Source organism: Phocoena phocoena, chromosome 1, assembly GCF_963924675.1.
Source record: "Phocoena phocoena chromosome 1, mPhoPho1.1, whole genome shotgun sequence".
Taxonomy (NCBI): domain Eukaryota; kingdom Metazoa; phylum Chordata; class Mammalia; order Artiodactyla; family Phocoenidae; genus Phocoena; species Phocoena phocoena.
Genome location: NC_089219.1, coordinates 100809058 through 100952815, shown reverse-complemented (window position 1 = coordinate 100952815; position 143758 = coordinate 100809058). Strand labels below are relative to the sequence as shown.

Below are 143758 nucleotides of genomic sequence, written 5' to 3'. Positions count from 1 at the left end.
GAACAGCTAATGCAAAGGGCAGGAATGGGTTCTGTGTATTCAAGCAAGAGCAAGACAGCTCCTGTGGCTACCGCAGCATCAGTCAGGTGTGGTGGGATAAGTGTGGGCAGGTAGGCAGAGGTCAGAACCTGAAATGCGGATGTTGTGCTAAGATATGATGGAGGGTTTGCAGAGATTAGTAATAGCTCTTGCCTACACTTTATAAGGACCACTCGGGCTGCTACAGGGAAACGTGACTGGGAGGTGTAGTCCAGGTGACTATTAAAGGATGTGCATGCCTTTGTTCTATTCTTGGGGTGGTAGGCAACCTTTAAGATGCCTTCAGTGATCTCCGCATCCTGGTATTCATATCCCTCTGTAATCCCGTCCCCTTGAGTGTGAGCTGGACATAATGACTCTCTTCCATAATATGGCAAAAATGATGAGATGTCACTTCTAAGATTAAGATATAAAAAGACTGCGACTTCTATCATGCTCACACTCTTGCTGGCTTGCTTTGTTGTGAGCTCCAAGTGGCAAGGATCTGATACCTTCAGCGAGGATTCTGTGAGGACCTGCCAACAGCCACTTGAGTGATCTTGGAAATGGGTCCTCTTCCAACTGAGCCTTGAGATGACTGTAGCACTGGCTGACACCTTCAATGCAACCTTGTGACAGACCCTAAACCAGAGGGACCCAACCAAGCCACACTTAGATTCCTGACCCACAGCAACTGCGAGAAATAAACATTGGTTGTATTAAGTTACTAAGTTCGGGGGTGATTTGTTACACAGCTACTGATAACTAATACCCTTGGTATGAGTTAGTAAAATATAAACCCAGTGTAGCCAATCAGAAGCGTGAGAGTTACAAAAGAATCACGGTGAGTTCTTCTCTCAGCTATGTCACAGCTCACTCACCTCCTTCAGACCTGTAGTCAGATGTGGTCTTCTCACTGAGGGCCTTCTCAAGTACCTTTAGAAAATGGCACCTCCACCTCCACACTGTCCTGCTTTCTTGGCACCATCTGACACACTACACATTCCCCTTGCTTATTTTGTTTATTACCTGTCTTTCCCCCACCCCACCAGCTCTAAAGTGTAGGTTCCACATGAGCAGGGGTTTTCGGCTGTTTGAATCACCACTGTATTGCCAGTGCCTAGAAGTGCATATCATGCCTGGAACGTACTAGGTGCTCCAAAATATCTGTTTCCACATTTACTGCTGTACCTGAGCAGCAAAGGTAGGGACAAAAGGAACGACTAGAGTTGGCTGGAGACTCCAGTATCCTGTTCATCAGAGCTCCGCTTCACAAAAACAAAGAGCAACAATTAAAGCAAACCACACGGTCTGGGAGGCAGTGAGGATTCCAGAACATAGAACACGAGCAGCAAGACGGGGTGTGCAAACGGTGAGGAATGAAAGGGAAGTCTGGAGGAGCAAGATTTGTGGGCAGAGCTCACCACGCTGAGCAAAGCTCTCTTTTGTTGCGTGTCGGCCTGGCACCTTGGGCTCCCACGCCACTTCCACTGTGGCTGAATGTAATCACTCCCATCAGTGTGTATGTCAGGTTACGGCATCTAGTGCAGCTCTGAACTGTCTACTATGCTCTGTGGTATTTGTACATTACGTAAGCTCTCTTTCTCCCAAAGTGGTGTTAGGGGAGAGGAAAAAGGAGTTAGATGGGGAAAGTGATGCATGTCCCAGTGGAGAGTCTATTAGGGCGCAGAGTTTCAGATTCTTAATCTTTGGTTTTTAGACTGAACGTTGTTGGCTTCCGTTTGGGGGAATGATCATGCGGAATTTTCTCCCTTCACAATCCCAGTAAACTTTTCTTTAGGTTCCTTAGAACCCTAATTTCCCCATCCCGTGGCATCTGTTTCAGGATAGGCTGCTGTCAGCCTATAAAGTACGTAAATTCTAAAAGGATATCCCTTCCGTGTGGACACACTCCACCAGCATATGGCTTAGTGGAAAGCTGCCGCTTTTGTGCAAAAAAAAAAAAAAGGCATCCCTTCCTGCAGGACTGGAATTCAGCCCTATTTGCCTCCTTGGCTGGGCACCTTGGCACAGTGTATAAACTCACATCCATACGCAGTAGCTCAGTCTTCAAGTTCTTTCCTGCCCTCATCTGTAAACGTGAAATGCTTAAAGAGTAAAACCCTAAACCATCTGAAGTCAAAGGGGGATGTTGAATGGGATTGCTCAAGAAGTGACCTAGAATCTACATTTCTCTCCAATGGGGGAAGCTCAGATTCAGTCTGGAAGCAATTCTTGATACCAAGAAATCCAGTTCCCAACCCAGTCCACCACAGAGGCAGCTGAGCAGAGGCAAGCAGATGCTGATGGTGGAGCAGAAGGGCACATTGCAAGTAGAGAAAGGAGCCATTTGTGGGTTATAAATAAGTGACCGTAGGCATTTTGCAGAACACATTGGAAAAGGCAACCTTCCTAGATGTTAACTGATACGGCCTTTGTTATTTAAAATCTGAACTTTGAGAGATTCCAGATATGGAGATTGAGATTTCTCTGCAATTAATAACAAGAGCCTTGATACAAGAAACAATCCCCTGAACCTGGACCAGTATGAGTCAAAAATTAGGTGGAATAGAAGAAGCAGAGCAGCTAGACCTGGATACCATAAAATCAGCAGACTTCTCAGTTCCTTAGGAAGGAGTGAAAGTCAACATCAGAACCCAGCTGCAGTTTTCCCAAGTTAACAGTACAGTAAATTTTAGATGCTTCTCATTACAGAACGTGAGACTCAGCCATTCTCAATTAACCTTGGTTTTGTCTTTATTGAAGTCTAAATTAAAGAACACTTCCAGGTATTTTCATAGATGGAATCTGCCTGGGAGAAGAGCCCCACCTAACCACTGCTGACAGGATCCTGGTGTCCAGAGCGGACAGGGCAGGGAACACAGCCTCTCTCAGGGGATGCCGCCTTAGCCAGCCCTCGCCCGGTCTAGAAGGGCTGCACATTCAAATCACATAATGTATGGCTGCTGGCCAGTCTGGCTTTCATGTAGCCATCTGTGTGACAAAGTTTCCACTAAGCTGCCTTTGTGTACATCACCTCATGGCATCAGTAACCCAGCACGTTCCTGTGCGGGCCTTGCAGCTACTCCAGGGCGATCCCTGGGAGCTCCATCCTTGCCACGAGCCAGCTCCCCGAGGTGGGTCTGTCTTTGCCTGTCTCAGCCCTCTGGTAGCTGTGGGGGTTAGGATGGGAAGAAGGCAGAGACTAATAAAATTTAAGTAAGAACTATTTTGTGGGCTGCCCTGGTGGTGCAGTGGTTAAGAATCCGCCTGCCAATGCAGGGGACACAGGTTCGAGCCCTGGTCTGGGAAGATCCCACATGCCGCGGAGCAACTAAGCCTGTGTGCCACAACTACTGAGCCTGCGCTCTAGAGTCCACGAGCCACAACTGCTGAGTCTGCATGCCACAACTACTGAAGCCCGCGTCCCTAGAGCCCATGCTCCACAACAAGAGAAGCCACCGCGATGAGAAGCCTGGGCACTGCAACTAGAGAAAATCCCGCACAGCAACGAAGACCCAACGCAGCCAAAAATAAAAAATAAAAAGAACTATTTTGTTTCAAGAATGAAATAATGCCATTTGCAGCAACATGGATGGACCTAGAGATTATCATAGTAAGTGAAGGAAGCCAGAAAGAGAAAGACAAGTACCATAGGATATCACTTATATGTGGAATCTAAAATATGACACAGCTAAACTTACTTACAAAACAGAAACAGACTCACAGACATAGAAAACAAACTTGTGGTTACCAAAGGGGAAAGAGGGTGGGGGAGGGATAAATTAGGAGTTTGGGATTAGCAGATACAAACTACTATGTATAAAATAGATAAACAACAAGGTCCTACTGTATAGCACAGGGAACTATATTCAGTACCTTGTAATAAACCATGGTGGAAAAGAATATGAAAAACAGTATGTATTATATATGTGTATAACTGACTCACTTTGCTATACATCAGAAACTAACACAGCATTGTAAGTCAACTACACTTCAATTGAGAAAGTAAAAAAGAACAAATAGAAATTGTTTGTTTGTAGGAAGGGAGAAGGCAGAACCAATGTATTGATACAGGCCAAAATTTTACTGGTAACATTTGTCTCTCTTCTCACCCTCCTTTCAAGGCCTTGCCCCTACCTCCTCTAGTTGGCCACGAATACTCCCTTTCACCTGCACAGATTACCTTTTGACAACTCAGAACTCCTGGCCTTGGCCTGTTTACCATCATAGGGTTCTATGCCTTCAAACTATTCTTTATCTCCATTCCATTTTCTTACACTAGGTGTGGGGAAAGTAATCTGATTAAACTCCAGAACGTTTACCACTGATTGGTGAGATTTTAATTAGTCAGAAGCAATCTTTCCCTGCCAGCAGCATGAAGGGCTTTTGTGACAGCTGTGGTGACACTTTTATACTTTGTACAATGCCGGATATGACATTGCTGCATTATTTTGGAGGTTTTTTTGGTGTATTGTTGAAAATAATCCTTTTTTTTTTCTTTGCGGTACATAGGCCTCTCACCGCTGTGGCCTCTCCCATTGCGGAGCACAGGCTCCGGACGCGCAGGCTCAGCGGCCATGGCTCACGGGCCCAGCCGCTCCGCGGCATGTGGGATCCTCCCAGACCGGGGCACGGACCCGTGTCCCCTGCATCAGCAGGCGGACTCTCAACCACTGCGCCACCAAGGAAGCCCCAAAATAATCCTTTTTAAGACTACAACTGCAGCTTGCTTCTCACCACTCCTTCCCTTCCTCTCTCCTCCTCTTCCTATTTCTGAATGTTCCTTTTTCGAACTAAATTACTCCACGTAGATTTTTCTTTTGACCTTTATTCTGCCAGAGAAGGGATCACTGTCACTTTTGACTTCCAAAGGCTACTGGGATTTGATTCTGGGACCAATTACTGCCTCCCCACCCCTGCATTTTTTTGCTTGTTTCAAATGACTGAACAGCTCAGCCCTAGTTTTCTCTTTCTTTTTAAAAAAACTTTAAAAAATTGTGTAGAAAATGCATAACGTAAAATTTATCATCTCAACCCTTCAAAAATATACAGTTCAGTAGTGTCAACTATATTCACATTGCTGTGCAACAACTCTCTAGAACCTTTTCATCTTGTAGCATTGAAACTCTGCATCCACTTAACTCCCCACCCTCCCACTCCAGCCCCTGCAACTCTCATTCTACTTTCTGTTTGTTTGACCACTTTAAGATACCTCGTGTAAGTGGAATCATACAGTAATTGTCTTTCTGTGACAAAATACTAACACTTTCACTTTGTATAATGTCCTCAAGGACATTACCCTTGAGAACATAACAGTGTAATGTGACATTACATGGACATCCCATCCATGTTGTAACATGTGTCAGAATTTCCTTCCTTTTTAAGGCTGAATAATAATCCGTTGTATATACACACAATATTTTCTTTATCCATTCATCTGTCATTGGACATTCGGGGTGTTTCTACCCCTTAGCTTTTGTGAATAATGCTGCAGTGAACAAGGGTGTGTGATCTGGTTCTCTCTTATGCTATAAGTACATTAAAAACATCCAGAAAGCAAAACAGAGCTGAAAGGATAAAGCTCCACTTTGCCACAATGGCAAAAAGAAAAAAAAAAATCTGCTGCCTACTTTGTCGCTCACTCTGGAAACTGCTTGCTAGTGTGAACTTCATTTTGCATAAGATTATCTATTAACTCAAAGCTTTCACCTCTATTGAAAACTCCACTTTAAAGTTGGACTTTTTTTTTTTTTTTTTAGCCCTTCAGAAGTTTTTATTATCTGAAAGTACTCAGAAATGTCTCCATTCTTCTGCGATCTCTAGAATACCTTATGCTAGTACAAGGGTATCCTATAATTCACTCTGATATGCCAGCGAATGTTGAGCAGTCTCCCTACCTAGCTTTAGCTTTTAAAACCAATATACCTTTACTTAGGAGAGTTGAAAGTAGGTATTGAGAAGGTATTTGTGGGCAGAAATCCTCCTTTAAATCGATAATTCCCAACCCTTTCTCCAGTAGGGCACACAAGCAAGAAAATCTCCCCGAACCAATGTCAGGGTGATGACGAGGTCATGCCTGCTTGCTTTAACATCACCTCTCTCCCGCTCAAGAAAGCATAAAATACAAGTGAATGCAATGGGTGTTGTTATAGGGATAGCCTTGGATTTTCTCTGGTTTATTTTTTTAAGGGTAAATCATTTGCAAACTCCAGTATTTTAACTATTAGAAAAACAGATCATTTGCAAGGCACCTTATGAGTGAGTCACCACACCAGTGTGAACACGTTGTGGTTGAGAACTTTTTCCTTAAACGATGATGCTTGGCTTATTCTGCCTACTGTATATTCAGCCTTGGAAGGGATAATGAGGCGTGTGCTTGTGGTTCCCTCATTCTTTCCCTCCAACTGGGAAAAGGCAGAAGAATATGAACGGAGCAGAGCAAAAAGTTCCTTGAGGATCCAGGGGTCTTGAACTTACTGTCAGGCTCCCTGCAACATCAGTTATTTTGAGAGCCCTGAATGACAAGCCCCAAGTATTTGAGCTGAGATAATTTAGTTCCTGGAACAGTTTAGATAGTAGAGTTTAGTGGTTAAAACATCCATATTGGAGGCAGAAAAATGTGACTTCAAGTCCAAGCTCTGTAACTTTCTAGTTTTGTGAACTTAGGTGAGTTATTTAACCAATCTGATCCTCAATTTTCTCATCTGCAAAATGGGTTTAAAAACAGTCTATTTGATATGTATTTATGTAATTAAATTAGGTACAATCGTATGTAGAGCCAAAGAAGAAATTACATTGCAATATCTATAGGATGTTAGTATTTATTTATTGCAGCAAATTATATATTTCTAAGTTACATATATGTATTTAAAAAGCAAAGAAAACTGTAGGCGATACTAAGAAAATGATAATATTGATTTTATCTAGGATATTTTATTGAGGTTTTTGCCCTAGACGTGTCTCTGAAGTTTAAACTGTTACTATAATTATGTATTCATGTATAAGCTATATGATTAAAATAAATGTTTTGATTAAAATAAATGTTTCTTTAAAATTACAACGTAAAAAAAACAACAACAGTGTATTTGAGGACATCTGATGTCTTCATCTGTCTAGAATCCCTTCTTTACCCACTTCTTTCCTGTAGGTAATCCATGCCCTGGGGTTCAAGTGGGGTTGAGCCTCACCCACTTCATCCTCTCAGTCACAGGGAAGGCATGTGACCCAGGTCTGTCCACTCAGAGAATTTCATCCCTCAGCCACAGAGTTTGATTCACAGAGTAGCATGTGACTTAAGCTGGTCAACCAGATTTTTCTGGTGGGGTTAGTGAGAAAGATAGATTTTTTTTTCTGCTGGAGCTGCTAACTGCGAAGGTGGAGTATGGGGTGTGGTCGGCAAACTATCCTACCATGTGGGAATATGCTGTCCAAAGAATGTAGCCAAGTAGAAAGAGCAGAGGTTAAAAAAGAGACAGCCCTAATGAAATAGTTTAATTTCTGGTTCCAACTATTTCTGAAAGCAGTCCTCAGTTTCCTAGTTATCTGAGTCAGTAAATTCCCTTTTGTGTTTAAACTAGTCTGAGTTGGGTTTCTGACAACCATCACCAGAAGTCTTGACCAGTATACTACTTGAAGGGTGTTGTGGGAATAATGTCTGTAAAGGGATTTAAGGCTGGGTCATGGCATCCCATCTTCCTCGCCCAGAACAAGGCGAGGCAGCCTGGGCCTCAGTCATCAGCCCTCAGGCCTGTGGAAGCCAGTGTTCCTCCTTCTGTGTGAACATGGCAGGGCAGAGCCCACAGACTCTTTTCCCCTCTCGCTTTGCTTTGTGCGTGTGACACCAGAAACAGCTGTTCTGGAGGGAAAAGTAACACTAAGTATAACTCTTTGAATGAACTTCTGAGCATTTGTTTCTGTAGCTCAGTAACAACTATGGCCTTCGCATACCTGTACTGGGTTGATATGGTTGTAAGTTTTACTTGATTTTTACATTAAACTCCATTTATGGAACTATAGAATGTTAGAGCTGGGAGGTACCCTGCAGGAGGAAATGTCTGGACTGGATACCCCCTGTAAACAGAACAAGAAGCATTGGGTTGATGCAGCCCCTTCCTCCAGCCAACTGGCCAAGGCAGGCCTACATCTAGTCTCCTGATCCCCAGTTCTCTGAAAGGATCCTGCCCTCAAAACTGAGCTGGGCCTCTTCTCAGCCACACATCCAGCCCTGTCTTCCCTCTCACAGAGCGCCCATCTGGTGTTGCAACCCCCCGGGGTCTGCTTCATTCACAGGTAAGGTGGGGTGCGGCCCAGGCCCAGGGGTTCTGAGCAGGGCCGAGTCCCCACCTGCTCCTGCAGTGGATTTTCCTCCACCTCCCGGCTCCTCCAATCTCTCCCGCTCTGTCCTTTCTCCCCCAGCTCACTAGCTCAAGCCCTTGCCACCCGCCCTTGACTCCCGTGCTCTCTCCCTCTCTCCTTTTTTTTCCTCCCTCTCCCACTCTTCCCTCCTTCTCTCTACCAGCCCCCTCCTTCTTATCCTGTCTGGTTGGCCCATTATTCCTGGAAGGTTAAGTCCCAGATATGGAGGCTACTGTTCTAAAGTCAGAATTTCCCAAAAAGCGATCCAATGACCAACAATTCCAACAACTGTTAATATGGACTTCATGTGTTCAAAAGATTTCTGTGGACAAATAAAGAGTTACCAAATTTAACGGTAAGAATTTAAATTCAAACTTGGCTGTGTAAGAACTGTTGTATGATCTGGTTTTTTTTTTTTTTTTTTTTGCGGTACGCGGGCCTCTCACTGTTGTGGCCTCTCCCGTTGCGGAGCACAGGCTCCGGACGCGCAGGCTCAGCGGCCATGGCTCACGGGCCCAGCCGCTCCACGGCATGTGGGATCTTCCCAGACCGGGGCACGAACCCGTGTCCCTGGCATCGGCAGGTGGACTCTCAACCACTGTGCCACCAGGGAAGCCCATGATCTCATTTTCTTAAAATCAGTTTGACACAACCTGAGCCTCCAACCCACCAGGCTAATGGAAAACTCACCTCCTGATCCCACCCGCCCCCTCCAGGATTATGACAATGTCCTGGGGTTTGACACAGGGCAGGACCCTTGAGGCTCAGTGTGGCATGGCATCATCAAAGGGCTCTTGGTGCAGGGCCCATGGCCACGTGATGGGGTGGCGCCACTGCACCTGTGCCAGGCTCCGGCACAGGGAGCTTAGCTGAGGCTGGAGCCTCAGTGCCCGGAGTCCGGCTTCCCCACAGGCCCCCATCAGGTCCTGACAGCTCCCATCAGGCCTGGTGCCAGCTTCTCCCAGAAGCCCCCAACCTCTGCTTGCCTTTCATCTTAAAGAATTTCTAGCACCTCTCTCTGCTTTTGCCTCCCCACCACATTCTCCACCAGGCAAAAGCACTTGCCTTTGAACTATTACATATAGAATGGGTAAACAAAACATTCCTACTGTGTAGCACAGGGAACTATATTCAATACCCTGTGATAAACCAGAATGGAAAAGAATATATATATATATATATATATATATATATATATATATATATAATTCGGTCACTTTGCTGTACAGCAGAAATTAACACAACATTGTAAATGAACTATACTTCAATAAAATAAAATTTTTAAAAAAGCACTTGCCTTTGTCTTCCCCTCTGGGAGAATCTAGGAAATTTCTCCCAAAGGCAGGAAACGGTGTATCAGCAAGTGGCTACTGAGACCCTACAGAACTGATCTCCCCTCCATTGACAGGGAACAAAAGGCTGGTTACTTTCTCAGGGAGATGGGGCTGGTGGAGGGAAAATAGAGTGAGAACAAAATGCAAAATGTTACCTCAATTAATTGCCCTGTCTCTAAGAGAGACTGGTCACTTCCCAGAGAACCTCTCAGGAGGCAGATGGACAACCTCTCCTATGTGCATTTGACCTGCGACCCTCTTCTCTGCCCAGAATCTCAAGGACTAGTCCATAGAACATGCCTCAGGAAATTCTGCATTAGAAGTTAGCTGTTCACAGTTCCTAACTCTGGCCTTTGCCTGCCAGCAGTTTATGACATTATCAGGTGGACACATGAAAGGACAGAGAGACACTGAAGTGCAGTGGCAATGCACTGGCTGAGGGTTCAAGTCCTGGCTCTGCCACTTTCACACTATCTCTGAAGCTCAGTTTTCCCATCTGTAAAATGGGATTAGTAATAATACCGACCTAGTGAGACGGGGTGAAGATCGCATGACGTCATGTACATGAAGTATCCAGAATAGCTTCTGGAATGTAGCCGATAGTCAAAGTGTCCTTGTAAGCACTGTTGTCCGGCAGCCTGAATCTGAGAGGTCTGTGAGCAGCGAGTGACCCATCCCAGTGGGCTTGGGAGAGGTCTACCTGGCAGAGCTGAGGAGTATGAAAGGGGGGCCAGAGCTGGAAGTCAGAAGAGCAGCTGGAGGAAGAATGAGGGAGAAGGGGGAGCAGCATCCCTTCCCAGCACAGCTCCTCAGTGTGGTGCCTTTTCCACAATTTGAAGTATGTTAACAAGGCTGCTCTTAAGACCATGATAAAAACAACAACAACAGCAACAGAGACCTCGGAGTGCATGCAAGACTGAAACACTGGCCCATCAACTTAGAGCACAGGCCCCGGTCCCCATGTCTCTATCCTGCTGTTTAGAACATGGCTTCACCACTGTGAGAAGGCCATTGTGACCTCTAGGTTAGCATGTAAAAGGATCTGAATTCAGGCAGCATCAGGAGAAATGGGGGAGCAGGGAGAGCTGCCCCGGTCACACAGAATGAGCCTCCCCATCAACCACGGCAGGTGGGGTGTGCCATGGGCCTGGCCTCCTCCAGCTGGGCTTCGCGGGTAGGAACTGGACTGAGGTGTGGTTCAAGGCTGGTGTTCAGGGGGATGGGTGCCTGATTCATTTCGGTATCCCTTTGACTTAGCACAGGGCATGGCCCTTCTGTAGCTCCTTGGTGAGAGGGTACTAAAAGGAGAGAAGCACCCCCTTCTTCCTCATGGTTGCAGGGCTGGCAGGCAGGGCTCGGACAGGACAGGACAGGACGTGGGCACCTGCAAGACATGGCTCCCACTGTCCCCTTCACCCCCTGCACAGCTGGCTAAGAAGCCCAGGCAGGGGCGAGGACACTGAGCAAGGTGCAGGGGCAGCTCCTGCCCTCCTCCCGCCCTCCCCCCTCTCCCCGCATTCTGTCTCTTCGATTTCTTTGCAGCCCAGATTAACAGTTGTCAGTATGAAGGGACTCTCGCTCCCAACACAAAGCCATTTTCACAGGCACAGCTGATGCTGTGCTTGGCCTCCTCCTAACGCTGCTTCAGGGGCAAAGTGATTTCGGCTGCGTGTTAGGGACAGGCTGTCGAGCAGTAACGGCACATTAATTTTGAGCGTGTGCAGAGGTACAGGTGGCACCTCTGAACGTAGATGTTTTATTCATATAGAATTAAGGCTGTGACAGCTTCCACCCACCATTAGTCTTCATTCACTTTGCTTTGTGGAGCAATGCAGGGTTGTCTTCAACAGCTTGGCTCCCGTGACAGGATCTGTGAGATATAGGGCTCCGCGTGGTGGGAAGGATGCCTCAGAATTGTCAGATCATAGACTGAGAAGGGGCCTTCGATATGGTCTAATCCCAGAGACTTGTTCTAGGGTGTGGCTGACCCTGAAGGCCAAAGAGGTAAAGGGACTTGGGAAAGGACACAGGGTTTGTGCCAGAGCAAGGAGAACCTAGGACTTCTGTATCCCACCTGCACAGAATCCCTTCCGAGGACCTGGATGGTCTAGAACTCTTTGCCCTGAGCCATGTCTGCCGAGGGGACGGGACCCCAGTAAGTCAGCTCCACCTCAGGCTGGGCTGTCTTGAGTTTCCAGGAATCTGGGTCCAGGTAACTCAACTGCTCTGCAGCATCTTGGTACAGTCCTGTCCATGGGGCCCTACTCACTGGAGGGCAGGACTACGTCTGTCCAGTAACCCTGCTCTTTCTTCACCAGCCCCCTTCCATCTTCTCTACCTTTAAGAAAGCACACAGGGCTTCCCTGGTGACGCAGTGGCTGGGAGTCCGCCTGCCGATGCAGGGGACACAGGTTCGTGCCCTGGTCCGGGAAGATCCCACATGCTGCGGAGCGGCTGGGCCCGTGAGCCATGGCCGCTGAGTCTGCGCGTCCGGAGCCCGTGCTCCGCAACGGGAGAGGCCACGACAGTGAGAGGCCCGCGTACCGCAAAAAAAAAAAAAAAAAAAGAAAGAAAGAAAAGAAAGCACACAGCACTATGGAGAGCAGCGTGGAGGTTCCTCAAAAAACTAAAAATAGAACTACCATACGACCCAGCAATCCCGCTCCTGGACATATATCCAGAAAAGACAAAAACTAATTCGAAAAGATACACACACCCCAATGTTCACAGCAGCACTGTTTACAATAGCGAAAACATGGAAGCAACCTTAATGGCCATCGATAGATGAATGGATAAAGAAGATGTGGTGGTATATAAATATATACAATGGCCATAAAAAAGAATGAAATAATGCCATTTGCAGCAACATGAATGGCCCTAGAGATTGTCATATTGAGTGAAGTAAGTCAGAGAAAGACAAATATCATATATCACTTATATGTGAAATCTAAAAAAATGATACAAATGAACTTATTTACAAAACAGAAATAGACTCACAGAGTTAGAAAACAAACTTATGGTTACCAAAGTGGAAAGAGATGGGGGAGGGATAAATTAGGAGTTTGGGATTAACAGATACACACCATTATGTATAAAATAGACAAACAGCAAGGACCTACTGTATAGCACAGGGAACTATACTCAATATCTTGTAATAACCTGTAATGGAAAAGAATCTGAAAAAGATTTTATATATATATATATATATATATATATATAAAACTGAATTATTTTGCTGTACACCTGAAACATTGTAAATCAACTATATTTCAATTAGAATAAAATAAAATAAAAAGAAAGCACACAGTTCTACTCCCAGTGGGCTGGACTGGGGCCCTGTCTCAGAGGCTTTCCCACTTAGAACTGGAGGAACCCTCAGAGCTCACCCAGTTCAGTGTCCCAGGAAGAAACTGGGGACAGAGAGACCAGACTAAGGCCATACCTCTGAGGAGAAGCTGGCTGAGGTCAGGACCTAGGACTCTTTTTTTTTTTTTTTTTTGCGGTACGCGGGCCTCTCACTGTCGTGGCCTCTCCCGTTGCGGAGCACAGGCTCCGGACGCGCAGGCTCAGCGGCCATGGCTCACGGGCCCAGCTGCTCCGCGGCATGTGGGATCTTCGCGGACTGGGGCACGAACCCGCGTCCCGTGCATTGGCAGGTGGATTCTCAACCACTGCGCCACCAGGGAAGCCCAAAACCTAGGACTCTTGACCCCAGTCTTAGTGCCCTTCCCTCCCAACCCACGACTTGGGAGTGAAGACCCAGTATACTCTAAGTGGGGTTCCTCCAAGTGGAGCCTAAAGACCAATTGGCTTCAGAATCATCCCGGAAGCTTGCTTAAAATGCAGCTTTCTGAAGCTACCCCAGACCGACTAGATCAGAATCAGTGGGGCGGGGACCAGGAATCTCCTTCTGATGCACCGCATTCTTTGAGAGCCACTGAAGGCGGATGTTACAATCGGTTTTGAAGGGTGTTGCAAATAACTGGTTACTAATAATACTTAAAGCACTCAATTTGGCGGCGTTATTTCCTTTTTGAACAGAACAGATACAATAGCATGGCTCTCACACACTTGCATAATGATTAGCTTCCTTGACCAGCAGAGAAAGTTATGGAGCTCCAGATACCGCACAGGGGAGGCACGTGCCTTAGAGGCTGCGTTTTTCCACACCACGTGACCAGACCCTTTATTTGTGTTTGGGCCTCCCCTAAAAGGATATCTGGGGGGACAGACGAGTGCACCAGCTTTGGAGAGAGGCAGAGCTAGGTTCGAATCCAAGCTCTACCGTTCACCAGTTGTCCATCAGACACCCTGACTTCGGTCAGTTTCCTCCTACGCAAATTGGGAATAGTAGTTCCTACCCCCAAGCATTGCTGTGAAGATTAAACTAAAACATCCTAATGTATGTGTATTGGAACAAAATGCAGGCATGGGATGCACAGCTCCCCGCAGCCTGTAGCAGGGTCTCTGGGCATTGTCCCGCTACACCTGGCTTGTTCCCCTTACCCATTCAGAGGAGAAAGACCCTTGTGCTGGGATTCCTGAAGAACTGCACTCTGCAGGGGCTGTGCTCGTGTTGAGTAAGAGGCTCAACAAACGGGAGAGGCAGTATAACCCCAGCCATGGCTATCTTTCCCGCTCTCGCCTTCCCTCTGCGGCTTTCTGTGACCACGGTTGAAGCTGGGGTCCTCGCCCTTCTCCTCTTCCATCCCGGAAGTTTTTGCCTAGCCCTGAATCCACTTTGGTGAGAACAGGGCTGGGCAGGGCATCTGGTGGGAGGCTGGCTTTGGAAGCATTAAAAGACACACCCCTGGCTCTTGAGACGCTTCCAGCAAAGGAGAGAAGGGATGCTAAGCCTAATCATTCCTTGCATCTTTGCTTTAACGCAATTCCACTTCACTCTGGTTCATTGCCCACTCCTGTCTGACGAGGAGACAGCAAAGGAGCGGCATGCTTGAGGATTCTGGTGAGCTGGCAAGTCTGACTCCCACACAAACTCTCCCCCATCCCTGCCTCTGCCCACACCTTACTCCAGAGTGTGCTCACCTCCTGATCTAAGCCGCTTAATGGGCTTCTCTGTTGCAGTTTAAACGTATCGACAGGCAAGCGTTCACCAATAACGACATGCGGTATGAAACTAATTTTCTTATTCCTTGCACATTGGCTTCATTAAGGCCGCTAGCACATTTGACATCTCGAGAGGAAACAAACTTTTTCTCGGCGTGTCACCTTCTCATAAATAATGGGTGGAGGCCCCCTGGGGGCCACCGTTCCTACTAATATACTCCCCAGTTTCACTCACTGCCCAACGAAGAAACATTCTAAGCAAGTGGAGAAATGGAATTAACGAGAGATCTCCATACTGGATCGATACTCCTCAGAGCAATTGAGAAGAGAGAGGTGACCGTGGCTCTGCGTGGACCAAGAGCTTCGGAAGTGGCCTGGCCAGATGAGAGCCCCGTCTTTGATTTCTGATGGCAGACCCCAGAGAGGAGTTTTATAAACAGTGGCTGCTCCCCCAACCTTGCAGACAGCATGTCCGAGGCCCTCTCTCCACCTGTCGGCAAAGAAGCTCGTTAGCGCTTCGGAGGCTCACATCAAATGTGGCTCTCCTTCAAATTTGTAGGAATCAGGTTGCTTTAATTAGCCATGCCTTGGGGGCAGGGTCCTTAGGGCATGGACAATTTTTAAAACTGCAGTTTATCTGGACAGGACGGGATGGCTGTGGAAGGCCTGTGAGTTGATTAAAACAATTTGGGTGGTGGGAGCAATGTTGGGATAGTGTTAAAGAAGAGCTGGGTTTCTAAGCTGTCTTTGTTCATTATTTAATCCCTTGGATGCACGTAGACTCAGAGGTAGAGGCAACCCAGAGCTACACTTGGTAACCTCAGGGGGCTGGACTTGGATGAAAATCTTACAAGTGACCTGTGCATCAGCGGGAGAGAGACCCATCCTTCTTCCAGGCTGCACGGAGGCTTCACAGGGACTTAGACCGGACTGTGCCTTTTCTGTCGGCCTTTCCCTTTCCCCAAACCCACTGTGCCTGAGTTGGCCCAGCCACGCCCCACATATTCCAGGGGAGCCGAAGCTCCCCCCTCATCACCCCCACCTCCTCTGTGACATCTCACAGATGCCCCCTGGAAAACTCTGTTGTTTTGTCCTCAGCAGCCTCCCTCAAGTCCCAGCTGCCCGACTCTAGGAAGTGGCCCTGACTGTGCCTCAAGCTTCTAAGTCAGTGTTAGGTATCTCTCCTCTGTGTTTCCTTGACACCCTGGGCTCACTTTTAGTGGCTATATTTTACAAACACTTACATAGCACTTGCTAGGCACTTTTAGGAATATTTACTCATTGAATCTTCATAACAACCGAGAAGGTATTTACTAATATGATGCCTCTTTTATAGATCAGAAAACAAAAGACACAGAAAGACAGCAATTTGCTCAAGGTCACCCAGCAAGTAAGTGGCAGGGCTAGAATTCAAATGCAATCTGGTCGCACAATTTGGACTCTTAACCACTCTGTTAAACTACGGGCCACCAGATGCCTTGTAGAACAGTCCATTTACAAGTCCTTTCTCCCTCACCCACCTGTGAATTCTGTGAGAGCTGGAATTCACTGCCAGGTACACAGTAGATGTTCCAAAATCTTTGGGGAATAATAGGCCCTGTGTACATACAGTCCTGCCTTGAGTCAAGCGGGAGCATATATCAGCCAGTAGTTTCTCCTGGTGCCAAGACGGGGGCTCCAAAAACAGAGATAACGTTCTCTGCCCGTAAAGGACGTGTGCTGGTTTTAACTGCTCATTCCCATCAGCACGTTGATTTCCTTTGGGGAAATTACCTGTTTCCTGCTGGGTATAGGATTGACAGGATTGTGAATGGAGGTGACCTGTCCTCCCCCAGCCAGCGAAGGCAAGGACCCCAAGTTAGGCCAGCTGGACTCTATTTTCCTGGACTTTGAATTTGGAATAGAGTGGCACGTGAACGGAAACACCAGTGGATGGCAGGGTTGCCTGTTCCCTCTTGCCTTGTCTGAGCCCCATCTGGATGTTTGCACTCCGCGTCTGCCTTCCTCTCCCTGCCCCGTCATCACCTCTGCCCCTTAACTTTAGCTTAATTTGCACTGAGTCTATTTGGCCTGGCTAGGCCTGACACCTTGGATTCCAATGATCTTGCACTGCTTTTTTCTATACAACTATCCTATCTGTACACTTGCTGTGGGTCACACTGCTGCCACCTGGCCTGTTCTTGCTCTGGACATTCTGTACCCAGCTTCCTGTTCAGGCCCTCCCTGTGCTCTCCTCCAGCTAAAGTTTCCTGCTGTGTTCTCTGAACTTCAGGGTACCACCCTGGGGATGGGGTGGGGAGCAGAGGCCCAGCGAGAGGCTGAGTGGGAAATCTATTGGTGTCACTTTTATCTGTCTTATATATTCAAGTTCTACTTAAGACTGCAGTTTAAAAAAAAAAAGCTCCTCTACTTCAAAAAAAAAAGTTTGAAAACCATTATCTTAGATCTTTCTGAAGCTATCATTTTATTTCTGTATATCGCTCTAGAATTTAAGCTTTTAGTTTGCTCAGAACTCAGTTAGCCATTCATTTGATATCTACTTAGTTCATACTCTGTGCCAGGCACTGTGCTGGGTGCTTGGGAAACCAGGTGAGGAAACACAGCCTCTGTCCTCAAAACACTCATGAGCTAAAGTAATGCCCCTCAAATTTGATGTTCACACAAGTCACCTGGGGTCTTTCAAAATGCAGATTTTGATTCTGTAGATCTGAGTTAGGGTCTGAAATTCTGCCTTGCTAACAAGTTCTCCGATGATGGAATCAGGAGCCCAGTGCCCCGGCATGCCCTCTGGGATGACTTAAAAAATCCTAATGTGTAGGCCGTGATGAAATCAGCATCTGTAATTTTTAAATATTCTTAGTGGTTCTAATATGTAGCTAAGTGGTTCGTAAACCACTGATCTGTAGGGAAAGACAGACTGTATTAATTTCCTATATCTGCTGTAACAAACTTCCACAAACAGTTATTTAAAGCAACACAAATTTCTTTTCTTACAGTTCTGGAGGTCAGGAGTTTAAAATGGGTCTCACTAAATCAATCTCACTAAAATCAAGGTGTTGGTAGGTATTCCTTTCTGCACACTCTAAGGGAGAACTTGTTTTCTTGTCTTTTCCAGCTTCTTCAGGCTGCCGCGTTCCTTGGCACGTGGCTCCTCCCATCAGCTCTGATGTAGTCTTTCTTGCCTTGTATCACTCAGACTCTCCTGCCTTTCTCTCTGATTTATAAGGACCCTTGTGATTATATTCAATCCATGCAGATAATCCAGGATAAAATCGTCCCAGCTCAAGGCCAACTGTCAGTAATACAGCATAATTTATGAACAAATTCTGGGGACTAGGAAATGGACATCTTTGGGGGAGACATTATTCTGCCTACCGCACAGACACTGAATAAGGTGAAGTAGTGCAGTGTGGTTCCGCCTTGAGGGAGATGTGCACAGGTGGGGTGGTCCTTACTCAACCTTGGAAAAGGGAGAGGAAAAGGAGGCAGGAAGCACTTTCTAGAGGAAAGTACTACAGTTGACTCAGACCGGCTCTTGAGAGCTGACTGTCAAATTTCCAGGAGTGTTACCCAAAGCAACCATTGGTAGCTTGAAATCAGCCATGGGAGGAATATTTACACCATAGAAACTGGAAAATGCTACACATCAGGTGTCTTTTTTCCCATCTTTTCCAGAGAGCCAGTTGTTAAACATTTACCAGCACACTACTGAGGAGGTACCCCAGAGTCTTAAAAGAATAGACATCAGCCAGCCAGGTGCATAAGGCACTTGCCTTTGAAGTATATCTGCTCTCATCAAATATAGTACAAGCTCCCACTGGACAAGTCCCAAATTTCAATGCCTCTAGAGCAGGGTTTCTCCAACCTTAATATGCCCACAAATTACCTGGGTATCTTGTTAGATCTAATTTAGGAAGTCTGGGGTGGGGCCTGAGATTCTGCTTTTCTAACAAACTCCCAGGAGATGTCCATAATGCTGGTCCCAAAACGCACTTTGAGTAGCAGGACTCCAGAGCAGTGCTCTCCAAAAGTGATCACAAAACAATCCATTCAGGTCCAAAGAAGATGATCCTGGGATTTCTATTTCTCATATTTTATTTACCAAAGATGTCAGTGATTACCATTATTTTGTGTACATTGGGAGAAAAAATTTTAATTTATTTTTAAAAGTCAAAGTATAGTTGATGTACAATGTTGTGTTAGTGAAAAATTTTTTTTAAACTACCAATTAAACTATGACATGCTATCAGTTGTATGATGCATCCTAATTTCGGAGGTATTAAAATGTGAAAAAAAATGTGTCTTTGAATCAATAAAATGCAGTGCTTGTATTTTATATTTAAAAAAAATAAGATATCACACTTAGCGTTATTTAATACTTTAATGACACTGGAGCCCTTACTCGGCCTACGTGTTGAATGGTTCTGAACTGTGAATGGTCCAGAGACTCAGAAGCAAAAGTGGGGGCCAGAGGGGTTAATGTGGTGTTGTTCGTCAATACACTTTTTTTTGTTTTTCCATAACCTTTAGTTTTTATGGAGTTAGAGATTATGTCACCTAATTTTAGCTAAAAGAGCTCTCATAAAATAGACAAATGGTTTAAAAGAATTCCTGTGGTTAGAAGTTAACACCGATAATAGAAGCCTGAATGAGCAATAAGAAAGAGGCAGAACTGACATTTCTGCTCCCAAAATGCATTCTACATCTGCCACATTGCACAGTAAAGACATTGGCAAAAAAAAAAAAGAAAGAAAGAAAGAAAGAAAGAAAGAAAGAAATGATCAGAAACACTTTTGAAATGTGGATTCACATTCCTTTTTATTAGGGATGAATGTCACCCTTGGGACCTTGAGGTGTGTGTTAGTTATGGTGGTGCATATGTATGTATGTATGTAATTCATACATACTAGGAAGAGCAGGTCTGCTCATTGCAGGAACCCAGGGACCCTTGCTGATGGAGCTGCCACCAGCTCAAGCTCTCCAGAGGCTTTCACACCAGCAGTTAAGTGCTCTGGTGTGAAAGTGTCACATGTTTCTTTGGTTTCCAACTCACTGGCCCAAACCAACCATGTAAGCCCAAACACAAGGAGAGCCGGAAGCACCATCCTGGCAAACAAGACTAATGACTGCCCTGACTCTTGATTTTTTTTTCTTCACCTGTTGTGCTGTCTCCTGCCTATCTGGGGTCATGATCTTTTCAAAAAACAGATAAATCTGGATGCTCTGTGCCAGAGAAATCTGCCCAGATAAGCCTGTTTCACTCAGAAAAAATCTTGCCTGGGCTTTGAAAGGCATTTGAGTATGATGATGTCTAATGTTTGGAGAAATTGCAAAGCTTCTGAACTGATGATACAGTCAAGCCATAAAGAAAAACCTACAAGACCCTGAAAACTTGCCTCTCTCCCAAGTCAGCCCTGTTCTGTGCTGGAAAATGACTGCATTCTCTCTTAGTTTTATGCCAGGGACTGAACTAAGGAGATCTTTTCTCACCCTTCCCTTCCTGGCTTCAGTGGCATGAAGAGTAAATGAAGTTGGTCAATACGGCATTGAAGAATGGATTTAATCAGTGGAGAGGATCATGCCAAGGAGAATCTGGAAGCAAGAAAAAAAATCCCAGTGCAGATCATCTGTCCAAAGAGAATCCAGTTACAAGGGAATGTTTTCCACCTACAAAGATTATATATACATTCTGATCTTTAAGAGCACCAGGTGGTAAAATAAGCATCACTGGAGAAATAACTTCTTGGTGACTCCATAGGAATGTGTCAGAGCTGAATCTTACAGGAAGCAAACTTCATTCACATTTAGTACTAAATAGATGAGTGGGAAACAAAAGGCAGTGTTTAATTAGGATGTAATTATTCATCCATAGTGGGATCCCAGCACCACTGTGTTCATTAGAGGAACATCATATCTTCATTAGCAATTGGAGTTGTGTCCCAATTTTACCTACCTGGGGGCCAGCGATGTTTGGAAGAAGCAGCAGCTGCTCCTTAGGGAGGAGATAGCGCGACGGATAAGGAAAAGTGGCTCTTGTAGCATTTACTGTGAGCCTGGGGTCTGGCAGCCTTGCGAGCAGATGAACAAGAGAGGCTCTGCTGTGAGGAGTTGTGTTGTGCCAAGAGTATGGCCAGTTTGGCCTATCGAATTAGTACCAAACCTGAGATTCAAAGACATCTATCTAAATATAAAACTTCTGAAGGACCTAGCAGTCTCTTCTGAAAACTCCTCATAACACCCATGACATTTTCACAGAACTAGAACAAATAATCCTAAAATTTATTTGGACCCAGAATTGCCAAAAGACCCAACCAAGTGGAAAAAGAATAAAATGGGAGGCATAACCCTCCCAGACTTCAGACTATACTACAAAGCTACAGGAATCAAAACACTGTGGTATTGGCACAAAAACAGACATACAGATCAATGGAACAGAATAGAGAGCCCAGAAATAAAGCCACATACCTATGGACAATTAATCTTTGACAAAGGAGGCAAGGATATACAATGGAAAAAAACAGTCTCTTCAGCAAGTGATGTTAGGAAATTTGGGCAGCCACATGTAAATCAATGAAGCTAGAACACACCCTCATACCATACACAAAAATAAATTCAAAATGGCTTAAAGATTTAAATATAATACAAGATACCATAAAACTTCTAGAAGAGAACACAGGCAAAACATTCTCTTACATAAATTGTACAAATGTTTTCTTAGGTCAGTCTCCTAAGGCAATAGAAATAAAAGTAAAAATAAACAAATGGGACCTATTCAAACTTATAAGCTTTTGCACAGCAAAGGAAACCATAAACAAAATGAAAAGACAACCTGAGGAATAGGAGAAAATATTTGCAAGTGATGCAATCGACAAGGTCTTAATTTCCAAAATATGCAAACAGCTCCTACAATTCAATAACAACAACAGCAAAAACAAACAACCCAATTGAAAAATGGGCAGCAGACTTAAATAGACATTTCTCCAAAGAAGACATACAGATGGCCAGTAGGCACATGAAAAGATGCTCATTATTATGACTTATTAGAGAAATGCAAATCAAAAGAACGAGGTACCACTGCACACCATTCAGAATGGCCATCCTTAAAAAGTCTAAAAATAATAAATGCTGGAGAGGGTGTGGAAAAAAAGGAACCCTCTTACATTGTTGGTGGGAATGTAAATCAGTGCAGCCACTATGGAAAACAGTATGGAGGTTCCTCAAAAAACTAAAAATAGAGCTGCCATAAGATCCATCAATCCTACTCCTAGGCATATACCCAGACAAAACTATCATTGGAAAAGATACCCCTATGTTCATAGCAGCAACTATTTACAATAGCCAAGACATGGAAACAACCTAAACGTCCATCAATAGATTATCGTATAAGAAGATGTAGTATATATATATATATATATATATATATATATATATATATATATATATATATATATATATATATATATAATGGAATATTACTCAGCCATTAAAAATAATAAAATAATGCCATTTGCAGCAACATGGGTGAACCTAGAGATGATCATACTAAGCAAAGTAGGTCAGAAAGAGAAGGACAAATACCATATGATATCACCTACACGTGGAATCTAAAACATGACACAAATGAACATATCTATGAAACAAAAGCAGACTCACAGGCATAGAGAACAGACTTGTGGTTGTGGAGGGGGCTGGGGGGCTGAGTGAGGGATAGATTGGGAGATGCAAACTATTACATAGAGGATGGATAAACAGCAAGGTCCTGCTGTATAGCACAAGGAACTATATTCAATATCCTGTGATAAACCATAATGGAAAAGAATATGAAAAGAATATATGTATGTATAACTGAGTCATTTTGCTGTAGAGCAGAAAGTAATACAACATTGTAAATCAACTATACTCCAGTAAACTTTGAAAAAATCAAAGTCTTCCTGGAAACACCCCAGACCAGTTTACGTGCCTTGCTGCTGTGCCTGCCACGTCCTTGTACCTATTATAGTGCTGCTGTTATAATAGCATAATTGTGTAAGCATGATTGCTTACTTTTCTCTGCCTACTGGACTATGAACTCTCCGAGAATGGAGACTGCATCCTATTCAGTGCCAACCCCTGGGATGTGACACATGACACATACTTGATATATTTGATGGAAAGGATGGGTGGATGGGGTGACTCATTTCAAGTCCTCAATTGAAAACCCTTTTGAAATGCTGTGGAGGGCTGGGCTGTGTACGCTTTATTTAGAGCAGGAATCCTTAATCCAGAGTCTTTGTACCCCATGGGAGGGCGTGCGGTTCATGCATGGGACGGTGGGTAAGTTTGAAAAAATTGAATACAATATTTATGTGCATGTTCATTTTTCTGGAGAAGGTGCCCAGAGCTTTTTATCAGTTTTTCAAAGTGATACATGACCACAAAAAAGCATGAGAAATTCATGTGCTTATGTAATCTTTGGCCTTGACCCTCATGGAGGAGGAGGGATGGGAGCGAGTTCTGGCTTTGTAGGGCAGCACCAGACATCTGCTGGAGATACTGAGTGGTAGACAGTCACTGGCAGGCCCTGAGCCTCTGCAGATCATGTGTCACTCTGCCCAGTGTTTCCTTAACACAGTGAGATAAACACATGTCTGAATTTGAGTTGCAATCTTAGAGTTTTACCATTTTGGATTTTAGAAGGCCACGGGCAGCAGAGGAGACCCTAGAAAATGGCAATCCCAAAGAGAAGTGATCAGAGATGTTGGACCAAAGGGAGATGGAAAGGTTGCCTTTTGATACATGAAGAATTGCTGTGTGTGGGAGGCTCTGGAAAATAGAATTGGGATCAACAGGTGAATGTGGCAGAAAGTCCATTTCTGTCCTTACGGAGGAAGAAATTTCTCCCAATTAATATTGCTTAAAAATGGAACGGTCTGTCTTCGCAGGTTGTGAGTTCCTTATCACTAGAGAAATTCAAGCAAAGGCTGAATGAACAAATATCAGGGATATGATGGGAGGGGGTATTGTTTCTAAGGCTCTGAGTTTTCTTTTCATTCTCTGCTTCTCAAGTAATTCCGTTCATTTTGAAAGACATTTCACTTTTCTTAATTTGATTCCTATAAGAGATTCTCTTTCACCAGCCTCACCCACAGTTTCTAAGCTTTTGTCTTCAAGTTGAAGTCAAGAGCTTGTGCTGGCAAGCTAACTCTAAATAAACTGATGAGATTCTGAGCAAATTCTCTCTGGAAAATGTACTGAAATATATTCTTCTAAACAATGAAACAGATAAGCAAAATAGCTTTTATTCTGACGTACTGTTTTCTTGAACACCCTAGAAGCAACCACTCTTGAAGGTGGAGCTGTTGGAGCCAAAGGCTCTGAAATTAATAGAATGCAATTTCCTGCCATTTCTGATAAATTTCTGGCCTTTCTATGCATATGAAAGTCATAGGGATGAGCAGAAGCAAAACTAGTAGCCAGGAGGTTATTTTGACAAGCTTCTTCCAGCCATCCCTCTATTGTCTTTTCATGATCACAGCTTTTTGTTTTGCACTGAATAACAATAAAATAAAAAATGAGAACAAGTGAGAGAGAAGACCAATGACGCAATGTTCAGCCAACAATGCAAACAGAATAAAAATGTTCTTCGATTTTAGACAAAGATAGAAGACTTTGGTTAAGGGCAAAAAAAAAAAAAAGTGAAACTTTATAAAAAGCGGGTATTGGGAATACTATAACTTTTCTGAGCCACACAGAGATTCATCAGGAACGTTCTTTTCAGTTCTAATACATCCCGAGGCATTGCGGACAAACAACTCCAGTTCAGGTCTTATTTCTTGGGGGCTCTGTTTGGCTAAGTTCCTCTCTCAGACTTGGAGCCCAACCCCCTAAGTCTGGAGGATCCTGACCTTTTCTGATCTTGCTCCAAGCATCATGCTTTTGAACTTGTCTTTACACTTGCTTTTCACTATTCCTGGGAATCTGATCCCCACAGCAACTCACTGAGACCACCCTAACCGGAAAGCAGCTCTACCCCACTCCCAATGGCCAGACACCATCAGTAGCATCACCATTTTCATTTCCATCATAACACTTCTCATTTTCTGACATTATCTTGTATATTTATTTATGTACTTGTATATTATCTGTCTTCCTCATTTGAAATATAATCTTCATAAAATCCATGCCTGTCCGGTTCGCAGCATATTCCCAGCACCAGGAATCCAATATCACATATACCTCCCTGGACCCAGACCTAGGGTCGGTGCCCTCACTCCTCTTTGCCACTTTCAGGTGATTTTCTCTCTTTCCTTCCTAGAACTCCTCAGCTGCTTGGGAGCACAGGTTGTCATGTCATACCACCCAGTATCTTCCCTTTTTGCAATTATCTACTGTCCCTCCTAAAGACTCCCCCGTTCACTGATTACTTTATCACCTGCTTTACTTGCTCTCTCTACCTGTCATGATTCCTGGTGACTTCCACAGCCATATCAAAGTCCCTGGCCTTTCAGTTTCTTGGCTTGCTCACTGCCCCAGCCCTGTTCTCCTCCTTCACCACTTGCTCCCATTCATCTTTACCTACAATGTCACTCTGACTTGATCACCCCTCACTCTCCATTCCCCAGCTCATGCCCGCCTTCCTCCTTATGTAGTTTAGATTCCCACATCCATCTGTAGAATCACCACCTGGCATCATTGTAATAAACTCTCTTGCCCCTGTCTCATTCTTGGTATTTGCCTGGCAAAATCCCAACCCTGATTAAATCCAACTCTGCCTACCCCTCACCTGCAATCATGGCTGAAAAAAAAACAAACCCACACACCCATATTGATTTGTCTCATTTTAAATTCAGGACTGCAAACCTCAAGTGGGCCCTCAGTGCTGCTAGGCAGTGCTCCTACATTCATCTAGTTGATTCATGCTCATATGCTCCAAGAGGACTTTTTCATACTTTCTCCATCTCCTCAAACCCCCTATACCCATGATCCCATCCTCACCTAGCATCACTGAAAGAATAGAAATTCCCACAGCTGTATACATCTACCCACCTGCATGGTGTATGCATGAAGTCCACCTCTCTCCTGTTACCAGGAATGAAGTGTACATGCTGCCATCAAAGGCTAAGCCCTCTCTCTCAGTACTGGACCTCTCCCCTCCCACTCAAGGTCATCGTTTCTGCACAGACTCCTCTTTCTGCTGCATCATCACTTTCCCCTCCCTCCTTGGTCATCCTTATCAGCATATAAATGTGCTGTAATATCTCTCATCTTAAAAATAAAGGTATCCCTTGACACCACAATCTCCTTCAGCAGCTGCCTCCTTTCTCTGTGCCCCTTTATAGTAAAACTCCTTGAAAAACTTGACCATTCTTGTAATTTCCACAACTTCACCAACTGCTCTCTCTTGCATGCTCCCCAGTCATGTTTTTCTCCCAAACACTCCTCCCACAGAGTGATTGTCAAGGTCCCCACTAGTCTTAGCTTTAAAGGCTGCTACTTTAAAAATGCCATGGACTGCATGACTTAAAAGAAAACATCCATTTCTCAAAGTTCTAGAGGCTAGGAAGTCCAAGATTGAGGTGCTGGATGATTCATTTCCTGGTGAAGGCTCTCTTCCTGGCTTGTAGACTGTGGCTTTCTTGCTGTATCCTCATATGGTGGAGAGAGAGAAAGAGAGAGAGAGTGAGCACATGCTCTGGTCTTTTCTTCTTGTAAGGGCACTGATCTCATCTCAGGGGCCCCACCCCCATGACCTCATCTTAACCTAAGTGCTTACTTCTGGAATTCCATGGGAGATGACTTAGCATTGGCAAAAAATACTTGTATAATGTGGAAGATCTTGTGAGAAATGCTGGGACCTTCACTGCAATCATTGAGTGCAGTGTGTGTGGGCAGGTCTGCAAAGATTGACAAGGAGAGCAAAAGTGATGCAAGAGAAGCTTTCCTGAAGAAGAGTGTGTGAGGGGCACGATATGACTGAAAGGGTTTAGGCAGGGTCCCTAAGCCAGGAGAACACCTTGAGCAAGGACACTGAGGCCACAGACTAGACTGGAAGCCTTCCTCTCTCTTTATGTGTGAGACCTCCCTGAACTAATGATCCACAGCTTCTCCTGGCCCATGCTAAGACAAACTTCTCAATGTCAAACTCCAAGGTCCACTTTAATGAAGCTCTGACCTGTTTACAAAGCATTTTACAAAATGCCTGGTATTTCTTTAATGTTGCCTTCTCTTCTCTGCAGCCTCAATGCTTCCCTGTTGCATTTAACTTAAAATCACTCAGGACGAGGAGCAGGTAGCCCCTTTGGGCCTTGGATCTAAGCTGTTTTCTCCAATTCAGCTTTACCTCTGATAAAGTAGATATTTGATCTCTTTCTGATTTCCATGTCTGCTTCTGATTTAAAATCTGCAGATTTGACTTATTGGCCCCTCAGAAACCACAGAAGCAGTTCAAAATGTGACCCCTTCTGGAAGTCTTCCCTGACTCCCAGCGGACTCAGTGGCTCCCTCTGGCTTCTGCCGCTCTTTGCACACACTTGCCAAGGGGCTTAAGACATTGTCTTGTGGCAAGCTCCTGTAGCACCCAGACTGTGTCTTCTCCTTGTCTGTTCCCCCAGCTCTCAGCTCAGAACAGATGCCCATAACCATCCCTTAAATCCATGAGTGGAAGAGACAGCACAACTTCTGAGACAGGAGCAGCACAAAGGCTCTGGCAAAGCCCCTAGCCCAGTTTGTAGTGATCACGTGAGACCTATCCCAGAGGATGGCTATTGTACTATGCCAAAGGGGTATCTCTGTTCCCAAGGCTCCGAGGCACGCTCCCCAAAAGCCCAAGTTTAAAACAATTTTCTGGGGCTCAGGCCTTGTCTTTGGAAAATGTAGATTGTTTTTCCGTATGTCCTCATCCCCACCCTACATTAATGACTACCAGATTTTTCTCTAGATCATTCCATCGGGTCACTAACTTTGACTAAAAAGCCATTAAAAACCAACCACTTTGAGGACTTCCCTGGTGGTGCAGTGGTTAAGAATCTGCCTGCCAGTGCAGGGGACATGGGTTTGATCCCTGGTCTGAGAAGATCCCACGTACCGTGGAGCAACTAAGCCCATGTGCCCCAACTACTGAGCCTGCGCTCTAGAGCCCACGAGCCACAACTACTGAGCCCGTGCACCACAACTACTGAAGCCCATGTGCCCTAGAGCCCACACGCTGCAACTATTATTGAAGCCTGCACGCTCTAGGCCTTGTGTGCCACAACTACTAAGCTTGTGTGCTGCAACTACAGAAGCTCGCGCGCCTAGAGCCCGTGCTCCGCAACAAGAGAAGCCACCTCAGTGAGAAGTCCACGCATCTCAACAAAGAGTAGACCCTGCTCACCGCAACTAGAGAAAGCCCGAACACAGTCAAAAAAAACCCACCAAAAAACCAACCACTTTGGATCCTAATTGAAACAAGGCAACTATAAAAAGACATTTTTTCAGACCACAGGGTAGTTTGAGTATGGACTGGGTAATATTATAGAATTATTATTTTGTTAGTTTTATTAAGTATGTATAATATATATGGTTTTTATTAGTTAGAAGCATATGCAGAAGAATTGGTTGACGAGTGAAATGATATAAAATCTGTAATTTGCTTTAAAATACTTTAGGAAAGTAAAGGGATGGGGGAAGACATGAAACAAGATTGGGAGGATGTTGATAACTTTTCAAGCTAGGGGATAGGTATGTACAATTTCATATTACTCTCTTACATATGTTTGAACTTTTCTATTAAAAAAAAAAAAAGGTCAACATCTTGGTTCTTCCCTCTCAAGGCTGCAAACTAACAGAATCCCCCTCAGGTTCCAGAGAGTCATGGAGTGCCCTGTGCATTTTTTGTGTCAGTTCAAGAGCACATAGATCTATTAGTATCTCAGCTTCATTAATAACCCTCAGGTTCAACTTAAAAAAAAAAAAAAGAGCTGGCAATGATATCAAGCTTAAAAGAATGATAAGTTAATTCTGCAAAGGTCAAGGGATTAGAAAAGCCCAAAGGGGGACAGCACCTGACCTAGGGTGTGACATTCACCACAGTGAGAGAATTTTCCTCCCACCAAAATAGCCACATGAACCAGAGTGGATGAAAGCAGAAGCTCTAGGCCATGGGCTTGCTGACTGTGAGAAGAATTTGCACCCTGGGGGCCTAGCACCAGAGCCCGGACCACCCAGCAGCAGGAGTAATTAAGCTAGGAAAGGTCACCCATTCATAATTTATGTCAAATGGCTCGATTTAACCAGCAGCCCCCTCCTCCACTAGTGCCCACCTCAGTGTTGAGGCAGAGGGGCCATCTGAAGATTTCCAGGCCCGCAAAGACCCTGCCTATCTTATCTGGGGGCAGAGCACTCCTGCTGGACCTGAAGACAAACTGGGGCCGGGGCAGGGGCGGGGCATGACTGTCCCCATGTGGTTAAGGTGCTCATTTGGGGGCCTGGGATAGGGGACTTTACCAAGGCCATCCCCTTGTACTTGAGGTCACTCAGTAATCACTTACCAAGTCCGAATCATCATTATTATTAATAAGTGCTTACTGTATGCTAAGTCTTTTTCAGGTATTAACCACATTCAATCCTCCAGACAACTCAACAGGTGGTCATATTAGCCCCTTTTACAGATGACAAAAAGGAGGTTAAGTCGGGGGCTGGGATTTTATATACATTAAATTAATAGGATTCCCAGTATTTATAATGATCTCTGCCTAACTTCAAGGCCCATGCTCTTAACCTCTGCTGGGTCTTGCCCAATGACAATTGCCTTGGGCTGAAAATGAAGGTCATCCAACTCTCTTGGTGACAGTTTACTGTGGTCCTATTTCATGTTTTGATCAGAGAGGTCAGTGTAGCATGACCAGCTCATCTGAAGATTGGCAGTGGCTGGAAGGAAAGGAAGCTTTCTGCTCAGCCCCAAACTCTCATCTTGCTCAATCCACACAGCCACACTCACACCACAACCACTCCGTAAAGGCAAGTTGTGAACATTCACAAGTGTTTGTGGCACTTGCCCTGGGGCCCAGCCTGCTTTGTGTTGACCCCATCCCTGCTGGCCTCTGACATTCTGGGTCTGCCGCAGGGATCTCAGCTCCTGCCCCTGGTTCTGGTAGCCTTTCGCTTTGGCCTCTATGGAATTGCACAAGCAACGAATGAGCTGCTGCTGCAGAGCTTACAGTGAATGTCAGGACTCCCTCGTTCCAGCCACTTAGTTGGTGAGCCCTGAGAACCCAGCCCTACTGGCTCAACCTCGCCGGGCCAGGACCCCAGTGAGGCACTGGTGACATGCACCTGCTCTTTCTGGCTTGAGTGTGGTGACTCTGATCATAGGCTCTGCTTTGGGAATCTAACTACCCAAAACTTTTTATATGATCTAAAATTCCTTCCTTAGTTGTTCTTGAGGTTCTTTTGCAAACTGCCAACCTGTCATTGCACCCTGAGAAGACCCAAGGAAGAGAATTCTGTCTTCACTTGGGTGGGACCACTAAGGGATGGAACAGCTCCTCCCGGAAGCAGAAGGTGGCAGCAGAAATCTGCAACAGCTCTCAGGTGAAACTGAGCAGAAGCAATGAGGCTCCTGGTCCAAGAAGAGGATTTCCAGGGTGTGGAGCCAGTCAGGCAGCACCTGCCCCGAGCTTACATCTCTAGAGGCACCTGGCATTGGATCCTGGGAGATCAGAGAAGGAAGGGAAAGGCCTCCTCTGATGGTTGCCCCTGGCTCTGGTCCAGGAGACTGAGCTTCTGAGAAGGTCTCGGAGCTTTACTTGGCGGATCTTCAAAGCAGTTATTTTCACTGTGCTGCTGATTTTAGGGATTTCAGGTTGAGGACACGCCCCTTTCCCATCCTGTGGTCCACAAACCTATCCTTTGCCTCCAAACACTTCATGGCTATTCCCTTCTTGGCAAGAAGGAATTAATCAAATTAAAAACAACTCCCCTCATCACTACCACCAATTTTGAAACTCTTATCTCAGTTAATCCATCTGATTAAAATTGATTGAGCACCTACTAGGCAAAAGACCCTAAGCGAGGACTGAGAAAACCAAAGTGAACAAAACAGATGCAGAACTTGCCCTCACCCAGCTGATCCTTATCTGGTCTAGGAGACAGATAATTAGGTAAGTCGTTCCCATGAAGTCTGAGGACGGTTAAGGCAGCAGATATACAGGGTCTATAAAGGGTTCTCGGGGGTCTAACCCAGATAGGAAGATGGGACCGTCCCCTCCTCCCAAAGCAGATCCTCAAAATGAGGAAAGGCTCAATGTTTGTGTCTCTGGGCCGTGTGGGGGAATGAGGAGGCAGTCAGAGCTGAGGGAGGTGCATGGGAATTGCTTTCTCGGCCAGGGAACTGTCTGAACAGGGTTTGAGGGTAGCCAGAGGGAACTGAGGAAAGCAGAGCCCAAGTTCCACTCACAAACCGCAAGGCAGCCTCCGGGCCAATCAAGACGGCTTTCAGGGAGAGCAACTGACTTCCTTTTGTTGTACTGTTTGGCTCTAACAATTTAACGCAATGAATAGTGGAAAGCCCCCCACCACCCTCCCTGCCACCTTCCACCCCAGGTGAGCACAGCTGCGAGGAAAGCGATTGGGTTTTGGCAGTTTTCACGTGCAAGAATCATGAACAATTGGATATGAGACAAGCCAGGCTGTTGGCGCCTCCTGTAGGGGCTGGAGGCACTTACCTCACTCTCTGTGGCTTCCCCGAGCTATGGCGCTGTGGCCTGTCTGCCACCCCAATGCCTGCTGTATCTGGAAGTCTCCTCTGCATCCAGACCCCACTTCAGCCACCTCCTGTCCCTGATTCCTCCTCCTTAAGCCCTAGGCTTAACCGTTTCCTCCTCCTGCCTTGTTTCTTCCTCTCTGCCCACCGCCCCACCTCCCCGCTGCCCCCATAGTGCTAGACTTGGGCTCCATCAGCCACTGTTGGTTTCCGCTGGCTGGGGCAGTTGGGGGCTCTCCAGCCCTCCCCCCACCCACTGTGAAGAAACCCACTCAGGAACCGAGGCCTCAGTGGGCTCTGGGCCTCCCCTCCATGATTTTCTCAGCACTTTCAAAACTTGTCCCACTCCATCCTGCAAAGACTGCTCAGATTTCCTAAAAGCTTAGTAGCCTCCCAGAGGGACGGTAAGTCAGAGAAGCTGTCAGGTGCTTTCAGGAGCTGGGCTGAAAAACCCCCCTGGCGGCATGTGTCTGACTGTGGCCCGTGTGTGTATGTCGCTGTGGCACGGTAGGTGTGTGTGCGCAGGGGAAAGAATTGGTCAGAATGAAGCAAAGCACGTTCCCATCAGCATGTTCCCATGTTAGCTGCTGTCCTTACCAGCAGCCTAAATGAACAAAAATGCATCACCTGGCTTCAGCACTGGGCCATCTCCACACTGCTGGGGCAAATCCCCCAATTTCCAAGGCTCTGGACAGGGTCTTGGGGGGCAAATGGCTGTCAGGTTGCTCCCCCAGGCTACAGGGCTCCTCCCTTTTTAACTTTACAGATGTTCTCATCCGAGGCCAGCCTCCACCTCCCCTTCATCCAATGCCCTTTGTTCTCTGCCCCCCTCCCAGCTCCAAGGGCACTCTGCTAATTTGGAAGGCCTGAGAGTCCCGCCCTGGGCCCTCTCTTCTCCCACAGCCAGCTCAGCAGTTAGAGGGAGAGATGGGAGGAGAACGTGTGTGCAGGGGTAAGAAAGAGCAGAGATGGTAGAAAGGGAGGGAGGCGAGTGGGAGGTGGGGTGTGTACTCCGAATTCCCCTTAGCAGCGCTCATTGCACAGTAATGACTTGGTGTTATCATCAGAAACGTTTGCTCGAAAACAGTGAGCTGTGCCAGCAGACACACACTTGCTTCCCAGCAATGGCTTGATACCTGGAAAAATGAGCAATTTCTTCTCATGAAGAAACTTTTCAGGACCCAGACTCTGGTGTGTTCACAGACGACTTTGGAGCTGGTTCCCCCCCAGCTTCCTGTAGCTTCATCATAATCTCTCTAAGGGCAGGGTTTGGGTCTTCCTCAGCTGGCCTCCTGACTGGCTGGAACAAACTGGGCTCTTTGTAAAAATCCAGCCAAGTGAGATTGAGCTTCCTAGAGGTTAATCTGGGAATGCGTGAAGGCTGGTGGTTCTCTCTCCCACCTGTCCCTCACCTATGCTCCAGCCAAGAAAAGCTGCTCACTTCCCCTTCACATGGAGGGCTTATTTTTGCCTGAAAGCCTTACCCCAGGCTGCTCCTGCAGCCTGGAAGGAAGGTGTTCCCCCATTCCTTCCAGTCTCGCCTGCCTAAAAAACTCAAAACCCTACTCCCCCAGGAAGCCTTCCCTGATTTGGCCCATTTAATTGTATTCTGGGATTCTTCTGGCACTCACATCCTTGCTTTGCACTGTATTACATTCACATATGTACCTGTCTTCAGAGCAGTAGTCACTCACTGAATGTGGATTAGGTGTGAGGCACTGAGGAGATGAAGATGAATGAGATCCAGACCCCAGCTCAAGGAGCTCATAGCCTAGTTAACCAAGTTAATGGTGTGCTGTTGCAAAACTCTGTGAAAAAAAAGTGAGCATTGGGCTGATGAGAAAGGGGACATCTTGAGACAGCTTTGGAAGTCAAGGAAGGGGCTGTTCTGAGTGTTTCATGTATGTCAACTCATTTAAACCTCTTGGTAAACTGACGAGAGAGGTACTGCTATTATCGTCTCCATTTTATGAAGAGGAAAACTGAAGCACAGATAGGTTTAGCAGCTTGCCCAAGGTCACACAGCTACTACACGGCAGATCTAAGATTTGAACCCAGACAGCCTGGCTCCAAAGCCCACAGTCTTTACCTCTGTACCCCTCTATGTCCTATAGGAACCAGCTGGGTGACGAGGAAAAGAGGAAAGGTGTTCAAGGCAGAGGGACAAGCAATTGCAAAGTTCCAGAATCTAGAGGGGCCATGGGTAAAGGAGAGAGGATGTGCGGGAACAGTCAGCAAAAGCAGGAGGTTGGATGGGGTGGGAGGATGAGAGACAGGGATTATCACTCTCTGACCGAAGCACAGGCAGCCTCTAGGGATACCCGGAGTGTCTGGAGAGGAGGCTACATAAGTGGACAGAGGCCATGTCTGGAAGGGACTTGTATGCGATGCTAGAGAGTGTCAACCTCATCCTGAAGGCCCCAGGAAGTCTGTGAAGGGTTTCAAGTGAGAGGATGACATAATTACAGTATCCCGTAAGGTGACTTCCATGATCCAGAAGAGGAAGTTTGAGTGTCTAAGCTGGGGCAGTGACAGTGGTGCAGAGAACAGGGGTTAGATCATTTTAAAGATAAAAACAAGAGGATTTGGTGACAGGCCGATTATGGGTAGAAAAGGAAGAGGCAAGAATCAAGGTTTTGGGTTTAGTTTGGTTTGGTTGTGTCCTCCTTTAAGGAGGTACAGCAGGTTTGTGAAGGAAAATATGAATTCTACCTTGAACATATTAGATTCAGGAGGTCTGCGGTAAAAGTGTTCAGAGGGCTTCCCTGGTGGCGCAGTGGTTGGGAGTCTGCCTGCCAATGCAGGGGACACGAGTTCATGCCCGGGCCCGGGAGGATTCCACGTGTCGCGGAGCGGCTGGGCCCGTGAGCCATGGCTGCTGAGCCTGTACATCCTGCGTGTCCGGAGCCTGTGCTCCGCAACGGGGGAGGCCACAACAGTAAGAGGCCCGCGTACCGCAAAAAAAAAAAAAAAAAAAAAAGTGTTCAGAAGAGGAATTTAGAAATGCATGTGTAGATCCAAGGAGAGATTGAAGAGTCAGATGCAGAATTGGGAGTCTTTAGGATCTAGGTTCTGGAGTGAGACTGCCTGGGTTCAAGTGCTGGCTCCATCACTTGATACCTATAAACTGCAGATAATACTAGGGTTGTTGTAGGAATTAAGTGATGTAATCCATGTTAAGCAAGCAACATAGACCCTGAAACACAATAAGTCTTAGTAAGTGTTTAGTACTATTACTATTCGTATTATTTAGTATTTAAAGCCCTAGGAGTAGATGAGATCACTGGAGAGAATGTGCAGAGACAGAAGAAGGGATGAGAGTTGAACCCTGGAGAAAATGGAAGGGCTGGGAGGAGTCAGAGGAGAGAGTGAGAGAATCAGGAGAAAAGAGCAATCCAGAGAGAGTCATGTCACAGGAGCGAATTTCACAGTCGATGTGGGCATGGGCAACTCTGCAGCAAAGAGGTCAGAGAACTCATCTTAAACCAATTTCATGTGTGGCCTCTCTCTGCAACCGATTATGCGCACTCCCCCAGGACAAAGGTCGTATATGCTTAGGGCTCTGCACACTGTGTGTGATGGAGGGCTAGTGCTTATGGGAAACAACACAAGACTGTTCTTATGTGCCTGGTCCAGAACTGGGACTTAGTAGGACCTCAATAAATGCTGAATGAATGAATGACGTAAAAAGACAGGCTCAGGTTCTGGCTCTGTCACTTGCTAGCTGTGATCCCAAGTCAGTTATTTTTAGCCTCTCTTGAGACCTCACCAGTAAAAGGAGGATAATAATATTCACTTCCTAGGGCTGTTGCAAGTATGAAATGAGACAACATACGCGAGACCGTTGTATAAACTGTTCCACTTTACAAATGTACAGGAGTAGTAATGAAGGTGGGGACTGAGCCAATAAAACCACTCACTGTACATCTAGCAAACAGCAGACACACAGATGATGCTTGGGGGCTGGGATGGAAAAGAATTTTTATGCTACTGAATGGATGGAGGCTAAAATTTAGGGAACAGATTTGTTCTCTCCAGGGGCTCCAGCCCTTCATCGCACAGGGGGCAGTAGGCCCCTGACCCAATGCACACTCTGTTGATTCTTCCTGCTTGGGTTCTGTTGAAATCCAGGATTAAGACTTCCTAGTTTTGACAGGGCCTTTTTTGGATTTGTCACTTTAATTAGTTTTGGCTTTTTTTTGCAGTACGCGGGCCTCTCACTGTTGTGGCCTCTCCCGTTGCGGAGCACAGGCTCTGGACGCGCAGGCTCAGTGGCCATGGACCACGGGCCCAGCCGCTCCGCAGCATGCAGGACCCTCCCGGACCGGGGCACGAACCCGCGTCCCCTGCATCGGCAGGCGGACTCCCAACCACTGCGCCACCAGGGAATCCCAGTTTTGGCGTTTTATCCGGTTTCTTTTCGTTAGTGGAACAGCGAGAGTCCTGAGATTACAAAGTTTCTCCAGGCTCCTTGGGGATAATCCCAGTCCTTGGGGTCCTGGTCGTACAAGAATCTTGGCTTGGACCTTTCCTGGAAGCTGTGCTATGACCACAGGACACAACCCAGCTGTAGCAGAGACTCCCTAAGCTGTCCTCTGAGGAGTCCTATCTCTGTTGAGTGAAGCAGCCAAGCATGTCCTGAGCCATGAAGCTGTCTGGTCCCAGCCCTGTGTTTCATCAATGACACTGTCTTTTCTCTAGACCAGCAACTGGGTCCAAAGGGTAATTGGATGGCTAAGGTCAGAGGGCCAAGACCTTTGCAAAGAGACACAGGAGTGAATCTTTCAGTACTCTGTAATTTCTTTCCAAATACTTTGTATTTATTATGAAGTCAATTTGAAAATATTATAACCTTTTTTTGTAAAAGAAAAAAGTTATTCATACCCTCACCATCCTCCCCAGTAGAAGGAAGAGACACTCACCAGGGATCAGAAGGCCTAGATTCCAGTTATCTGCTACATCCTAGCTTGTGTGACCATGGACCAGTCACTTAACTTCCTCATTTACCAAATGGACTACTAGCACCCACCCATTCTGCCTCTTAGGGTTGTTATAAAATTAAATGAGGCAGATTTGCTTTTGGCAATCTTCAGGGTATGGTTAACCTTTAGACAATGTTCCTGCTGGCTTTCCCTCTATGATCTGAGAGAAGGAAGAAAGGGATAGGAACTGTCATTTGTTTGAACACCTGCCATGAATCAGCCATAATATAGTAAGCATTTAACTCCAGGTATTTAATCCTTGTACACTATAAAGCAGGCCTTATATGTCCCAATTTACAGATGAAAAGTTGAGGTTCAGAGAGCTAAGTGCCTCAAGTGATACAGCTACTAAGTGACAGAGCCAGGATTTGAACACAGGTCTGTCTGACTCCAAAACCGATGCTCTTTCTTCTATCCAAGGTCAGTGTGAAGAAGAGTACAATTGGCTTCCTTCCCAGCCCTTCCTCTCCAATATCATTCTCACTTCTCAAGTAATGCAGAGGAAGCCCTGGACTCAACATTGTTAGGTCCATGTCTAAAACTGTTTTAGGGAGGATGTTGCCTTCTGACCTTGAACCTGTATCTGCTTTTCTGGTCCCCAGCCTGCGTTAGCCCACAAAGCCAGGCTGGAAGCAGCAAACTCTGTCCAGGCTTCCCAAGTCTGATCTGGAACTCTGTATGCTTGAGCAGAAAACACAACAGAAATGGGGCCTCTGAAATGGGGAAGAAATGAGACAGGGGCAGATACACCCTCGGCTCAGGAGGTTTGAATTGTCAAGGACCTTTCCTAGAATAAAAGCAAGACTGGACTCTCAAAAACACCTGGGCATCGACTCAGGGCTCTGCAATGTCTTCTGCATCTTTCAGGCAAGGAGGAATTCCTGAAAACTCTTATAATGGCTTGGAAGGGCATGGTTTGCAGAAGTCACCCAGCTTTGGCTAGAGTTGCTGTGTTGGTGTGAGGTTGGGGGCACAGGGTGACATCTGCTGGAAACACCGATAAAGCTGTTTTGGCAGAAACCCCATGGGGATTCCATAGAAGAGTGTGTTCCAAATAATGGGATAAAGTTACTCCCACTCCCCAATTCAGGACATCAACTGAATTCTCCACCAGCAGTAGAACAGGTTCAGTCTGTTTTCTTTAAGTTAAAAACCTTCGCAGAAAGTGGCCAGATGCCTCAGTAAGCAGGAAATGGGAGAGGTGGAGAGAGGCGATCAGTGGTCCTCAAGGTTGGGTCACAGCCCCCTTGGCTCCAATCTGCTCGGCAAAGCAGTGGGTCTGCTTGTGTCTATTTCTCTGTATCTCTCCCTGAGCGTCAGAAAATCCACCTATGAATATCAGACTGATTCCTTCACATCTCTGCTGGGGGTTTAGAGGGGAGGAGGGAATGGGGAAAGGGTTCCCTATTTAGAAATTGCATTGAGATGGAAAGACAATATGACACATCGGCTCATGTCAAAAGAGCTCATTTTTCCCGCCTACAGCATTAGCAATTTCCTACTGAGGTTTAATTTCTTTTTTGAAATGATTATTTTGTTTTAATTTATTTTATTTGTAGCATAACTCAACAGGACATTGCTGCTCAGAACAGGTTGGGAAGCTTCCAAGGGCAGTCAGGCCACTGCCTAAGAGACTTGGGGTGGGGGGCGAAGGGGAAGTGTACTTTGGCTATTTCTGATCAGAGGACTGACGGCAAAGGAGTGGGAGGCCACCGGTTTTTGCCTCAGGCCTCTTCTCGTTCTTCCTCTGGCCTCACCCCCAACGCCCTCTCCTGCTCCTGAGCAGTCTGGCCTCAGGGGCTCCAGCCATGACTGTACAGGAGATGAGAGTAATGAGGCAGGAGAAGCCCAAAGTGGGTCTGAACATCTGTGACACACTCTTTTCTTGAGAGCCAGAAAAACCTGCTCCTCACTCCCTCCTTCCTTCTCCCTGCTCAGCTTCCTCTTTTCCCCTCCTGTAAAATCCTAGAGTGTGGTTGCTGGACGGAGACTCAAAGAGCTCCTTATCCCACTTCATTGTCTTGCCAATAAGGAAACCTAGGCCCTGGCAGGGGAGGTGACTGCCCCGCGGCTGGTTTGGTGCACCAGTCGTGGAACCCAGCTCCCTGTGCCTTTGTTTGCCTATGCCATGCTGGCTGTCTCCGCCCCTCCTTCACTTCCCCACCCCTATATAAAACTCAGAATGGTCTTCCTGTGAGAAGTAGCATTGAGGGGCAACAATTTCACTTCTTCCCTCTCCTTCCCTCCCCAGGTCTGAGTAGGACGGACCATGGGAGTCTGAATTTGGTCTCTTCACATGGGAAGAAGCATAGATGTGTTTTGGGAGTGGGCTTGTAAGGGAAAGGGGTTCTAGAGAGGAAAGGGTCCCATCTTTACATGAGGATATTTTTTCTGCTTTGTGTCTGGTTATGTGACCACAAGTATCAGCAATTAACTGTGGGGGAGAGGGCAGGAAAATGACCACTAAGGCAAAGCTTTGTTCTTAATGTAAGAAAAACCACCTTTCTTTTTTATCTCTCTTTCTGAATGAGTGTCCCTTTATACATCCCTTTACATGCATGCCAGTTCTGTCTCTCTCTCTGCTCTCTGAATCTATCTCCTCTATTTGTCTCTTTGCATGTCTCTCTCATTCTCTGCCTCTCCAGGTGTCTCTGTCTTTTATCTCTATCTCGGTCTCTGTCTCTCTTGTTTCTCTCTCTCATTCACACGCACACAGTCACTTGCACAATCCAGATTCAATGGTTATTGACTGGGGAGCCCCAGCCCCTTTCCGCAGCCCCGTCAGAGCAGAACCTTTTTCTCCCCGTTAGGATGAGAAATGCCAAGTCCGGAACTGCTGCCGGGGCACCAGAGACGCTGCAGAACCGCCTGCCGAGTGTGGAGGCAGAATCCTGGAACAATGAGAAATTATCTGTTAATTCTCGGTTCCTACCACCTGCTCCGCTCCGAACAGGCTCCTTTGCCTTCAGTTTAGATGCAAATTCCCCCACTCGCTGTAAAGCAAAATATTGATTTCCCTGCATCAGGGGCCTGGGCCCTTGGAACAGACCTGTGTTTTTTCATTTTCTTCAAAGGCAACACAAGGCGCTTTGTTCTGCAAATTTCCCCGGGAATTTGAGAGGCGGAGGGAGAAATCGCCGAGAGTTGCCATAAACATGGGCAGAGAGCGGTTCTTCTCATTTGTTGTTTTACATAAACACAAACCAACCCCCTCGGAAACTGCTAATGAGCTTATGACAAGGGGCCTCTGAGCTCCAGTCTCTCCCAGCTACTGAGCTCTGCATAGGGTGGTGGAGGGAAAAGTGATGGGGCCTCTGGGCCCCTCAGGTGAGTTCTAAGAGCACTGGGAGGAGAATGGGGACTCCACAGCCTCACCTGTTCTTGGAACAGCAGCTGAGCACCTCCCACAGGGAGGCAGCCTGGATTGCATTGTGTGGCTGGGATCATGCCTGCTCAGTCCCTCCTGCCTGAGTTCCTAGCCCTCCCCTGTCGCAAGCTCCTGAAGTCAGGGTGGAAGCTTCGAACCCACCGCAATTGCCCGGCCCACCCCACCTCCCTAACGGGGTGCCCACGCGACGGTCGCACCAACTGGGCCTTCAGCACCATGGACAGAGCTAGGAAGCGCATGGGGGAGAGGAAAAACCGCCCAGTTAGGCCATGGTTCTCTTAGGCCTTGGCTTGACCCTCTGTACCCAGGGCATGCCCAGGGCAGTCAAGTGTCGGCTAGCGCGGCTGGTGCAGATGGAGCACGATGGACACCGCCAGGAGCTGGGGCTCTGAATCTCCTGCCTCCGGAACGTGAGTCACCTCCCGAGCCACTTCCAATTAGCGTGTTAATTAGGAGGAAAGAACCTCCTCCTCCATCCGCCACCCAGGTACACACCAGCCCTGTGGCTTCCAGAGGCTCCAGCTAAAGTTTCCTTCCCAGCTCCGGGAAGGCAAAGGGACCTGAGCCTGGGGTTTCAGGTGAACCGCACAGAGGAAGAGCCCCACCCGCCGACCAGCTGATGACGCAAGACTTTTGTGATAGGGCCCCTCAGGGCCGCGACCCGGTGGCTCTCCACAGACATCCAGGCTGAGTGAGGCGCCTAGGAGCCCCTCAGTCAATCTGCTCCTGGACCTCACGCCACGATTCCTGGAGGGAATTGTTCTGCCCTATCTAGCCTCAATCCTCCCGTTTAGTTTTCGGTCTTCCTGGACCTTGTTACGCTTAATAGCAAGCGTAACATCAGTGGTGTTGCACGGATGCGGAGAGATGGGTCTGGCGGGAACTGAGAGCCCTCTTGAAACACCCCCCATTCCGATTCGCCAGAAACTTTCCCTTCCCGTTGCCATGGAGAGAGACGGCCGCTGCCTCCCGTCGCCATAGCAACGTGCGGGTACCGCGGACCTCAGGATTGCGGGGCTCAGAAAGTCTTTTTGCAGTTCGCATCGCCCCGCAGTCTTAGGGTTTTCTGTCTTCGAAGCTGCGACTTGGGCCAAGTCTGACTAATTTCTCCCATCAGGAACCTTGGCCAAGGTCCTCCCACTCTCTGCGGGGTCATCCTTCTTTCTGTAATAGGTTTGTCTATTTCATTTCCACTTGTGTGGCATGTGGCAATTTACCAAGTGTTTTCACAAACACTATCTTTATATCCCCAGGCAACCCGTGAAACACTCGTAATTATTATACCCCTTATAGAGAGAGGAAAAATTGAGGCTCAGAGAGGCCCAAGGTCACACCAGGCCGTGAATGCGGAGCCAGATCCCAGGCTCTTTCCCGAGTGTTGCACCCTCCAGGATGCAGAACAACCTGGCTCCCCCGCCTTGAACCGCCCGGACTCAGACTGGTCGCTGAGTGTAGAGGGGGCGGCCGTGAGGCGCCAGACTTGCCAGCTGCTGCGGGATGCCACGTGAGGGGCGGAGACCCTGCGGGGAAGTGATTAAAAGCCGAACGGAGCCCGAGGGGGCCGCTGCGGGGAGGGTCTTCTTGGGGACGCCTTGCCCCGCCCCAGTCCGGCCGCGGCGCGGTTTCGGGCGGCTGCTTGGAGGGCTGGGGTATCCAGGGCATGAGCGGGGTGTGGGAGACCGGGGAGCCTCGGTGCCAGGCGGCGCTCGCGGTCCTGGCCTCGCTGTGCCGGGCTCGGCCGCCCCCTCTCGGGCTGGACGTGGAGACTTGTCGGAGCTTCGAGCTAGAGCCCCCAGAGCTGAGTCCGAGCGCTGCCGACGCAGGTAACAGAAAAGCCGAGGCCCCCCTCCCTTCCCGGATTCTCGCCCTGGCTGTCCCCTCTCCCCAAAGCCCCAACCCCGGGAACGCCGGAACCTAGATGGAGAACTCCGGCGCAGGATTCTGGATTCGGATCCAGCCTCGGCCAGTGCCCTGGCCCATCGCCTGCAGGGCAAGCAGAGAGACGTGAAGGGGACCCGGGAGGGAGAGAATCCCACTGCCCCCTCCTTTGTGACTCTGCGGGGCCCCCGCGGAAAGCCGGGCTCCCGGGACGCGGCGCCCCAAGGGGCCTCAGTTTCCCTCCTGTCTCTCTGCTCGCTCTGCGGGCGACCTGCCAGTGGAGGGGTCTATAGAGCGAGCAGGAGACCAGGGACATCCCGGCTGAGGAAGTAACTCGTCTCTTCGGGGGTGTCGACGTCCCTGGGTGCGTCTGTCGGTCTGTCCGTTAGTTTATCTGTTCTCTCGGGGAACGCGGCCCGAGCCCCCTGGGTCTCTCAGGGAGAAACTTGGATCTGCGGCTGGCACGAGGTCTTTGTGTCCGGGTGTCTCCGGCTGCGAGTGGCTTTCTGCGTCTCCGCTGGGGGGCGGGGGGCGGGGTGGGGGAGTGTGTCTCAGCACCCTACCCCCTACCCCCCGCCCCTATAACTTGCTCCCTCGGTCTCTCTCTGACTCACTCGGACTCGGGGCCGGTGCGCGACTGAGCCGGTGCCTCTTGCCGACTTTGCCAAGCGGGCGCCTCCTGCCCGAACGGTGCGGACCCGGCGCCGGACGCAGTCCCAGGCGGCCGCCGAGCCCAGGCGGGAGCCCGCGCCGGTCGAGCTCGCCGGAGCCGGTGAGTCTGGAGCCCGAGCCCCGCGGGGCCCGGGCCCGGCGCACAGCTGCGGCGTCTCCCGGGAGTCGCGGCAGCGGGAATGGCGTGTCGCGCCCTGGCGGCCGGAGCCGCGGGTGGGTGGGCAGCTTGGCGGCCGGCCGGTGGCGGGTATTTACCTGTCTCACCGGCGCCGCGCGGCCGCGCTCGCCCGCTACGGCCGGGCTTCTTTGTCCGGATCCCGACGTCTGGAGGGTCCTGGGCGGAAGGGAGTACCGGGTCGCGTTCCCTCTGCGCGGGGAGAGGCTGGGAGCAGTGCGAAGCCTCGAGAGAATGCGGAGTGGGGGTGGGGAGATCCTGCAGGGACCAAGGCGCTGGGGTTCCTTTGGCTCCGCAGACTGCACCTCTCCTTGTACCCCGACCCTGACCCCAGTGGCACTGGGCCTAGAGGTACGTTGGGGTCGCCCCGTGGCTGCGCACCACCCGCGCGGGAAAGCGAGGAGGGGGCCTCGAGAGGCGGGAATTTCGTCTCCACACGCTTCTCCTGGGACCGGAAGCCGCGGTTCTTGGAGGAGGTACAGGTGGGGTAAGCTCCCCAGAGGCCGCAGGTTCCAGGGCCCTGTTTTCACTTGAGGTTAGAGGTCAGAGATACAGATAGGTTCTAGGTTAGGAACAGTGCCGCTGGGGGATGGGGGAGAGAGAAGAGGGTGGTGGGCCAGGGGAGGCTTGTGTGCGTGAGATGGAGCTGTGTCCAGCCTCGGGACGCGTGGAGCCCACCTCGGCCCTGTGTGGGTTGTAGGGGGGCGCTGCTCCCTCTCTCTCTCTCTCCCCGGCCCTGGCAATGTTTAATCAATGGGTCGATTACTGCAGCAGAAGGGACTGAGGTTAGACATGCAGAAGAACTTTTAGAGGGTGGTACAGTGATGGAGGTTGAAGAGGTTGATTCTTCTTGAAGAATCTCTGAGCAGATTAGGCCCAGCAAGTATTATCAGACTTTGGTTCTCCGTGCCCTCACCATCTACACCACCCAGCTCCCTATATCCAACAGACACACAATTTTCCCCAAGTCAGGGTGTCTCTTCCTTCCTGCCTCCCCAGCTCCTTCCATCCTTTCCTCCAGTGATCCATCTCCAGTGGGGCCCTTAATGCTGGTTCTGACCCCTCCGATCCTAAAGGGGCTAATTCAAGGTGAGAACACACCTGTCGAGTTCCGTCGGGTATGGAGGCTGTTTCTCCTGTCTGTTTAGGGCAGAAATGCTAAGAGTGGGGGGAGGGGCGGCTGGCATATGTGTGTAGCACATCCTGATACAGGGAGGCACTGGTGTTCTGACTCCAGAGGGACACCCCATAGTCTGGAATGACAGGTACCTGGATGGCCAGGCTGCGGGTGAGAGAAGGCTGAGGGGTGAGAGCCAGCAGGCCCAGATGAATCAGTATGCCTTTCCTGCAGGCTGCTTCAGAAAGCGAGGTTGAGTTGTCAGCCTTGGGGAACTTTAACTTTGGCTGCTGAATCACAAGTCTGAGTAAGCCCTGGGGCCAAGCTGGGGCGGGGGAGGGCTGAAAGGGATGGGGCAGGCCGAAGGCCACCCTTGATCATAGCAGAAGAAAGAAAATGGTTGAGTGTGGCTTTGGGATCTTGGGGGTTTAGGGGAGCATGGCGTCTGGGGAGATGCTGTGGTATTCGGGACCAGGGCCCACAGGTATCACATCTCCCAGCCTACTCCCTGCATCCCAGAGCCACTGTCTGGGTCCAGATTCTCCAGTCAGAGAAACGCTGCATCTTTTCATTTGCAGTTTTGTGAAAAATGCAAGTGACAAGAGCATGCCCAGTTCCCTTTACCATTGTATGTTTTCCCCTGCCTTCACTCCTTCTCTAAGTCTCTAGCTCATGGGATTTCTAGTAACACCCTGAGATTCAACAACAGAGATTCAGACTCTGCTATCATTTACTGGGACACTCCTATATGCCAAGGTCTGTGCTAGGAACTGCACAGGAAATCTCAATCAGACCCTGACTGGGAAACATCTCTACACAAACTGTCCAAGCTGAAAGCAAGTCCCATCTTTTTTTTATAAAAAAAAAAAAAAACTCTAAAGGTAAAGGGTCTGCTCTCTCCTTCTTAATATCCACCCCCACAACCCCACCCCAGGGGAAATTGGCAGGCAGTTCGTCACCTTTCTTTATGTCATTTGCCTTATGGAGGTGAATAAACATTTTCCATGAGCCAAGTTGAAGAGAGTTAAGTGTGGGTAGCATGGGTTCTGCGTTGTATGGTTCTCAATGTAGTGAGCAGAAGTAAAGAGTTGTTCCAGAAAATGCAGGAATCTGTTGAGAGAGCCTGAGCTGCCCTGCCCCTTCCAGATGGGTAGGCAGGAATGGTTATTCTCTGGCTTACCTATGGCCATGAGATGTATGTGATGTTTGTTCACTTTTCTAATGACTATGGAGATGTTCTATGATTCAGCCACCTGGCTTTAAAGTTGGCCTTTTGCAGCACAGGTATTTTTCCTGCTTGTGATGCCAAATTAAATGCACAGCATTTCATCAAAATACAAAAGTCCTGTTTCTATAACTGAGTGAGTCACTCCCTCACTCCTTGATGGAAGGAAGGAATTCTGCAGATTTCTCCTTCTTTGGGGAAAGGTGCAATGCACAATCCTTTAGAACCCATGGTGATGCTATTCGGACACTATGGTGTGTCTCGGGCTTTACAATTCTAGAACCAGGGTCCAGTATCTAGGGGTTGTAGAGCCCTTGGATTTACAGGTCTAGAAGTTCTCTTCTCTCTGTGTGGAAACTTCAAGAGTGGGGATGGTAGATCCAGAATGCTGCATCCCTCCAAGCTCTGTATAAAGCTGTGTTCTCTTCTAACTGTCCTAATGTTACTCTGTCCTCCCTGTCCACAGAGTTGGGGATGTATGACTGAAAATAAGGAGGAGTAAGACTGAGGCATGTGGATCAGGCCAGGTTTCCTTGGTCTCTGTAGGGCTGTCTGGAGCGGGGTGCAGCAGGCTAAGAGAAAGTCCTGACCCAGCTAAGTGGCACCCCTGCTGGTCCAGCTTAGGAAAAGAAGCCTCTAAAAATGGAAGGACTCAGCCACACTTGAACTGAAGGCAGAGGGGCTGAAAGTAGAAGTGAGCAGGGCATCCAGCCCTGAATGCTCCAGGTGTCTGACACTACCTCATCCCTCCCTTCTCTCTGTGCGGGGCGCTGAACTGTTTTTCTCGCTCCACGAGGACCCAGGCAGACCTCTCTTCTCACTAGTTGCAGGTATAAACAGGGAGAGGGGAGTAGAGGGAAAAGAATGAAGCTTTCTGTCTGCCTCTCCCCCCATCACCCCAGGCTTGATTGCCCCATTCAGAGTGGCTACATGCCCTGACCAATCAGGCAGAAAGGCACAGTTATACCATCTGCCAAAATACTAATAATTGCTAAATTAACGCCAATGCTCTAACACTCCACATTGGTCTCTGATTTATCCCTGAATCCCCTAATGATGGTGGAAACAGGCTCCCGGTCATAAAGCTTGGTGCGGCCGTAATTAACCCAGCATTGTCTTCCTCATCACAGCTTTTCCAAGAGCATTAATTCCTTCTCTGTCTGGACTCTGCTAATTATCCCCATCGGTAGTTCGGCCTGGATCTCGGAAAGGAAGCAAAGGCTTTCTGCTCCCCCTCCCCCCAACCCTAAATTTTAATTATACTACGTTCTCCTAATAAATTTACAAGCCACTGCAGAGCTTATTATTAATGGAGAACGTCTGTGAGCCTCAGAACAGAATAGCCCCTGTTGCCCCAACACATACACACACGCTCAGGTATTTCTCAGGTACATCTCTGAATGGGACTTTTCCAGGGGCCATTGGTTATTTGCCTGGTGGCTGTAGTGTCTGCATCTTCCAGGGAAGGAGAGAGAAATGGAGGATGGGGAGGCTGGTCATAATCCTAGTCCCCGGGGCTCTGGCCAGGTTCAGAGGGTCAGGCCAAAAAGTAGATTATGCAACCCACCCTCTCCTGATTATAGTGAAGAAATACCTCTCTAGCTTCTCTGCCCAGGCTTCTCCTCTGTAGTTCTTCAGCTCAGCCTTCAGACCCCTCAAGGGCCTGGCTCAAGAACCTGGGCTTTGGCATCAGAAAGTCCAGGTCCAAATACCAGCTCTTCCACTTAATTGAGGTACACTTGAACAAGTTATTTTGTTAACATCTCTAAACTTAATTTAACTTAACTGAATTTCTTAGGGAGGATGTGAAGGTTAAATGAGATCACTGAGGGCTACAGTGCTTACCATGTAGAAATAAATAACAAATACTATTACTAGTATTAGTAGTAATGTTTCTGCCCAGAGTCTTTTCCCTTCCCAGACTACCCGCTGCTCCTTCCAGGCTTTAGGGCCTCTGAGTTTCTTGCTGGTTGGTCTCTGGGTTGTGCTGGTCTATCTCTCCATCTGTGTCTGAATGGCAGCTCCTTGGCCCAGGCAGCTCCTGCTCTGCAGAGCCTGGCATTGCCCATTTCTGAGGGTCCATCAGCAGCCCCAGACCCTGAAGCCAGCCTTCTCCAGCTTTGAGGGGAGCAGGGAAAATGGTCCTTTCTTTTCACTTCCTCTCCCCAGTTTATCTTTTCAATTACAATCTGTTAGCGAGGATGTCTGTTACTATTACAAAATGGATCTTCCTGACATGGAGGCCCATTAGAAAAATGGAAACAATAGCAAGCGATGAGGACTGCTGATAAATCCTAACACTGTGGGTGGAGAGAAGAGGAGGGGGCATCGGGGCACCAGGGCTCTGTCTCTGGAGAAAGAACTGTCACTGGGGTGATAAGAAAGCCCTGGGTTGCTAATTAATAGCTTACCATTTTCCAGAAAGAGAGGGAGGCCATGAGCCATCACCCCTGTCAGACAATCTCACTTAAGGTGACAAGCAGGTCCTGCCTTGATGGCATTCAGGGGACCTTAACTTCCCAGGAAAGAAGGAGCCTGAGGTCTCTCAGGTGCTTTGCCCTCTGGTCCTGGGTCCCCTTCCCTGCCTCAGATGGCCAAGCTTTGGGTCCCTCCTGTACCCAGTAAACTATTATCCTCCACCAGATAAACAAACAACAGACAAACACAAACAGAACAAAACAGGAAGAAGTAATAGCAGCTTACTTTTTGGGAGCATTCACCATGCATTGGACACTGTGCTCAAAGCCTTATTTAATATTCACAATGATTCTGTGAAGTAGGGATAATTAGAATCCCCATTAAATAAAAGAGGAGACCAATGTTTGGAGAAGTTAAGTAACTTGCTCAAGGTCACGCAATTAGAAATGTGGGCGGGTGTGCTCTGTGGTCCTTCTGGCACTGGTGCTCAGCTGAGATGTCTGCCTGGTGTCTGAGCACCCAGTGATGCCCACTTCCCCAGCCCAGGCTAGAAGCCACGTGCCCTGCACAGCGCCAGGTCACTGGGTGTGTTTCTGAAGCCGATTTCCACAGCCATTTGCTCTCCCAGAGGCTGCTGGGTGACTGGCCAATAGGGTTTCCCAAACCAGGGACCCATGGAATACTGGTCTCCTCTGATACCTCCATGAAGATGTTTTGCACCTAATACTGAGTAATGGACTTCTTTCCCCCAGTTTCCAAGAAAACTTTGCAAAAGCATAGCATGTTCTCGGTTGAACATTTTTCTTCCATGAATTTCTTCTCATTGCTTTGGAGCTTGCTCCTGTTCACCAGCTGGCTGGTGACAGTAATGACAAAACAACTGAACAAGTAGCAAGCAAATGAGTGTTGACAGAAAAACTTGGAGACGTGAGATCTTTGATATATTATGTATTATGCCTTGAGATACAGAGACACCTAGCTATATATGAAATCGTTATATTATTTCTACTAGTAAGGCGGTTCCTAGTTTGTAATGATAAAGTTAAAGCTATCTCTGTTTATTAGTGTTCATGGTTTGCACGTGTTCTGCCCACTAAACAAATTTCAGAACTAGGAGATGTCCAAAATCATATTGGGCAGAGCTAGATAATTCTAATAAAAATAGCAAATATTTATTATATGGCTTCCTACATTCTAGGCACTGTCCTTAGCAATTTTGATGCACTTGATCTCGTTTAAATCTCACAATGACCCTATGAGGTAGATACTATTACTGTACCCATTTTACAGATGAGGAAACCGAGGCTGGGAGAGATTAAAACCAGTAGAGATGGACATTGAATGAGCCCAGTCTGACTTTAGAGCAGTGCTTCTTTCTCTCCAGCCTGAAGGTAAAGAAGGAAAAAGACAAAGAGGAAGAATACAAATAAATATGAAGAGCACTGGGTCAGGACTCAAAAGGTGGCTGAATTGCCCGTCAAAATTCTATCTGCCTCATAAGGTTGAGGTTCAAACAAGACATGAGTGGGAAGAAGGCTTTGAAGGCTGCTGTGCACCTTTGATTTACTAGAGGGCAACACATCCTGGTGGGTTGGTCCCAGCAGGCCTAGGTTAGGAGGGCACATATCTTAGGTCATCTGGGCCTTTGGACAGCCCTTGGGCCATTATGTACCTTCAGCCAGGCTACCCGGGCTGCCTGAGTTCAAGGCCACATGTAGTGATTTTAAAGGGGCTAAATCCTATACAATCATACCCATCCTGGCCTAATTCTGGTCTTACCAGCCTTGCTCACCACCTTGTTCCCCTGTGTGGGTGAACCCACTCAGCATCAGGACCTAATTCTCCTTGCATTGCCTGCCTGTGAGATATCCCAGAAGAAGATTCTCCATTCCAGAGGAATGGCCTCCTGGTCTTACATAACCAGTATTGAGCGCTGGGTGCCAATTCCCAATAATCCATACCTCTGCCTTCCCTAAGCACATCTCTGAGGGAATAACAGCCAGGGCGGGGGTCACGTGGAGACGCATTCAAAATAGCAACCACACGGAGGAAAAATTTATCCCTCCACCTCTTTTTTCATTTATGAATTCAGTTTTTTTGTCAGGCTGAACATTTAAATGCACTCTCCGCTCTCTGGATTTCCCCCATTCTCCCCCTTTCTCATTAAAATTCTAATTATTACCAGAGCAAGCAAGATATATGAGCAAAGGAAAGCAAAACCCTAGAAATACCTTTTGTCTTAAGGTGACCCATATTGCAGAGACTACACCCGGAACAGAGAACAGATGTGGAGGGCCCAGAGATGGCCAGATGCTTAGAATAAGGACACCCAGATCCGTGGTAGCGTTCCTGGTGAACCCCAAGAGGATCCAGGCCTAAAAAGCAGTCTTCAAATCATTTAGATCGTGAACTCATAACAGCAAAAGCTATTTTGATTTAATACCTCCGATATGTGTTTTTTGTTCCCACGTTCTATACACACATACAGAGGGTGGTATTGTAGAGCTGAACTGTCTGGGTTGTATCTCAGTCCAAACACTTACCAGCTGTGTGACCCTGGGCAATCTATTTAACCCTCTGTGCCTCAGTTTCCTCATCTGCAAAGTGAGGATAATAATCTTTACCTATTTCACTGGAGAGTATTAAATGAGTGAATACATAAAAAGTGCTCTGTACCTTGGACATGGTAATGTTCAATAACTTGACTAAATCCAACAATAAAATGGTATCATTCCTATTACTGTCAACCTGTATATTACAATTTTGCTTTCTTATTTTTAAGATAATAAATAAATATTAAGCAACCTGATATTTTTTCTCTTGTGCTCCCAGGGTGCGTGCACACCATAATTGCAGATCTTCAGTCTAGAAGTTAAATAGGAATCAGTTTTTCTGGTCCCTGGCAGTCTCTGGTGGACTAACCTCAGTTCCTATATTGGGGAAAGACTCCGCTGTCTCCATGCAGGGACCTGGGGGCTGGAGTAGGTTGCTACGGACTTGAGGATCCTGTGCTCTCATCCCTTATTCCTGAAGGTGGTAGCTGGTCAAGGCCAGTACCCTCCAACCAGGGAGCTGGGAGGCAGTGCTAACTCCCCAGAGAGGGTGGCTGATGTTCTGGCCTCCTTCTCAGGTGCCTTTGGATGGGGGACAGCTTTCGCGGGGGCCCATGTGCCGTGAGAGTACTCTTGATCCCCCAAGGAGGGACTGGGCATCTCTATACTCCCAGGCTAGCTTAGCACCTAGAACATGGCAAGTGCTCAGTAAATGTTGGCTGAGAGATAATGACAGCTGTTTTATGTGCCATTGATTGACTCATTCATTCATTCATTCTCATGTGTCAGTTTCTATGCTGAGCCCTGAGTCAGACAAATATAAAAAACACAGGGCTATAGTAGCCTAGAGTTTAATCAGGGACAAACAGTCTGGGACAGTGGGATGAGCCCCAGGCTGGGCAGTGGACATCTGTACCCTGGTCCAGACTTTGTGTCTGACCTGTGACCCCAGGCAAGTCCTTTCTCTGGACCACTTCTCCCATCTGCAAAAGCACAGCCTCACTTGTAGGGTCATTTCTCACCTTAAATCCCAAGATTCTTAAGGCATGGGGACAGAATAATCCAGAGACTACAAACTCACAGGCCTGCAGGGGCCAGGAAGGTAACAGGGAGAGCAGCTGGTGAGCACGCAGCCTTCCGAAGGGCATCGCCAGTTCCCACCATGTGGAAGCATAGGTCCAGTTAGCAAGTCCTCAGGCCTTTTCCAGAGAAGCCAGAAATCTGGTGTGATGACGATGATAGTGATGATGGAATTGCTCAATGTTTCAATCATCATGTAAGCCAGACGAGCCTCCACTGCTGGCTTGTCTACAAGTGACCTTTGTGCAAACCCATCATTGGTTCAAGGCCTCTGACATCTCAGAGTAAGAAGAGGCCTTGGGCTCAAAGGTTCATTCCTAAAGGTGGGGTGGGAAGCCTGCTTAATAATTTCTCCCAGAGGGAGGCATCCTTCACAGCTCTCCTGGGGTATTGGACATCCTACTGGGGGCAGAGGTGGGCTGGGTGTGGGACAGTGAGTGCCTGCCTCTGAACAAATCACGACATTCAGTTTTACAGCAAAGCTCTCACATAGCCACAGGAATGGGGGGAAAGGACAGCTATCGGAATCATCTGTATTTAGCTTTGAAGTCAACTGTGTGGATCAGATTCCGACTTAATACAAGTATTTATTGAGCCTACTATGTGCAGAGTTCCGGGAGTACGGCAGAAGCATTAGACCTAATCCCCCGCCTCGAGGAGATTATGCCCGATCTCATTCACTTCAAGTCAACCTACTAACTATACATTAGCTCCTGCTGTGGGCTTGGCGGGTGCCGGGTAAGGGAAGGGAATGAGGGTCCCCAAGGCCCCACAGCCTGTGGAGGAAGAGAGCTGTCTGCAAAACCAACCCTGCTGTAAATCTGGCCATAGTAACAGCTCTAATAGAAATTCAAACAGCATCCAAATGTGAATGCTTCACGAATTTGCACATTTGCTTAGGCTGCTATTTAAATTACGTTCCCTTCCCCATACACGTGCCGATGGGGAGGGGAGGCAACCCAGGTGCTCCCCAAGCTGGCGGTGGGGGGAGGGGCAAAGCTGGAGAAATCAGACCGAGGTGAACCCGAGGCTGCAGATATTTTACAAGGTGGATACGGAGCATCAACCCTACAACCATCCCTCCTCTACCTGGGCAGCCTTCTCATGACCACTCTTTTCTCTTCTTCCGTCTCTGTCCCTTCTGTGTGGCCCCTCTTTGAACACCCTTCCCTGCTTCTCCCCTCCTGTGTCTGTCGCTGTCGCTCCCCGCCCGGCTGAGGGCAGGCACCTCTGTCAGCCTCCTCACAGTGGTAGCTATTGTGTGTGGCGTGGCCCTGGTGGCAGTTTTTCTCTTTCTCTTTTGGAAGCTGTGCTGGATGCCCTGGAGGAACAAGGAGGCCTCCAGCCCCTCCTCTGCTAACCCCTCCCCGGAGGCCCTCCAGAGCCCCAGCTCCAGAGGCAACATGGCGGACAAGCTGAAAGACCCCAACACCCTGGGCTTCCTGGAGGCAGCTGTGAAGATCAGCCACACGTCCCCAGATATCCCTGCCGAGGTGCAGAGGTCGGTCAAAGAGCACATCATGCGTCACACACGGCTGCAGCGACAGACCACAGAGCCAGCGTCATCCACCAGGTGAGGGTTGGACCCCTCCCTTCCCTACCTTCACATTCCTGGATCCAATACGTTAATGAGATTCCGGCCTGTGAGGATCAGAGACCAGAAATAATCACGTGCATATTCTGGTTGGAGAATATGTCAGATGATGTGCTCCTTGGTGGGTGATCAACTCGGAGGTGGGCGCCAGGAGAGACTTAAGGAGAGGGGAACCTTTGAGGTGGGGTGCTGTGCAGGTGGTAAGCCCTGGGATGTGTGTGGGTGTGAGGTGTTGGCTTATCCGGAGGGAAGGAAAGACTTCAGGCTGAGGGAAGAGAACATGCAAAGGCGCAGAGGCATGAAAGTTCATGATGTGTCTATGTCAATACAGCCTCCTAGATGGAGGCTGCAGTGCGTGGGAGATAAAGCAAGAGATTCCTAACACTTTGAGAATGAGGATAGCTTTTACAGCATTCCCCGTATGACAGCAATTGTATACATGGCATTCTTTAACTGAAAAAACAAAATGACAACAAAAAACAACCACCACATAATGACAGAAGCCTACTCCAAATTCAGAAACACTTTTAAATGATGTGGTACGTGCAGGTATAAGGCATTGTATTTATTAAAAACTTGGGGCGACGCAAGAGGGAAGAGATATGGGAACATATGTATATGTATAACTGATTCACTTTGTTATAAAGCAGAAACTAACACACCGTTGTAAAGCAATTATACTCCAATAAAGATGTTAAAAAAAAAAAACAAAAAAAACTTGGGGCTCTTGTGGATTCCTGGGTCCAGGCCCCCAGGGGACCAGCCAAAGGGAAGCAGGCCTGGTCTTCAGATTGAAAGCCAGAAATGATGAACGTGCTGGGTCACGTTTACAGAGTTTGTTGTTTGACCTCAGGCAAGTTGCTTACCTTTCCTGAGCCTCACTTTTCCCAACTGTAAAATAGGTCTAATGACTCTCATAGGGGTATCCATTAGGAGCCAGTGAAAGAATCCATGTGATAATAAGAGCTTAGTACAGGGCTTCCCTGGTGGCGCAGTGGTTGAGAGTCCGCCTGCCGATGCAGGGGACACGGGTTCGTGCCCCGGTCCGGGAAGATCCCACATGCCGCGGAGCGGCTGGGCCCGTGAGCCATGGCCGCTGAGCCTGCGCGTCCGGATCCTGTGCTCCGCAACGGCAGAGGCCACAGCAGTGAGAGGCCCGTGTACGGGTGGGGGGGAGAAAGAGCTTAGCATATACCTGGCCCTGTTCTAAGCACTTTATTGTATTTATTCATTTCACCCCCACAGCAATCCTATGCAATTGCTACTTTTATTATTCTCATTTTATAACACAGAGCGGTTAAGTAACTTGCCCCAGGTCATACAGCTAGAACGTGGCAGAGCCGAAATTAACCTATGCAGTCTGACTCCAAAGCACAATAAATGTTAACTATGGTGGTGGGGATGGTAGTGGTGGGGATGAAGGAATGCCACGTGGAGGGTGGGAAAGGATGGTCCTTCTCAGTCAGGGAGCTTATGGTTTAATGGGGGAACCAGACTCATGCCTACCAGGAAAGAAACCTAGAAAGCAGGTAGCAGGAAAGCAGGAAAAATGATATTGATCACAATGGCTAACACTTACTGAAGCTCGTTATGTACCAGGCTCCATTCCAACTACTTTTCATATATTAAGTCATGCACACCGAGTGTGTGCAGAGGGAAAGGGGGTCAACTGGCAGGAGGAAAATGGGGCCTCACAAGGGGTAGGATGAGCCAGGGCCCCGAGCCATGCCTGCCGGCATTCCCCCACTCCTTTCCCCACCTCACTCTCTCACCCCCTCCTGCCCTCCGCCAGGCACACGTCCTTCAAGCGCCACCTGCCACGGCAGATGCACGTCTCCAGCGTGGACTACGGCAATGAGCTGCCCCCTGCGGCGGAGCAGCCCACCAGCATTGGCCGCATCAAGCCCGAGCTCTACAAGCAGAAGTCAGTGGAGGGGGACGATGCCAAAACCGAGGCCAAGACCTGCGGGAAGATCAACTTCAGCCTGCGCTACGACTACGAGAACGAGACCTTGATCGTGCGCATCCTGAAGGCCTTCGACCTCCCCGCCAAGGACTTTTGTGGCAGCTCTGACCCTTACGTCAAGATCTACCTCTTGCCTGATCGCAAATGCAAGCTGCAGACACGGGTGCACCGCAAGACCCTGAACCCCACCTTCGATGAGAACTTTCACTTCCCCGTGCCCTATGAGGAGCTGGCTGACCGCAAGCTGCATCTCAGTGTCTTCGACTTTGACCGCTTCTCCCGCCATGACATGATCGGGGAGGTCATCCTGGACAACCTCTTTGAGGCCTCTGACCTGTCCCAGGAAACCTCCATCTGGAAGGACATCCAGTACGCAACCAGTGTGAGTACCGCCCTGCTCCCTGGGCTTCTTGAGGATTTGCAGTCCTGGATTTAACTGGGATGTGTCCCGCATCCTCCTCACCCCTAGAGACAAATGGGCCTCTGCCCTTCAGGGTACGAAGGGGACTCTGACTAATAGCCCAGCCCACTCTGGGGAAGTCCTTGCCCTGGGGCCCACGTTGCAGGGAGCAGAGCCCCCATGTGGGTGGGAAGGGAAGGGAACATATCTATGGCTTCTGATCACACGTTCTGAAGTGGTTCTCTCTACCTGCCAGGCCTCAGGTCTGCCACCTATAAAATAATATATGCCTTTAATCATGGGTAAGGATTGGGCCAGGCCCGTAGACTGACTCAGACAGCAGCGTGAGCCATGGGCATTGGTGTGTACTGGAAGCCCGGCACAAGGAATCAAGAACAGGCTGTATTAATTGGGATAAACCAGCTTATGCCGTAGCCACAAACGATCCTAGGATTTGGTAGCTTAAAGTAGCCAAAGTTTAGTTCTCGTTCATGTTACATGTGCTTTGCAGCTTGGCCATTCTTCCTTGTTACTTAGGGATCCAAGCCAACAGGGGCTCCGTTTTGACCTGTGCCCCTCTAGTTACCACCTGAGGAGGAAGAAGATGTGGCGGATCATGTGCTCGTTCTTAAAGCCTCCGTGCAGAAGTGGCACATGTCACTGTCACTCATATTTCATTAGCCAAAGCAAGGCACATGCAACTCCTACTATCAAGGGGGCCGGGCAAAGCAATCCTACCATGTGTCCAGAAGGGGGACTGGAAGTACTTAACGACCAGCACTAGTAACTACCATGCAGCAGAGCCCCTGTTCTTAGGCCCTGCCTGCCTGGGCCAGTCCGGGAGTTGGAGCGGGGCCGGGGGGCTTGAAGGGAGACCTGGCTAATCCACACATGCGGGAAGGGGATGCTTGGCTGTTCATGAGCAACTGGAGTTAACCATGACGGTGTCAAGGAGCTGGGGCTCAAGTTGACTTTTAAGAGGGAGGACAGGTTTGGCACAGAGAGTTAAGAGGGCATCTCCAGAGCCCTTTGGTCCAGTGTAGACAGCGTTCTCCAGTCCCCTGGGTGGCAGTTGAGGAAGCTGTGTAATTGCATCCCACAAATGTAGGTAGCATGCATCTCTCTAAGCCCAGCCAGAGAGCTGAGAGCCCTGCAGGGGTGTTGCCACCAAACACCAGTGGCCTTGTGTCTGGTGTCTTGAACGCTAACTGATCGTCTCCTGGGATATTTCTTGCACTATTTCCCTGAGTGCAGACCCTCCCTTTGGACAATCAATTCTCAATATCTATGGGCTGAACTTGTAAGGAGAGAGGCTGGGAGAATCAGCCCCACTCTGGTGGGAAAAGGATAAGAATCGATTTGTTCAAAGAGAGAAAGCTTGGTGGACTCCGTTTCTGCTCCAGAGAAGGTCTCTGGGACAGCCCATTCTCCTAGCTGCTGCGGACTTTGACCAGCCCAGTCCGATGTCTCAGTGCCTCCCCTACTTTTGCTCTCCCGAAATGTCATCCGCAAGAACAGCACAAGCAGCGGGGCCGGCAGACAGGGCGGGCAGACGGGGCGGGCTGGAACAGCAGCTGTGTGCCAGCCTGAAGCCCAAGAGCTACGCTTTATAAATCACTCTGAAGTTTACATCTGGTGCAGCTCTTCCCTTGTGGTCTCGTAAGGCAGCAGCTTCATTCTCGTGACTATACAGGTAGAGAAAAGCGGCTCAGTCCCCCCCATACTGAGGCTGAGGCCCAAGTGCTCAGAGAGAGGTAGGTGTGAGGGCCAGGGGCTGTGGGAAGCAGGATTCAACTCAGCCCTCTGAAGAGCCTCCCTTCTCCTCTCCAGAGGCCTCCCTTTCCTGTAACTTGAGCTCCAGGCACGATGAAAACCCTAGTCCCGGAGCGTGCGGTCCGTGCCCAAGGATGCCCCTCACCTGAATGCTAACTTCCTACATCCTAGAATTCTGTGGCTGTCCCTGCACTCATCCCACACCCCTTCCTCAGCCCAGCTTCAGAAAAAGGCAGATCGTCCAAAAGGAGCTGGACAAATCATTGCCACCCTCATCATCCTCAGTCAGTACCACGCTAGCCCTCCTCCATCTCCTCCTAAGCAGGACTGTGCCAGGAACTGGGGAGCATGGGGGGCTGGGATAGAAGACAGCCTCTTTGACCCACAGAACTTTAATGCAGTAGCTAGTGATGCAAATACCGTGAGGCTGTAAGATCTGAGAGTTAGGACAGCCAGGGAAGGTTTCCTGGGTGGGGAAGGAGAATTCAGGTGGGTAGGGAGGGACTGTTATATATAACTTGATAGGCAAAAGCAGGAGGAGTCTGGGCCCAGGAGTTTCTGAAGCAGAAGATCAGGTGATTTGCTCACACTCTCTGTCTTGCTCGCAGTTTGTCTGCACTGAATGTTCTGCCTGGTGAGGCCCCTGGGGCCCTCCCATCCACAGCCTCTCCAGCAGGCCAGCTCTCAGGGGTGGGCTCTTTATCCTGGGGGTGAGGAATCAGACAAAGGAAAGGAAACGGAAATAAAAGACTGGTGCTTTTACCTGTGCTTACTCTAAAATTGTAATTATTTTGAGGCCAGAGAGGCCCAAGCCCTAGTAACGGGGGATGATTGAGCACTCAGTGTACATGAAATCCTGCAGCCAGCATTGTGGGGCGCGGTACACATGAGCACAGCCGGCTCCCATCTTTCCTGCATGCCAGATTCCTGCCAGATTTCATTCCTAGAGCTGCATTTTGGCTCCCAGCTCCTCCGGCCTGCAGGCTGGTCGCCGAACACGTCCAGCATTTCTGCCTCTTGCCTTTGCTCCCAAGGTTTCCTCTGGCAGACAGGCTTTCCCCCCACCTCTCTGCGTGGCCCAAACCAATCCACCTTTCAAAGCTTCCCTGAAGTCCTTCCGCTCTCACAGCAATCACTCCTCTGCATTTATTTTCTGGGTCCCTCATTTATACACTGAGTCATATTCTGCCTTGCAGAGTCCCCAGTGGCTCAGGAATGGCTTGTGTCCCACATTTGACGGTCTCTTGTATTTTCCCTCAAGGCTGAGCGTCTCATTTTATGCAAACGTAAGAACTCAGCATGTTCTTGTTGAATGACAGGTGGCTTAGTTAATTCAAACAAAACTACGTATTGGTGCACAAGGAAAGGATTATTAAAGAAGCAATGGAATTTGGGTGCAGTTAACCTGGGAAGGCTTCCTGGAGGAGAAAGTCAAGTAGTATTTTGAAAGTGAGTAGAGCCAGGCATGGTGGGGAGAGACCTGGGCTGTGCATTCCTGCAGAGAGATGGTCCAGGTAGATGGTTTATGTCTGGAGTAGCAAAGAGATTAACCAGCCTGGACTGAAGTAGAGGGTCAGGGACCCACAGTCTGGACTGAAGTGGAGGGTCAGTGACCAATAGTCTGGGTAGAAGGAGAGGCCCTGTGAGAAGTGGGCTCGGGAGGCTGCTCTGATGTCACAGGAGTCCATGAATGCTGTCCCCCTGGTACTCCTCATACTTGTATGGGAGAATCAGGTGCAGCCCTGGCAGGTGGAACCAGGCAGGTTCCTTGTTTTGGCCCCTGCCCCAGTGCCCAAGGTGGTCTGAAGTAGCAAAGCCTGGAGCATTTGTGCTGTTTTCTTACAACCAACTGAACATGGAGCTTCAAGGCTCGAGAAGGGGAGGTGTTCATCTGGGGAGGCTAGCCCTTTGTTAATTGCAAACCTTAAGCCCCGAGGGCCACTCCCCTCAGCATCCCCAGGTTGTTCTGGATGGAAGCCTAGGCTGTAATGGAGCTAACATACACCCCACCAGAGGGTGAGAAACAGGCAAACAAGATGTGCTCGGACAGTCAGAGGTCTCTGCTGTTCCCTGGAATCAAGAGGCTCAGGCACGGGCAGGTCTGCCACTGAGGCTCCCACCTCTTGCCTGGCTCGACTAAGGTCCTCTGGTGGTCTCCTGGGCATTCCCCGTGGTTTGCCATTTTCTCTCCACACAGAACTTCGATTGGCTGAAATCATTCTGTTCTTCCCTTCCCCCCTCTCCAGCCCCCAGTCTCATTATTTCTATATGAAGCTGTAGATTTATCATTAAAATAGAGCCGCCATCACCAGGGTTTGGTAACATCTCTGTATTCTTGTAGTTATTGTTACAGAGGCCTCAGACCCCAGTGCACACAAGTATTCCTGTTGCCATTCCAGCTCCTTCATGGAGGCTGTAACTGGGGCCATAAATATGTGTTGTGCTTGGTGGCATTAATGGACTCGGCCAACTTCCTGCCTTACCAGGTCCCCGCCAGGTCAGAATGAGTGTGTGTGTGTTTGTGTGTGTGTGTGTGTTTGTGTGTGTGTGTGGGTACAGGTATGTGTGTGTTTTGGGGGTGATGGAGTGCTCTGTATAATTCCAGGGAGCCTGGACTCGGAGTCTGCAGGGAGGAGGGGGGCCTTATGTGGTAGAACAGTCTCTTTTCTAGCCTGGGAATGAGCAGAGCTGTGTACAAAGAGCTCAGGCTTTGATACCAGACAAACCTGTGTTGCATTCTAGCTTCTGCACTTTCTAGCTTTGAGACCTTGGGGACATTGTCTAAACCATGCCTCAGTTTCTACATCAGTAAAATGGGGATAATGATGGTACATACCTCATAGCGGTATTCTGTGTAGTAAATTAAATAAAATGCACAGGATGCCTAGGGCAGCACTGTCACAGAGCAGCCTCCTGAGCCCCATTCTTACTGTGCCTTTCCTTCTAGCTCGGCCTGTGGGTCACTATTTGTACCACTCCCAGGCCTGATCCCCCACTTTTTTCCAGATCACCTATTCCAACAGGTTGTTGGTTGTTATTATTCCTGTTTTATTTATTTCTCTCTTTTACTTCTTGTCCTATCATGTGTTCTCTGTGTGACCTTGGAAAAGTGATTTGCCCTCTCTGAGCTGTGGTTTCCTCAGAAACTAGTTTCCAAGTTGTGAGATTCTGAGATTCTCAGCTTCCCCTATAGAGAAGTGGTTGGCTCTCTTGCTTTCAGAGCAGGGATACCCAGTCCCTGGAAGTGTGGTCTCCCTAGTAGAGGCCTAAACCCCAGGCTGACAGGCCACAGGGCAGAACTTTCGGACACACCCTCCTCCTTTCAGTGTCAGTAAGAATCAGTCCTCTCTTTAAGCCCCTTGGAAATGTCCTCCGGGGAGTTCCTGCCACAAGCAAGTCCCCACCAGCAAGCTTCCTTCCTCCTTTTCCCACGAGGCACAGTCCTGCAAACGGGCTCAGCGCCCTCCCCACCTTTCAGATCCCCCATCTACTGGTTATTAATATGCAGGTTATTATTTGAGCTCCTACTAGGAGCCAAGAGCACAACCAACTTTATCGCATTTCATCCTCACCATAAGCCTTATTATTGTGCCCTGTATGTAAGTAAAGAAACGAAGGTTCCAGGTTCAGTGACATCCAGTGTCACCCAGACAGAAGGTGCTAGAGAGCCAAGACTAAAGTCCAGGTCTTCAACAGAGCCCACATCCTTGCATGGCTAGAGGGGAGTGAGTGCGATTACATTGCTCCTCGGACAGAAGATAGACCCTGAAACTGTGCAGCTCGTCAGGGGATCCAGACGAGTGACTGGTTTGATTTTCTCTTTGTGGCCTGGATCATTCCTCTCGTTTCAGGGGGCAGCTTTTGTGCTGACACTTGGATGCCGTTACCATCTCCCCAGTGTTCTTCCTGCGGCACTGAGTTTGACATTCATTCCTCTTTCATTCAACAAACATGGATTGAGTGTCAGCTATGTGCTGTCAGTTTGATCACTGAGCATGTGTTGGATACAGAAGCTGGGCTAGGCTGTGGAAAGGATGGCAAAGAAAAAGCCCCACCTCTGACCAAGCTACTGGGAAGTGTGGAGCATGCCCAGTGACCCCCAAACCCCTCAACCCCCTTGCACACAGGGCACACCCTTGGGGACAGAGCAATTCAGGAAGCTCACAACCAAATCATGCAAGCCGCTGCACTGCAAGCCGTGTGCAGAAGTGTTGAGGCGAGATGGAGAAAAGAAATCAGTCAGATGAGACTGGTCTGGGAAAGCTTCTAGAAGAGGAAAGTTTTAGGCCAGGATTTGATGGCAGTGAAGGAAGAGAGTGTTGAAAGAGGGAGGGTCAGAGGGAGGGGAGTGTGTTTCTCTATTTTCTTTGGATTGGGGGAAGGATCTAGAAAGAACTTCTCTCGAATACAATGGGTTTCTTTTCTTTGTGCAGTAACTACTTGTGGTGTAATTACCACGTACCAGGCACCAGGCCAGCACAGGGGATACCATAACTTCAACTCAGTCCAGTCCTCAAAGCCTCACAGTCCTATGGGGAGTCAGGAAAGCACCTCCACCATCCCAGGGGACACACAGGTCCCAGCATGCTGATGGAAGGCTGGCCTCCTGGAATGAAATTGCCTTCCTTGCCAGAAAAGAGTTAGTTGCATTCTTTTCTCACACCCACATACTCAAGTCCAGTGTGATCCAAGGGTAGCTTACAAGAGGCCTTTTCAAGTAGAGCCAAAGAATCGGCACAATTGATTCGCTGTGACTCAGTCAGTCACCTGGGATGAAGCCTCCCAGACGCTCATTGACCAGCAGCTTGATGCAATGCCTTCAAAGTACCCACCTTGGACCTTAGGCTCCCAGTTCTATCCTGGCTAGGAGCCGGGCAGGAGAAGGAGGGAAGCATCATGAACCTTCATCCACTCAACATGTCTTCAGTGATCTCTTAAAGAACTTATTCGGGTCCAAGAACACTGGGTATTGAAGGACAAATATAGTCCTTGCTTTTAAGGAGCTTACAGTTGGGTGGAGCTTTCGGAGCAAGTAAAAATGTAATCCAAAGGACACAATTATTTAAGTTGCACGAAATGGGAGAAGGGGAAAATAGAGGTGATTGCTGAAGCTGGGAGAGTAAGGGAGTGGAATGGGAGATGCAGATGGCAGAAGGAGAATTTGAGAACAAGAACTGAGTTTGGGGAACACCCAGAGTCAAGAAGAAGAAGGACAGGGACCAGAAAAGGGTACCAAGCAGGGGGAGATCCGAGAGAAAAGAAGAGAACTGAGGAAGGCAAAGGAGGGATAGTTCAGGAACTAGGCAACCAGAAGTGATGTGTTCCAGCATCTGTGGGGTACCAAGCACCGTCTTAGACACTGGGGATGCAGTGGTAAATGAAGCTTACACTCGTGTGGGGGAGACAATGAGTATGTGAGATAAATAGTGTGGCTGAGAGTGGTAAGTGGCCCGGAGAAAATAAAGCCAGGAAGCAGCGGGGTGGGAGGGGGGCGGTATTGGGGTTGGGAGGGTGGCTGGAGGAGAGGATTGCAGGGTAAAACAGGGTAGGCGGGGAGACATCCCCAAGAGGAGGCCATCTGAGTAGGCCTGAAAGACAAGAGGGAGAGAACCATGCATATATCTGGAAGAAGAGAGGTCCAGGTGAGAGAATGGTAAATGGAAAGACACTGAGGTGGGAGGATGCCTGGCTTTTTCAAAGAACCATAAGGGTCCAGTGTGGCTGAAGCAGAAATGGGACTGGGGAGGAGAGAGAATAAAAGATGAAGTGAGAGAGGTAAAGGGGCAGGAAAGGTTCATGGAGTTCCACAGTCAAAAGGTTAAAAGCGTCACTAGAGTTGATGGGTTGGGAACAGACTCTACCACAAGGGCAAAGACAGGGAAATCCGTTGGGAGGCTATTGCCATGAAAAAGAGACAATGGTGGCTTGGACAAGGATGGGGGGTAGAAATGTAAGAGGTGCTTCATTCTGGATGCATTTTGAAAGTAGAACTAGCAGTATTTGCTGACAGATTGGGTGCACGGTCTAGGGTGTAGAGAAAGAAAAATCAGGGTTGTCAGCCTGAGTAACTCAGGAGGGAGTCACCATTGACTGAGTTGGGGAATGCTGGAGGAAGAACCCATATGGAGAGGAAAGTCAAGAGCTCGGGTTTGAACATGTTGTAGTTGAGATACCGTTGGGACATCCAACTGGAGATGTTGCATAGAAACTTGGATACAGAGTGTGGAATCCAGGGATTTCCCTGGTGGTCCAGTGGTTGAGAATCTGCACTTCCACGGCAGAGGGCACGGGTTTGATCATCCCTGGTCGGGGAGCTAAGATCCCGTATGCTGCGTGGCCAGAAAAAGAGTGTAGAGTCCAAAAGAGAAGCCTCGGCCAACCAACTGAATTTAGGGGATGTCAGGATATTGATGGTGTTAAAAGCCGTGAGACTAGTTGAGATCCCAAATTTAGAGGAAAGACCTAAGACTGAGCTTTGGGACACTCTAATGTTTAGATGTGGGGACCGTGAGGAAGTAAAAGAGACTGATAACCCCCAGCCAGTGAAATAGGAGGAAAAACAGGAAAGTACAGTGTCCTAGGAAACAAGGACAGTGTGTCCAGGATGAGAGAGGGAAGGATCAAGGGTATCAGATGCTGCAACGGATCAAGTAAGATGCAGACTGAGACGTGACCACTTTGTTCAGCATCAGCCTTGCCAAGAGCTGTTTGGTGGAGCCCCATTGGAGATGAGGTCATTTGCGAAGATTGGGACATGGGTTGTATCATTTTGGGGGAACTCTTTTTTATCATTTAGGTATCATTTAGGGAGACGAGATTTCAAGGCCTAGGAAGGCTGGTTTTGCAGTGTGCCAGCAGGCTAGCTCCATGTATGGGCCATACTTGGGGAAAAGGTGGGGTGGGGATGGGGGAAAGTGGGTGAGCAGCCCCAGTTCACGCAGAGTAGAGATCAGGCCAAGACAGCACGTTGCATCAGAAATTTGCAGCGAGTCTAGGTATCCCTAGAATTCTGCCTTGAATTCCCGAGTGTCTGGACTCTTGCAAGCAGAACCAAGCCAGGATAGAAGCAGAGAGAGAGAACCTTCTAAAAGAGATCAGATCAGGGTCACATGGAAGCCCCAGGAGGTGTGAAAGAAGCAAGGCTGGGCCTGGGCTGCCCGCCAAACCCATGAAGACTGTTCCCCAAACCCTCCAGCCGGAGCTGCTCTGAATCATGTATGAATCCGGCCAGCCCTGCCCACTCTTTGAGCGGCCTGGCCCCCCGCGAGCCCTGGCTGTGCCCTCCCGGCAGCCTGACCCCACTGCCCGAGTCAGAAGCCCTGGGTCACTCCAGGGCTGCAGGCCTCTCTTGTTTACTTTCTGCTCAGCTGGAGCTGCTTGTCTCTGCTGATGTTCATTTACCCACACACTCCCTGGGGCCTGGCCTCCTTATACTCATTATTCTCCGGAATGCTGAGCTCTCCTCCTGCACCCACACCCTCAGGCTGGGGGAAGGGCAACAATGTCCAGTCCCTGCCCCCACGCAGTTTATTCCTTCAGCCCCTGCCAGTGCAGAGGGCAGCTGGCTGGGCTCTTTCCTCTGCTCTCCTCCCTGAAGAGGGGAGGAGGGGAAGGGCCTGGTTGGTTGCCTCCCGCAAGGATGCCATGTGATGTTAGGGATGTCGAAGCCAGGAGCAGCTTTTCCTGCTCCAGAATAAGACCTGCAGCGCTGCCCTCCAAGCTCATGTCCTATAATGACCAGGAGGAAGTTGGAAGGGGGTGCGCCAGGGGTCCCTCCACGCTTAAAGCTCAGGTATTAAGAACGTGACTCAACCCGCTAGGCCCCAGGTTCTGCAGCCAATGTGACCTTGACTTTTCTGGGAAATACTCAAAGGGCCAAGGCTCCTCTAGCAAAGGGTTGCTGAAAATCCATCAAGAACCTAGAAAGGGGGAGAGGCGGGGTGTAGGGTCCAAGCTCCATTCCACAGGCAGCGTGTCTGTTCAGGAGAGACAGGGGATAGAATCCCAGAATGACAACACGGTCCCTGCACCACAGGTGAAAGCTCCAGGCCTGCAGGTTGTCCCTTCAGCAGAGGTGATGGATGTGCACCTTCCACACCCTCTCACTTGGGCCAAGTGGGACCAGTAGCTGTTCTTGGGTACATGGGGCTAAAGGTTTCCCATGTGGGGCTGGAAAACATAATTAATCGTTCCACGCAGGGCTCTGACCCGGCTGTAAATAATGGCTCCACTGGCTTCTTTTAAGTTGCTTCTAAAATCAGCCTTTCACAATAGGTCCTTCCCTGCAGCTTCGGAAGAAGTGGCCTTAAGAGACTGCCAGAGGCTCAGAACAGTGGAGACAGTTCCCTTCTCACCCTTGATAAACTCCTAGCTTCCGGACAGCCCCACTGCCCACTCTGGCCAGCTGCCTGCAGAACCCAGCTCCCACTGGCAACCGGACCGCAGCCCTGGTCTGCCTCCCTCCTCTGCCAGCAGCTTGCCATAGCTCCGATCTGGCTGGGCCAGCCAGCACTGCCCTGCCCCAGCCCCACGTGCCCTTCATTAGTATGCTATGCATCTCAATGGTATAAATATCCAATCTTTCCCTTACAAGAGAATGAACGGGAAATCAGTAGGCAACAAGCTCATGCATCAACAAAAATCTGTTCCTCCAACACTGGTGCATTTTATGCTTCCCCCGCCTTGCCGTGCAGAGCATGCACTTGTCTTACGGCTTCTACCACCTGATAACTCACAGTGACATTTTTCTCCTGGAGAGAGATTATTTGGTCACAAGGGAAGCAACAGCCAGACATCCCTTCTGGACACTATCAAGGACATTCAAACTGCAGGATTCATTAGGGAGGAAGGGCTTGCAATGGGTTCCCTACATCAGCAGCAATCCAGAGAGACTGGGGCCACTGGGTATAACTGACTTGGAAGAATTGGGGCAGTCCCTGAGGGGTTTCTAATTTCTGCGGATCCCGGTGTTATGACTCTGCTTTCTCGTGGACTCAGGGAAGGTCAGAGCTGGAAAGGGCCTCGGAGATGATCTGGCCCAACGTCCTCCTGCCACAGATGAGCAAGTTAAGACCAGAGAAATCGCACAACTTGTCTGGGGTGGCTCAGTGAGTCTGTATGAATCTGGACCCCAACCCCGGTCTCATGAGACCCAGCCCCGTGCTCTTCTGACTGTCTTCCTTGCCTCTAGGCTTTTATAGGGAATTCTCTTGCCCTGGTTATTTTACTCCCTCCTTCCTCCCTTCCCTTCCCAGGCCTCTGCCCATTCCCTGTCTTCATTCTGTGCCTGTGAACCTCTCTATCCTGTAGGGAAGAGGGCCAAGACTTGGAGTCCAAGGCATGAGGTGTCAGAGGGCACAGAGCAAAGACGACATTCTCTCTGTCACAATTAGTCTCTTCCACGCAAGAGACGTCCAGTCTCTACTGGGAGTGGAAATAGGCAAACCAACAAGCAACGCCAGCAAGGAAACCAAGGAGGGAAGAGAAACTACATATCAAAGTGCCTTGGACCCTAAGCCAACTAACCCCCACCTCCAAGCCTCCCACTGCGCACACATATTTATTCCTTGGAGGAGGAGGGAGACAAAGCTAGCTGTAGAGTCTGGGTCAGCCTTGTCCAAGTGCTAGCGTATTTTTATGATGTTTCCATGTCAGCAACGATGAAGAAAGATGTGGCCTCTCCAGCAGGCAGCTCCCATCCCCACCCCAATCCCTTGCCAACCCCGTGCCCAGCTGGTCCTCATTCACCCTCATCAGTCGTCCCCTGTAGCCACGTTTTCTTTGCAGGTCTGAAATGACACCTACTCATTCTCCATGAATGTTTAATGCCTTCCTCTCTGGACAAAGTCTCTGAGACCTTGAGGGTTTCTCTAGGGCTGCAGCGAAACTTGGGACGGAGGGTTTTCCATGGAATCCACTTGGCCTTGGGAATTAGAGTGGGGGAGACAGCCCCTGGGATGGGAGGGGCTGGGGCAAGATGTTTAAACCCTCACCCCTCTCTGGCCAGTGCAGGCTGGCATTGCCTTTGGTCTTGATGGCCCGAGAAGTGCCAATGATTGCTTCAGAAGACTGCCTGTCTTCCTGCTAATGGTCTGGACTTGGCACGGCTTGGAGTTCAGGGAGGGCGCCAACATCCTTGACAATGGGACCAGTTTCTCCAGGAGCTTTTTTCTATCGTGATAAGAAATCGTGTGTCTGAGCACGTACGTGGTGGGAAGGAGTCGAGGTGAGATGGGAACCGATCAGAGAACAAGATTGAGATCGCCGTCTGTGCACACAATTCCGACTGCAGGCATGAGCGGGGCATCAGCTGGGGCCTCTCTCCCTCCACGTGCCAGGCTGTGTGCGCTTACCTTTAACCCTCACTACCACCCTGCAGAGCAGGTACTGTTGTGATCCACTGCTCACAAAGCCAGTGGGAAGCAGAGCCCAGAGTCACACCGGGTGCGTGGGCTCCACTGTATGTGCCCCAACTCTCTCTGCTGCCTCAAGAGCTGGCTCGGGGGGCTGTCCCCGAGAGTCGCCTCTTCCTAGGATGGATGGGGACAGCAGATGTTCTCCGGGTCCCTCTCTGGCGCTAATTGTCTGTCTCTTCCGAAGGGTCCCCTTCTCAGCCTTTTCTTTCACTGACCCAGTCACGGGATGCAAGCCCAGCTCCACCCCACCCCAAGCAACACAAAGTGAGTAGCAGAGCTCGATTGGAGGTTTGTTTTCGTGGGAATCGGGTATCTATGCCCCTCTGCCCAGTGAACAGCCTCGAGCGGCAGGGGAGGCTGCGGGAGGCACCTGCTCCCAGAGGTTCTTGCTGCCCTGCCTCCCATAGACTGCCTGCTCCCCTCAGCCTAATGGCTCCTCTCCACCTTCCCCAGGCTCTCTGCCTCAATCACAAACAAACTATGCCCTTCTTTAAATTGCCCTGGGAAATTTTGTTCTTGCCAGCCCTTAAGCCCGGGCTCAGTTCCAGCCCCATCTGCAAACATTCAGAACCCAAGAAGGTATTCAACTGAATGATGGGCCCTCTTCCCCAGGAGCAGTGGAACCCTGAGACTCGTATATTGCCTTTGCTGGCTCCACCCTCCATAGAAGGCAATTGTGGTTTCAAATAGCATTTGTTTTCTCTTTTTACCTAAGAACTGCTATGGCCACTGGCATTCCTTGAGCCCGCAAAGGGGCATGTAGGGCCATCCCTGTATATGCAGGAGAGGCCCCTCTTTAGGGGCACAGGTGAAATTGCTACCTGAGATAGGAAGGGGGACCCACTTTCCATCTCAGCTCTCCCAGTTCTGCCAGTGGGCTGAGAATGAAACAGCCCCGCCCACCAAAATGAGGCCTAAGTGGGAGGTTCCAGGTGGTAGGATTGGATGAGGTTTCAGCCAGGAAGGATACAGGCCGTTAGGAGACCACAGATGAATGTCCGGAAAAGAGAGGGTGCCACTCCCCAGAAATGGGCAGAGAGCTTCCGGGGAGGGGCCTGTGAAGTTGTCCCAGCCCTTTGGGCCTGGAGCCCAGTGGTGAAAGGCTTCGAAGGCGCCCTATCTGTGTGCCATTGTGTTTTCTGTGGTTACTTCTTTTGTTCACCCTCAGCATTTGGAGTTCTGTTTCACATTACAGGGCTATTTCAGGGATGCAGTGGGAACCAGGAGTAGACCAGGTATGGGTGTACACTTGGGTTGGAGCTTTAAACAGAGTGCAGAAGGTCATAGGGCAGATAGAACTGAAGAAAAAACCCCAAAGGGAAGATGGGGCCGCTCAGGGTCGGGGGAGAAGGGAGGTACCGCTTCAGCCCTTCCCCCCCCCCCCCCCCCCCCGCCAGGCTAGCCTTCTCCAGAGCCCTTGTGGGGAGGGATGGGGGGTGGGGTTCTCCCAGCCCAGCCCTAGAACAGCACTGGCATGGGACTCCTTCCCCGCAGGGCTGATTCCACTTTCGGAGAGCCTTCAGTTGACTCACAACCCTGTAGTGACACATTGGACCATGTGCTCGGAACAGTCCAGCTTCCAGAGAGAGAAAAACAGCTCTGGTGGTGTGTCATGAAAACACAATAAGCATGTCCCTTCTTAAGAAGTTGGGGACAGGCTGGCTTTGTGACTGGAGGCACCTGCTTGAAAATGCTTTAAGGGGGAAGACATGGGACCAAACTTTCTTCTTGCTTCTGGGCTGTTTTGGTAGGCCTGGGGAGAAAAGGGGCCCAGGGAAAAAAGGCAGGCAGCGAGGGCCTTTGTAATTCCAATTCCTGCTGACAGGGCTTTTTTGTTTGTTTTGTTTTGTTTTGGTTTGGTTTGGTTTTAGTAAATCCTATCCAAGGCTGGGCAGACGCCCAGCTCACTTTCGGGAGTGAGTGTACCCTAAGGAAAACTATTTCCCCAGCCCCATTTGGGCAATGTTTACCGGAGAAACTCTGGTTGAGCAACTATTCCTCTTGCGTGAGAAAGGAAGGGAGGACTCAGCAGGGTCCCCTGACCACCTTGGGTCTGGCCAGCTGGAGGCAGCCTGGGCCTCCCTGGGCCAGACCTCGGGCAGCCCTGTACGCACGCGTGTGTACACACACACCTGCACGCACGCTCCGTCCATCAGACACTGGGGACCCAGCAAGAGGCTTCTTCCCATTCAGTCTTGCTTGATTGGCTCTCTGGGACTCCAGTCCCCCAGAGAGAGACACCTTTTGGTTGCCCCGAGAAACTGCATTTGGAAAAGAAGAATTTCAGGAAGACCTTGCGTCCTGAAGGTTATGCAGCTTGTGACATACCCATATGGGTGATGATAATAAGCCCACAACTGCTTCCACAGGCTGCCCCCACATGTTGAGAAGGGAGGATAAGGATTATCTTTTCACTCTTGGGGAAGCTGAGGCACCGATAAGGGAGCAGGACTGTTCAAGACCACACGGCCAGCTCTGGTCTGTCAGTCAGGATCCAAGAGGCCTCCGCAAGGCATTAGGCAAACACGGTGCCATCCCCCAAGAACCTGCAGGTCAGCAGGACTGGGAGTCAGGAGACCAGAGCGAGAATCCTGCCTCTGCTGTGTGGCCTTAGACAAATCACCTCACCTCTCTGTTTCCTCATTAGAAAAATGTGGGAAATAACCTGTATTTCACAAGGTTGAGGTGAAATGCCAATGAGAAAGGGCCTCCAGAGGTTCTTGCCGCACTTGATTGTTCCCGGGACTAACAACAATAACACCTAATGTGTTTATAAAGCATGTTCCAAGTACATTATCTCATTTAACACTCTCGACACAGTAAGAAATCAGCATTTCAATTTTGTAGATGAGGCAAACTGAGGAGATTCCCTGGAGTCAAGTTTTAAAGCGATAGAACAGAGAACCAAAAGTGAGATCATTTTCTTTAAAAGCTGTAAGACTGTAATATATTTTACCCTTCCGTGCCTCAAGGCAAAGCATTATATTTTTGTTTTAGATATTCTGGAAAATACAGAAAGCCACAAAAAAAGAAATGCAACGCACCATAAGCCCGTTATCCCGAGATAACCTCCATTAACATTTTGATGAAATCCAGAATCTTCCTCTTACTTAGAAAAATCACCTGACGGCATTGAGGGGCAGGAATGCTCTGGAGACCAGAAAGGGTTGAAGCATTGTCTAGGTTAGGCCTGGAAGTTCCTGGGATTAAGTGATTCTGGAAGAATGCTAGCATGAAGGGAAGGATGCGGTATGGAGAACAGGAGGGAGAGACTGTTAGGCAAGCAGGGCCGAGGCTCAGAGGTGGGGTTGTGAAGACCAGGCTCAGGAACCTGGGCCCCCCAGGCCTGCCTTCTCACCATGGACCATGGCCATTGCTCATCTTTATCAGTGAACCCCTGAGTTCCTAGGGATGTGAGGAGTGGTCTCCTCTTCCCAGCTGAATGAGGTTGGGACATCCTGGAAGATCCTCTGGGGAGACCTACAGCCTCACAGTGAGCGCTTGACCTTCTTCTGGGGCCCGGGGGTGGCCCTGGGGATATTACCTCTCCCTCTTCAGCCAGCTGGCTTCCTAGTGGGCAGAGCCCCAGGGACAGCCTCCAGGTATGGGCAGTGTGGTCTGGCACAGCTCTAACCCCACCACGGCAGCATTTGGGCCGCTCTGAGAAACCCATCAGCAACTCTGGGTGTCTTCCCAACATGCAGGACTGGGTCGCAGCCGACCAGGCCCTCCTCACCAATCCCTGGGTCCAGACCGCTCATGGGGCATGTGCCCCAAGGGCCGGGACCCCATCTTGCTATTAATAACAATATTACAAGTCCACCTGGTCCTTACATAGCACTATTGAATTTACAGGACCCTTTTACACACATTGGCCTCATTCAGTCCTCAGCAAGTCTTCGCAGGGACATTATTCTAATTCTGCAGATAGAGAAAGTTCAGCTGAGGCAAGACAGAGTGAATTGTCTGAAGGTTGCACAGCAAGTACTAAAAACTTTCATTTATTTGTGTCTGCCGCTTTGTGTTGCTCTAAAAAGGATTTAGCTAGCTCACAAGACCTATAATATGATTACAAATAAACTTAAGACAACATACCAATGTGGCAAAAGAATAAATGAAAGAAAGTCAAATGGAGTCCAGAGGGGCCACCACCCAGTACGTTTGCCCCACCATCGGAACGCTGTCTGGAGCAGACTCACACTTGCCTGGAAGCATTCTAGCAGCTATGCGAGAGGGAAGCCTAGTCACAGGGTTCTGTGTCCATGAAATAAGTATAAACCAGATGCTTGGGGAAAACAAAGCTACCCCCTGCTCCTGGGCCCAGAGAGAATAATGAACAGCATCGCGGGGCCAGTTCAGAGCCTGGTCTTTGAACTCCAAAACCTTATGAACACCTCTAAGCTTCAGTTTCTTCAAAGGGGGTGGAGGTAATCATAAGACCTAGTTCATGAATTTGCTATGACATGTAAATGAGGTTCTTAAAGACACAGACCTACCAGAGAATGGACTTGAGGATATGGGGAGGGGGAAGGGTAAGCTGTGACAAAGTGAGAGAGTGGCATGGACATATATACACTACCAAACGTAAGATAGCTAGTGGGAAGCAGCTGCATAGCACAGGGAGATCAGCTCAGTGCTTTGTGACCACCTAGAGGCGGGGGATAGGGAGGGTGGGAGGGAGGGAGACGGAAGAGGGAAGAGATATGGGGATATATGTATATGTATAGCTGATTCGCTTTGTTATAAAGCAGAAACTAACACATCATTGTAAAGCAATTATACTCCAATAAAGATGTTAAAAAAAAGATTTATAAAAACAAGTAACTGAGATAACAGACGTAAAGCACTGACACACACTGCTTCACCAGGGCTCCAGAAGCATTAGAGGAAACCAGAACACTGGCTAGTGAAGGTAGCGGATATGACCCCCGAGGACAACCTTTCAGAAAACCAAGCTGGTTTGGCACGGTGGTTGAGCGAGTGGCCCTGTGGTCCGGCTGCGTGGGTTTGAGCCATATCTCCCTCCTCTTTAGCAAAGTGGGCTGGTTAATATCTTTGTGAATATCTCTGGTGCTTGCGTCCTCATCTGTAAAATATGGCCAAGAGTAACCCGTAATCTATAAACACAGAGCTCTTAGCCACGTGCCCAGCACACCGCGAGTGCTTGATGAGTGTGAGCTACGAGTGGGACCTTGAAGGCTCTTCCCTTGTAATCATCCTCACCGTGGTGGAGGTTAGCAGTCTCTGGAGTCCAGGGCTCTCGACTTTCCACTGCTGCCCCTCGGGGTCTTGTTTATTTGCATGTCCCCTGTAGCCCTTAACCCTGGCCTTCACCTGTAGGTACTCAATTCATACATGTGGAATGAAACTGGAAAGTGAAAGAAGGGGATTCCAAAGTGGTTTAGGGGTTAAAAAACTCCATCTAGCATCAACTGGGCCGCCCAGGCTTTCAAAGCCTCTGTTTTCTGATCTGTAAAACGAGAAGGGATCTTTGTAATATCCAAAGACCCTTGAGCTCTTATACTGATTATCACAGAGAGGTCTTTACTCTCAAACTGCTAATTGCAGTAGTTGCAGAAGGTGCTTGGCTAGGAATTCTATAAAGAGACCCACTTCCCACCTTAGTCTCTAAGAAGGGCGTGGGCCAAAACAGAGTGGCGGGTGCTCTGCAGAGCCGTGGGGTGCGTGGTTGGCGGTGAACGCAGGTCCCGGAATCTGTGATTTCGCATTGCCTGGCCTGGCAGGAAGGGGCCCGGATCAGCCTAAGAAAGGCTTACCACCTTGAGGACAGGTAGCCTCACTGCTGCAGACAGGAGATGGTGCTGTCTGGCGTGAGAGCAGAGGCAGGTGGAGGTGGGGTGAGAGGAGGAGCTGAGAGAGGACGGCAAGGAAAGCCAGGCTGCATCTTGCGTAAGGAGCCTGAGAGGTGGGCCTGAGAGATGGGGGTGTCCAGGGAGTAGCAGGCCCCCGGTCAGCAGCAGTCACCACGAAGGGGCCTGGGCGTTTGAGGAAGTGTATGAAGAGCCTGCTCTGCACTAGACCCCCCGTGCGAGCGGTTTAAGTGCACACATTCGTTCATCTTCACGGTTAAGCCCATTTTACAGATGAGAAGGTGAGGTCATCTGGTACAACGCTTTCATTTTACAGCTGAGGAAACCGCAGCTCAGGGAGGCCCAATGACGCACCCTAGATCACTCGGCCAACCGTCAGCAGAGCTGGGATTTGAACCTAGGCCTCCTGGCTCTAAGTTCAATGTTACCCCTAAGTTTATCCTGTTGCTGGGGACACCTGAGCTGGTGCCTGGAGCCCAAGAAGACCCACAGGTGTCCTTCCCTAACCCCACTTATTGAAGATGCTTCTGGGTGGGGAAGCCCAGGGCTGGGAGAAAAGAATGAGGCAGGCTGCTAGCCAGCACAGCTTCCCATGGGCCTTGAAGTCAGGAGCTGTGGCCTCTGAAACCCAGGCCAGAAGATGTCCTCGTTCCCACCCTCTATCCAGGGATGTGCCCAGGGCAGCTGCCCCTCTTCCTCTTCCTGACTCAGATGTCCACAGAGCACACCTGGCCCCTCAGCCCACCAGGTGGGCTTTGGATAGCACATCCATTGGGTGCAGGGCCACCACCTGCCCCAATATGGCAGGAGAATGATTGTATGCTCGCTGCACGTAAATTTTGATTTTTCTACTAGCAGCTGGCAAAGTCTTCCCTGTGGTTTCCTCATATGCCTCCAAATCAGGGGCTTAGAGCAGCTGCCCAATAGGGAACCACCTTGAGGATGGCTGATGCTCGTTGTCAGAGAGGGTTAGACAAGTTCAATGGCGTTCACGGTTATGCAGCTGGAATGGAGTAGAGTAGGGATTTGAACCCTGGGTTCTGCCCCAAACCCCACGCATCCCCCACTGGGGCTGTTTTGTAGCAGAATTGTGATGCCCTCCCCTCTGGTTAGATGAAGAGCCAAGACCTCAGCGTCCCACCAACCCCCCAGCTGAGAGTTCTTTGTTGATGACTATTGTGGGTCTGGATGAGGGCCACTGAAATGCCTGGAAACTTGAGAAGGCCAAGGACACTGGAATTCCCAGCTTTGGAGAAGGGAAGGCAGTCAAAACTGATACTGTCTTCAAGACTGTGAAGGCATAATGTCTGCGTTATGATGAAACAGCAGGTGGGAGCTAGGAGGGAAGGGTGTAAGTAACCTGGGAGGCACTGGGTTGCACGTCAAGGAGAATTTCCTGAGTTCCAGGATGATGGAACACTGCGAAAGGTGTGAGTGAGATGTCTTTTAAAAAGGCCTCATTTGTTGAGTTTAATGTAGTCCTGCTTGGAAGCTAGGATTGGATGAGTTGACCAGTCACTCGTGGTCTCTTGCTGCCTAGTGGCATGTGGAGCTGTCTTGCACCGATCCACAAAGATCCCACACCAAGGGAGTGAATTCCAAGATATGATGCTTGCCACTCTCCCAGGAGGCCCACAGGGACTGTAGACCATCCCCTCGCCCCACCTTAAGACCTGAGGAAGCCGGAAAACAAAAGTGAGGAAAATAACTCCAACTTTGCAGGACACAGAGGGAAACACTTTACCTGCCCAAAATTTCTTCATGAAGGGTTTCCTCCTCCCAGACCTGGTGTCTGCACCCCAGAGAAGTTCAGGTGGGAAGATCCATGCAGAGAGAGCACAGGGTCCTTCCACTGCTGGCCCGGCTTCCTCCTCTCCCAATCTTCTTGCATGAGGCAGTGTCCACTGGAGCAACTTAGCACTGGGTGAGATGATGACATGTAGGTGCATTTCATGAGGAACGGCTGACTGAGGATGCCGGCACTGTCTGGTTGAAGTGAGCAGGAGATGGATCCCCTCACATCACACACTTGTCCCCTTTCAAGAAGAAGCAGACTGGGGCAGCCAGAGAGAAGCAATGACTCTGAGTCTCAGAGCCTTCCTCTTTAGGGCTTCTTGCTTCCAGAACACTGAAAAATTTTGCTTTCAAAACCCACATGGGAGGGACTTCCCTGGTGGTTCAGTGGTTAAGAATCCCCCTGCCAATGCAGGGCACACGGGTTCAAGCCCTGGTCCAGGAAGATCTCACATGCCACGGAGCAGCTGGGCCCATGCACCACAACTACGGAGCCTGCGCTCTACAGCCTGTGAGCCACAACTACGGAGGCCACATGCCACAACTACTGAAGCCCGTGCGCCTAGAGCCCGTGCTCCTCAACAAGAGAAGCCACCGAGATGAGAAGTCCGCACACCGCAACAGAGTAGCCCCTGCTTGCGGCAACTAGAGAAAGCCTGCACGCAGCAACAAAGACCCAATGCAGCCAAAAATAAACAAGTAAATGTATTAAAGAAAAAAAAAAACCTGCACGTGTCCTTAGCCCACCTGATCCTCAATAACCAGGAGCAGAAGGTAGGTGGAGTGGAGCACAATTCCAGAGGAGGCTGGGTGGCATGAAGGAGGAGAACAAGGCCTCAGAGTCAGCAGACGGGAGTCCAAATCCAGACCTGGTCGATCACTCTGAGACCCTAGGTGTGATTACTTAACCTCTGTGATCCTCAATATGGCAATAATTGTGGGTTCCTGCCAGGAATGTTATATGAACGAAATGAATTAAGTACAGTATGGTAAGTACCCAGCATGGTCTCTACAAACAAGCAGATGCTCCATATGTGTCAGTCCCCTTCTCTCTTGACTTTGGCTTTGATCACGAAAATAAGGAGACAAAGTGGAAGCAACGTCAAAATCCCGGCCAGAGTGTGCATGGTCAACTGGTTCTTCTAACTCCGCGAGGCAATGGTTCTCAGCCCCTAAGAATTCCCTACAGGGCTTGTTAAAATATGGAGTGCCAGGTCCCACCCCCTGTGAGGGTGGGCCCAATAATTTGCATTTCTGGCAAGTTCCAAGTTCTGCTGCTGTGTCAGACCTTTTTAGAGCGCTATCCAGTTTTCTTAAACCATCTAAATCTGGGTGAGGCCCCTTCTTGCTAAAACTCGGCTCTGCGGCGTGCCTGAAGCGCGTAGGGAAAAAGTGGAGGGTGACGGTGAGCAAGCACTCCAGGTGGATCAGCGTGGCTTTGATCCATCGGAACTTTGTTTGCACCTAAAAAAGGAGAAGAGGCCCTTCTATGATCCTAACTTTTGCTTGGCAACACTGATATTGAATGACTTTCGTCATACTCCATGTCACAGAGGCTCTAACAGGGTCTTGTTCAGGGCAGCCTCGGAATCTCCTCATTTGCCTTACGTTACAAACCGCGCATACAGAAGAATCAGCTGGGAAGCCTGTCAATCATTCGCACATGTAGGTCCCACCCTCAGAGATCCTGACTCTGTAGACCTGGGGCGCAGCTCTGGAGTCAAGTCCCCACCTCCCCAAGTGAGTCCAACTCAGGAGACCTCCAGACCACACCCTGAGCAACAACTTATGAGGCTCCACCCTGAGCTGTCACCCACATGGACACTGCCGGACAGACCCGAGGCTGAGGTTATGCAAGGGCCCACACCCATCCTTTTCACCGCCTTCTAACCAGGTGCACCCCACGAAGCTGAGTTGCTCATCAATTCAACAAATACTGGTGAGCCTGTGTTATTTATTTACCAGGCACTGTGCTCAGTCCCGGGAATATAGTGGTGAGTAAAATACGGGACAGGGACCAGGGTAAGGTAAGCCAGGCACCAAGAGGGCAGAATGTATGGAAGCATTCGCTCTTGGAGGCATGCGTGAGTGAAGCTAAGAATGAGGGCCTCCACCGCCTTTGCTTTTGCACCCTGGGCACTTTGGTTTACTCTGCCCTAGTTCTGGCCCTGGTAAAACAGATCCAGTCCCTGTCCTTTGGGAACACACAGTCTAGAGCAGGGGCTGTGGCTTTGGAGGAAGCGGCCTGAAGGATGAGAGGACACCTGCCATATGAAGAGTTGTGAAAAGAATGATCAAGCAGAGGGAGATGAATGTGCAAAGTCCCGGCGGAGGGGGGGGGGGGCACAGTTGAGGAGCTGAAAGAGCCTGAGGGGCTAATGCGTAGTGAGGAGGGCTGAGGCAGGGGGAGGGGGAAGGGTTGGGCCCTGATCATGTAGGGCCCTATAGGTCTTGGGAAGGGTTTTGGGCTTTTATTCTACCACAGGGGGAAGCCACTGGAGGGTTTCAAACAGAGGAGTGGCGTGGTCCATCTTACAGTTTTGGAAGTGCTTTCTGGCTGCTGTACGGAAAGTGGGGCAGGAGAACAAAGGGAAGCAGGGGGCCTGTTAGGAGGCTGTGGCATGTGAGCAAATGAGAGGGGATTTTGCCCTCTGTGTGGCACTGGAGGTGGAGAGAGGTGGGTAGACTCAAGATTGAATTGAGAAAGAATTGACAGGGCTTGGTGTTGAACTAAGTGCAAAGGAGCAAGGAGGGCAGGCATCTATGACGAGGTCTTGTTTCTGCCTGGAGAAACTGGATGGATGGAGGGGCCATTTCCTGAGTTGGAGAAAACAAGAGGAAAATGTAAACAGAAGAAGCTCAGAGTTCACCCTGAGCATCTGAGAAGTTTGAATTTCTGTGAGATGTCCAGGATGGGATGTCATGTTGGACATACGAGGCTGGCGTCTAGAGGAGAGGTCGGTGAAGGCGCCGTAAATTCGGGGGTCACGAGCATGGAGATGGGTGTTAACGTTGTGGGTGAGTGAGGAGAGAATGAGTGTTTAGAACCCACTGCTTAGCGGTAGGGACAGGAGGAGGATCCAGCAGGGACTGGAAGGTAGCTGCAGAGGCGGGAGGAGAACTGAATAAAGAGAATGCTTTAAGAGCAGCATGGGCAACTCCATGAAAGGCTGCAAAGAGGGTCTTCGGAGAACAGCCTCATCACAGCAAGACCCAGAGGTCTGGGGCATCTGGAGACAGGTGAAAACCTAAACCTTCAGGTCAGCGAAGATATGAAGAAGCTAAAGCCCCCATCACCGGTGGTTCAAGCACGTGCCTTCATCTGGCAGCAAAGCCCTGCCCGTTGACATCCCTGGGGCACCTGTTTGCAGAAATGTTCCTCCGCTGTCCCAGGAGACTTGCCCCACTGGGACCAGGGCAGCTTCCCTCCTGCTGAGAGCCCTGCGGCCACAGCCCTGCTCAGGCAGAGAGCAGATCACTCACCACTGAGTTGCCCGCCCTTTCTGGGGGAAACTGAGAGCTGTTTGACAGACATGCAGCAGCACAACTTGAGGCAAGAAATGCAGACAGATTCTCATCATTAAGTTCATTAACGTGCCATTAACTCCTCTCTGTCATCAGTGAAGATGCCCGTGGATGGACCAGAGCGGAGGTGAACTCCTCGACCCTGGTCTCTCACAGACAAGCACCCATGGTGCAAACTTTTCCACTTGACCAGGCATTGCCTCCATCTCTTCTAGAACTTCCCCAAACTCTGCTCTCCTCCGACTCCTTCCAGCCCCTCATAGCTCCTCTCCCTCTCTACCCACTTTTTTTTAAAAGTCATTAGGAAGAGATCTGTACGTCCCAGTGTGATTCTGACTCATGGATGTTTGCCCAAAGGTAATGGTGCGTGTGAAATGCTAAACCTCTTTTCAAGGGCAGGTTCACGAAGGAGAGGCTGTGAAAAAGTTTCCTAAATAAAACCATCTGTTTCCCTGAAGATGTTCAGATAGAGAAACATTTGTCTCCCACTGATGTGCTGTAGTGTCTCAAGGGGTCCCCCGGGACCAAACCCACCGCGAGAGTCTCCCTCACCTCCCCGCTCCCTGTGAGCTAGAGGGCCTCCTTCTCCATGGGCCGGGCTGGGTCCCAGGCTTTCAGTGTCCACAACACAGGCTGCAGCCGGAGTGTATGGAGTTCGTTTAAGGCACCTCCATTCTGCTAGATCATTTATTCATAACGCTGCAATGCCCAGTGGGGCAGAAAACACTTGAGAGAAAAAGCAGGCACACAAGTCAGAAGAAATAGAAGCTGCCTCAGCTCCCAACAGGGAGCCCAAGCAGCACAACAAACACAGCCCGCCCTTCTACCCCGGCCACCCCCCGCATTGGGCATTCTCCCCAGCCCTGCAAGCCCAGACCCGAGGCGGAGCAGGGAACAGCCCGGGGCTCACAGCCGGAACCCCCATCTGGCACCCCAGGAGAAGCACCCACCCCCTCCGCTCCCCTCCCCCAGCAGAGAGTTGATTCAGCCATGCGGGCACGCACGGGGCAGCCGGGGTGCCAGTCTCCACCCTCCTCCACTGCATCCCCTTCGGCCAGTGGGTCACCAGATCCCGCTGATTTCTTCCCAGATGTGCCTTGCCGGCCTTCAAGGTGTTTGTAACTCCTTTCCGCTAGGCCATTAGACCCAGGGGCCACGGGAGACACCCCAAGTCTGACCAGAAGAGTGAGAGGAGGTGACCCAAGAGGAGGGAACAGGACAGCTGGGCTGGAAAGAGGAGTGTTGTCCAGGACAGTCAGAGGGAGGGAGAGGTTATTTCAGGCAGTGGAAAGAACAGGGTGAAGACACGAAGGTACAAAAGAACCTGGAGGGTTTGGGAGGGGCGTTTATAGAAAGGCAAGATGCTGTAGTGCCTGAAACTGTGGGCTCTCGAGCCTGGCTGCCTGGGGTCACATCCCAGCTCTGCCATGTAGTAGCTGTGGGCTGGGCCAGAGGCACAGCCTCACTGCACATCAGGGTCCCCGTGGAGAAAATGCAGATAACCATAGGCTTTTGTGAAATTTATATAGCTCGGTACGTATGAGCACTTAGGACAGGACAGCCCATAATAGGGCACCTGGACCAGAATGGTTGGCAAGAAAGGCAAGGGCCAAATCATGAAGAAACCTGAATGCCACACGTTGCTGTGGGTAAGGGATTTTCAAGCTGACTCCTAGAAGCTCCAAGGAGGGGGTGAAGGGAGGAGCTCTGGGTGCTTTGTCTCTAAGCCACTTTTCATCCATTGTATATATTTGGACTTCTAACAATGTTTCATTTGAAGAAGAGTTTTCCAGTTACAAAACAGGTATGGAATGGGGAGCCACTGAAGGATTCTGAGCAGGAGAACAACCCCCTGTTTATAGCAAGGAGGATAGATCAGAGGGGTCGGGGGGAGGGAGTCAGAAAGCTGGGAGGTCCAGGCAAGAGTTGGTGCAGGTCAGAGCTAAGGCAGTGCAGGCGGGAGGGGAAGAGAGGGCCTCGGAGTCTGCGGACTCTTAGGTGGCAGAACAGCATGGCGGGGTAACTGACTGGGTGTGGAGGCTGCAGGAGGGCAAGGAAGCTGGGATCCTTCTGGCATCTGCTCTTCCCCCGGCCATTCATTTTCTGCAAGCCTGCTGAGGTCCTGCTTTTCAGAGAGGAGAAAATGCAAACATCTTTCAGGGCCTCTGAAACCTGGGCCTGTCTCCCTAACCCGGGGCTCCCCAGCACAGCGCCTGTCAGCCACTCCCGTGGTGGTCCTCACTGTTCCCTCCTGGCAGGCCCCCTCCCCACCCCCTCAGGTCAGACCGGCTTCCCGACCCCTCTGTCTAAACTGCCCCACCTCCACCCCGCCATTCACTACCCTCTGTCCCAGCCCTGGTTCACCCAGCGCCTTCGGATACTCTCTTGCTTACTTTATTTTTGTCTCCCTCCTCCAGAATATAAGATCCTGGAGGGCTGGGACTCCGTCTGTCTCACCACTACTGTCTCCCCGTATTTGGGAACCTTTAGCAGGCGGGTGACGAATGAATGACACACGTGAAGATGGTCTCTGGTGTGGCGGTCTGGGTGGAGGGTGGTGCGGTGGGCTGAGAGGGAAATGGGGCAGAAGATACCTGCAGGGTCAAGGGCAAGCTGCTAGGTGTGGGCCCCGAGGCAGACACGGTGGGCCCTGCCCTGTTCACAGCCTTGTCTGGGCTCCTGTTGCCCACCCTGCGTCCACGTTGCCCTCTAGCCACGTGGGACCTCCGCGCCTGCCCCCTGTGTCTTTATGCACCTGCTGACCCCCTGCCTGGAATGTGCTTGCTTGTTTCTTCTGCCGTCAGCTCCTTTCACTCACCTCACCGGATCCTACCAAGCATCACCCCCTCTGGGAAGCCTACCCTGAAATCCCTCTTAGAGCTTATTCTTCCCTCCTCTACCTCCTACATCTGTCCACACTTCTCTTACAGTGCTCACTGATCAAGCCAGATACCACTGCTTACCCACGTGCCTTTCTCTCCCCTGCCCCCGCACCAAGACTGTGAACTCTTGATAACAATAGTCATTATAGTTATAATAATTATAATAGCAGCTAATGCTTCCTGAGTGCTTACTCTGTGCCAGACGCTATGCTAAACGCTTTACACAAATTACCTCATTTAATCTTAACAGTCCTGAGAGGTAGATACTGTTATTAGCCCCATTTCACAGATTAGAAAACCAAGACCGTGAGAGGATTAAAGTAAGCCGCACTCCTCATCAATGTCAGAGCTGGAACCTGGACCCGGATCGGCCTGACCCCAAATCCATAGGCTCAACCATTCCTTCATCAAGCCAGTATTTCCTGAGCCCTTACTGTGAATCAGGCCCTGGGCTAGACGTGGGGGTTGATGATGAGTAACACCAAACCCTATCCCTGCTCCCAAAGAACCCACCGTCTAATGAAGACACAGCATTCATCATATAATCCCCACAATCAAGGTAAAGGTTACGGTCGTGGTGTGGGCTCTGAAGAGGTCTGGGGGGCTGTGGGAGCAGTCCCGGCATGCAGCCTCCACATCTGATTCACCTCTAACCCCGCTTCCAAGCCCCAGGCCTACACAGAGGCTCACTGGCCATTTCTTTACCCATTGGAGGCAAACTCGCTTCCACTCCATCTCTCTTCCAGCCCCCCAGCCCCAGGGTAACTTAACAGCACTTCCTGCCTAGTGCTTCAGAGATCCTTGTACCCTCCTGTGGCTTTTCTGAAAGTGTAGCGGATGCTTCTCTGCTGTTGATGGGAAATTCAGGCAAGCCACTTAATGATTAAGAGACTAGAAGTGTTCTCTAAGAGATGGGGAAGCGTCGTTCTCGTTTCGCTCAGCCTGGATTCCCAAGAGGGATGCTGAGGCATTGACGCCGCTCATTGCCTATTTAGGAGGAGGAAGGCTAGCCCTGGAGAAGAACAAAAAAACACTTGGGGGGCATTAGGAACGGAAGGAATGAGTGTCTTTGCATTTCAAAACAAAGTTGCTAGATACCTTGAGGTGGGTAATAAACAGACACCAGTTAAGCATCCTTGGGCCATCTCAGTTGATGATGCCTGACAATGGATTTTCCAGTTTGAATGCTTGGTTTTTATGGCTGGCAGGGACCTTAAGGCTACAACATCTAGTGCCACGCCCTCATTTTTACAGACCGAAGCCCAGAGATGTGAAATGATGAGCCCGACATCTCTGGGCTAGTTAGTGGTGGAGGGACTAACGCCTCCACAAGCAGTGACTTGTGGTTTACTGCTCTTTCCGGGACAGTCCACGGATAGGAATTCTTTTTCTATGCCTACGGCTGTGTGAGTGCATCAAGGAGAGAGAAGTGCTTTAATGAGCTGTTGCAGATGGGCAGCTGGGGACAGCAAGGGCAGTGTGGTGCAATAGATGGCCCTTTACAAATCTTCCTGCCCAGACGCCTGGATAGTGCAGCCAGGGGAGAGTGCTACCATAACGGGTGACAATGTAGCCGGACAGGCTGTATGCATGTAAGGACAGACTGCTCCAGGAGCCGACATCCTGGCTGAAGGCCTACCCCCTGCAAGCATTAGCCTAGACGCTTACCAGCTGCTACTGGGCTCAGACCCACGCTGTCAGCCCCTGGGTTAGCAGTCCAGAGGGGCAACTTGGATTCTGCTGCTTTCTGGACAGCAGTGACCTCCCCAGCACCAGGGAGCTCATTACCAGCCAGGGGCCCTATGGCGGCCTCCCCTGACAGAGGGTGAAGATGAAAGCAATAAGACACTGGCTGTTCTGCGGCCCCTGGTCACCCCCGGTTTTATTAAAGCCAAAGTCGCAAACATCCCTAATGAGGATAAAAGGCTGGCAAGGTGCACAGGATCTGGGGCTGAAACCCCCTGAGAAAGGGGTTGGTGCTGAGAGAACCCAGGAAGGCCGCCCATGGGGTCAAGCTGGGCCTGGCTTTGCAGAGAGGAAGGTGGCGAACAGGAGATGCTGACTCTGTTTGCTTAGCTCCATCTATTTACTCAAAAGTAACCCATTTATTTTCCTTTATCAAATAACCCGTCCTCTCCTGCCTACGTGTGCAGGGGAATTAAACCCCCCCTTGATCCACGGAGCCAAGAGCAGCTATCTTGCCATCAGGTCCAGCGAGGCCCAATCACCCACGGCAGAAGGTCCTGGACTGGGCTTCGGGCCCTCCGGCCCCAGTTTCCTCTCTGCGTCCAAGTCGTAGGGGGATATTGGCTCACTCCCTTTGCCTGTCCGGGCCCAACGATGGAGGGTGGAGCTCACTATTCAGTGCAGGGACCAGGATGGGGGTGGGGGTTCCAAACCTCGCTGCAGACTCGCACCACGAGTGCCCCCCAGCTGCCACAGTTCTACCACGAAAGGAGGGGGCCCGCTGGGTCGGTGCTGTCCCTAGAGGGAGCCATCCTTGAGGGCAGCCCATAGCACCCCAGGTGATTCCGTTCACCCTGAGGGATCTCCCACATCCCCAGGCAAGTCTCCCAAGCTCACAAACCAATCATCTCAGACTCCTGCGACAAGACAGCCTTCGAAGGCTCCAGAGTAGCCATGTGGGGAAACGGTGACAGCAGCCTTTTGTTCACCCCCCTCACAGGGGGGCCCTAGGAGCTTCCAGATTCCTCACCAGGGCCCTAACATGATCCGGGCGTGTGTGTAGCTCCTCTTGTACTATCGGGCACCCCTGAAGCTCAGCAGGTGTAAAGCAAAGCCCCTGCCCCTAAGGGGCCTCCAGTCCCTGGACGGCATGGGAGGGCCCAGCTGCAGCAAGGCAGGGACTCCGTAACACCTGTGAGCAGCTCAGGGACAGAAAGTGCTGCAGGGGTGTAGGGGAGATAATGCTCTGTGTGGGCTGGACCCTGGGCGAGGACCCCTGTGAGGGGCATGGCCCTGGGCCCTACAAGATGCATGGGATTGTCCAAGCAAAGATAAGAGGAGGAGCCATTTTGGCCAAAGGGACCAAAGATATACCAGCCAGTTGGAGCAGAGGGTTGGCATAGAGGAACAGAGAGAAATAATCAGGTGAGGAGGGAAGACAGGACCCAGTTGTTGAGGGTTCGGAATGCAAGCTGGGAAGATGGGCCTTGATTCCAGGAGCCGAACAAGGGGAGCCACTGAGAGCGTGCAAGCAGCAGCGCTGGCCTATGAAAGGCTTAACTTCACCAAATAGTCATTTCCTCCTGTGTGCAGTAGGGATACTAAGATCACCTACCTCACAGGGCTGTGGTGCGACTCGACGGAGATAATTTAGCAAAGGATTTGGCGCCTGGTACACATGCAATAACCTTGGTTCTTATTCCTGTTATTGAGTCTGAAAGGGTTTCTCTAAGTCTGGGCAGGATTGGAGAGTTACAAGGAAATAAAGGGAGCTGGGGACCTCTTTGTACCTCGGTGCCCCCGCCAGGGATGGAACATTCAGCCAGGTGCACTGCTGACCTGACCCCTGCTGCATGAGGGGACAGTCATACACCCACAGCACCTGTCACGGGCCACTTCCTGTGTCTCCCTGAGGGAGAGGGAGATCCTGATGCCTTCTTTTAATTGGTTACACCCCACTAAACATGGTGCCTCTAGCAGGTTCTCAGCAAATACAAACAGAAGAACAGGTGAAGTTGTGGTCTAAGGTCTAGAGGAGCCAGGGTTACCTTGAGGTACTCCCTAGGTGGGCTGGGAGGGCATTGCTCTCCTAAGGGTCGGAGTCCAGCTGTGTCTCCCACCAGCCACGCAAGCCTGGTCGGGACTTTACACCCAAGTTTAAACACTGAATTCTTCTCTGTGAGATGGAGGGAATAATGACAATGCACCCTGCCTTGCACAGTGGCTGTGAGCCTCAGAGGTGGAGCTGCCCGTCACAGAAGAGCTTCGTGGGGCACAGGAGCTCGTGGGTGTTGGTCTTGGCTCTTGTGCTGGGGTGGGGTGGTGGGGGTAGCTCTCTCTACGCTGTGTCCAGCTCTGCCCCAGCCAGACACCACCCTTCCACCCCTCACACCCACCCCCAATACCCCCGCCCCCTCCACCTCTTCACCCAGGGAGCCGGGAGGATTCACCTGCTACTCCTGGGATTTGATTCACCAGCGGGTTAAAAAAGGACAAATCCTGGGCTAGGGAAAGGGTGGGTATCAGTGCCACCTAGGGGAGAGCATTGAGACCACAGGCTCTGGAAGGGGTGGCGGGTTATTCTCCAGGTGAGGCCAAGTATCAGGGGTCTCTTGGCATCCCCAGTAGAGGGTGGTTCTTTGTGAGGAGAAGGGACAAGAACATTGAAGCCACCCTTGACTGCTCTCTTTCTCAAAAGTCACCTCCTCCAGGAGGCCTCCCCGGCTAGCCTGTCTAAAATTTCAACAACTGTGGTCTCACCCATGAGCATTTCATATCCTGTTTCCCTGCCTTATTTTTTTCTCCTTGATCCTTTTTACCAACTTACTTACCATCTTTCTTGTCCTTTGTCCTATTAAAATGTAAGCTCCGTTAGAGCAGCGATTTTTGTCTATTTTGTTCTTTTCCATATCTCCAGTACCCAGAGCAACACCTGGCACATAGCAGGTGCTCAATTACTACTTGTTGACTGACTGAGTGAACAAATGGATATCTGCATCTGAAATCAGAGCCAGCCCAAACCCCGACCTCCTCTTCTTCTACCCTGGGTCTGGGAGATTTAAGAGAGGAAACACCTCCATGTCTTGGAGCCCCACGTCAGCCTCAGAGCCCGAGGGAGAGGTTTTGCAGTAACAGCACCCTCATCCACCAGGCGTGGCACAGGAAGAGGAGGCAGTCCAGCGGGGTGGGGAGAGGGCACCCCTGATGGCCAGAGTGGGTCTTGTACAGAATACTGTCATGACCCCAGGCCAGGCAGGGTGGGGAGTCAAGGGGTCCAGTGACTGAGAAGGGTAAGTTGGAGAATAGGGCTGGGCCCCAAAAGGCCTGATGGTCTGGAGGCTGCAGACAAAGAGCATAGGTAGGGCAGGTGAGGCCAAAGCAGGAGGGGGAGGACCAGGACCAGAGTCTGATTAGAGCTCAGAAGGAATACTGAAGGGGACAAATTCTGCTGAAGAGCCAGCGTTGTTATCATTGCCTTTTATACCCAGTTACTCTCAGCATAGAGGCCAGCACGTCAGGCCTTAAAGACATAGCACTCTCCCTCAGAGAGCCTTCTCCTGGGCTCCGGAGCGGCCCTGCAGCCGCACTGGAGCTGTGTGCCCCTCATCTGCCCTCTTGTCTGCTTCTTTGCAGGAAAGCGTGGATTTGGGAGAGATCATGTTCTCCCTCTGCTACCTGCCCACAGCAGGCAGGCTCACCCTCACTGTGATCAAATGTCGGAACCTCAAGGCGATGGACATCACAGGCTACTCAGGTACCTCTCCTACCCGAGTGCTTGCCAAGTGGCCTCCCAGCAGCCTAGATATTAGGATGTGGAAAGATGTTCAGAGAGAAGGGGAAAGAAATGTCAGTATTCTTCGAACAGGAGCACAGCCCTGCAGGCAAATTGTCTGGCTTTGAATTCCAGTTCTGCCACTTCCTTGTGGTGTAATGCTTTGGTTTCCTGATCTGGAAAAAAAAAAAAAAAAAAAAACACAGGTTGCTTTAAGGATAAACGAGTTAATTCAAGTAAATGCTTAGAAATGTGCAAGATACATAATAAGCAGTCAGTAGATATTGGCTATTACTATCATTCTTTCTCTTTGAGGATGGAGAGAATAAGAAGCAAATAAATAGGTGAAAAAAATTAAGGAACATCTTTCTAGTTTGTGTGAGGCCTCAGGACTTCCAAGGGTTATGTCAAGTTTGAGTGTCTTAAGTGTTTGTAGGTCCACGCAGCGACGGCAGCCCTGCAGACCGAGTCAAAGGAACAGAGGCGCTGAAAAGCAAAGTGCACTTGTATTTGAGGTTTTCCTGCCGGGCTCTGGGCCTCTGTCTCAGCACCAGGAGAGCTGCTAGGTACAGCAGGAGAAAGAAGTCCTGTTCTAGCAACCGAGGAGATGCTGGTTTGGATGCAGCCTCAGAGCCTGCAGGCTGGACCCAGCGTCAGAGGTTTGATCCTTTTCCACGATTCTGCAAGTCATTGTCAGAGAAAGTTTTTGAGTTTTGATATAACAGGGGAGTCCCAGGAGCCTCCTTCCCCGTGTCGGCTCAAATTAGCCCAAGGGATGGGGTAGAGCATCCCAGAGAGCAGGCACGTAGAACCACCTGGGCTGCACTCAGTAGCAAATGCAGGGAAAGGCTTGGTTTGTTACCCTAGACCCCTACCCAAGAGACTCTTCTGGAGATCCCAGTTAGCGATATAGATCCACTCCACAGGTGCCTCTGAACTTGGCTGGGAGTATATGGAAGAGTTTCCCTTTTACTCATTAATTATTTCCTTAGTGTAATCACAGTTGCCATAAAGAGGTGACCACCTAGATGAAAACATCTGGGCCCAGGCCCAACCTGGTGCATTTGGAAGAAGATGAGATATTAGGCCTTGAAATATGAGATTTCAGGGAAGGGTGGTCAAGAAACACTGAAGTGAGGTGTATCTGTTGTGGCTTTGAATCCCTCAGAGCCTCTGCTCCCAGCCCGCACTGTCTCTCTGCAACACTCATACCTTCCAGGCCCAAAGCTGCCCCAGATAGCACCTGACCCAATGCCTCTAGCACCTGCCCTGACGCCTCTCCTTCCGCTGAAGCTACCACCACACATCAGGATGTGGTGAGGAGCTTAAAGAACCTCTTCTGACACGTGCAAAGCTCTTAGGCAGCAGCAAGCTGGCTTCCTCCAAAAATACAACCAATGTAGATTGCATTTTAATATCAAAATAAGTGTGTGCAGGGACAGAAATTCACTGAGGACGCTCAAGACTGCTGAAGGAAATAGGATTTTGCTACCCAAGTCCCCACACTATCTTCTCTGGTGTAATTAAATTGATGTGCTAGAGAGAGAGCTTACAGCGAAGCCGCCAAGGTAATCGTAAAGGCTGTTCCACATCAGAGGGTTGGGGGTGAGAGACTTTTCTCACGCTAAGTTCTAACCTCCCTCTCATGATTGCCTCTCTTTTCTACCTGGGTTCGGAATCTGGTATTAAATCTCAGCTTGATTCTGAAAATTCAGGGGTCCTCTTTTTGCTAGGGATTTCTATTTTGTTCATTGAGGTAAGCAAGTGTCTGGGACAGTTCATGGAACACACTAAGCATTGAATAAGTATGTATTGAATGAGGAATGAATGAATGAATTTATAGGATAAAGAGCTTTGTGGGGACACACCTGCCAGGGGCCTCTCAAACTGGATCTCCTGTTTTGGAGGATAAGTTTGAGGTTGCCTTCAGCCCGGACTGCTTTGATGTTGGACTAAACTAGGGAGTGGATGTTCTTGATTCTTGCCTGTTCTTGATTTATATGACTTTGACCTCTAAAACCAAAGACCTTCCTATTCTCCTCGATCTAAACTAGTCGTGAATCAATTCTTTAAGCCTATCCACTAGAGCCATGACAATAAAAAATAATACAAAGTAATAATAAGGATCAGTATACCCCGAAGGGATGGTGAGTGAGTAAACACACCCATCTCTGCCACATCTGGTCCGTACTGCTTTGAGTCTAGTGGTTACAAATGTAAACTTTGGAGTCAGATCTAAGTTGAAATCTTAGGCAAGTTTCTTAATCTCTCAAACCTCAATGTCCCTATCTATAAGAGGGGGATGATGAATATTTTATAGGGTTGACATGAAGTTTAAACGACATGATATGTGTAAATCTCTTAGCGTGGTGCCTGACACACACTGCATGCTGAATTATGATGGCCCTCGTGACAAGGAGGCTGAAACACACTGCTGGTCGTTGTGCCCCCTCCCTCAGCTGCATAAACATCATTGGCTGCTGGAGAGGAAAGGGCCCCAAAGGTCGTCTGGAGCCAGCATTCCATGAGAAGCACAGGCTTCTGCCCTAGAGCAAAACCCCTAAGGAACAGTCCTCTCTCCGCTTAGCCTCTTGGATGATGGTGAGAGTATGGGTTCCTTCAAGGGAAACACCCACTGAATTTTATAAATTAGATACACCCCATACGAGTGAATAGAGGTAGGGAAGGAAGCTGAGAGTCTCCCAGCTAGTCATCAGGCATTTGCCTAGTGGCCCGTGGGACAGGTGGCTCTGTCACATCTTTCCAAGCCTGGCGACATGGAGGTTTGCTCCGCTGTGGGCGTGTATGGAAATAGGCATGGCAGGGGATGAGACAGCACTTGGGCAGCCTCAAGCCTGAAGACGCTTTCCAAGGCAATGTTCACACTTCAGGAGCATAGAGGTTGCCAAGTTAACAACAGGTCTCGGAGGTAGCTGTCCCACCCATCTGCTTGGACCTCAACACGGTCCGGGGCGTATCCATAGAGAATGGAGCCTGCGGACACGAGAAATCTGTCTCACAGCAGTTCTAGGAACTCCTCCTTCCTTTTTACTGAACGTCCTCCTGAGAGAGAACTCTTGCAAATGGGTCGTCAGAGACAGCAGGGTGATTAAACACCTCATGGTCTCCCCAGGTACCCCATAAACCCGAGTGCCCCCATGGCTAAGGCACAGCTGCTGCTGTCACGTTGGTGAGTCCGTAGCACATGTGGGCATCTACAGAACTGCCTTTAAGGCTTGAGTTTCTGATCCCATGTCACGGGTCTCTGTAGCTTCCCCAAAGCTGTGCACCTCTTCTGCCACCTGAACAATTCCCCAGGGAGAATGAGCGCCTCGTTGGGTACTTGGGTGCCCAGGAGATAGAGCCATACGCCTGTGAATGAGGAGCCGGGAGCGGCTGCTTTGTCCGCACCTCCTGACAGAGTCACAGGAGCCCTGGCTTCTGGGCAAGCAGGTGTCTCAGCACATCAGTGTCTCAAAAGCTATAATTACCTGCGAGTTGCCGTCCCGTTTCTTGAGTTGTACAGCATAAATAACAGTTATGACGGTGACTGAGACACCTGAGCGATGAGATACAATCGGTGTCACTTCACTTGGATGAGTAGAAAATTTCAGGGTAGGAAGCTGACCGTGAAATACCCATTCAGAAAACTAAAGAAGAGACAAGGATGGGAGGCGCGTGGGAGGTCAGTAAAAAGACATCTCCTCGAGGGCTGGAGAGATTCCAAGATCCCACTGAGAGATGAAATGGCAGCCGGCCACCCTGAGTCCCAGGAGGCTGCCTCACTCAGTCCCCCGGCCACGGCCCCCTCCTCCTCCACTGCCCAGAGTGGGCAGGAAACAGCTTCCGGGGAGGCAGAGAGCAGGGCTCCTACCCCCTCCCTGATGCCAGATGGAAATGAGCTTGATGGGACAATGAGACCCATAATCCTGTCCTCAGGTAGGGAGGACCGGACAAGCATCGTGACTGTCCCTGTTCATTTACTCTGTCTCATTGTTGCTCCTCGGGTGTCATTGATTCTATTTTTACCCACTTTATGCTTTGGTTAATAATGCTGACAAGACCCCCCAGAGAAAAGGCTCCAAGTAGGTGAAAGGAACAGAGTGCCTTTGTTCAGCTTCCCCGCCCTTTGGAGCCAGCCAGCCAAACAAAGAGTTGAGATTTAGTGAACTGCATACCCATGGGCAAGTATCCTGTCTGATTTGGGGCCAGTTTCCCCGTTAGGGGAAGTCCGTTAAACACTCTGCTAAGAAGCCTGAGGTCACCAAAGACTCTGTGTTATTAAGCACGAGCATCTGCAGAGACAGGTGTGCTACATAAATACAAGGTGTTTTCATTATTTTAACAGCCCACTGATACCATCTGAGAATAACAGTGGGTCTGGGACTTCCATCCTTCTACTGCACAGGATGTTTAAGGACATCTGTTTAACACGCTCCCTTCCCTTCTCACTGCCCCCATTGGCACAGATCCATACGTCAAAGTGTCCCTGCTTTGTGATGGGCGGAGACTGAAGAAGAAGAAAACCACCATAAAGAAGAACACCCTCAACCCCGTCTACAATGAGGCCATCATCTTTGACATTCCCCCGGAGAATATGGATCAAGTCAGTCTGCTCATCTCGGTTATGGATTATGATCGGTAGGTACAGGTCCCTGAGGGCCACGATTCCCTGCCCCTCGTCCCCACCTCAGTGTAGCACAGGGCTCTTTGACCTTGGACCTTGTGGTTCATGGCTCAGACACTCATTGGTCTCAAATCTGGCTCCACCCAAGGAGGGTACAGGAGTTTGAGGAAAAGCATGGATTCCCCGCCAAAGTAGAAGCTCAAGCTTCACTTCCCAATGGGCTCATTTCCATCAGGGGCTGCCCCACCCATCAATTTCCCTGAATTCACCCCCGACTATTCCCATTCCTCCATCTGGCATCTGTCCTTTAGAATCCCGCCCACCCCCCTCCCCCCATCCTCTCCATTCCCACTGCTGCTACCACTCCCACTTGGGGATGTCTGTGCAGCCCTCCTAGCTGACCCCTGGCTCCATCACTTACTGCCTCAACCCAGCCAACATACCAAGGCACACCTTCCTAAAAGACCACTTTGTTCCTGGGCCTGCCCCTCTCAAGAACCATCAGTAGCTCCTGCTGTCTGGACAAGCTCTTCCCCTGGACTCTCGAGACCTTCCAGATCTGGACCCAGCATATCCATCCAGCTTGATTTCCCCCACCTTGTATGTGTTTCTTCTCCACCACTTTCCAAATCCTGCCTCCCCGTCAAGGCTGGCTCAAACACATTCTCCAACTACATCAGCCACTGTGACTCCTTCTCTCCAGGTGTCACTTTCACTGAAGGAGAAAAATACCATGCAGTAAAGCCTCAATCCAGGATCTTTAGCACAAGTTCCCAGACATAGTAGATGCTGGGTGAACAAATATGAGTGATGATTGATGTTCTTACTGAGCGAATAAATCACATCACAGCCGCTAGGTACGGAGAAACGGTGCTCAGAGCAGGTTGATTTATTTCCCAATAGCGCTAATGTCTCAAGTGCTCGCTGAGTCAAATCAAGGAAGAGACTTAAGCTCTCCCACTCCCCAGAGTCAGGCCATCTGCCCACCATTCCTGAGATTCTAAACAAGTTGAGAACTTTTTGCTCATCTGTCTGTGTCCAATGTCCACCCAAGGAGGCTGGGCGGTATTTCACTGCCGCTGGCACCCTGAGGCCCTGCCAAGCATCTGTTTACAGAGCTCAGTATTCTGAGTTAGACCTGGGGGGCTGAGACCCAGACCGCGGGACTTCCCTTTCTGAGAGCATGTCTGGTCACCGATGCCGGGCCATGTGTTTCTCCCTTAGAGTGGGCCACAATGAGATCATAGGAGTCTGTCGTGTGGGGATCAGTGCCGAAGGCCTGGGCAGGGACCACTGGAACGAGATGCTGGCATACCCGCGGAAGCCCATCGCACACTGGCACTCCTTGGTGGAGGTAAAGAAATCCTTCAGAGAGGTGGGTGAGGTCACGCTTGGCCCTTGGCATGTTTGCTGCATGGCAGCGTGGGCTGGAGAATGGCAGTTGGCTGCTGCGAGACCTCGCCTTTGTGGGTCCTTGGGGGGCACTGGCGGGGGGAGATACACGCTTCTCACCCAGGGTGTAACAGGCAGAAAGGAAATGGGGGAAGATGGTGGGAAATTGCTTGACAAAAAGCCTTTGATGTTGAGTATATTGAAAGTGACACTGAGTTCAAAACAGAAAAGAAAAACTTGGAGGAAGCCTTCCCAGCAGCTCACTGTGCCAGGTCCGGAATGCTTCCACGAAGCCCCTGAGCCAAGTCAGTCCTTTCAGAGAGAGCCCCAAGAGGGTGAGATCAGAACTTGGCAAGAAATTCTACCCCTGTCAAAGCAGTAAGCTCCCTGAGGCTCTAGCCAGACAGTCCTGGGGCAGTTCTCGCCACGTGGATGGAGCTGGCCAGAGAGAGGATCGATCCTACCCTCGTGAATGTTGCTTCTCCCCGTTGTTGGAGAAGACAGTGTGGCTTCAAGGTGGCCCAGTTTCCAGCCGGATCCTAACAGAGATGTAATGGACACAGCACTGCCTGGGAGTCCCGAGACTTGGCCTCCAGCCCTGGACCTTTCCAACTTGCCTCATAATCTTGAGCTAGCTATTGCTCTCTCAGCTGCAAAGAAAATGTTCCTTCCAGTGACACAAGCCTGCCCCACCTCCACCAAACGGTACCAATTTAAGATCCTGCCGTTCATCACCTTGGTGGTCCTCCGGCCGGCTTTTTCTTAAATGGTTGGGGACATGGGGGTAGCCAAGCAAGTTTTAAACCTCATCTTATTGCTTCCACCCATATCCTAGAAAGCCAGGTGATCATTCTCTCATTTTAATAGGTTTCCAGCCAGGGAGTCTAGAGAGTTGTATAAAAATTGGAAAATCTACTAATAGAAAAATAAGCCACATGGCCCCTCAGCTTAAAAAACAGCGTAACCCCTTCCCCGTGTTCTATGACACAGAAAAGGTGTGGGCAGCAAACCCAGAGAATCCGCCGTCTCCTCTTCCTTCTCAGGGTGGTCCAGCCTGCTGGCTGGCAGCGTGAGGCTTCACATTTCTGTCTGGTGTTTGCCTTGATTTTACTACAGCTGTGGAGCTTTAATGAGTGAGGCCAGTCCCTCAGCTCCTGGGCTCCCCTTTCTTCCAGAAGGCCCTCTCTGCAGGGTGTGGGTGAGGTACACACAACCAGCCTGCACCTACACAGGAGGCAGCCAGTGGGCATCCAGCACCTCACCGACTGCAGGGCTGATTCAGTCTAGAGAGGGGCTGTGGCACCCCTCCTTTTAAAATCCTTTGCAGATATTTAAGGATAGAATAAGTATACTAAAACGTTCAGGATGGCGTGGGGCAGGGGCAAGGAATGGGAGCTGAGAGGCCTCTGATGGGCCGCAGGGCCTCAGGCACCTCACTGCCCCACCTGCTCTTCAGTTTCCTGGTTGGTAAAATGAGGGGGTGGGCTCCTCCCATCTCAGCTTTTCTAGGAAACTCTGGCCCAAAATGACAGGATGACAGGTGGCAGGTGAGCCCACATCTTGCGTCGCCTTTCTGACCTTGAAGCTGCAAGAATCCATTGCTGTTGCCGGCTTAGTCTGGCCACACAGACTGGAGTAACCAGCCAACAGTGGCTGGAGATGGGGCTGAGGTGCAGGGTAGCACAGAGGGGCTGGGGCTCGGCCCCAGCATCGCTCTCCATGACGCATACCACCTAATTAAGCCAAATAATTGATTTCAAGTCCTGTTTCTTTGAGAACTCCGACTCACTGGTCCAGACTACAAAAGAAAGATAAAGTAGAACCAAGCCCTTGAAAATGAATATTTGATAAGACAGAAAAGGGAAAGTAACAGTATATGGAAAACGGAAAGAGAATAAATTGATTCATATCCTTTGGGTTTACTTTTTTCTTGACCTTGCACACCAAGTTCCCGAGACTTTCCCTTCCCCCACTCCCTGGCCTTCCATTTTCTGCTCAGCTGATCATTTCTCTGTGTGAAGAAGCTGAAAATGACATTCATCTTGGCAACTTAGGATTTCTTCAGTACAAATTTGTAAAAATGTGTACCTACACTTTTTAGCATCCATAGTTTAAGTACTTTTATAGAGATGCATCTAAAAACCACTAGGGTAATATTAAGTACACCCTCTTTGTGTTCATGTGATGCATTGTACTTGAACATTTATCGTCTCAATCATCCTTAGAGCTCCTGCCTTCTTTTTGGTCCTGTTCTGGACGCTGAGCAAGAACCTTGCTCTTGGAGCTTGTTTCTCCCGTTTGTATAATACATACAAAACTCTTATTCTCCCCCTCCTGGGAAGATAAATGGCATCATATCTAGAAAGCACTATATTTATATTCCACATTTCTTAGAGGAGTTTCAAGTGCTGTGATCATTTCTTTTTTTTTTTTTTTTTTTTTGTGGTACGCGGGCCTCTCACTGTTGTGGCCTCTCCCGTTGCGGAGCACAGGCTCCAGACGCACAGGCTCAGCGGCCATGGCTCACGGGCCCAGCCGCTCCGCGGCATGTGGGATCTTCCCGGACCGGGGCACGAACCCGTGTCCCCTGCATCGGCAGGCGGACTCTCAACCACTGCACCACCAGGGAAGCCCTCATTTCTTTTTTATTAACGAGAACAGAGGGCACCATACTGGCTTGTTTGTTTGGAGTTTTAAAATTAGGTTGAAGGAACAAATTAACTGAAAAGGTATTTTTCCCTGCTGGGATTTTTTTCATGAATAAAAATTGATTAAGCCACAGTGAGCATCCTTCCCCAGCAGAGGCTGTGGCCTCTTTCCTCTCAGCACTCCTGCCCAATGCTACGTGCTGTCGCTGTCACCACACACACAGCCCACGTTGACCAGTGATCTTCTCCAAGGCGGTTTACTATGAAGGGTCAAATTCAAATCATCTGCCAGAGATTTTATATCTCTGTTGGAATGTCACACATTTCAGAACAATAAAAGATCTCACTGGACCACAGCTGCCCTTGAATAATTATCCTCATTGGTGTCCCGGAGACCAATTCACTGCTATTTCAGAGCCACCATGATAAGCCTGCAGGAACCATTCATCTTCCCATTGTCCAGGAACCCCATCTCCTCCCTCTGTTTATCTTCACAGGAAAAATCAGGGGCTGGCAGGGGAGCCAGTGTGCCTTCTTCATGTGTCCTGGATAAACAATTATGCTCCGTGCGACTTCTCTTTGAGCTATTATATAAAGGAAAAAAGATGTACTCTGTGTAGCCGTTTCTTTTTTTCCTCCTCTGAGCTGGCCTATCAATCAGTCAGGTTGTTTAAGAGGCATGCTTACCCAGGGGAGAAGCCGGTAATTACAATGTACCTTTCACTGACATTAAAGGTTGTAACAGAAAAAGCAGAAGCTCTAAAATGAAGATCTGTTAAATGAAAGCATTAGTAATCATCTTATGTCACCTTCTGGTTAAGAAACACTTGAGTCAGAAGTCACAGTGGGCTCAAAAACCAGGCATTTATTTATGTAAAATATTTCACCAGGGAAACCCTCGGTTGTGATTTCACTCACGTGGATGCTGCAATCAGAGAGACTGCCACCGGAGTTAGGAGTAAGTACCTGGTATGGCACCAAAGAGGTTAGGTTTCTTATTCCATTGTGTGTCTCCTTCTTCTCCTGATGTGGCCAGGCGCAAAGGTGGCCACAGGATGGAGCGGAGGGAACACTGAGTGTGGACGGAGTTAGGAGACCTGGCCTCAGATCCTGGCTCTGCTCCTAACTAGCTGTGCATTGACCCCTCTGCGTCTTGGTTTTCTTATCTGCAAGAACAAAAGAGCTAGCCTCGATGATCCCCCAGACCTGCCTCCGGGTTTCGCATGCTAAGATTGCTCAGGCCCAGGTCACGCTATGGTGGTCATCAATACCTGCCTGTCCAGCCTTTGATTACTTGTAAAGATCTTCAGGTTGGCTTGCCCAGTGGGTACTAAAGGACCATGAAGGACCGAGCCTGGGGACAGGTAACAGAGGCTTTCCTAAGAGCCAGGAACATGAAAGCAATCAGCAGGTCTGGGTCTCTCCTCTGTGTTGTGGGTTCCCACAGGAGATGCTGGAAGGGATGGTCTAATCCTTAAGTGGCTCGGCTCTGTCTAGAAAGCGCTGTGTTGTGAGGTGTGGGGTGGAGAAGGGACCGCGTCCTTCCCCATCCTACCCCTACACATAACACAGAGGTGTAGTCCACTTCTCCTCAGCCCCATCACTCCACATGGAGACCCCAAAAACCCATGAGAAGCAAAAGGGGCTGCACTTCAGGTTCAGAAAGGCCATCTCACCCACGTACCTAACTTCTCTCCCTGGAGCCTTGTCCCGCAGGCACCTACGAGAGTATCGCGTCTCCTCTGCTCACAGAAAGGATGGAGTGAGCAGTGGACACTGACTTGCTTTGAAGTTATACAGTCACCAGACGGCTCTGGAATATTCACAGGGTCAGATCCTTGTCCAGAAAACATGGCTCCAGCTCTGCCTGGCTTTTCAATGTAAAGAAGGGTTCGATGGCCCAAGCGTGGCTCATCCACCCTCAGCCCTCTCCTCACTCCATTACACCTAATTACATCACCATCTTCACAGAGGGGTTAGAGTCGGGCTGAGGGGGTGGCAGCCTGTGAGACAGGAGAGGGAGGAAAAGAAAGGTGGAGGCACCCGAAAGGGCAGGGGGCTGCCATCTCCTCCCACCTCTTCACAAGTTGAGTGTGAAGGCCCCCGGGAAGCGCTCAGACTGAAGAGGAGAGCCCAGCGCTGAAGCGAGATCAGGGCTTTAGCTGCACGAACAGCTCCCAGACAAATTGCTAAGAATTCACGATTGCAGGATCTTGGCCGTAAGGGCATACTCTGCAGACGGCCTCTTTCGCTGCTAACAAAATCCGATTTTCAGCGTGAAAAATGGCTGAAGCATTCAGAAATGGTCCGGTCATAGCACCTCATTAACTAACACACATGCACGCACGTGCACGCACGCACGTGGACACACACACACACCTGCACGCATGCATTCCACACGCTAGAGAAAGCTTTCATTATCTCTGCAGCAGGTCTTTTCTAAAACTCAGGCCTTCCAAACTAGAAGCTCGAAAGCTGGTCTCCTTACGTTTTTGCATGGCTAACAGCAAAATTCACGAAAGCTTATGAAAAGCTGGGAAAAGGTGAATTCAGTGCATGGGCCGGATGAGCTTCAAAAGTTGAAATGTACATTCCTTTGGCAACGGGTAAGTGGCTTTTTCTCCCCTCCCCAGTGGCAGGGCCGAGCCGCCAGCTTCGACAGCGAGAGCTCGTGCCCGTCTCCGAGACCACCTCCGACACCCTGAGCTGCAGGCTGGCCGGGCCACACCAACGAGACTCAGCAGGGTTCTTTTTGCACTTGTTCAACCGTCTAAAGACAGTGCTGTGCAGCAGTGGCGGTAGGGGCAGTGCCTCTCACTCCAGAGTCTTAGCTGCCCCGTGTAGGTCAAGGCCGAGACAATTGTCGTGTGGTCGGATCTTAGTCTTTTCTGTCTCCCAAGGTGATGTTTTTCTGGTTTTTTCACTTTTTATGGATCTGCTGTCAGGAAGAAAAGAAGAGAAAAAAAAAAAAAAAAAGAGGGGAGAGCCCCGACATTGGTTCTATTAAATACAGTGTAACATAGTCGTCTTTGAGGGGGAGGTGGTTTGAGTTTCTGAAATTTTGTGTCTCCACTGAACTCCCTAACCCCGGAGAAGAGGGAAGTGGGAGGGGCAATGGCTACTTTGTTAAGGCTTCGGCGAAGAGCCTTTACAAAGGCTACTACTTACGACTCTTAGAAGCGCTTTGCTGATGTGACATAAACCGAGATGTGGACTCCTGGCCCCATGTTGAAATTGGGAGCATTCCGAGCTATCTGTGAACCTTCAGCTGGTCGTGCAGGGCTCCTCTCTCCCAGTCCTCGTGAATTGAACATGTCTTGATTCCTCATGGGAACTGAGTCACTTCCTTTAGGAATGATTCTGTTGAAACGAACATGCCCTATGTTTTCTGGCGCGCCACAGTTAATGACCATATTTGTTTGAAAACAAGATCTTTGTTCTCAAAAATAACCTTCTTGTAAAAAAAAAAAAAAAAAGGAAGCACACATGTTCTGGAATGATTTCTGCGTTATACCTAGCTTTATAGTTCCATGAAGTGTCAAGCAACTGTTTAAAATGCCTGAAGAGATCAAAGAAAAAACTACATAAAACGTTCTTTTCTGAATGGGAAGTTTTGAAATCCAAGGAATAGGTGTAGTCTTTTTATGAACAGTACCTTCTTGATTAAAACCAAGTCAGCTTAAGTCTATTTCAGCCCCCTAGATGCTAGGACAATGTTCATCTTAAACTTTAGTTCTATAGATTATTAAGGACTTGAGTGTTTGTTTCTGTGGTAGTGAAGGATTTTTTTTTTTTCTTTAGATCTCTACCATAGGTCAAATTCAGTTTAGGAAAAAAGAATGTTTGAACTATTCTGTATTGTAATCGTCCATTTCTGTTGAGTTAATAGTGGCCTTCCCACCAACCCCCTAGAACTAGATTGATTTGCTCCATCTCGGTCTGTATAGCCCTGGTAGATGTGTGGGTGGGTTTTCACTTCAGTTTGTGGCTGTGAAATGCCAATTTCCATAGCTGTGTGTGTGACTGCTGCTGAAGTCTGCTGAAGAAGCGCTTCCTTCAACAATGGCAGGTCGAGAACGTAAAAACTGTTCACACACCTTGTGTCTCACTCTTTACATATGTCACATGCTTTAGGAGCAGCGATTCAATAAAGTAACCCTTGTTTTAAGCCAAGTTATCAGGTTTCTGTGCTGATATTACTTTGGGTAGTGTCTCCTAAGTCCTAAAAATGACCAGATTGGGCAGGAGGTAACAGGATATTGTGGCAAAAGAAGTTTGCATCTTAAAACAATGTAGATAAACTGAGAATTCACCCTGTACTGAGCTTTAGGCTGGGGCTAATGTGTCGTTGGTGTAAAGATAAGTTTTCTCCCCAAATGTCTTGTGACTGACAGGCCTTCCCAGTCAAGAGCCCAGAAATTATTGTGAGGGGTTCCTTCCAGAAGTGAGCTTGAAATGCATGTCCAGCTGTCATCTTCAAACCTGTAGGCAGATGGGGAGGACTGAGAAGGGAATAGGATCAGTGCGAATCATGGAAGAGTCACTGCTCCGAGGCATTCCTTTTATGTCCAAGCAGCCATCTCACATGAGTGAGCCTCCCCAGTGGCTGTGAAAAATCATTTCCTGAGCAGATTATGGTTAACCTCCACACCACCCTGACCAACCGCTACCAGTCCCGCTACGGCAGTTTTAGTAAACGTCTACAGTCTGGGGAGCCCACGCCAGGGAGGCTCTCAGCTCCTGGACCCCCGCCTCCAGCATCCGCAGGGGAGACTAGTCCTCGACCCAAACCATGAATGGAACCTGAATTTCTGCCCATTTCGTTGTCTACCCTGATCTCTCTCCCTCAAAGATGAGCATAAAATGGTTACAAGTTGCAGAATAAAATGAAATACAGGGTTGATTCATTTGTCAGCTTCCTCTGCCACGAGTAACCTCTTTCTTGGGTTGGTGATGTGGGCTTCGCTGAAGTCATGATAACCAGGGCCTTTTGTACATCGATGTCTTTTTGAAAGTGCAAAGTTCCCTTTATGGAGCAGTGTTTCTAGGCTGAAGAATGCTTCTCCCCTCCCCTTCCCTCCCCTTACACTCAGGATGCAATTAATTGCATCGTCATTTTAAAAAGTATGCTGTTAATTACTGCTTTGTGTCGTCCCACCCTTGTCACAGCCTGGAGTTTTTACTCAATTAAATCTCCTCTTGCCCGTTTCTCTTCTCATCGTACATTCCTGAGGTTTAGCAGTCAGCACACACACAGGACACTGGAAAGCTTTTACTCTTAATCTGTGTTTCACATAGATAACCACTTCTCTTCAATCAAGGTACAGCGGAAGGGCTTGTTCATATTTTATTCTGCCCAAGGAATACCTGTGTACCCCGGAAGGCTGGAATCCACCTGTTTTGTCAGGTTTGTAGCTCACAGGGCATTTGGTACACGGGGCTCTGCTGTTTTCTCAGCTGTTGAGCTCAACAAAGCAGCCACTCCAGATGCTGAAGCCTCTCTAGGGAAGGGGTCACACGCTCATACTGGGAAAGTGCAATGCTTTCGCCTACCGGGAGAGGAATCCTGCTAATTCTCATAAAACACAACTTGAGAAAATCCTGTGGCAGACTCGAAAATTAAAAGAAAAACAAAAACAAAAACATTCTAACTTAGTAGAATATCCTCTCTGCTCACCCCCAGCTTTTAATTAATTTAGAAAGCAACCCATAGAGTAGCGAGTGGAAGGTACTATCTCTTCCTGCACATCTGCATCTGAATTACTGGCACTCCACAGTGAGATGACACCAAGGGAGCCAAACTGCTGAGACAAGCACTCTGGTGCCCAAAGATGCAGCTTCCTCTTGCTTCTGACTTCCCATCAGGTCACCCACCAGCCACCAGGATCTGCCGATGTGCTAGTCGCATCTAGAGCAGATCAGCCATCAGGGTAAATGCGTCTGGCTGGCTGGACTGGGTTATACAGCAGTAACAACATTCAGATTTCAGCGACTGAAAACAACAAAGGCTTATTTCTTATTCATGCTATATGTTCATCACAGGTCGGCAAGGCGGGGCTCTGCTCATGGGAATGATTCAGGGGAACTCAGGATGACAGAGCAGCCAACATCTCAGACATTGCCAGTTGCCACACCCGAGGGTAAGAGCACTCGGAAGGGTCTCATCCCGGCCTCAGTGCTCTGGCCCAGAAGGAATATATGTCACTTTCCTTCACAGTTCATTGCCCAGAACTACTCATGTGGCCTCCAAAACATAAGGGGTTCAAGCTCCCAGAGGAAGAAGAAGTAGAAATATTTGGTCATCAGGACTTGGTAGGACCACAGTGAAATTCACAGACCCGTGAAGGGTGACAGTCACTGAAGGGCTGATTCCGAGAAACCAATAAAGGGAAACTGTGGTCTATTCATTTTTGAATGAAATCAAGGACTGTACGTTGAGTCACACGGCTATATATTGGGCCACACACCTGTGCTAGCCTCAGACTTGAATCTTGCCCACAAAAAGCTTTTTAGTCTAGTAACTTGGTAACATAAATAACTCTAGTCCAAGGCAGAAAGTGGTAAATGCAGGAAGGGAGGTGAAATAAAAGGCTACAGAAGTCCAAGAAAGAATACCACAGCTCTGCAGATGGAGTGACAGCTCAAGGAAGAAGGGGCCCCTGATCTAGACCTTTTAAGGATAGGTAGGAGTTGGGGATGTGGAAGTTGTGAGGAGGGGACACATTCCAGGCTGAGGGGTCCATACACGTGAAGACCCAGAGCTGAGGAATTCTGAGGGCTGCCAAGCCACCTGCATCCAGGGGAGACAAAGGAGCCCCCTGAGCACCACTGCCCCCTTGCTTGCACTGCTCTTCCCAGACAGAATGCTGGACTTCTGCCCGGGAAGCGCTCCTTTCCCCTACCCTGGTCCCCGCGTACTTCTTGCCAGCTGCCTCCACTGGGAAACAGACTTGCTGCCCACCCCCCATTGGAGGCTAGGCTTCTGCTCCCAAAAGAGCTGATCACCTGGAACTTCAAAACTTGCCTGCATCTGAGACTTAGCCCAGCTGCCACACCTCATCCACTTACCCAGTCTTACCTCCTCAGGCTATTTCTCAGCGACAAGCCGCTCGGGACTTTCTGATTTGTCCTGTCCTGCTCTGCTCCTCTTTGCAGTAAGCCCTATCCTCATGTCTGATCTTCTAGCTCAGGGAACAGGACTGGCCTTTCCCTGGCTTTCCTCTGGCTGGGTCGCAGCTGCACCCCCCGCACAGCTGTGGCAAGCCCATTGGGAGAGACTGGAGACGAAGAGACCAGCAGGCAGTTGAGTGGACCAAGGGCTGGGCTAGCATAGGCAGTGCACAGGGAAACAAGGGCGCATGCACAGGATGTGGTGATCACAGGTGGAAAACACCACAGAGCTGACAGCTGAGCAAATCTGGAAGAAGGGAGAGGGAAACGGGATTCAAAGTTGTTGGCTTTACAGTTGAGGCACCAGAAGAATGATGGTGCCTTCCAAGGGAACCAGAAACTCAGCAGAACAAGAAAAAAACCGATGAGTCCAGTTTGGGCCCAGCTGAGTTTGAGATGCTGGAAGGATGTCTAGCAGGCAGCTGCAGTCCAACATGCTACTTGGCTGAGAGGTCAGGCATGAGATGTTAATTTACAGAAAGCTTACACACCAAAATGAGACGTGAAGACAGGAGGCTGACGCTGCCACGCCAATACAAGGAGAGTCTCAAAGAGATGTTCTTCAGGACCTATAAACATTGAGAGGTCAAGGAGAACAGAAGTGATGTGAATAATAATGGAGGTGTCCCCAAGTGAAGCTAATCGATGAAAATGCTAATGAACAAAAACATCAATCAAGGGCTTCATAAAATACTTCTTCATAACAAGTTAATCCGAAGTGCTTAAACGTAACTTGACTCACTAGTCTATTTTCACCCACATTTGCAGGGACCCACCTCTTTTTTATCCACTTCAGCTATGCTCTTGCCTTTTTTTTTTTAATTGTAGTAAAATATACATATCATAAAATTTCCCATTTTAACCATCTTTAAGTGTACAGCTCAGTGACTTTAAATATATTCACATTTTTGTGCAACCATCGCTGCCATCCATCCACAGAACATTTTTCATCTTGCAAAACTGAAATTCTACACCCATTATTTACCAGCCCCACCACTCCCTCTCTCCAGCCGCTGGCAGCCATAATTCCGTGTTCTGTCTGTAAATTTGACTACTCTAGGTACCTCATAAGAGTGGAATCATATGATGTTTATTCTTTTTTATTTTATTTATTTTTTGGCTGCTCCACACAGCTTGCACAATCTTAGTTCCCTGACCAGGGATTGAACATGTGCCCCCTGCAGTGGAAGTGTGGGACCCTAACCACTGGACTGCCAGGGAATTCCCATGACGCTTATTCTTTATCCTGGATTATTTCGCTTAAATTAATGTCCTGAAGGTTCATCCATGTTATAATACGTGTCAGAATTTCCTTCCTTTTTAAGGCTGAGTAATAGTCCATTATATGTATGTACCATATTTTGCTTTCTATTCATCCACAGTGGACATTTCACCGTTTGGCTATTGGAATAATGCTGCTATGAACGTAGGTGCACAAGTGTCTCTTCGTATCCTTGATTTGGTTTCAATTTTGAGGGGCATATACCCAGAAGTGGAATTGCTGTATCATGGTAATTCTATTATTAATACTTTGAGGAACCGTCATACTGTTTTCCATAGCAGCTGCACCATTTTACATTCCCACAAGCAGTGTACAAAGACTCTAATTTCTCTATATCCTCACCAATAATTGTTATTGTTTGATTTTTTGATGGTAGGCATCCTAATAGGTATGAAGTGGTATCTTGTTGTGGTTTTGATTTGCATTTTCCTAATGATTAGTAATACTGAGTATCTTTTCATGTGTTTATTGGCCCTCTGTATATCTTCATTGGAAAAACATCTATTCAAGTCCTTTGCTTATTTTTGAATTTTTGCTGTTGTCCTTATTAAGTTTTAAGAGTTCTTTATGTATTCTACATATTAATCCCTTATCAGATTTATGATTTGCAAATATTGTCTCCCATTTTGTGGGCTGCCATTTTACTCTGTTGATAATGTCCTTTGATGAACAAAAGTTTTTAATTTTGATGTCATCCAATTTTTCTATTTTTTCTTTTGTTACCTGTGCTTTTGGTGTCATACTCAAGAAATCATTGCCAAATCCAATACCATGATGATTTCCCCCAGTGTTTTCTTCTAAGAGTTTTATAGTTTTACCTCTCATACTTAGGTCTTTGATCCATTTTCAGTTAAATTTTGTATAGGCTGTGAGGTAGGGTTCAACTTCATTCTTTTATCATGTGGATATCCAGTTTTTTCCTACATCATTTTTTGCCAAGACTGTCTTTTCCCCATTGAATGATCTTGGCACCCTTGTTGAAAATCATTTGACAATATATGTGTGAGTTTATTTCTGGGCTCTCTATTCTGTTTCATTGGTCTATAGGTCTGTCTTTATGTGAGTACCACACTGTTTTGATTACTATAGCTTTGTAGTAAGTTTTGAAATCAGGCAGTGTAAATTCTCCAACTGTGTCCTTTTTCAAAATTATTTTTGGCTCTTTGGGGTCCCTTGAGATTCCATATGAATTTTAGGATGAATCTATTTCCAAAAAAAAAAAATCATTGGGATTTTGATGGGGATTACATTGAACCTGTAGATTGCTTTGGGTAGTATTGATAGAGATCCAACTCTTAAGGACACTGTAATCACCCACAAATGCCATTTTCTGACAATCTGTACACAAATTCATCCTCACCTCTGGGGTTCCTACTTCTAAACACATGTTGTGATCCTCGGTGCAGGACCAAGTCATGGAGTTCAAACCAGCTAACTAGACATTTTACACTAAACTCAACTCTTGCCAAGTTTCTGTAGAAGTCACCTCCCACAACTGCAAATGTCCTGGCACAACTCCCAACCTGCTGACCAAACTCAACCCTATAGCCCAGTTTCTCTTTCCTGCCCACTCGGTTCCAGAACACTCAAGAACTTCAGTTGGACTCATTCCCATGAATGAAGGCTCATCTGCTTCTGCATGCACATAGGTATTCACTCAGCAAACATGTGTTGAGCAGCTAGTACATATCAGGTAACATGCTAGGGCTGAGGGCACACAAATTAATAATAACTAACAAACACAAAACATTTCCTATATGCCAGACACTGTTTTAAGTTCTTTACATCCATTATATCACTTAATTCTTCCTCTAGCCGTAAGAGGTTAAGAAACTTGCCCAAGGTCACACAGCTGAACCCAGATATCTAAATCCCAGAGCTCACATGCTTAAGCTCGATGCCAAGCTGTCTTCTAACAAAACATAGCTCTTCAAGGAGCTCACAATTCAGAGGAGGAGATAGACACAAAAATAGAAACTTATTCTACAATATGGTAAGGGCAATGCTAGAGATATACCAGAGATTTAAGGCATCCTAGAGAAGGATTTCCTACCCCAGCCATCTATGCATATCCCCTTCATGGCGCACCCCAAATGTACCCTCTGACAGCCCAGCCTCATCCCTTCCTGGAGACAGCCCTACAATGACCTCTTTGTGAACCCTCAGTCACGCATACTAACTTGATTCCCTACATCAGTTACTCCTCTAGGAACAGCTAAAGACTTGGGGAGTCTGCCCATCACACCCAGCCCCAGTTTGTCAGCCCATAAATGTATTCTATGTTGGACAATACAAGGAAGAGTGAAGGCTGTAATTCAGCAGCTCTACTGGAAAGCAGTGTTGAGCACAGTCAAGGGCTCGTCACTCTACCATGTGCAGCTCCGAACAAAGCCTCTGCCATTAGACGGGATGAAAAGGGAAACTGATGATGAGCTGCCATGGGAGAGGACAGACAGAAGAATTCAGAGGGTTCAGAGGAAGCCTGGAAACTCAGGAATTCACACAGGCTAGCTCTGGCTTCTTGTATCTCTTTCCTTTCAGAACCAGAGTGGTGAGTCTCCTCCTACAGGGATCTCAGCCGAGGACAAGTAACTCGCGGTAAATTAGTCCTGGGGGTAGGAGTGGGGAGGTATGTGACTCTTTTCCCCAGGTGGCTCTTTTTTCTGCACAGATTGGGGAAGTTTGGTGACACATCAGGAATTATCCAGAGAAACACAGAGCGCCAATGTGGGCAGGAGCCTCAGGCACACTGAGACATGTAGCAGTTCTTTTCTCTGTGGCTTCACCTTGCAATCTGTGCCTGAGTCAGGTTTGTGAGGCCCCTTCAGTCTGGAGCAATAAGGAATGAAAACTCGTGGCTAGAAATTCTAAGTGTTTTTGGAAACGTGAGTCCCTGAGATGACAGAGGACTTGCTAATCATGGTGGAAAGGGCTATGGCCCTTTATACTATGGTCTTTCATCTCCCTGGAGAAATTACTGACAATGACACACTGTAGTTAAAATGGATTGTGAAATCAAAGGGCCAGACGAGCTTCAGACACTGTCATCCTTCAATTACCAGGAACTTTCTTTCCCAAATGATCCAAATATACGTGACTTGCTATGCAGAGAAGTTCTTCCTGTAACCCCCGGTCCCGAACCTGGAGCTGCCCTTATGCTCCCAGGGGCTCTCTCCCTGGCAATGAAGCAGGGAGTAGAACTATATTCTCCAGTCTTTCAATCCCAGCAGCTACCTGTTTCCTGCCAGATTTGCCTTGTGAGGGTGGATTCAACACTCTGACCCCAGTATATCTGGAAAACTCAAGAACCTAGAACCAGAAGATGTGGGTTAAGTCCTGCCTTCTCAAGCTTCTCCAGGCTACCCTGGGCAGATCACGTAACCTCTCTGAGTCTCATTTCCTTCATCTGTAAAACAGGGGTGTAGTTGCTTTGATGGCATGGTCAGGTTCCACCTCGGATCTGCATCCTGAGAGCTTACTGCAGCACAGCGTCCTGGACCCTCTCCTTTTTCCTTGAAGACCTGTCACTTTCACAACTGAGTAACCTGAGAACAAAGGGGATAAGCCAATGTACTGCTCTTAAGCTTGGAGAGGGTGGGAGGGAGCAGGGAGGGGGAATGTAAGGAATAAATCAAGTGGCTATGTAATTAATTTAGAATAACTTAAGCACTGAACGTTGAAAATTTCAGAAACAAAAGTGGTGACATTTAGTTAATGTGTCAGTCAATACCTCACTCATTGCAGCTGTCTTTTTAAATGTCAAATCTCTCACAATCCCTTTTCCTTGCAGGTGGAAGGCTCGTGCTAACAACCACCACCAATTCTGGTTGATACCCAGTAGGTCAGCACGGGCACATAATTTCAGAAGTGGGAGGTCCTAGAGGCTGCAGGAACAGTAGACAATGCCCGTCACCCCCAGAGAGCTGGGCACCGCAGCTGTTTCCCCAGGGTCCCCCACTGATCCATTCTCCTGGCCCTTCACCCATCCGTGGCCGTCAACCCCAAAAAGCACACAGGGTGTCCACACCAAGAGAAGACAGTCAGTGTGTTGTCATGTCCATCCTCCATTTGTGCCTCCTCAAACTTCTCAGAACTTGAAAGTTTTCAAGAGAAAACCTTAGCTGAACTCCAGGGAGAGAGAAAGCCAAGAGCCGGTTGCTCCAGAGAACTCCAGGCTCAGGAATTTCCATTCCGAGCTGATTGGCCCTTGGTTCGGTCCTCTATAAATACCGGATACAGCTTCAGAAGCAAACCAGGGAGAACGAGCCAGCTGGGTTTTCACTTTGGGGAGAAAAACGTGAAGCCAAGTGGCACGGATCAGTTTTCATCCCCAACTCCATGCCTGCCCCCCCCCCCCCCAGACTGAGCTTCCCCACATTCAGCCACAGCTGAGCGGCCAGTCTCTTCCACCTCACCGGCTGCCGCAGAGGTGCAAGGAGGAGGGGCAACTCAAACCCAAACGGAAAACCAGCTGGTGTTCAACCAATTTGGAAGTTTAAGTGGCCTAGGCGGACGAGAAAGTTCCAGCAAGTCCAGCTCATTTAGCAGAGTGCAGTTTCTGGCTCGAGGAGCAGAGAAGGGCCATGGCGTTCTAGACTGCCTGGGGAGCAGGGCATGGGAAGCCAGCACGGGGCAAGCGGTTACAGCTCAGCCTTGGCCAAGCCCAGTTGCACAGGGAGCACACGGTGACATGTCAGAGGAGGGGCTCCCCTTCTCCTGCCCTGTTTGCAGCCCGCTTGTGCAAGAGTCCATGCCAGCCCCTCAGGGAAGCCAAACGCACAGGTGCTCCACCGCCCAAGTGTACCCCACTTAGAGCAGAGCCAAAGCTCGTGAACACTCGCCTCCACTGTCTCCTCACCAGTACGCAGAGCCAATGGCTTGTTCAAGCAAGTGTTCCCACTCCGTCTCTGTGGCTCCCGGATGGAGTGCCTCCTGCACCATCAGCTCTCCCTCCTTGAGGTTCTCCCCTTACCTGACTCTGGTCTCCTTCATAGGATCCTGTTTTGCATCCATCCTAACTCTTATACCGACATCCCTAGAAGTAAGAAGGCCCCCAGGCCCGGTGCTTGGCATCTCTCCACCTCTCCACCCTCTCCCTGGACAATTTCACCCACCGCCAACTCCACGTCACCTACCACCTCCGTGCCGATGGTGGTCCACATCCCAGAGCCCATGACCCTTGGAGCACCAGACCCAAACTGCCACCTGCCACAGACAAGGCCCTCCTGCTGCAGCGTAAACCCAGGATTTCCCAAAGCAAACTTCTCCCTCGGCTGTCTGTGAACTTCAGCATTATCCTGCTGGTTTGATCCTCGACTCCCAGCTCTCCCCACATCGGTGAACACGATCGGACCCTTTCTCTTGTCCAGCTCCCCCTGCTGCCCTGCATGTTCAGGCGCCCCATCATGGTGGGCCTGCAAGAGAGGAAGCACCTACGGCCAGAAGCTAGAGGACACACGAGCCTAGACCAGAGTCAAGTACCCAGATTCAGAACACAAGCGTGTGGTTCAGGAAACAGTTTCTAGAAAACCGAGCGTCATGGTAATACGAATGGTCTCCAGCAGTGGCTCTCAAAGTTTACTGTGCATTCGAGCCACCTGGAAACCTTGCTAAAAATGTAAATCATTATCACAGGGATTCTGATGCACCAGACCTGGGGTGGAGCCTAGGAATCTGTATTCCAACAAGCTGGCGGATGATTCCGATGCTGGTAAAGTCCAAGCCCGTGCACGGAGGACCGTTTGGTCCCAGAATTAGAGATCGGCTTTACTTGGTGTGGGACAGCTGTTCCTAAACAAGAAGACCCTGACCCAGACCCACCTCATAGGGTGATTGTGCTCTGAATTCCTGAATTCCACGCAGTGGGCAGTCACAGAGGGCCGCATTCATGGGAAATCTTGGGGTGGGATTATGCCCCCCACCAGGTATCTGTCTGGCAGCCCCAAGGGCAGCACACTGTCAACCTGAACAGAAAAGGGTGTTAGCAGCAAAAGTACCCACTCTGGAAACTCTGCTCAGTGCCCCCACCACCGATATTGCAATTCAGTCCCGAGTACAGCAGGGCAAGCCATCTGCTTCCTATTCCACACCCTTGCTCTGTCACCACAGAGCAAAAGCAGAGACAGAGAGGTTGATCATGACTGAGAGCATCTGCTCTAAATCAGGCTGACCACAGGCTGGGCACGGACACAGGAGGTGGTGGCAGAGTGCCATCCAGAGCCCCTCCATCCACCCTGCTTCCTAACCCAATCTTTGCCTTCTGATAGTCAACAAGCATTGCCTAGGCTCCAAGGGACAGATACAGGAGAATTTTAGGAAGTAGACTCTATGTGATCAGGGATTGATTGGAGCATACGTTAAAAGATAAGGTGGAATATTTCAAAAAAAGTCATGTAACGCAATGTTCATTGCAGCTCTATTTACAATAGCCAGGACACGGAAGCAACCTAAGTGTCCATCATCGGATGAATGGATAAAGAAGATGTGGTAAATATATACAATGGAATATTACTCAGCCACAAAAAGAAACGAAATTGAGTTATTTGTAGTGAGGTGGATGGATCTAGAGTCTGTCAGAGTGGAGTAAGTCAGAAAGAGAAAAACAAATACCGTATGCTAACACGTATATATGGAATCTAAAAAAACACAAAAGGTTCTGAAGAACCTAGGGGCAGGACAGTAATAAAGATGCAGATGTAGAGAATGGACCTGAGGACACGGGGAGGGGGAAGGGTAAGCTGGGACGAAGTGAGAGAGTGGCATGGACATATATACACTACCAAATGTAAAATAGATAGCTAGTGGGAAGCAGCCGTATAGCACAGGGAGATCAGCTCGGTGCTTTGTGACCACCTAGAGGGGTGGGATAGGGAGGGTGGGAGGGAGACGCAAGAGGGAGGAGATATGGGGATATATGTATACGTATAGCTGATTCACTTTGTTATACAGCAGAAACTAACACAACAATGTAAATCAATTATACTCCAGTAAAGATGTTAAAAAAAAAAGGTAAGGTGGAGGCCTAGGATCACTAGTCCCACCCACTGATCCTATGCATTGAGCCTGAGGATAGAAGGTCAACAGAGCCCCAGTTTTTCTGCCCATGAGGAAATGTCTTGAGATGCCCCCCAAGCTCCCAACCTCCTGCTGGACAACTCCACGTGGATGACTGTAGGCCCCTCAAACTCTGTATCCCACTCTCTGCTGACTCCTCCCCCTCCCAGCCACCAGTGCTCCTATGCCCCCCTCCCTTGGTTAATGTACCACTGATGGTCTCATCCCCAGGCCCAGGGCCTCTGAATCACCTTCTTTCTTTTCCTCCCTCTCCTCTGCCCCACTCCCTCACAGGTCCTGTCCATTGCACCCACAGACTGTCTCCCACCTATCCCTGACTTTTTAAAAAGCACAGCCCTGCCTAAGCTCAGTCCCCCGACTTTGGCCCAGGAGACTGTGGGCATTTACTAAGGTGTCTGCAGATCTCTGCTCTTTGACCACTCTGGATGCCCTTGGTCCCCAACCTGGCACTTTCAGATTATCTATGGATCTTCAATATTTGAAGGAACTACTAGAAACTGTACATTTACCTCAATACAGCCTCACAAATGTTAATAAATAGAATTTGTTAAATGGCCCAAATCAAACTGTGAGATCTATGGAGGTAAATTAAGGAAAGGGGTTTCCTCGTGGTGAAATGTTGGGAGCAAACCTACCTTCACACAGTCCCAGTTAGCTATCTCTCTGAAACAAAGATCTGATGTCACGTCTCTTTGGCCACCTGCTCCCATTCCTTCAGACTCCCTACCGGAGCATTCAAGTCCAGTGCCATGTTCCCCTCTCTCCACACAGGCTGCATTTCCCAAACAACTATGGATCTCCACTTCTCCATGACTTTGCTAATGCTGTTCCCTCATCCTGGAGTGTTCTTCCATTCCTCCTTCGCCTTGAAACCTTTTTTTTTTTTTTTTTTTTTTTTTTGTGGTACGCGGGCCTCACTGCTGAGAGCTCTCCCGTCGCAGAGCACAGGCTCCAGACGCGCAGGCCTAGCAGCCATGCCTCACGGGCCCAGCCGCTCCGCGGCATGCAGGATCCTCCCGGACCGGGGCACGAACCCGCGTCCCTTGCATTGGCAGGCGGACTCTCAACCACTGCGCCGCCAGGGAAGCCCCTTTGAAACCTTTTTTGTCCTTCATGTTGTTACTCAAATGTCCTTCCTCCGCCATCCCTGAGTTCCGCACCTCCCAGGTCAAAATTAACAGCTTCTTTTTCTCTGTGCCTCTAAGTCCAACTTCTGTATCTCCTTCCTAGAATATGTTTCATTCTGATGTATGTCATAGTTAGGGTCTTCCCATCAGAGTAGAGCCTGCTTGAGAGCTGATGTCCCCACTGCACCTTGCATAGTAGATGCTTGATAAATGTCTGTTGGCTAAGTTGGCATGTGAATGAATGAGTAGATAACCTCTCCTACACACTAAAATCAACGTCATCACCATGACTCAGAATTATCCTACACCATCCACAGAGCACAGGATAATTTCTGGGAGAAACAGGCTAAAGAGAATACATCTTTGGAAGGTTCTCTAAGTATTCCCACTGCCCCGTGGTCCAGAACGGCCACTTAGGACCACATGGCCACTACCTTCCAACAATAGTAATACTAATGCTAGCAGCTATTATCTGTTACATAGTTATGATGTGCCAGTCACCGTGCCGGTTTCTTTACCTGCATTACCTGATTAATTCTGACATCAATACAGGGAGGTAGGTACAATTAGTATTATCTCATTATACAGATGAGGAAACAAGTAAGAGATGTCAAGTCACTTGTCTAAGGCCAAGGGGAAGAGCTGAGAATAAAACCTGGAAAAGTCTGACCCTAACTACTCTGTCCTAGCAGGCGGGGGCACCATCACAGCCTGCACCCCTGAGTCATCAGCATGGACAACAGGTTTGTCTCTTGCCGGGAAGGCTGTGAGCTCCACAAGGCAAATTGGGCCCAAGCCATGAAGGACAGGCCACTGGCTGCTTGCCCAAAGTGCTGGCTCCTCCACAGGTCCCCAAACACCGCCCAGGAAGCATCTTCTTTTCTGCCCTAGAAACCTGGACCCGTGCCACCAAGTGTCACGAGACAAAGCGCTGCTCCTGTCCCATGCCAGCCTTCTTTCCTCTGCAAAGTGGTACCTGGAATCTATGTCTCTGATGATAGATGCTTTCAATACTTTGGCCATTCCCACTAAGAAGCTTTGAATATAAACTGGGCCAGCAGGAAAAGGTAATTAGGCAGCACCTTCCTGATGAGACGGGAGGATCAGCAGGTGTAAGATCAGGGATCTGAGTCCTGGTGTGCATTTAATTAAGCATCGCTGTTCTGTTTACACATTGGATGGCAAAGCTTGAAAAGATCCCAACCAACCTCTTTCCTCATAATTTCAGGCAGAGGTAGAGGAAGGAGGCCAAGGGTGCCAAAAAAAAAAAATCAGCGAAACAAAACCAAAACACAAGATAGAACACCCACTCAAACCTTCTTCTTCTACATGCTCAGTCCTTGATTATGAAAAAGAATAACCAAAAGGCAACAGAGAAAACCCCGGGGAGACAGCGCTCTCCACAACCCCAGGGCACACAAAAGGGTTGTAGGAGGGGGAGGGAATGCTTAAAATCAGTAAGGCCAAAGCTGGGAGTCTTTCCATTTAAATTCTAACAAGGTGAGTATTCAGAGATAACAAAGGCCATGGTGTTTAATTAAGGGTATAAATGGTAGAAATGTGAGACAGGAGCTGTATGAACTGTTAATGAGGGGGATGGGAAACCTCTAAAAATAAACCAGGGCCAGTTGAAAGGGTAATTAGGGGTGCAAAAATAAACAGAGGGTGTCAATTTGAAAGAAGTTCCCTGCAATGCTCCTCCAACCCATCCTCAGTAGGTAGGGCAGGCCAAAGAGAGGGCCCCCAAGGGGTCAGGGCCAGCAGCAAGGGCCCAAGTGTCCTCTTATCTTGCCTTGTCTCCTTCCTAGACTTTTTTTTCTTTTTTTTTACTTATTAGGATTTTATTAAAACATATAATAAATATGCATTGAAAGGTTTTATAATGAGCACTTTCAAAAACAGAATTCATGAGATCACAAACATCATGGTGAAAATATAATTTTAGTAGAAAGTAGCTATTGGAAAAAACGATATAATAAGCCAACTTTGATAAGAATGATAATGAGCTCTCCCACCCTGCCCTGCCCCGTTCCAACCAACTGGAGACACACACACACACACACACACACACACCACCACCACCACCACCATGTGAGGCAGGCTGTGCCTTATTTAACAGGGAGTCCTCAAAGCTCAAAGGGACCTGAGCAAATATTAGGAGATGAAAGACCTTAAGGGCTAAGTGATAAAAATCAATCTGGTTCCTGCCTTTGAGCTGATGGCCAGGAATTCTGTCTGCTTGCGTGGGTGCATAGACACAAATACACACTTGCTAAACACACACACACACACACACACACACACACACACACACACACACACACACACACATCAGTCGGGAGAGTTCCCGTCCAGGCCAGTAGCTTGCAAATAGAGAGTGGTGGTTGCTTACCCAGGAGGTGTGTTTGAGCCTCCGGCCTCCCACCTCCACAGTATCTCTCCCTCCCCCATCAGAACACAACCACATTCGGAAGCTTTCTGGGGTCAAGTAGGTTTAGGAAATTCTTTCCATAATATGCTCCTTGGGGAGAGGCACACGAACACATCTAACGCTCTGAGAAGTGTGGTAAAGAAATCTCTATGTTTATTTAACGCAGCATTTCCCAAACTAACCCTCTGTCCAAAAAATACCATTTACCATCTCCCCCCACTACCCACCCCCAACTAGTAAAATTTGGGGGCATTAAACGCATCTCAGAGGGACTGGGAATTGACCTTGGGAGGGATAACTTTGTCATTTTTGTGTGGGGGGGATCTTATTTTCCCGACCAGGGAGCCAACTCGTGCCCCCTGCAGTAGGAGCGCGCAGTCTTAGCCACTGGCCCACCAGGGAAGTCCCAGGGAGGGATAACTCTCGAGCACAGGTCCCTCCCTGCTGCGATGATGGGGCATCAGTGGTCTTCCTTTAAAGGCTCTGGAGACCAGCAGGCTCGTCATGGGGATCAGGGAGGAGGAAACGTCCCTCATTTCATTTACTCTCTTGACAAGTTCTCTGCAAATAGCAGGCAATGCTGGTTCTTAGAGTTACAAAGTGGTGCCCACCTCAAGGGGAGAATGATTCCCTCAGATTCCTACCCAGAGCAAACAGCTTGGCTCCGTGGGTCCCTATCTGTTCCTATCGGGGGATTAAAAATGGATCAGTCAGAAGACAGGGCCCATCGCTGCTATTGCTATAGGCTGTGTGACCTGGGAAAAGTGATTCAACCCTCATTATCACCTCTCCTTATTTGTAAAAATAGGTTAATAATAATAGCTACTTCACAGAGTTATTTAGACGGGAAAGTAAAATCATATACACAGGGACTTAGTGTCTTTTAAAGCATGTAAAGTATTTAAAATTATCAAAAAAGCAACATTTTCTGTTTCCCTCTATACCTTCCTTAGGTGATTTCATCTACTCGCAGGGTCTTGATTCCATGGAAATGTGGATGGGCCCAAAAACCATAGCTCCACCCAGATCTCTCTCCTGAACGCTAGATTTCTGCTACAGTTTGGGATTTAAAGTAAGCAGAAATCCAATGAACTCCAATGACAGAAAATAAAACATTGTCAGATATGAGAGGATCTGGAATTGAAATCAGGAGAAACCCATTAGGAACAGAAGCAGCAATTCTGTCTCCCCACCCTCCAGGGTCTGCTCCGCTATCATCTCACACCCCATCACCTTCTTCTGCCTACTCATTAACCCCCAAGTGCATAGGACCCAACTCCAGAGCCCACTCCAAATGGCAATAGATTCCATGAATCCTTGTGCAAGTGTTGGAAGAAAGAGTCTGCTTGGATGATTCTATCCACTCAATCCAGACAACAGAAGTCATAGGATTGGATGCCTGGGGTTAGGTGTCCATCATGGGTCCAAGAGCTGTGACACGATAGAGGGAGGCAATCATGCGATAGATAGAGTTGTCCCTCTAGCATCACTGGACAGGACAAGTAATAAAGGCCTGTCAATTTCATTCTTCTGCTTCCCTGCCAGGCACACAGAACTTTTCCCTCTTCAAACATTTCCAAAGACACTCTCACCTAACTTGATCACATTTACAGCTACAAATCATACACCTCCCCAACAGAAACAGCAGGAAGTCACAGTCATATTCTGCTCCTCATCCAGAGTTGGTGAGTATCCTAAGGCCATCTCAAAGATTGCTTGCTTGCCCCAAAATCCACAACATTCAGTCTCTGTCTATTCCTCTTCTATTTCTGTGAGATCCTGTCCAAATATGACTGCTCGCTTTCTTGCAATCTGTGAGCTCAATGGTAAATGTAACCCCTGCCATTCCCCTGATATCCAACAATGGAGAAAAAAACCAGGATGACAGCAGGGGGGGAAATCATTCACTCTGACAAATAGAGGAAAGAAAGAAATCTCTAGGACAAGAGAGATACAGTGGCTCCTGGTCCAAGCATATATCAGATCCCAAAGCAACAGGGAACCCCTAGCTGGCACAGAAAGGCCAATGTCCTTGAGAGGCTGCCTATCCTTCACAGCCCAAATGAATCCTGAGGACCAGGTCCACAAATCTGTTGTTTAGAACCCAGGATTAGCTTCTTCAATCTGACTGTCCTTCTCTTAATGGCTGATGCCACATGGTACAGAAGGGATGTAGCTGAAAAACACTTGGTTCGTCTTTCCTAACCTGTCTTTCCTTATCCAAATTCCAACTCTGGCTGTGAGACTTGCCTCTCGGTGGGAGGGTTCTTCTTGGGGAAGGCAGAGTGAGAAATACCTAGGAGGAGCTTGTGGGGTGTGTCATCTTCTCCAGCAACCCTTTCTCCTCCCAAATAATTGTTTTCCCATGGCCTGAACATCCATCTTTGTCTATCAGAGTTTTTAACTTTGGCACTAGAAACTCAATGAGACAGAAAATTAGGACCAGACCAAACTTTGGCAGGGCCCACTGGTTTTTGGACTTGGTTCTAAGCAATCAGACAGCTCCAGCTACAGGCAAAATGGGCTTCCTGCACCAGAATTACATAATCACCCTGTTTTTCTTATTTGCTCATAGACAGGTATTCTGGACAGAAACTTGTCTCTTTGCTGTTGGCCCTTATCTAAGGTTTCAAGCAATAAGTTATCTACTTCATTATCCTTACATTCAAGCATCAAGCCTCCCAAAGTTTCGCCTTTGGTGTGCCTATGGTCTGGGTCTCAAGGGATAGCAGTTGACAACTTAATTAGTGTTTTTCCACCAAAAATCACAGACTGCAAACTTCCTATCCTGTAATGAAAGTTTTTTATTATGACTCATTCCAATGATACCATAGCTGGTCTCAAGTCTTAAGGCTCTAGCACTTGAAATCCCACTCCTGGTACCAATTTCCATCCTAATTACAACTTTTCTGGTTGCACACTTTTAAAAGAACTAAAGTAAAAAATTTTGAATATGTTTATGTAACACTTAAACATATATATGTATATATACGTGTGTATGTATGTGTGGGTACATGTATGTGTGGATATATATGAGTGTGTGTATGTATGTGTGTATATATATATATATATATATATATATATATATATATAGAGAGAGAGAGAGAGAGAGAGAGAGAGAGAGAGAGAGAGATTAAGGAATAGAAAGAACAAGGACAGCCAGGCTCAAGGAAACTGGAAGTTAAAATTAGAAAATAAACCAGACATCTTCTCTTTCTCTGTCTCTGTCTTTCTCTCTCAGAAGTGGTGACATGGTCACCCAGTTGTTCATCAGTCTGTGTCTATTCCATCCTCCTCTCTTTTCAGGCCTTTCAGGAAGACAATGGGGGACCAACTTGCTGCCCTCTCAGCAACATACTTATGGCCCCAGTGACTGCTACCACAGCCCCTGATTCTATAAGACCTTCCAACACCAATGTCCATTAATGACTGGCAGTATTCAGTGGCTTCGTTGAAACTCTCCAGAGACGAAATCTAATTGGCATCACTCATTTGTTTGAGCCAGACCACACACAAACAGTTGCTGGTCAGCCAGTGTCTGCCATCAGTTCTATGTCGAGCCAGCATCGGCAGTCACGTAAGAACAATGTACTCTGTAATTCTGTCCCTTCCTGCAGTTATGAGCAGCCAAGCATCATGAAATAAATATCAGAATAGCCAAATACTATGTCTGTCTCTACATGGACTCCATAAGCCCTGAAAATGAGTCACAGCCCAAACTGAAATTATCATCTTTCTATATGGCCATCCTTCTCCTTCCATGATCTTGACCTGAGTAAATGGCACCACCATCCATACAGTTCGTCAAGCTGGAAATAAGGGTGTTACCCTTCACTATCTCTTCTACTCCAAGCCTCGTATCTAATTAAACATCAAATTTTATTGATTTTTACCTCCCAAATAGCTCTTGAATCCATCTACTTCTTTTCAACCCTCCAGCATTAGCTTAGAGAATGCTACTGTAATCTCTTAACTAGTTTATCCCTGTAGTCTTTTAACTGATCTTCCCCATTCAGTCTTCCCTCTTTCCAAAATATTCCTCATGTGGCTTTTAGACATATCTGAGTGTCACTCTTAAAACCTTTCAGTAGTGCCTCAATGTTCCAACCGCCCCCCCCACCCCATAATCTAGTTCTGCCTGCCTCTCCAGCCTTACCTCTGGACTTCACTCTTAGAGCCATACTGAACAACTTACAGTCCCCAGAAGCCTCCGTCTTCCAGTCTCTCTTTTGGCTCAGCTTTGCTCATGCCCCACACCTCTTCCAGGAGGTCTTCTCGGAGTTCTCTTAGTCTAGGGTAGATGTGTTTTCTGCGCACTCCCATACGGGACTTAGCATTACCATAGTTCTTATCTCTCCGAATTGTAAGCATCTGTTTTCTTGTCTGTCCATAACACAAGACTTTAAGTTCCTAATGCAGGGACTGTGTCTTATTGATCATGGTGCTTGGCACATACTCAATACAGGTGTGTTGAATAACAGAGACACGCTTAGCTATTGCTGTATATATACCTCCCACCTCCTAGAGACGCTTCTTGGTTATTACAGTGACTGCTAACTTTCATGCAGCGTCTTACATTTTGTAAAGGATATTCACAAGTTGTGTCTCACTGGATAATCCCAGCACACACACCCCCCCCAGCCCTGGTACAATGCCAAGAAAGAAGGACGGGAGGAATGTTACTCTTATTTACTTAAGAAGGATATATGATTCAAACATACTAAGCGACTTGCCTGACGGCAAGTGGTTAGGGATGGTTCCTACTAGGGAAATCCATAAGTGAGAGCTGGGGAGCAGGTGCCAAACTCTGGTAGCAGAGAAAGCACATGAATGAGTATGCTCTAAAGAAAACTATGCTGGGGCTTCCCCGGTGGCGCAGTGGTTAAGAATCCGCCTGCCGATGCAGGGGACACGGGTTCGATCCCTGGTCCGGGAAGATCCCACGTGCCGCGGAGCAACTAAGCCCGTGCGCCACAACTACCGAGCCTGCGCTCTAGAGCCCGCGAGCCACAACTACTGAGCCCGCGTGCCACAGCTACTGAAGCCCACGTCCCTAGAGCCTGTGCTCCACAATAAGAGAAGCCACCACCGCAATGAGAAGCCCGCACACCGCATCAAAGAGAAAGCCCATGCGCAGCAATGAAGACCCAACTCAGCCAAAGATTTAAAACAATTAATTAATTAATTTTAAAAAATAAAAAAAATAAAGAAAACTATGCTCTGAGGAGTGAGATTTGAGACCCCAACTCAGAAGACACTGTATTTGTTAAGAAGGCAATGATGGACCTATTCCAAGAGCTTACAACTGCTGCTTGGACACAAGGGAGAGGGCAACCTTGTGTTCTAACCATTAGAGTGGATATTATGGTCCTTAAGCGATGATTTGTAGTGTTCTCTAATGGCAGCGCACGTGGCTAGGCTGAGCAAGGATTAGATACAGCGCAACAAGCCCAATAAGTGGCTAAAAGTCATTGACCAGGGGAAAGTTAGGTACAGGGTGACCTGATTTTCTAGAGAACAACACGACAGGGTAGACCGAGCAGACGCAGGATCAGGGAGGATGACAGAATACAAAACAGGCTAAGCAGCAGCCACCTATGAGGGATGAGGTCTGCTCATCTCACACAGCGCTGTCCCAACTGCATTCCAAGCACCATTCAGAGCCTCCATTCTTGATGAGCAATAAAAGCACTGTGTGTGTGTGTGTGTGTGTGTGTGTGTGTGTGTGTGTTTTGTGTTTTAGTGCCAGGACATCAGAGCACTTTAGCGACAACAACAACAACAAAATGCTTTACACATAGGGAAAGAAACTCAGGCAGAAAAAGACCTGGCTCCATTAAACAAGATTCTATCCAGAAAATCCAAACCTTTGATAGATCCACAGTGACAGACGCACATCTCCATTTGTCTTACCAGCTGTACAGAAAGGAAAAAGAAAATGGTGACACCAAAAACAAAGAGCTACCAACAAATAGCTTTGCCTCTGAGCAGATCACAGGCAGTCAGGAGTCCCTTCACTGGCACCAGTACTTGTGGCTGTATTAAAGCTCCCTAAATGCTGACACAGTGGTTCTAGCGGCTAAACGGGTGTTTGCACGGTTGATCTCACCAAGAGTAAATTTGAGGTCTGTGTTTCTGGGTTCCACTGCTGAAATGCATTATGGAATGGCCTAGTATGGAAAAAACCATTTCATCCAGGAGAAGATAAACCAAGGATTTCCCGGAAGTTTAGGACCACAACTTCTAATGGGAAGTGATTTCTTCCAATTACCTTGTAGAATTACAGAATTTGCAGCTGTTCCAAACTTTTCAGCCAGTCTTCCAGTTCTCCCTGCCTCTTTGCTAGCTCCCTACAGTTGTACTACTAACTTGGGCTCAGCCCAGCCCCAAAGCCAAGAACATAAAATTGACCTGTGACATGAATAATCGAAAGAGCTTTAGGTCCCCATTTCTCCATCCCCAATCTAGTGGGGACTAGTTTGAGAATGAAAGACCTGGGGTGGAAAAATGAGCTCCTGCATCGTCCCCAGTGTCACTTTCTTATTAGTCTTACCCAGGCTGCTACCTAGCCTTCACATCCAACCTGCAAGCTCTGTTGGGTCTATCTCTGAAATCTCTATCTTTATTCCCATCTCTACCCCAACCCTACCACACTACTCTAAGCCACCATCGCCTCTCTCCTCTTTTTGGATGACTGCCAAGGCCTCCTGACTGGTCTCTTTGCTTCCACTCTTGTCCCCTGCAATCCATTCTCCACACAACAGCCAAATTCTTTTCTTTGTAACTTTTAATATGCATTTCCCCCCAGTTTTTTTGAGGTATAGTTGGTTTACAATGTTTCAGGTATACAGCAAAGTGATTCAGAGATATATGTATATTCTGTTTCAGATTCTCTTCCATTATAGGTTATTACAAGATATTGAATATAGTTCCCTGTGCTATACGGTAGGACCTTTTTTACATATTTTATATATAGTAGTCTGTATCTGTTAATCCCAAATCCCTAATTTGTCCCTGCCCCCTTCCCCTTTGATAACCATAAATTTGTTTTCTATGTCTGTGGGTCTGTTTTGTAAATAAGTTCCTTTGTATCAGTTTCTTAGATTCCACATTTAAGTTATATCATATGCATTTTTTAGAAGACACCTAAGTAGAGGGGCTTCCCTGGTGGCTCAGTTGTTGGGAGTCTGCCTGCCAGTGCAGGGGATGCAGGTTTGAGCCCTGGTCTGGGAGGATCCCACATGCCGCAGAGCAACAAAGCCTGTGCGCCACAACTACTGAGCCCGTGCACCACAACTACTGAAGCCCGCACGCCTAAAGCCCGTGCTCTGCAACAAGAGAAGCCACCACAATGAGAAGCCCACTCACCACAACGAAGAGTAGCCCTCACTCGCCGCAGCTAGAGAAAGCCCGCGCAGTAATGAAGACCCAATGCAGTCAAAAATAAATAAATTTTTTTTAAATTCTAAAAAAAAAAAATACCTAAGTAGAGAACATAGTATAATGAAGCCCCAGTTTTCTGTTGTTTTGTTTGTGAGTTTGTGTGTGTGTGTGTAATATGTCAAAGCAAATCTTAGATATCATGGCATATCACCCATAAACACCTGTGTATTATGCGTCTCAAACTAATACAGAATTTCTTTTAAGAATCATGCTATTATCCCACTTAACAAAACTAACAATAATTAATTAATATCATCTGACACCAAGTCTGTATTCAAATTTCCTAGGTTGTCTCAAAGATCTCTTTTCACAATCTGTTTAGATAAGGATTCAAAGCAGGTCTATACATTGTGTTTCGTTATGTCTTTAAGGTTCTTTTCTTCTATAATAGTTCCCTCTCCTTCTTTCTTTCTGTGTCATTGATTGATCTGTTTAAAATATAAATCAGATCAGGTCATTTCCTGCTCAAAACCCTCCAACAACTTCCCCACGCAGTTAGAACAAATCCAAAACCCTCACCAAGCCCACGGTCCTGCATGATCCAGTCCCTGCCCGCCTCTCCAATGTCCTCTCATCACTTGTCCCATTCAATCCAGCCTGTGGTCTTCCTTGATCACACCATACCTGTTCCCCCCGGGATTCTGTTACTGCTGTTCCCACTGCCTGAAATGCTTTATCCTCCCTCACCACCGATACACTAGCAGAACTGGCTGATCTTGGCAGAACTGGTTCCTTGTCTTTCAGGTCACAGCTCAGGTCGCCACGTCCTCCAAGATAGATGCCTTCCCAGATCACACTTTCTAAATTAGCTCTTCTTCCCCTCAGGCCACCCTCTGTCACATCACCCCATTTCCATTTCTTCATGCAGCTTATTAAAATCTGAAATTATCTTCTCTTTGTTTACCTGTGTAATAGGACATTAAAATGGAAGTTTCCACCAAAACACCAAGGAACAATAGATGTGAAATTTCAAAGCTAGATAACTGTATACAAAATCTACAAAGAAAATGGTCAATAATGTTTCCATGATTGTTGGTCCCCTCAGCCAGCTCACGTATATAAAAAAAGAGGTAAGAAAATGAAGAAGGAGGGATTTATAGAGGATTTTTTCGGAAGGAATTGTCGCTGTCCCGAGAGAGCCAACTCCTTCACCCAAGCCTGGAGAGAGGGCATTAGAGGACCACTTGGAGGGCTTACTGTGTGTCCTCTCAGGTTGGCAAGAGAGGAGGAGGGTTAGATATTGGACTTGTGCCCAACTCCCCTCGAGAAAACCAAAGTGGTCAGCCTGGGAAAACAGGATGGAGGGTGCTGTACTGGGTTCAGTCTGTGCTTCCAGAGCCTGTTGGAATATGAGATGCTTGAGTATTTCCTTTGGACCAATGTGAACATGTGAGAAAAATCAGAGAAGGTTTGTCTTGGGTTCTTCCGCCCAGTGAGGCCCCCAGAGGATGCAGTAATCCCAGCAGCAAGAAGCTGGAAGAGAAGACCAGGTTTCTAGGGACCAAGGAAGAAAAGCAAATAACCCCTCACAATGAAGGTACATCTACCTAGGCCAAAGAAACTGCAGTGACTGTAATCTCCAAAGAAAGGGTCAGCTTTAAACATCTGCCTGACCCAAAGAACACAGAATCTCCCAGTCTAGTAAGAACTGCCCCATCCCCTTAACACACACCCTCTCCCCCTCACATACACAGTCTCCACCCTGAAAGGAGCAAAATACTGGCCAGGAAGAGGTGAGAAGGTGAGGTGGGGAAGATGATGTAATAAGAGAAAGCAGAAGCTGGCCACATCCCTCCTTTTTCCTAGAGTCAAGAAGCCAGCTTTGGATGAAATTGGAGCATTTAATCATTATCTTGCACCAGACATTCTGTTTTTCAGATTGAGGCTGTTTTTACAACTTAAAGTGACCAAAGGATTGTCTACAACCCAGGAGTGAGCAGACCAATCCTCAGAGCTGCCCACATTTCCATTGCAGAAAAGATCACCACCACTGAATTTATTTTGCTCCTATAAGTCACGCACTTAACGTGCCCACTTGTTACCTGTCTCCCTCCGCTGGCGTTTAAACCTCACGAGACTGTGGACTTTGTCATCCTAACATTGGATCTCCAGATGGAGATACAGCTACCACCACTGTCACAGTAGCCACCTGAAAGACTGACAAAAGCCTGTCGTGCTTGCATAAATAAGTCCTCTTCCCAGCAGAATGGTGCCCAGGTGATGACCGCAGCCAGACATCTGGGCTGAACTAATCCCAGACTCACCTCTCTGGTGCCTGTTACTTACTCCAGCTTCCCCTCAGGGTCTTTACTATTTAGAAACCCTGCTATTTCGTTAGGGGTCTCAGACTGAATGTCTGCCTGCTATATCAGTAAAGGTGTCCACTCATTCTGTAGGGCTGGAAAGGCCATATTCTCCCCCCACAGCTGGGTCAGCTGTCAGGTGCTAGTTTCATCTAGTAAAGGCCCTCCACTCTGACCCATCCTGCTGTGAGTAAACACAAGCCTCCGAGAGCCCTGAAATACCTCCTTCACTTTACAGAAGAAGAACTTGGACCTGGCACTTGACTTGCCCAAGGTCATGGCTGGTCAGAGGCACAGCTGGAATCAGATCCCGGACCCCCATCCACCTTTTTGTTTGTTTCCTCGATTAATTTATTACTTGATCTTCTGACTTAGAGCTCACACTGCAGTTGGTGAATAAGAACTTTTTTCAAAATGATATTTTATTGAAGTATAGTTGATTTACAAAGTGTTAATTTCTGCTGTACAGCAAAGTGAGTCAATTATATATATATCTCCTTTTTCATATTCTTTTCCCTTATGACTTATCACAGGATATTGAATATAGTTCCCTATGCTATACAGTAGGACCTTGTTGTTTATCCCCCGTCCACTCTTTCCATCACACCACACACCTTCAAATCTTCATCTCTACTCAATCCCCAAATCACCTACTATTCTACCCAAACTGAGCTTTCCTTATCCCCATGTCATGGAAGCCTTTCCACATCTTCTACCTCAGCTGCGCCTCCTTCGCTTGACTCCCAAGTCACACCTTCCCCAGGAAGCCTGCTCCTTCCTGCTAGTCTGATACCCGACCCATCCTTTCTCCTCAGGTCCCATTTGGAAGTGTTGTTCTATGCGGAATGTTGAAATCAAAAGGGACCTTAATGACTGAGTTTAATGCCCCATCTTCCTGCCCTCCTACCTCACAGATGAGGAAACTAAAGCCTGAAGGGCTGAAACGACCCACCTGAGATCATACTGCTGGTTGTGGCCATTTGAAGAAGGAGGCACTGCATACACACATCTTCAGACCCTCTTGGCCTTACCGCTCTCTCTTTATGCAGTAGTCCGGCCTCTGTGGGCTAGGACCACCTGCATGCTGTTAAGGCTGGTAGTCACTACTGCTTGCTCCCCAGCCAGGACTTCTCAGCTACAAGGAGGGGAAACTAAAAGAGCTGGGGAGTCAACACTTGGCCAGTTGGTAGAGGGACAAACCTCTGACCAGAGAGGGATGGGAACCTATGGAGAAATGCTTTCTCTTTCTTTCCTTCAGACAGGCATTCTCAGACAGTCCCACATAATCAGGCAACCAGGAAGTAGCCCACGTGATAACGCATCTTTGAATTAGCTCTCTCCGTCCCTGCTTCATGCCCTCTGATTCCCACTCATGCTCTCTTGTTCCCACTAGCCGATAAAATCTCACATTTAAGGCTTTGTCTCAGGCTCTTCTTTCCGGAGATCCCAGGCTCAGACAGAGACAGGAAAGGTGACCCCAAGGAAAGGTGACTCAGAGACAGGAAAGGTGACTCGCCTGGCTGCACAAGTGGTTCCGTGAGAGGGCACTGATCTTGGTTAATTCACCAATCTCCACATCTTGTCCTCAGCCTTCTCGGCTCAGAAATTTGATTTTTCCGTAATCAAATAGAGGATCTCTCCCAGGGGAAGCTTATGTTACCCAACCTCACCAGGATAGAATACCCATCTATTTAATTACCATACAAAACACAACTGTCAAACAGGCCAGAGACTGAAGTGAACCTAACCAGTGCCTCTTCTCTCCATGGATGAGAAACATGAGAGGCCACATGACCAGAAAGTCCTTAGTGAGCGGTGAATCCCTAGCAGTTCTAGGAGATCCCATCACCTCGGGGCGTATCACTCAGCTAAGTAGCTTGAGGACCTCTCAAGACATCAGAAGTAGCCTTGTCAAGAAGATCTTAGCAGCTAGTCTACTTGGGCAAGAGCTCCTTTCTCTAAACAGTGCTTGGATTGGCACCATCGATAATTGCTTCTGTTACATTCCTGTTTCTATGCATCTATATCCTTATTATTGTTTTGATGAAGATGGTGAAGTCAGTGTTTTGAAAAATTATTGATGTGCTTTTCTCTTTTGCCTTTTATGACTTTCCCTCTACTTAGCCCCAGGTATCATGTCCCTGGAGAGATTAAATTGTTGCAGAAGAACTCAAAAAGAAATGAAGAATTAATATTCTGCTATGGACATTTAAAATGAGGTTTCTCAGCAAGACACTAATCTTTCGATCCAGGCTATTATCTTGAAAGAGTTAGAATTGCCAATTGGCTAAAATGACAGACTCGGAGGCATACTATCTGTATTCAGATCCAGGTTCTACCATTTGCCAGTTGTGTGACGTTAAGAAAGTTACTGAATTTCTCTATGACTCGGTCTCCTTATCTGTAAAATGGGAGTAATTATGGTACCTTCCTCAGAAGTTTGTTATAAGAATTTAACAAGCTAATACACATAAAGCACACATTCAACAAACTGGATTCCTTTTAGATAACAAACTCTGAAATACATGGAAGTAGTTAGAAAGTGTCTGGAATACAATGAGTATTCAATAAACATAGGGTATCACTTTCAAAATTCCTTTATCTTCCCCTTCAGTGTATCAGGAACCAGCTCTTAGAGTGCCAGTGAAGCTGTGAAGCTCTCTCTATGGTAGATGAGGGACATGACATAGAGAAAGTGATGAAAATATTTCCTTTCAGTCCTGAGGGATTATGGGGAGAGGAGGTGAGAAAGTGAGAAAGAAAGGAGATAACTTCCCCCCTCTCATCACACACACATACCACCACACATATACACACTTCACACATCACACACACACACACACACACACACACACACACACACACACACCACTGTTGGGACCGACCTTCTCAGACACCCAGAAAGTGAAAAGCACTAAGGACATAAAGACCTCATGAGTCAAAGCATAGACAATGAGGACCGAGTAGCCATGTCAGGCAGAATGAGGGTCTAGAAGAGACTATGAACAGACCACCAGTGTAGGGGAGCCAGGTGAGGGACACGATGGAAACTCAGAGGAACCTCCTCCCAGCCAGGAACGCTTAGGGAGGCTGAGTTAGCCAGGGAGTAATGTAGGGCTCTGCCTAGGCTGAGAGGGACCAAATCACAAATCCCTCTAGCTGCCGGCTTTAGCAGAGCGAACAGTGACCAGGACCAGGGACAGAGATAGAGCCCTGGAGACTCAGGAAGCAGGGATACCACCACACGATTCCAAGGGGGCAGTGGGGTGGGGGTGAGTGGACAAAAGACTCCAGAAACTGGGAGACTGAGCATTTTCACAGAGAAATTCTTCCCCAGAGGTATTGTTTACATTGTTGCCTGGATTGAACTGAATCTACACTTTTCTTCCAGCTACACAAAGGCTGGAGACAAAATAGATTCCAATTCCCTCTGGATGTCCCAGATATGGTATAAGTCTCATGACCCTAATCCAGTATTCATTGTCAGTATTGTTATTTAGTGGATGCTATCGTCTGTGGCGCCCCGCTTCTGTGGGAACTGCCGTCCACATCCACAGGGCGGACAAACGAAACATCTTCCCATAAAGAGGTCCTGCTCCCCCTCCCCCCAACCCCAATTCCAACCTCATGGATAACTGGTCCAGGATGGACACCGGGCTCAAGCTGGCTCAATCTGGGTCAATTGCAATCTCTGCCTTGGGATTTGGAGATTTTGATCCGAGGAAGATGAGTGAGCTGTTAGTTGCTGGAAATCGTGGTAGATTTCCAGAGCAGTGACTCCCAAAGTACGTGGTGAGCGTCAAACCTTCCCAAAATGCAAGGCCTTGCTTCTATTCTTCTGTGCAAATGACATTTCTATATAATGCCATACATTTTATATATAATGAGTGACTATTTTCTAATACTCTACTGAACGGGTCATTGTGGATCACTAAAATGTAGGGTCCACAAACTAAAGTGACTGTTATAAAAGAGAACTCTAAATTGATGTTCTGTTGAGGAAGCTGTCTGCCGGGCCAAGTTGGCAATGAGGAGATGCTCTCACAGCACAGGCGCACAGAGAGCTGGAATTCCTGGAATGTGGGATAATGACACTTCAGTGTCAGTGCCTCATCAGTGTTATTTAGAATTGACTGTGGGTTTTGATAGCTTAATTATATTGATCATTAATTATAAATTGCATTCATTATAAATTACTGTAGATTTGGCTTCTTGATTGTTTAGCTTTATAAATATCAGTTTAGTTTATTGTGTTGTGTTGTCATTTTTCAATAATTAGGCCTTAAAACTATACATTATAATTCGATTAACATTGTCGTGCCCCTATATATGCATATGCATGCATTTTTCCCCCCTGCAATTTTATTAGTGCAGTAATAATTCGTGTAATACTTTTATCCTCTTGAAATTGGGAATAATTGAAAGGCTTCATGGTTTTTCTCCTCTTCAGTGAGTCACAGTGGAGGAAGAACCACAAATATCTGATGTTAAGCCCCTGCAGCTGCCCTTTTTCTTACCTCCTCAGGAACCTCATGAGTCAACTCCTCTTTTGATTCCATGAATGTATGTAATAAGTTCTCCTTTTGACTTAAACTGGCTTGAGTTGGTTTTGGTTACTTTTATCCAAAAACCCTTAATTAAGAAAGTCATCATATTTTAGATAAGGACATAAATATTAGTGAATTCACAATCATTCCTCCTCCCTCTACATTCTAAGGAAAATTCCTCTACCTTTTTTTAGGGTATGGGTGGAATGGAGAAGGTAAAAACTAATCAGACTTATGTTACAGGAGGCATGGCACCAGAAAAAAAAAAAAAAGAGAGAGAGAGAGAGAGACTCAGAAGGCAAGAGGAATGGGGTTGGAAAAGAGAAGAATTAAGGAGAAGCCAGATGGGTTGGAAGATTCTGGAAGGAGAGTGAGAAGAGCTTTGCCAAGAACAGCTGCCATAATGAGTGGGGAGATATGAGGATTTTTAGGAAGTTTTGCTGTGCACAGAGACCACCCAAAAGTGGCCAGCGGTATTCAGGTTTGAGCCTGACCAATCCCCTTCAGTGTACACAGATTTTTCTTAAAATGGGTGCAATGATTAGAACCTCATCACTGGATTACTATCCACTAAATTACAGTCACATTTTAATCCTACTTCCCTGGGATTCCTCCCATAACACCCTGAGTGGAGTTTGGGGTGTTCCCAAATTCTTCATTCCCACTTTATAGACAACCTCTTGGTTTACTCCCACAGACATACAATCATATCCACTGATAAGGGATTCTTTTTTCTCTTTCCACTCCTCTTCCCTCCAGAACAATTCAATCCAAAGCCATTAGATGGGCCAGAAAAAATGGGCACCTGCACTAGAGGAGGCGAAGTAGTGGTGTCTCAGAGTGGGATGTCAGAGCCTAATTAAGGTGAAGTTGTCTACACTGGGTAGGAAGTGGGCGTCCAGTGCAGAGTATAAGGGCCTGAGTGGGGTGAGGAGAACATCTGCAAAGGAGGGTGAGTAACACAGGATAATGGAGCCTGAGCAGGGTAAAGGAAGGAGGTGTCCATGCAGGAGAGAGTGTCAGAGTCCAAGAGGGTGAGGATGGCAAGCATGTGGGGTACGACCCAGTACAGGGTGTCAAAACCTGAGCAGGATAAAGGGCGCTTTTGCATAAGAAGGTGACCTGGGGCAGAGTGTTCGAGCTGAGAAGAGTGAGAAGGATATTCACATAGGGGTGGGGCCACCCCAGCAAGAGTATTTGAGTTTGAGAGGAATGAGGAGGCTTTGGATATAGGGGGTGGCCCCGTGTGTAGTTTGGGAGCCCAGGAAGGCTGAAGAGGGCATCCGCACAGGGGGCAGTTGCAGTGGCTCAGCACCAGAGCCCAGAAAGGGTGAGGAAGGGATACTTGCTGTGGAGGGGGAAGCAACAGGAGACTGGCTACATATAAGGAAATTGACCAAATAAGCAAATTAATATTAAGCATAATGGAGCTAGGTTTCTTACTATTGGAGGTGCAACGGGAGAAAACTAGAGTAAACACTGTGGTTTGAGAATTGAAATGGAGGTATTGGTGTGAATTCATGGTTTTCAATATAAATAGAGAAATAAATACATACGTAAATTTGTGTACACACACACACACACACGTGCATGTGAGCTCATATGTGTATTTTCCAGCCCTGTGTCCTGAGAGAACAGTGACACCACCAGTGTAATGAGCACCTGTAGCACCCAGATCGTAACTTCTAAATACCACTCTCAAGTGAGAGAACTAGAGCTTCTTAGAGAAACAGCTAGTTCCATGATCTCTTAGTCTGCCTGGGCTGCCATAACAAAATATCACAGACTGGGTGGCTTAAACAACAGAAGTGTATTTTATTACAGTTCTGGAGGCTAGAAGTCCAAGATCAAGGTGCAGCTGTTTCGGTTCCTGGTGAAGTCTTTTTTCTTGATTTGCAGAAGGCTGTCTTCTCACTGTGTCCTCACATGGCACACAGAAAGAAAGGAAGCTCTCTGGTGTCTCTTCTTGTAAGAACACTGATCATATCAGATCAAGACCCCACTTTGATGATCTCATTTAACCATAATTACTTCCTCATAGACCCTATCTCCAAATATAGTCACTTTCAGGCTTAGGGCTTCAGCATATGAATTTGGGGACACAATTCAATCTGTAGCACAGAACTGGAACAGGGAAACTATAAGTTGAGCCTAGAACATCTTGTTTTTCCAAAAAGTAAGGAAGTGCTCAAGGAATGATGGAGATGTGTCCCAAAAAGTTAGAGAAGTCAGTTTAAAGGGGATCACAATGACAAAATCTGGGGGAAAATATCATCATAGTAACACATTATAACCCTTTGAATAATGTAGAAAACAATGAGTCACTACTGATATAAGAATAAATTGACAGTTTGATAAGGAGGAAGATATTTACATAGTCTCTGTGTACCTCTTCACAAAAGATTAGTTACAAAAGTAATAAAGAATAACTGTATAGTGGAGAGGGCTGGTAAACATCACCTTAAATTAAGTGATCAAAGTTAATGCCATCAGCAGTGGAACAAATAGAACTCCTGTGCCACCTGGTAAGATGCAATGAAAATAAAGAACATCACTCCTGTGTTATATGTACCAAAGGTTCATAACCTAAATACAATCATGAAGAAACAGCAGACAAACCCAGTTGAAGAACGGTCTACAAAATAACGGGCCTGTGATCTTCAAAAGTGTTAAGATCATGAAAATCAAGGAAGGATTGAGGAAAGTCTTCCAGATTAAAAAGAGACTAAAGAGACATGACAAATAACACAACATGTGACCCTCAGTTGAATCCTTTTGCTCTAATAAACACTAATGGAACAATCAGTGAAACTGGAATAGGGTCTAAGAATTAGACGGTAGTAATGTATCTGCCTGCATTTCTCTGTTTTGAAGGTTACGTCTTGGTTATGCAGGAGAATATTCTTTTTTGTAGGAAATACGCAGTAAAGTATTTGAGGGTAATGAGGTACCATGTTGGCAACTTCCTCTCAAATGAATCAGAAAAAAAGTTCGTCAAACTGTGCTTGCAAATCTCCTGTAAGTGTGAAATTGTTTCAAAAGAAAAAAGAAAATTTTAAAAAAGAACCCGGGAACCGTAACATGACACATGTGTACTCCACGCCCTGCGTCACCACTTTTCTCCCTCCGTTCAGCAACCACCTTACTCCCTCCTCAAGGGAGAGTCGGGACTGACTTCCTCCACCCCCGCACAACAGCCCGGAAACTTACCTTCCTTCCCATCCATCCTCGCTGCCTTCGCTCTGGGTCAGTGAAAGTGACCTCCCTCCCCCATCCAGGCCAGCCCTGCCGCTTCCACCTCAGGTCCCACTTCTCTTTCTTCCTCCCCCTCAAAAACATCATTCCATCAGGCAGTCCTCAGCCCTTTATCTTCAGCCTCCTCTCCATATTGCTTCTGTCCCTTCAACAACAAACCGTGCTTATACATCTTCCACTGCTATATTTTTTCAAAGCCCTCTCCCTTCCTCCATGATTACTACTTCAGACCTTCGGCATTTTCCTCAAGCCCGCTGTTTCATCAAGGATTCTTAATTTTAGGTAGCAGAACCCACCCTAGTAGTTAACTAGAAAAAAATATTATCAGATATGATTAGGTAACTCATACTATCTTGGGAGCACCGGAAAGTCAGATCCAAAGGTGTGTAACTTCGAAACAACTCCTGTGAGCCTCTCTTACCAGCCCCCTCCTTCACTTCACGACCAAACTTTTGGCGAAACAGGTCTACCTTGACTGCCTCCACTGCTTTCCTCCCCTTGACCCTCTGCCCTCACATTCCACTGAAATTATCTTTGCCCAAATCTCCTGCAACATCCTAGTTGCTAAGTACGTGGGCTCTTTTCCATTCTTATCCTCCCTGAAATCTTTCCAGCATCTGAGGCTGCTGTCTTGCCAGATACTTTCTCCTCACTTGATCACCCTAATCCCTCCACCCCCCTCACCTACCACTGGTTTTCCTCCCACCTTTATGGCTGGCGCTTCTTATTCTCCTCCACAGGTTCTACTTACTCACCCAGCTCATAAGCGCTGGTGTTCCTCAGACTCACACTGTCACTTTTTTCTCCTGTCACTGTGTCATTCTTCCTGGGTGCACCCCCTTCCTAGGTGCACGTCCACGTCACTGGCTTCAACTCCTACCCACATGCCGTTGGCACCTAAGTCTTTGTCTCTAGCTCAGATTGTCCTGAGTTTCTGATCCATGTATGTTATCCAGTTGACACCCAACACTTCCACCAAGATGGTCCCTGAAAAAGTTGGTGTCAATGCTACAAGTGAAAGAAAATCCAAAATGCTTTAAATGGAAAGGAAATTAATTGGAACAGCCATAATGCATGTGTGTTATTTTAAGCTGCTAAGTTTGTGGTAATTTCTTACTCAGCATTAGAAAACCAGCACAGGGCTTCCCTGGTGGCGCAGTGGTTGAGAGTCCACCTGCCGATGCAGGGGACACGGGTTCGTGCCCCGGTCCGGGAAGATCCCACATGCTGCGGAGCGGCTAGGCCCGTAAGCCATGGCCGCTGAGCCTGCCCCTCCGGAGCCTGTGCTCTGCAACGGGAGAGGCCACAACAGTGAGAGTCCCGCGTACCGCAAAAAAAAAAAATTAGAAAACCAATACAGCCTCTCTGAGGCAGGCAGATTATTCTGCAAGAAAGCTAAGCCATGCAAGTGGAATAACTCACAACTCAGATCCCTGAGAGAGGCCAGGACTGTTCATCTAATGAAGGTGCCACCACATGGAAACACGAAACCAATGAGAAGGAAAACTTTCCCCTCCCTCCCCCACCCCCACCGACCCCTGTCTCAATAGGAAAGAGTGGAAAGAGAGAGAACTGTTAGGAGGCTACAACCATAGTCCAGGCAAGAGATGACGGTGGCCAGGATGGGGAGAATTATATGGATCTGAGACATATTTGGAAAATATGTAAATTGCTAGAATTGCTAATTGCCTGGTTACAGAAGATGAGAGAGAGGAGAATCGGGATGACTTCTAGGTTTCTGGCTTGAACGGCTGGGGCCACTAACCAAGTAGGAAATGCTGGAAGAGGGACAGTTTGAGGGAAAAAGTAGAAATCTAAGAGTTTCATTCTGGACATGTTAAGTTTGAGTGCCTGTGAGGCATCCAAGTAGAGACGTCAGTTAGAGGGCTGGGTATGCCAGTCTGGAACTCAGAAGAGAAGTCGGGACTGGAGATATAAATGTGTGAGTCATCAGCATAAAGATGTTATTTAAAGCCACGGAAAGGGATAGAACCACCAGGGGAGGGAATGTAGAATCCTGCCCTTCCAGTCTCTCCTCCATCCTGCCCTCAAACTCGTCTTTCTAAAATGCAAATCAGATTTTGTTGTTCTGCTTAAAATTATGCAATGGCAGTCAAAGGGGTTTTTTTTCGTTTCAATTTTACGAAAAGGTTGTTTAAACTGTAAAAGGAAAGTTATATTAACACGTTGTACGTTGACCTACTTTCACAAAAGAAATTATATAGCACTGATTAAAAGCCAGTACAATATTTGGAAAGTGGAGGAGAAACAGAGAACCGGAAGAAACTATAATGAAGGCAAGCAACTAATTAAATTACAGCAAATGTGTCACTTTTTTTTTTTTGAAGATGTTGGGGGTAGGAGTTTATTAATTAATTAATTAATTTTTGCTGTGTTGGGTCTTCATTTCTGTGCGAGGGCTTTCTCCAGTTGTGGCAAGTGGGGGCCCCTCTTCATCGCAGTGCGCGGGCCTCTCACTATCGCGGCCTCTCTTGTTGAGGAGCACAGGCTCCAGACGCGCAGGCTCAGTAATTGTGGCTCACGGGCCTAGTTGCTCTGCGGCATGTGGGATCCTCCCAGACCAGGGCTCGAACCCATGTCCCCTGCATTAGCAGGCAGATTCTCAAACACTGCGCCACCAGGGAAGCCCAAATCTGTCACTTTTAATGTTATTTTCTCAGAGTAACTATGATCATTTATATACCCAGCCAAAGATTTTAATTGCTTAAAAAACTACTCGCTAGCTGTGTGACCTTGTAAACTGCTTTAACCTTTCTATGTCTCCTTTTGCTTTTTCTATCAGGCGGGAATAATGATGCTTGCACAACTTTGCTGGAAAGGTTGCTGAGAGGGCCAAGTGAGATCACGGGAATAAAAACACTGAAAAGTTTACAGAAGGAAGAGGAGGTCATAAGCTCCTCAAGTTCAAGGACTGTGACATATTATATTTGTATTCTCCCTGCCTAGCAGAGTGCCTAGAGTTCATCACAGGGTTACTATCAGAAAAGAAAAAACTACATCGAGGGCTCCCTATTGCCTTCAGAATAAATCTCAGTTGGGTTCTCTGAGAACAGAATTGAAGATTGAGGCTTGGGTGCAGATAGTTTATAAAATTGTCCAGAAAGAAGGAATGAGGGAGCAGGAAGAAAGAGAAAAAAGGAACAAACCAATGTGTGCTATGATAGGGACATCACTGTTGAAGCCTAGGGGACTCAGTTCTGCAGAGATCCCTGAGATGCTTACTGGGTCGCTCCCAGAATTATTCACCTAAAAGACAGGAGGCTAGAACACTTATCCACCTGGGCTCTAGCCCCTCCACTGCATGAGGTTGTCCCGAAGTGTATTCACCACCCATCCCTCCCCAAGTGGAGCAGCTCCTGTGGCCTCAGAAATACTCAGAGGCAGCAGGTGGAGTGGGCCTGGGTGGAACCTATCAGGGAGCCGTGAACCTGAGCTTGCACAGAACTGATAGGAATAGAGTAGGATAATGAAATAGTCAGTTTAGAAATCCCACTAGGGGGTTGAGGACAGGCAGGGAATTTTAAGGGAGTTTGGGAGACTGTTGGAAGCTAATGACGACTCAAGAAAAGAATCCAGTAACCTAGCAACAATCTACACTACCTTGAAGGAAGGCCAGGTGCATCCAAGTGCCGGACACACTCAAGCCACAAACCCTGAGAGTTAAAACACAAGACAATAGATATGGGGTCTGAATCTTGTTACATGAAGTCAGGGAGTTCATAGTCCCTGAAGAGCAGCACTTCTGCGCATAGCCAAGACAGAAATGGGAAAGAAACTAGGTGAAAGGGGACATTATAGGGAAACCTGAGATGAATTACCATATTTTAGTATATGTTACCACCCTTTTGCTAATATACATATGATTTAAATAGCCCCATGACTGTCTGAGTTAAACCACATAGGGCCAAAGGAGGAATTAATGATGTAAGCCTTGACGTCTGCCCAAGAATGAGGAAGAAGGTGGTCTTCTCCCCTCCCCACTTCTTCTTTGATTATAAAAATGTAGCGCTCTTTGTTCTCGGGGCTGCTGCACTCCCTTGCCAGCCCACTTGTATCTCTCATAAGCGTCCTATGCTAATAAACTCTCTGCCTGCCACTTTGCCTCTCGCTGAATTCTTTCTGTGCTGAGGCAAAAGGACCTGAGCTTCAGTAAGTCCTGACGCCAGTAAGTCCTGAGCAGTTTCAATTGAAAGACAGTGGGTTCAAGTCCCCTCCTAAGTCAAGGATTGTGAGTTCCAGTCCCAATCTGAGGTACAGGTGGGTTTAAGTCCCACCCAAGAAGGAATTTTGTTTCAGAACCACCCACCCCTGCAGCAACTGAAATCAGACGGGGACGTGATGCAAGGGGACGTGATGCAAGGCACCAAACGCTGTCTGCTACACGATCCAAAACCTTTCCCCTGACATCGGTCCTCCAAGTTTTCCTGCCATCGGACGCTGGGGGCTCTTTTGTACTTCACAGCTCTGCCTGCCTCCCTGTGCCCCAGCTGATTGGACAGTGAACAGACACCCATCCTGTCTTAGTCAACTCAGGCTCTTATAACAAAGTACCATAGAATGGGTGGCTTGAAAAATAAAAATGTATTTCTCATATTCTTGAAGCTAGGAAGTCCAAGATCAAGGCGCCAGCTGACTCAGTTCCTAATGAGATCTCTCTGCCTGGCTTTCAGATGGCCACCTTTTCACTATATCCTCACATAGAAGAGAGAGAGGTTATTTTCCCTGGGATTCCCCGAAACCACCACACCCTCAGCTCCATGGCTCTCAGGCCCCTCCTACCCTTAGATGGTCCCACAGGGGAGTCAGTCCTCATCCCGGGGACTGGTCTGCCCTTCGTGTTTTGTTGGATGGAAGACTTAGCTTTAACTCAAGAATATCAGTTTTGATACCTCTTCTACATGTGATGGAATTTTAGGTCTCTTCCAGAACCTTCTTCCAAATCTCTGCACTCACTCTGGGCACCTTGAGCTGTTCTGCTTGTAAACGCTGCAGCTGCCCATGTTGGCACTTGTGGACTGTGCCCTGATCCCTGGACACCAGGAAAAGAAGGCTGAACCACACCCACAGATATTTTCTCCCCTGGTTTTGGGGTGTCCTACACAGACCTGAGGGTCACAGCACCATCATCACTTGCTTGGAGAACTTCAGTAGCCCCCTAACTGGCCTCCCTCCAAACTACCCTCCACACCATCACTAGAGTGACCTTGCTAAGTACAGATCTGATCTCCCCGCTCCTTTTCTGGTGATGCTTCAAAGTCTCTTCATGGCCCCAGAATCAAGTCCACACTCTGACAAAGTCTATGAGACCATTCATGATATTGCTTTGACTCAGCTCTCCTGACATCAGCTTTCAACCAGAGACTACTAGGCTGTCCAAGTTCTGTCTCACCTGTGGACCTTGACATGTGCTGTTTACTCCATCTGGGAAGTTCGCCTCCCCTGCCTCTGCCCCCACCTCACCCCACCCTGCACCCCAGGCCTGCCTCACTCCTGCCGACCTTCAGGTGTCAGCTTGAATACCACCTCTTCGAGAGCATAGGCTTCAAGCTCCCACTTTTCACACTCAATTGAATTTTGCTTGTTTGTCCATCTGTACTGTTAAAACCTTGAAGGCAGAAACCAGGTCCTGAATCTTTACCGCCGACCACAGTTCCTGGCTCATAGCACTTGCTCAATGAACATTTCGGATTGAATGAATCAATGAACAGAGGCCCCTCACTGCTCTCCTCCAGGCATCTGTGGCTCTGGTCTCCGGAAGGCCTGCCTCCTCGGCCCTGGCCTGTTCCTGCCACATGCAGCTGCCTGTAGAGTGCTGACTTAGTACATAGACAGATGGGTGCTAAGGCGAGCTTAGCTCTCCTGTGACCTCTGCTGCCCTGGGCCACTATCACAGCTGTCCCATTAGCTGCCATGTGATGTGGCGGACCGGCATCACCATCACCAGCTTAGGTCTGGCCCTGTAATCCATGCAACAGGTCCCTCCAAATCTCCAAGTGGCAGGGGAACTACCTGCCGTCTTGTCATCCTCTCTGCCTGCATCATCAGAGCTGTGGTGTCAGATGACCACTGAGTATGGATTCTCCTTTTCCTGGCCAGTCTTTGCCAGGCTGTAGAGCCACATTTCTGATGGCAGTTGAAGCAGTTCTTTACCAAAGGCATCCGAGCCTGGGAAGACCCCAAGCATGGGAGTTGTGGCCATTTTGCTTCCATCTCCTCGTACAAGTTCAGTGCGGGGTTTGAGGGCTGAGGTCCAGACTCCCACAGCCCAAGATGGATCCTACTCCTACCACTTGCTGGTGGAATGACCCTAGGCAAGTCATCCCTGGATTTTGTCCTTTATGCCTGTGCCATTCACAAGACAGTCTTGAGGTAATGCTCAATCTTCAGTTCTAACTCCAGATCCTTCCACAGCTGAGCAACATAGCCCTCGCCACCTGCCCGCTGAGATCCTTGCTTTCCATCTATTGTAGCCTAATGCTACAATCTCTACATTTCCTAAACAACAACAAATATGATTCCTTCCAGGGGAAGAGAAGGCCCACTCCTAGCCTCCAAGAGTTAATTCCACCTAAATCTCAAGCCCCACACTTCCGGAGGCTGCCAATATACCAGGCGCCCATAATGGGTGCTCCCTCCACCTCAATTTTCTAAGTCTGCTGGGCAACCAGAGCCATTAAATCCAGAAACTAATTTGTAAGGAAAACAAAGAAGAGTAATCGTCTCTCTGTAGGATTCCAGTGGAAGCTCCCCCTGGACTGGTGCTCTGTAAAGAACAGAGAAGGGCACCTGAAGAGAAATGCCTATTAACGTTCAAAAGCCCCCTAGTGGAATGGAAGTTGACCTGCTGGAAAACGGAAATCTGCCCCGGCCCACGGGAGCCCGCCCTCGGAATAACATTATTTATCCTGCAAACGGAGTCGCTTAAAAGGAAGAAGCAATCTCAGGGCCGTTTCTGCAGCTCAGGGGCAGCCGGCAGAGCCGTCCCCAGGACAAGTGTCTGGGTGATTTGGAGCAGTGCTATTTGGAACAGAAGAAAATGAAAAATAAAGTGGGGAACTGGGAGGGGGAGAAAGAGCCGGAAAAGCTGAAAAGCGTCAGCGGTGGGAGGAGGGGGCAGTCTGGGAGTCTTTGCGGGGTCCCTGCAGGGACAGCCAACCTTGCCGGCAGGGAAACACGGCTTTGGTCTTCTGTTGCTCATGGCTGGGGGCCGGAGACTCGGAGATGTGCAGAGAGAGATTCACCTTGAGTCATCCCATGAGTCAGAGGCAGGAGGCAGAAATAGATCTTATGACCCGCTGTTCCTTGTCACAGACATCTTGGAGCATCTTTAACCAGGACTCCTGAGTGGGGATGAATTTGGCTGCTTCTTGCAGCCAGGTTTGTTCATTTGATGAGATGCCTGTCCTCTCTCATGCCAAAGGCAAGTGATTTAAAGTCAAGAAGGACCAGGAGCTTCAAACAGACGTCCGTGGCTAAAGCTGCATTTCCCCTCACGTCAGGTACGCCTGTTTACCGTCACGGCCAGGGGTGACTCATCTGCTTTCTGTTTCTCCTTCGCCTCTACCACCTGCTCACTTCCACACACCACACACGCCAAGTCTTCTAGGACCCCCAGCTCTCACTGGAAGCTTGTGTACTCAGAATGCCTTCCTTGATTAGTTTCACCCAATTTTTATCTTTTCTCTTGCTTGTATTCTCACAGGGCTTGTGACAGAAAGTGTGGATGGCCTACCCAACAGCCAGGGCCCCCCCAATTGCCCTTCAACAGAACTCAGATTTGGTTCTGATACTCACCCTCCCCAGGTACTCAAGGAAGGTGTTCCTTCCCCAGCCCCTTCCTGTTTTGAACTCATCATGTGGGGACATTATTGTTTTTAAAATGTGAGTTTTATTATTTTTCAGGTGTGGTGAAGCCAATAGATCAGGAGTCGATTGCCACCGATAATTACAACTTCCAAGAGGAGGGACCATGCCACACCACACCGGGGCAGGGGGTGAGAGATCGGGGGGGTACATAGTGAAGCACTGGGGCAAATCTGGAGGGAGAAGGAGCCGGGGGAAATGTGGGCAAGAGAGTTTACTGCAGTTTCTACAGGCAGAACAAGTGAGGTAGGGTAAGCAGGCTTAGGATTGGCTAGGTGAATAATTTCTGTCTCTGGGGCATTGGGGATGTTCCTGTTTGCCTGGTACCTGACCCTGGGATGATTAGGGCAGGTGGCCCAGAGAGTGAGAGCCCTGTGAGAGCCTGATAAAGAAGGTGGTTGAGGTATGAGATATGGGATCTGGATTGGTTGGTTTGCATATGAAAGGAGGCCAGCAGTTTACTATCTCTAGGAAATTAGCCAGCCCTGGGAGGGGCAGTTTCTCTCCGGTCAGCAAGAGTCCAAGAGGTCAATGCATCAAAAATACAAAAAATGGAAGGGCGTGATTATACATTTAGACTTGAAGCTGTGGCAGACATCTTGTGAGCAGAGGAAGAAGCCAGCCGGATCCCAGAGAAGCCACTTCAAGCCCCCTGACCTTGTTGAACTACTGAGTTAAGCAACCCTGAATTGCCTTGTTCTGATGTTCTCATTATAGGAGATAAATCCCTTACTGCTTCAGCCACTTTGATTCAGCTATCATGTTACTTGCAGCCGAAAGCATCCTAACTCATATGGCATTTAAACCATCACTTTACTGTAAAGGTAAAAATTCTAACTCCAACTGTTTTGTTACACTAGAATTGCTTTTTAAAGAATGAGTTGCTTGAAATAACATCATTCCCGAGTTGCAGGAAGTCTAGATGAAGTCATAATTACCTATTACATTTGTTTAGAGTTTTATATATTACAGCCTCTCGGTCGCTGCTTACCCTCCCGAGAGTCAAACAGGGAGTGAAAAGTAAGTGTTCTGAATCCAGCTGGAAAACGAAGGAGGTATCTTTTCCCTCTTCTGATTCCCAGATCTTCTTGTGTAATGTTTCCTCTCAGAGAGAGGTTTGGACTTTAGGTAGGTGGTTGGTTGGAGGGGGAGACTTGATTAGGAAGGGGCGAAGGCAGTGAAATTCGATTGCCATTTGACTGCAGGATCAAATAAGTATAATGGGAGAAATGTTATCTTAGAAGGGAGAAAACAAGCTTCCCAGAGTCAGCCTGACTGCTGTCCAGATATGTGCCCTCTGCCAATCACATCACATTTCTAGGCGTGGGTTTCCTCAATGACAAAATGAAGGATTTGGACTAAGTTATTCCTGGTCACTTCAAACTCCAAAAATGCCATGATTCTAAGTACAGATAGATCATCTCAACTCTCTGTTAAAACGCCAGTCACATACCACCAAGTTCTCTATTAGAGACCAAGACTGTTCCGTGAATTGAAAGTGGTTGTAAGTGTTTCTGTTTGGCAGGGCCCTCTACCCAGATAAGGAAATAACTTATCAGTGGTATTATTAAGAGTACTGTTATGGGCTGAATTGTGTCCCTCTCCCCAACCCAGAGCACCTCAGAATGTAACCTTACTTGAAAGTAAGGTCCTTGCAGATGTGATTAGTTAAGATGAGATTGTACTGAAGAAGGGTATAAGCCCTTAGTCCAATGACTGGTGTCTGCATAAGAAGAGGAGAGAGAGACCCACAGAGGGAACACTGTATGGAGACACAGAGACCCACAGGAAGAAGACAGCCAGTGACAACAGAGGTAGAGTCTGGAGCGATGCATCTACCAGCCAAGGATCTCCGGCAAACACTAGAAGCTAGAAAGGGGCAAGGAAGGATTCCCCCCTACAGGTTTCAGAGGGAGCATAGCCCTGATGATACCTCGATTTCAGACTTCTAGCCTCCGGAACTGTGAGATAATAAATTTCTGTTGCTTGAAGCCACGCAGTTGGTGGTACCTTGTTTTGACAGCCCTAGGAAACTAATGCAATTACCAATAGCAACTATTTATTGAATGCTTACCACATACCAAGAGCTGTGCTCTATGTGCAGAATCTCTTTTAATCTTCTCCACAACTTTGTGAAGTTGATGCTATATTTAATCCATGTTTTACAGGTGGAGAATATAAGGTTTTAGGAGTTAAGTTCACAGACGCAATCATTAGGTAAATGGTGAGTTTGGAGCTTTGAGGATCCTTTGTTGTAGATCTTAAGTGCTAGGGATTTTATATATCCGAGGCCTCTTGTGAATAACAAGCTTCTATACTACTTGAATTGTTTTGCCTGTGTATGTTTGTCCAACCAAGTCGTATAGTAAAGCACCTCAAAGTTAACATGTCCAAAATGATACTCATTGTCTTCCCCTCCAAACTTCTCCTTCAACGTCCCACTAAAACATCTCCTTCCCGTGCTTCCCCAGTCTTAGTGGGGGCTCTGTGCTCAGGCCAAAGTCCTGAGTCATCCTCAATTCTTCCACTCATCCCCAATAAAGGAACCTCCAGCAAGTCCTGTCCCCACTCATCTCACTGTCCCCACCGCCCACCACCCCGGTCCTAACCACCAACATGCCCCCTCTGAGCTCACCACTCTGGCCTAACTAGTCTCCCTACTAGTAGCTTCCATTCCTGCTCCCCTGGAGTCCACTCTCCACAAAATGGCCTTTCACAGTTTAAAACAAATCAGATCATATTACTCTTCTGATTAAAACCCTCCAAGGCCTTCTCATTCCACCTAGAATAAAATCCAACACACGGGCTTCCCTGGTGGCGCAGTGGTTGAGAGTCTGCCTGCCGATGCAGGGGACATGGGTTCGTGCCCCCGTCCGGGAAGATCCCACATGCTGCAGAGTGGCTGGGCCCATGAGTCATGGCCGCTGAGCCTGCGCGTCCGGAGCCTGTGCTCCGCAGTGAGAGAGACCATAACAGTGAGCGGCCCGCGTATCGCAAAAAAAAAAAAAAAAAAAAAAAATCCAACTCTTTCTGTGGTCTGCAAGGCTCAGATGATCCAGCCTTTGACCCCTCTGTAGCCGCAACAATTATCACCTTTCTAGCTGTGCTGCTCGTTTTTGTGGTCCTCAAATATTCCTTGGCTTTGTTGTTTTCTTCACCTAAAATGCTCTCCCCGGGCTTCAGTTGACTGCTTGCTTCCTTCTCATTATTCAGGCCCCAGAGACTTCCCTGACCACTGTATTTAAAATTGTCTCTTTGCCCAATCCCACTCCATCTCATTACCCTGTTTTATTTCCTTCAGTCTCTGAAAATTAACATATGTATTTATTTTTCATTAACTTTCTTTCTTGTTTTCGTCTCTCTTCATTAGAATTTCAACTCCATGGGACCAGGGACCTCATCTACTCAGGTTCACTGTCTTATTCCAATGCCTTGAATGTGTCTAGGTGCTTCATAAATGCTGCATGACTGCATGAATGAAATGCTAAGGTTCTCAAAGTATGACATGTGCTTCTGGTGACTCTCTTATGTCTTTTGCGGCTCCCAGTTCAGTTTTGTGGCCCAAGCGTTACTGAACCAAACTTGGGTCTGCTCACCCACGGGCAGTAAAGCCAATCTACTGAGGCTGCAGTCGCAGTGAAGTAAAGCGCAGCATTTATTATAAAGGCGCCAGTACAAGGAGGATGGGTTGCTCGTGCTCTAAAATCCCGAACTCCCTGATGCGTTTCAGCAAAGCATTTTTAAAGGCCAGGTGAGGGAAGGCCATCCCAGGGTCTGCGATCAGCCTGTGCACAGTTCTCTGATTGGTTGATGGTGAGGTAACAGGGCAGAGTCACAGGTTAACATTATCAACCTTTAGGCTTCAATAGGCCTGGGGGCTATGGGCTCATGGACATCAAGCAGTTAATTTCTTCCATCTGGTGGGGGTTTTAGCATCTGTAAAACAACTCAGG

At 48.4% G+C, this 143758-nt stretch overlaps 1 protein-coding gene across 4 annotated transcripts; it reads left to right on the top strand.

Annotated features, from left to right (window-relative positions):
• Nucleotides 1-41527: 41527 nt before the first annotated feature.
• SYT6 (synaptotagmin 6) lies at nucleotides 41528-97994 on the top strand. 4 transcript variants are annotated; one of them, XM_065883219.1, is made up of 7 exons: nucleotides 41528-41690; nucleotides 52209-52557; nucleotides 54371-54926; nucleotides 86484-86604; nucleotides 91092-91263; nucleotides 92474-92624; nucleotides 97923-97994. In XM_065883219.1, exons 1-7 carry the CDS (start codon nucleotides 41528-41530, stop codon nucleotides 97992-97994), a joined length of 1584 nt encoding a protein of 527 aa, XP_065739291.1. The 4 variants fall into 4 exon arrangements, with proteins under 4 accessions (XP_065739291.1, XP_065739309.1, XP_065739298.1 ...); XM_065883237.1 differs by lacking the exon at nucleotides 97923-97994 and adding an exon at nucleotides 96180-96197 and having other exon boundaries at nucleotides 92474-92603; XM_065883226.1 differs by lacking the exon at nucleotides 97923-97994 and adding an exon at nucleotides 96180-96197.
• Nucleotides 97995-143758: the final 45764 nt, after the last annotated feature.

What these genes read in the sequence shown, in the direction of transcription:
- SYT6 (XM_065883219.1), top strand. Translation starts at nt 41,528, where the DNA reads ATGAGCGGGGTGTGGGAGACCGGGGAGCCTCGGTGCCAGGCGGCGCTC. An exon ending in GAGCCAGCGTCATCCACCAG is followed by an intron (nt 52,558 to 54,370) that starts GTGAGGGTTGGA and finishes GCCCTCCGCCAG; the next exon opens with GCACACGTCCTTCAAGCGCC. An exon ending in ACATCCAGTACGCAACCAGT is followed by an intron (nt 54,927 to 86,483) that starts GTGAGTACCGCC and finishes GCTTCTTTGCAG; the next exon opens with GAAAGCGTGGATTTGGGAGA.